General features: G+C 43.1%; 2 protein-coding genes across 4 annotated transcripts in view; both read right to left on the reverse strand.

The window, feature by feature from the left end:
* The window catches only part of NELL1 (neural EGFL like 1), a 984,256-nt gene extending 939,087 nt beyond the window's left edge, over positions 1 to 45,169 (reverse strand). For both annotated transcript variants that reach the window (XM_033205025.1, XM_033205024.1), the window contains exons 1-2: positions 44,943 to 45,169; positions 36,558 to 36,686 (exon numbers count right to left, since the gene is read on the reverse strand). In XM_033205025.1, the coding sequence (XP_033060916.1) occupies positions 36,558 to 36,686; positions 44,943 to 44,997 (184 nt within the window). In that variant the 5' untranslated portion in view covers positions 44,998 to 45,169. The remainder of the gene's footprint in view (positions 1 to 36,557; positions 36,687 to 44,942) is intronic.
* A 10,180-nt stretch (positions 45,170 to 55,349) lies between these two features.
* SLC6A5 (solute carrier family 6 member 5) lies at positions 55,350 to 113,692 on the reverse strand. 2 transcript variants are annotated; one of them, XM_033206370.1, is made up of 16 exons: positions 113,417 to 113,692; positions 111,528 to 112,064; positions 108,787 to 108,925; positions 106,073 to 106,204; positions 105,559 to 105,732; positions 98,165 to 98,306; positions 95,117 to 95,249; positions 85,853 to 85,987; positions 84,611 to 84,714; positions 81,856 to 81,980; positions 76,229 to 76,341; positions 75,343 to 75,474; positions 74,075 to 74,174; positions 66,982 to 67,082; positions 62,166 to 62,333; positions 55,350 to 59,899 (listed from the first exon to the last, which is right to left on the reverse strand). In XM_033206370.1, the coding sequence occupies exons 1-16, from the start codon at positions 113,417 to 113,419 to the stop codon at positions 59,744 to 59,746; spliced, it is 2,394 nt and encodes a 797-aa protein (XP_033062261.1). In that variant the 5' UTR covers positions 113,420 to 113,692; the 3' UTR covers positions 55,350 to 59,743. The 2 variants fall into 2 exon arrangements, with proteins under 2 accessions (XP_033062261.1, XP_033062262.1); XM_033206371.1 differs by lacking the exon at positions 108,787 to 108,925 and having other exon boundaries at positions 113,417 to 113,484.
* Positions 113,693 to 144,179: the final 30,487 nt, after the last annotated feature.

Raw genomic sequence — 144,179 nt, forward strand, 5'->3', positions numbered from 1 at the left:
AAGAAAAAGAAATTTGAACATAGAGATCCACTTAGAGGGAAAATGATTTGAAGAGACATAGAAGATAGCCATCAACAAGCCAAGGAGAGAGCCCCATAACAGACCCCTCCCTCACAGCCCTCAGAAGGAACCAACTCCACTAACACCTTGATTTTGGACTTCTAGCATCCAAAACTGGAGAGAAAAAAATTCTGTTTTCTAAGCCACTTAGTCAACAGTACTTTGCTTCAGCAGCCCTTGCAAACTAATACAAGATAAGAACAGAAAAGAGGCTGGGCACGGTGGCTCATGCCTGTAATCCCAGCACTTTGGGAGGCCGAGGCAGGTGGATCACAAGGTCAGGAGTTCAAGATCAGCCTGGCCAGCATGGTGAAACCCCGTCTCTACTAAAAATACAAAAAAATTAGCCGTGTATGGTGGCGCATGCCTGTAGTCCCAGCTACTCGGGAGGCTGAGGCAGGAGAATCGCTTGAACCCTGCAGGCAGAGGTTGCAGTGAGCTGAGATCACACCACTGCACTCACTCCAGCCTAGGTGACAGAGCAAGACTCCATCTTAAATAAATAAATAAATAAATAAACAAACAGGAACGAACTGGCCACCTTATACATGAAAATGAAAGGAGATAGAGTCCAGAAATTCCAGAACTTGTAGTATTGAAAGCAACAACTTTTTCTCATCTCCAATAATAAAAGATAAACCTGAAAAAGGCTTTGGGCAGGCCAATTAAATCTCGGCCTTGAAAAGAAAACAAACAAAAAAACCTCAGCCTTGAGGCAAGGATGAAGTCAAGGAAATAGATGTCCCACCCATTGCTAAGGCATCTGAGCAAATTAAGGTAGTACCAGTGAATCTTTTCAATTGGATGAGATAAAGAAAAGTGGCTAACAGTCTGGCTTTTCCATGAAATCCTGACAGGTTTGTGGTACTCAATATTAATTGTGAGTACGGCTCCTCGTACATACCATGGCTGATTGGAATTAAATAGATGATAAAAATGACCAAGTTTCACTCTTGTTTCATAGCCAAAGAGTCACACTATCTTAGACTAAAAGAGTCTATGATTGTTTAGGAAATAAAATAATCCTTATGCTTCCAACCTCTATGGGTAAAGAGTGGACTCACAGAGTTTTTCAAGACTATAATGAAAAAGGAAGGACCCCAAGAAAGTGAAACCATAAGCCACAGAAAACAATGAACTAGAGATCTGTTTCCAGGGAGCTAAAGAACATGCTCAATTTCTAAGGTAAAGATCCTTGTAATATCTGTTCCATTAAATTCTAAAATTTTTCTAGAAGTAACTATTGTGTATCCTCCATTCTTCCTTTTTCCAAAACTGTGTGTATGTGTGTGTGTGTGTATAATAGCATATTTAAATATTCTGCCCTTGTTCTAAGAATGAATATTTAATATGAGAAGCAGCTAATTTGCTTTTTTCCTTCATGGATACCTGAAGCAAGAGAATCAAATAAAAACCTAGAGAAAGACACATCACAGGATCCTGGGCTATGATCCTATTGCCATGATTAGTGGGAAATTTTTTGGCCTCCCAAGAGAAATGCCAGAAGACAGTGTATTTCCTCAATCAAAAAGAGATTGAACCAAATATTTGTGATGAGAAGAAAAGACTACAATAAACTTTATTACCATTCACAAATATTTGTTGCCTTTTCCTAGGGGAGGCCACTTCCTTGCTTGGCCATGGAACTTGCTTTGAGCAAAAGGGATACACTTCTAGAAGATGCTTTCAAGACCAGATCCTGCTCCATCATGCTCTTTTCCTTCTGTCAGAACACCAGCAATGTTCTACATAAAGGCTGCCCTGTCAGCTTGCTCCAGGAGTCCCAGATGTCCCATAATGAACATGTAAAAAAATCAGCCCTTGGTACTAACTACAGTGCAATCCAGCCTATATTGAATGATACAATCATAAATTCCCTCCTCTTTGAAAGATCCAAGCCGATATTCCTTCTGCCTCATAAACATTTGGCTCCTCTTTCTCCTCATCGTACTGGGGCTGAGTTCTAGAGCCTTAAGTTCTAGAATCCAGACTAACCAAGATTACAGATGTAAAAAACACTATGCACAGAAATCCAGTTTGAAGACTAGCAATACATTTTGCCAGGAGCTAATAGCTTACCTTAAAGAAATGCTTTAGGTTTGACACCTAAAACAGGAAGACCCTTGAGAGCAAGGGTCATGACTGCCTTCTTCAAAGCTATACCCCAGTACCCAGTACTGTGCCTAGCACATAGCTGATGCTCAGTGAAAGAAAAAAATATTTTAATCTATTAAATAAGCAAAAGAACAATGAATAAACAAACCCTGCCCCTAAACAGGCCATCCTATCTGCTTGTTGATTTCTCCCCACATGCTATACATGCCATTTCATCTTTTAAAATTCTGATACTGTTTTTCTAGAATGGCACTGCCTAATACAGCAGCCACTGGCCACATGTGGCTACTTAAATTTAAATTTAAAATCCAGTTTCTCAGTTGCATTAGTCACATTCTAACTACTCAATAGCCATGTGTGGCTTGTGACTGTAGGATTGCGCAGTGTAGCTATAGATCTTTTCCACCATCACAGAAAGTTCTATTGGATAGTGCTGTTCTGGAATAACCAATTTCATTTTTAGAAGCAGAAAGTGACCTTGGTTACTTAATTCAACGCTCTCCTTTTATAGATAGTAATGAAATTTAATGGTAATGAACATAAGGACATAAATGTGAGTCCAAAAAACTAACTGCATGAGCTCAAGAAGGGAGAAGTCAGAGATTAGCAGGAACAAGTGAAAAACAAACCTCTTTGGGGTTTTGTTCCACAATAAGTTTACTACAAATTAATATTGTGACAGGGGCTACACTTACACCAACATACGCACTTGCACTGAGTGTCACACATCGTGCTGAGTACTGATTGATGATGGAAAACAAAACAAGTAGAGTTTATGGAGTTATTATTTACTGGGGGATGAAAATTAAAAGAGACCAAAAAAATACGTAATTTCAATTTATGAAAAGAACTCTGAAGGACTAAACAGGAAGTAGTGATTGATAACAAAATGGGGAACCCTCAAAGGTAAGACAGTCCTTAAGAAAGTAACATTTAAGTTAAAAAGAGATGATGAGTAAGAGTCAGACAGAAAAATAAACAAGCTGCCTAAGTTCAAACTCCAGTTAAGACTCTGACTAGCTCTGTAATCTTGGGCAAAGTGTTTAACTTCTTCACTTCGTTTTTCCCATTTGTAAATAGAATCTCTATTTACAAGGAACAGAAACTATTGTTGTAAAGTTCCTTGTGTAAAGGAACTGTGTAAAGACAAAAAAGTCTTCCAGGCAAAAGCAAGCAAAAATGGTAGCATGAGTCAGGGAAAATCTTGGGAGTATTCAAGGAACCAAAATGTGGCTGGCATGACTGAAGTGATTTAGGTGGAACAAACATAAGACCATTGCATTAAACCAAAATTAGTCTTCCTTCAGATTACTTCTAACAGTAGTTCAAAAATATTATTTGCTGCCTCACAATGTAGTATTATCTCCATCATTGGGATGACCAGGCATAGGACTGCACTAATGAGTTGTTGGATAATTAAGGATTTCCTAAAGAATTCTCTCTATGGTGAGGTATGTGCCATAAGAATTTAAAAGCCATGAACAAGGAGGTATGCATGAAGATGTATATTGCAGTATTGTTTGTCAAAAATCTGAACCAAGCCAAGTTTTCATCAATAGCAAATGGATGAATATGTTGTGGTATTATGCAGTAGTTCAAACTAATGAACTAGATCTAAATGTGTTCAAAAGAAAAATGGAGAGTGAAATAAGTTTCACAATAATCCATATTGTATTATGCCATTTAGATAATTTTGTACACCGCTCAAGGCAACAGTTAACACTCACTGAATGTTTGCTACATACCCAATGACGTTCTAATACATTATTTAAACTAATTTGTTTAATCCACAGAACAATACTATGAAATAGACATTCTATTTACAAATGGTAAAAATGAAGTGAAGAAGTTAAGGAACTTGCCCAAGATTACCCAGCTAGTAAGAGTCATAGCTAGGATTTGAACTTAGGCAGTCTGTCCCCAAAGGCTGCATATTTTGCCACTAGACATAAGCCCTCTCTACTATCTATCTTGTATATGGACACATATAAACGTGGCAATATGTAAGCATGCACACATACATGCACATGTACATGGACATGGATTGAATGCTATCAATCACATTAGTAGTGACCTCTGGCAAGGTTGATAAAGGAAAGGAACCAGGAGGGGAACTTCCATTTATTCTGCAATTATTGTTTGTTAAAGTTCGAGGCAAATATGGCAAAATGTGAAGATGTGTTGATTCTGAGAGACAGCTACAGGGTTGTTGCCAATAGCATCCTTTGTGCTTGTGTGTATTTTTATTTTGTTTTGTAAAATAGTTCCTTGTCAAGTCATACAGCCCTTTGACTGAGAGCTAAGGCCAGGAAAAGTTAAGTGATATGCCCAGGGGTCAATAGTGAAGGCTAGAGCTTGGGTCCCCAGGCACATGGCCCCATGCCTGCTCTGCTAGCTCATGCTGCCAGGAAGTTTATGTGACTTATTTTTTAACAGACTGTAAGCATGAGAAGGAGCCAGCCTAGCTTATCACTACATGTGCTTTATTTCATACATTGGCTGCATTCATGGAAAGCTGTATTTAAGTGAAATATTTGCATGTCGAATCATTTTTTTCCACTGACTTAAATTTTAATTTTAGAGATGTGTTCCCACAGAAAATAATTTAGCCCCAATATGTAAAGATAAATCCTAATTAGAATCAGAATATTCATGAAAGACAGTGTAGTCAATACAGATCTAATTCTCCCACAGTGCTTTCTCAAGAAAGCACATGTCAAACATCCACAAAGGCTACACTGAAATAGTTGCCTATTAAATTGTGGCCCCATGGTTAATTCAGATGTTCTTGCACATTCTCTTCAAGCAGCCAAAAAAACTACCCGATATTTAACTCTAAGTATTCAGCAGGCTCCTCCGAGTGAAAGGATCATCAGAATTCCATTAAATGGAATTCAGCAACTGACAGGACAACCATCTGTCCTGGTTAATTTAAAATACCTGTCAAAAGACATATTGGCAGATGTCCTTTGGTGTCTCTTAAGAGAAGCTGTGTCTCTATCAGGTTGCACTTATTTCTTCCTTTCCACTTTCATGAAGTAGGGGAAACATGCATAAGGTGGAGTGAGTCTAAGCCACAGGCTCCGGCAGGCATAGTCTCCAGAGTTCAAATCCTGTGTCTGTCATAACAGCTAATCTGTGATCACAAAAGAGTTACTGGAATCTCCTGGGTCTCAATTTCCTCATCTGGATTAAAAATATAAAAATAGTACCTGTATAGGAAGGCTGACAGAAGGATTAAATTACAAATTTTAGATATTCGAAATCATTCTTTTTAAAATAAAAAAAATAAAAAATAAAAAAAGCCAGTTCAAATGACAGTTATCCTTCCTCACTAGGAATTAAGCACAATATATAATTTCAAATATATACTTCTTGAGAGAAAACAAAGCAGAAATAGTTTCCTGATTTAAATGCATGAATTTTCTTAAGTTACATAAAGTGAACATACTCTACACTTACTTATTTGCCTTTTGTCTTTGCTTTGTTCACTGTTAAATCCCTCATACTTTAAAAAGTGCATAGCACATGGCAGGAAAGTACTGGGTATTTATTTAATAAAAAAGTATATTTTCTAATAAATACTCTTAATAATAACATTAATTAACATTTAATTTTCTTTTTCTCATTAGCCAGGTATGGTGGCACACGCCTGTGGGTCCTAGCTACTCAGGAGACTGAGGTGGAAGGATCACCTGAGCCTGAGAGGTCGAGGCTGCAGTGAGCTGGGGTCATGCCACTGTGCTCCAGCTTGGGTGAGCGAGTGAGACCCTGCCTCAAAAAAAATAAAAAATAATTAAAAAACACATCAAGGCCAGGCATGATGGTTCACGCCTATAATCCCAGCACTTAGGGAGGCTGAGGCAGGCAGGTCACCTGAGGTCAGGAATTTGAGACCAGCCTGGCCAACATGGTGAAACTCCATCTCTACTAAAACGAAAACAAAATAAGCTGGGCATGGTGGCTTGATCCTGTAGTTCCAGCTACTCAGGAGGCTGAAGCAGAAGAAGTGCTTGAGCCTGGGAGGTAGAGGTTGCAGTGAACTGACAAGGCACCATTAAACTCCAACCTGGGTGACAAGAGCAAAACTCCATCTCAAACAAACAAACAAACAAAAGAAAAACACTAAATGGAGATAGCAGATAGGAGACAGGGGAGGTAAGCTCCCACTTCGACTGACAGAACAGTGTGGGGAGACTCACATCATGAACTTTCGCTTGAGGAACCACCACAGAAACATACCAGAAAAAAAAAAAGAGAGAGAATTCATTGATCTTTTGAAAGAAGTAGCACACTGAAGCAAACTCTGGGAGACAGACAAAAAATTGAGTTCCCAAAGTATGAGAGGGAAAAAACCAGCCTCCAAACACACACGCAAACTGAGGAATCTGAATATCCAGACCTCAGGAGAAAGATTTAACCTTACCTAGAGATGACACAAATTTAGGGAGCTGCACAAAATAAAAAAGTAGAAGAAGCAGTGGGAAGAGCCTTCTAGGCACTCCCAATCTCCAGCTCGAGCCCAGGAAAACCATCCCTTTCTATACTCATAGGCATCCTCAGAGAAGGCAATGAGTAGAATTGGGGAGGGGTCACAAGGTGAACAAAGCTTCCAAATGAAATCTGTAATATTTTCAACTGGGCACAAATTTTCTTGAGCAAAATCTGGGTGGTGGCCAGGAACTGCTGCAGATATGAGCACAGGAGCTGCTGATCACAGTGTGGGTAGACAGGGAGGGGTCGAGGCCTGAAAGCCATGTTTTCTTTCTTAGTGGGAAGCTTATGACCTGGGCAAGATCTGAACAGGGGGCACTGCAGGAGCAAGACCAGCCTCACGAACTGTGTGGGAGCTGGGTAAGGCCTTTCACTACCAGCTATCCCCCACTTCTCTGGTGAACTATATGACACAGAAAAGGCAGCCATAATACCCTCTGAAACATAACCCCATTGGCCTGAGAACCACCACCCCCAACCCCCCAACACACACCAGCCCTCACAGTGGCTGCAGCAAGCCCCACCCAAGGAGAGTCTGAGCCCAGACCTGCCTAAACTTTCCCCCACCTGCTGGGATTTCTCTACCAACCCTGGTAGCTGAACACAAAAGACAGAAACTCTTGGGAGCTTTGTAACCCTGCCCATCACCTGAGAAACCAGAATACTTACCCTGGCCAACTTAGGGCAAGCTTAGATCCCCCTACTACCACAGCTGCTGCTCTCTCGAAAGTGCCACCTCCTGGCTGGAGGCCAACCAACTCAAGCCATTAAAGCAACTCGTGATGGAATAATCCTGCTCCCAGGAAAGAGAAAACAACAGGTAACTCCACTGCCTACAACATCCTAGCTAACCAGAGGTCCTATCTGTCCATGTGACAGCTTCACTGTTAACATCACTAGCATTCGAGAAAGTCAGCACACTAAACATATCTACAATCAAGGACTCTCATAGAGTCTATTCCACTCCCCTGCCACCTCCACCAGAGCAGGTGCTGGTAGCCACAGATGGGAGACCTGAAGACGGATCACATCACAGGACTCGTTGCAAACATTCTCCAGCACCAGCCTAGAGCCTGGTAGCCCTGGTGGTTGGCTAGAATCCGAAGAGCAATAACAATTGCTGTAGTCTAGCTCTCAGTAAGTCCCACCCTTAGTGAAAGTGGGAGAGCACTATATCAAGGGATCATCCCATGGGACAAGAGAATCTGAACAGCAGGTCTTTAGCTGCAGACCTCACCACTGGATTACTTCATTTGGTTCCAAATGAGAAGGAACCAAAAAAGTAATTCTGATAACATGAAAAAAACAGGTTCTATAACACCCCCAAAAGATCACACTAGCTCCCCAGCAATGGATCCAAACCAAGAAGAAATCTCAATTGTCAGATAAATTCAGAAGGCTGATTATTAAGCTACTCAAGGTTCAGAAGGCTGATTATTAAGCTACTCAAGGAGATGCCAGAGAAAGGTGAAAACCAAGTTAAAGAAATTTTAAAAAACAATGCAGGATACAGATGAAAAATTATCCAGAGAAATAGATATCATACAGAAAAAATCAATCATAATTTCTGGAAATGAAAGACACACTTAAAGTAATACAAAATACATGGGAAAGTTTCAACAATAGACTAGAACAAGTAGAAGAATTTCAGAGTTCAAAGACAAGGCTTTTGAATTAACCCAATAAGACAAAGACAAAGAAAAAAGAATTTTAAAGAAATTCACAAGGCTTCTAAGATATATGGGAATACGTTATATGACCAAATCTAAGAATAACTGGTGTTCCTGAGGAAGAAGAAAAATGTAAAAGTTTGGAAAACGTATCTGAGGGAATAATTAAGGAAAACCTCACTGGCCTTACTAAAGATCTAAACAGCTAGATAAGAAGCTCAAAGAACTAAAGATGTAGACATCTAGATCTAGGCATCTAATTAAAGATCTAGACGTCTAGACAAGAAGCTCAAAGAACACTTGGGAAATGCACTGCAAAAAGATCTCACCTAGGTACATAGTCATCAGGTCATCTAAAGTTAAGATGAAGGAAAGAGGCCGGGCGCGGTGGCTCAAGCCTGTAATCCCAGCACTTTGGGAGGCCGAGACGGGCGGATCACAAGGTCAGGAGATCGAGACCATCCTGGCTAACACGGTGAAACCCCGTCTCTACTAAAAATACAAAAAACTAGCCGGGCGAGGTGGCGGGCGCCTGTAGTCCCAGCTACTCGGGAGGCTGAGGCAGGAGAATGGCGTGAACCCGGGAGGCGGAGCTTGCAGTGAGCTGAGATCGGGCCACTGCACTCCAGCCTGGACGACAGAGCAAGACTCTGTCTTGAAAAAAAAAAAAAAAAAAAAATGAAGGAAAGTATCCTAAGAGCTGTGAGACAAAAGCATCAAGTAACCTATATAGGAAAACCTATCAGATTAACAGCAGATTTCTCAGCATAAACTTTACAAGCCAGAAGGGGTTGGGGTCCCACCTTTAGACTACTGAAAAAAAAAATTATCAGGCAAGAATTTTCCAGCAAAACTAAGCTTCATAAATGAAGAAGAGATAAAGTCTTTTTCAGACAAAAAAAAAAAATGCTTAGAGAATTTGCCAGTACCAAGCCAGCACTACAAGAAATGCTAAAAGGAGTTCTAAATCTTGAAACGAAACCTCAAAAATACACCAAAATAAACTCTCTGTGAAACATGAATCTCACAGGGCCTATAAAACCAAAACACAATGAGAAAAAAAAAAAAAAAACTTAGGGAAAAACATGATGAATAGAACAGTACCTCACATCTCAAAACTAACACTGAATTTAAATGCTCTACTTAAAAAATACAGAATGACAGAATGAATAAAAATCTACCAACCAAGTGTCCACTGTTCGAGCGACTCATCTAATACCTAAGGACTCACATTAACTTAAGGTAAAAGGGTGGAAAAAGCTCATAATAGGGACACAACTTATCAAACCCTCTAGGATATAGCAAAAGTGGTGCTAGGAGGAAAGTTCATAGAATTAAATGCCTACATCGAAAAGTCTGAAAGAACACAAATAGATTATCTAAGGTCACACTCCAAGGAACTAGAGAAACAAGAACAAATCAAACCTAAACTCAGAAAAAGAAAATGAGTAACAAAGATCAGAATAGAACTAAAAGAAATTGAAACAAAAAACATAAAAAACAAATAAAATAAAAAGCTGAGTCTTTGAAAAGACAAACATAATAAATAAACCATTAGTAAGGTTAACCAAGGAAAGAAGAGAGAAGATCCAAATAAGCTCAATTAGAAATTAAATAGGAGGTATTACAACTGATACCACAGAAATTCAAAAGATCATTCAAGGCTACTATGAACACCTTTACACACACAAACTAGAAAATCTAGAGGAGATGGATAAAATCCAACCCTCCTAGATTAAATCAGGAAGAAATAGAAACTCTGAAGAGACCAGTAACAAGTAGCAAGATTGAAACAGTAATAATCATTTTAAAAAACTGCCAACAAAAAACACTCCAGGACCAGATGTATTCACAGCTCTAAAACATTCAAAGAATTAATATTAATCTTACTAAAACTATTCCAAAAGAGTTCTCCCTAAATTAGCATTCTCCCTAAAACATTCTATGAAACCAGTATCACCCTAATACCAAAACAAGGAAAGGAAATAACAAAAAAGAAAACTACAGACCAATATCCCTGATGAACACAGATGCAAAAATCCTCAACAAAATACCGGCTAACTGAATCCAACAGCATATCAAAAAGATATCACACCAAGTTCAATTGGGTTTCATACCAGGGATGGAGGGATGGTTTCACATATGCAAGTCAACAAATATGATACGTCACACAGACAACTAAAAACAAATATCATATGATTATCCTGAATACATATAGAAAAAGCATTTGGCAAAATCCAGCATCCCTTTATGATTAAAAACCCTCAGCAACATTGGCATAGAAGAGTCATAACTCAAGGTAATAAAAGCCTTCTATGACATACCCACCGCCTACATTATACTGAATGGGGGGAGAGTCGAAAGCATTTCCCCTAAGATCTGGAACAAGACAAGGATGCTCACTTTCATCACTTCTATGTAACATAATACTGGAAGTCCTAGCCAGAGCAATCAGACAAGAGAAAGAAATAAAGGGCATCTAAATCAGTAAAGAGGAAGACAAACTGTTGCTGTTCACTTATGATATGATCATATATCTAGGGAACCCTAAATACTCATCCAAAAATCTCCTTAATCTTATAAATGAATTTCGTAAAGATTCGGGATACAATATCAACGTACACAAATCAGTAGCACTGACATACACCAACAATGACCAAGCCAAGAATCAAATCAAGAATTCAAAATCCCTTTTACAACAGCAGCAAAAAATAAAATAAAATAAAATACTTAAGAATATACCTAACCAGTGAAGTGAAAGATCTATATGAGGAAAACTACAAAACACTATTGAAAGAAATTATTGATGACACAAACAAGTGGGAACACATACCACACTTATGGATGGGTAGAATCAATACTGTGAAAATGACCATAGTATCAAAAGCAATCTACTGATTCAATGCAATTCCCATCAAAATATCATCATAATTCTCCACAGAACTAGAAAAAAATAATCCTAAAATTCCTATGGAACCAAGACACACTCCATGCAGCCAAAGCAAGACTAAACAAAAAGAACAAATTTGGAGGCATCACATTACTCAACTTCAAACTGTACTACAAGGCTACAGTTAACAAAACAGCATGGTACTGGTATAAAAATAGTCACATAGACCAATGGAACAGAATAGAGAACCCAGAAATTAAAGCCACATACTTACAGACAACTAACATTCAACAAAGCAAACGAAAATATAAAGTACGGAAAGGACACCCTATTCAACAAATAGTGCTGGGATAACTGGCAAGCCACATGTTGAAGAATGAAATTGGATCCTCATCTCTCTCCTTATACAAAAATCAACTCAAGACGCATCAGACTTAAATCTAAGACTGGAAACCATAAAAATTCTAGAAGACAACATCAGAAAAACTCTTCTAGACAAGGTGTCCCCAACTCCATGTCAGGAACTGGGCCACAGCAGCAGGTGAGTGGTGGAGAAGCAAGCATTACCACCTGAGTTCTGGCTACTATCAGATCAGCAACAGCATTAGATTCTCATAGGAGGATGACCTGTATATTGAACTGTGCATGCAAGGAATCTAGGTTGTGTGCTCCTTATGAGAATCTAATGCCTGATGATCTGAGGTGAAACAGCTTCATCCTGAAACCATCCCCTGCTCCAACCACCGTCCATGGAAATATTGTCTTCCTTGCAACTGGTCCCTGGTGCCAAAAAGTTTGGGGACCACTGTTGTTCTAGACATTAGCTTAGACAAAGACTCATGACCAAGAACCTGAAAGCAAAAGCAACAAAAAATAAATAGATGTGACCTAATTAAACTAAAAAATTTCTGCACAGCAAAAGAAATAACCAGCAGAGTAAACAGAGTGGGAGAAAATATTCACAAATTATGCATCTGACAAAGGACTAATATCCAGACCCTACAAGGAACTCAAGCAAATCAGCAAGAAAAAAAGCAAATAATACCATCAAAAAGTAAGCAAAGGACATGAATAGACAATTTTCAAAAGAAGATATACAAATGGCCAAGAAACATATTTTTAAAAAAATGTTCTGGAGGTTCCAAGATGGCTGAATAGGAACACCTCCAGTCTACAGCTCCCAGCATGAGCAAAGCAGAAGACGAGTGATTTCTGCAACTGCGGTACCGGGTTCATCTCACTGGGGCTTGTTGGCCAGTGGGTGCAACCCATGGAGTGTGAGCCGAAGCAGGGCAGGGCATCGCCTCACCCGGGAAGCACAGGGCTGAGGGAATTCCCTTTCCTAGCCAAGGGAAGCTATGACAGACGGCACCTGGCAAATCAGGACACTCCCACCCTAATACTGCGCTTTTCCAATGGTTTTAGCAAATGGCACACCAGGAGATTATATCCCATGCCTGGCTCAGAGAGTCCCATGCCCATGGAGCCTCACTCACTGCTAGCACAGCAGTCTGAGATCGAACCGCAAGGTGGCAGCGCAGCTGGGGAAAGGGCGTCCTCCATTGCTGAGGCTTGAGTAGATATACAAAGTAGCCGGGAAGTGCAAACTGGGTGGAGCTCACCACAGCTCAAGGAGGCCTGCCTGCCTCTGTAGACTCCACATCTAGGGACAGGGCATAGCTGAACAACAGGCAGCAGACACTTCTGCAGACTTAAACGTCCCTGTCTGACAGCTTTGAAGAGAGTAGTGCTTCACCCAGCACGGAGTTTGAGATCTGAGAATGGACAGACTGCCTCCTCAAGTGGGTCCCTGACCCCTGAGTAGCCTAACTGGGAGACATCTCCCAGTAGGGGCCAACTGACGCCTCATATAACTGGGTGCCCCTCTGAGACGAAGCTTCCAGCAGTAGGATCAGGCAGCAACATTTTCCGTTCTGCAATATTTGCTGTTCTGCAGCCTCCACTGGTGATATCCAGGCAAATAACATCTGGAGTGGACCTCCAGCAAACTCCAACAGACCTGCAGCTGAGGGTCCTAACTGTTAGAAAGAAAACTAACAAACAGAAAGGACATCCACACCAAAACCCCATCTGAACATCACCATCATCAAAGACCAAAGGTAGATAAAACCACAAATATGGGAAGAAACCAGAGCAGAAAAGCTGAAAATTCTAAAAATCAGAGCACCTCTTTTCCTCAAAAGGAATGCAGCTCCTCGCCAGCAATGGAACAAAGCTGGACGGAGAATGACTTTGACGAGTTAAGAGAAGAAGGCTTCAGATGACTGGTAATAACAAACTTCTCTGAGCTAAAGGAGGATGTTCGAACCCATCACAAAGAAGCTAAAAACCATGAAAAAAGATTAGACGAATGGCTAACTAGAATAAACAGCATAGAGAAGACCTTAAATGACCTGATGGAGCTGAAAACCATTGCACAAGAACTACATGACACACGCACAAGCTTCAGTAGCCGATTGAATCAAGTGGAAGAAAGGGTATCAGTGATTGAAGATAAAATAAATGAAATGAAGTGAGAAGAGAGGTTTAGAGAAAAAAGAGTAAAAAGAAATAAACAAAACCTCCAAGAAATATGGAACTATCTCAAAAGACCAAATCTACATCTGATTGGTGTACCTGAAAGTGATGGGGAGAATGGAACCAAGCTGGAAAACATGCTGCAGGATATTATCCAGGAGAACTTCCCCAACCTAGCAAGGCAGGGCAACATTCAGATTCAGGAAATACAGAGAACATCACAAAGATACTCCTCAATAAGAGCAATCCCAAAACACAAAATCATCAGATTCACCAAGGTTGAAAGGAAGGAAAAAATATTAAAAGCAGCCAGACAGAAAGGTTGGGTTACCCACAAAGTGAAGCCCATCAGACTAACAGCGGATGTCTCGGCAGAAACTCTACAAGCCAGAAGAGAGTGGGGGCCAATATACAACACTTTTAAAGAAAAGAATTTTCAACCCAGAATTTCATATCCAGCCAAACTAAGCTTCATAAGTGAAGGGGAAATAAAATCCTTTACAGACAAACAAATGCTGAGAGATTTTGTCACCACCAGGCCTGCATTACAAGAGCTCCTGAAGGAAGCCCTAAACATGGAAAGGAACAACGGGTACCAGCCACTCCAAAAACATGCCAAATTGTAAAGACCATCGATGCTAGGAAGAAACTGCCTCAATTAACAAGCAAAATAACCAGCTAACATCATAATGACAGGATCAAATTCACACATAACAATAGTAACCTTAAATGCAAATGGGCTAAATGCTCCAATTAAAAGACACAGACTGGTAAATTGGATAAAGAGTCAAGACCCATCAGTCTGCTGTATTCAGGAGACCCATTTCATGGGCAGAGACACACATAGGCTCAAAATAAAAGGATGGAGGAAGATCTACCAAGCAAATGGAAGACAAAAAAAGCAGGGGTTGCAATCCTAGTCTCTGATAAAACAGACTTTAAACCAACAAAGATCAAAAGAGACAAAGAAGGTCATTACATAAAGGTAAAGGGATCAACTCAACACGAAGAGCCAACTATCCTAAATATTTATGCACCCAATACAGGAACACCCAGATTCACAAACCAAGTCCTTAGAGACTTACAAAGAGACTTAGACTCCCACACATAATAATGGGAGACTTTAACACCCCACTGTCAACATTAGACAGATCAACGAGACAGAAAGTTAACAAGGATATCCAGGAATTGAACTCAACCCTGCACCAAGCAGACCTAATAGACATCTACTGAACTCTCCACCCCAAATCAACAGAATATACATTCTTCTCAGCACCACATCACACTTATTTCAAAATTGACCACATAGTTGGAAGTAAAGCACTCTTCAGCAAATGTAAAAGAACAGAAATTATAACAAACTGTCTCTCAGGCCACAGTGCAATCAAACTAGAACTCAGGATTAAGAAACTCACTCAAAACCACATGGAAACTGAACAACCTGCTCCTGAATGACTACTGGGTACATAACAAAATGAAGGCAAAAATAAAGATGTTCTTTGAAACCAATGAGAAAAAAGATACAACATACCAGAATCTCTGAGACACATTTAAAGCAGTGTGTAGAGGGAAATTTATAGCACTAAATGCCCACAAGAGAAAGCAGGAAAGATCTAAAATTGACACATTAACATCACAATTAAAAGAACTAGAGAAGCAAGAGCAAACACATCCAAAAGCTAGCAGAATACAAGAAATAACTAAGATCAGAGCAGAACTGAAGGAGATAGAGACACAAAAACCCTTCAAAAAAATCGATGAATCCAGGAGCTGGTTTTTTGAAAAGATCAACAAAACTGATGGACCACTAGCAAGACTAATAAAGAAGAAAAGAGAGAAGAATCAAATAGATGCAATAAAAGATGATAAAGGGGATATCACCACCGATCCCACAGAAATACAAACTACCATCAGAGAATACTATAAACACCTCTATGCAAATAAACTAGAAAATCTAGAAGAAATGGATAAATTCCTGGACACATACACCCTCCCAAGACTAAACCAGGGAGAAGTTGAATCCCTGAATAGACCAATATGAGGCTCTGAAATTGAGACAATAATTAATAGCTTACCAACCCAAAAAAGTCCAGGACCAGATGGATTCACAGCCAAATTTTACCAGATGTACAAAGGGGAGCTTGTACCATTCCTTCCAAAACTATTCCAATCAATAGAAAAAGAGGGAATACTACTTAACCCATTACATGAGGCCAGTATCATCCTGATACCAAAGCCTGACATACACACAACAAAAAAAGAAAATTTTAGACCAACATCCCTGATGAACATCGATGCAAAAATCCTCAATAAAACTGAGTCAAGCAGCACATCAAAAAGCTAATCCACCACGATCAAGTTCATCTCTGGGATGCAAGGCTGGTTCAATATACACAAATCAATAAACATAATCCAACATATAAACAGAACCAAAGACAAAAACCACATGATTATCTCAATAGACGAGGAAAAGGTCTTTGATAAAATTTAACAGCCCTTCATACTAAAAACTCTCAATAAACTAGGTATTCATGGGATGTATCTCAAAATAATAAGAGCTATTTATGACAGACCCACAGCCAATATCATACTGAATGGGCAAAAACTGGAAGCATTCCCTTTGAAAACTGACACAAGACAGGGATGCCCTCTCTCACCACTCCTATTCAACATAGTGTTGGAAGTTTTGGCCAGGGCAATCAGGCAGGAGAAAGAAATAAAGGGTATTCAGTTAGGAAAAGAGGAAGTCAAATTGTCCCTGTTTGCAGATGACATGATTGTATATTTAGAAAACTCCATCATCTCAGCCCAAAATCTCCTTAAGATGATAAGCAACTTCAGCAAAGTCTCATGATACAAAATCAATGTGCAAAAATCACAAACATTCCTATACACAATAAACACACAAACAGAGAGCCAAATCATGAGTGAACTCCCATTCACAACTGCTTTAAAGAGAATAAAATACCTAGGAATCCAACTTACAAGGGATGTGAAGGACCTCTTCAAGGAGAACTACAAACCACTACTCAATGAAATAAAAGAGGACACAAACAAATGGCAAGAACATTCCATGCTCATGGATAGGAAGAATCAATATCATGAAAATGGCCCTACTGCCCAAGATAATTTATAGATTCAATGCCATCCCCATCAAGCTACCAATGACTTTCTTTACAGAATTGGAAAAAACTACTTTAAAGTTTGTATGAAACCAAAAAAGAGCCCACATTGACAAGACAATCCTAAGCCAAAAGAACAAAGCTGGAGGCATCAGCTACCTGACTTCAAACTATACTACAAGGCTACAGTGACCAAAACAGCATGGTACTGGTAACAAAACAGATATATAGACCAACAGAATAGAATAGAGCCCTTGGAAATAATACCACACATCTACAACCATCTGATCTTTGACAAACCTGACAAAAACAAGAAATGGGGAAAGCATTCCCTATTTAATAAATGGTTCTGGGAAAACTGGTTAGCCATATGTAGAAAGCGAAACTGGATCCCTTCCTTACACCTTATACAAAAATTAATTCAAGGTGGATTAAAGACTTAAATGTTAGACCTAAAACCATAAAAACCCTAGAAGAAAACCCAGGCAATACCATTCAGGACATAGGCATGGGCAAAGACTTCATGACTAAAACACCAAAAGCAATGGCAACAAAAGCCAAAATTGACAAATGGGATCTAATTAAACTAAAGAGCTTTTGTGCAGCAAAAGAAACTACCATCAGAGTGAACCTAGTGTAGGTAACCTACAGAATGGGATAGCAATTTTACAATCTCCCCATCTGACAAAGGGCTAATATCCAGAATCTACAAAGAACTTAAACAAATTTACAAGAAAAAATCAAACAACCCCATCAAAAAGTGGGTGAAGGATATGAACAAACATTTCTCAAAAGAAGACATTTATGCAACCAACAGACACATGAAAAAATGCTCACCATCACTGGTCATCAGAGAAATGCAAATCAAAACCACAATGAGATACTATCTCACACCAGTTAGAATGGCAATTATTAAAAAGTCAGGAAAAACAGGTGCTGGAGAGGATGTGGAGAAATAAGAACACTTTTACACTGTTGGTGGGACTGTAAACTAGTTCAACCATTGTGGAAGACAATGTAGGAATTCCTCAAGGATCTAGAACTAGAAAATACCATTTGACCCAGCCATCCTATTACTGGGCATGTACCCAAAGGATTACAAAGCATGCTGCTATGAAGACACATGCACACGTATGTTTATTGTGGTGTTACTCACAATAGCAAAGACTTGGAACCAACCCAAATGTCCATCAATGATAGACTGGATTAAGAAAATGTGGCACATGTACACCATGGAATGCTATGCAGCCATAAAAAAGGATGAGTTCATGTCCTTTGTAGCGAGAGGCATGAAGCTGGAAACCATCATTCTGAGCAAACTATCACAAGTACAGAAAACCAAACACCACATGCTTTCACTCATAGGTGGGAATTGAACAATGAGAACACTTGGACACAGGGTGGGGAACATCACACACTGGGGCCTGTAGTGGGGTGGGGGCAGGGGGGAGGGATAGCATTAGGAGATATACCTAATGTAAATGATGAGTTAATGGGTGCAGCACACCAACATGGCACATGTATACCTATGTAACAAACCTGCACCTTGTGCACATGTACCCTAGAACTTAAAGTATAAAAAATAAATAAATAAATATTTTATTGAAACATATATATTTTTTTCTTTTTCTTGTCTGAGATGGAGTCTCGCTCTGTTGCCCAGACTGGAATGCAGTGGCACTACCTTGGCTCACTGCAACCTCTTCCTCCCAGGTTCAAGCGATTCTCCTGTCTCAGCCTCCCGAGTAGCTGGGACTACAAGCACATGCCACCATGCCCGGCTAATTTCTGTATTTTTAGTAAAGACGGGGTTTCACTATATTGGCCAGGCTGGTCTCAAACTCCTAACCTCATGATCCACCTGCCTCGACCTCCCAAAGTGCTGGGATTACAGGCATGAGCCACTCCACCCGGCCTATTGAAATACATATTATCCGGGTAACATATATTTTGTTTCTTTTTTTCTAAGAACATTTCTATAATGAAGCTCACTTTGTCAAGGACTATGTTGACTGATAATAAAAGTATCATTTTATTAAAAAAAAAAGTTCAACATCACCAATTATCAGGGAAATGCAAATTAAAACCACAATGAGATACTACCTTACTCCTACAAGAATGGCCATAATTTAAAAACTAAAAAATAATAGATGTTGGCATGGATGTGATAAAAAAGGGAACACTTTTACACCACTGGTGAGAATGTAAACCAGTATAACCACTATGGAAAACAGTATGAAGATTCCTTAAAGAGCTAAAGTAGAACTACCATGATACAGCAATTCCACTATTGGGTATCTACCCAGAGGAAAAGTCATTATACAAAAAAGAAACTCACACATGCATGTTTATAGCAGCACAATTAGCAACTGCAAAAATACGGAACCAGCCGAAATGCCCATTGACCAATGAGTAGATAAAGAAAATGTGTGGCTGGACACAGTAGCTCACGCCTGTAATCCCAGCACTTTGGGAAGCCAAGGCAGGCAGATCATGAGGTCAGGAGTTTGGGATCAGCCTGGCCAATACAGTGAAACCCCATCTCTACTAAAATACAAAAATTAGCCAGGCATGGTGGTGTGCACCTGTGGTCTCAGCCGCTGGGGAGGCTAAGGCAGAGTCGTCACTTGAACCCAGGAAGTGGAGGTTGCAATGAGCAGAGATTGCGCCGCTGCACTCCAGCCTGAGTGAAAGAGCGAGACTCTGTCTCAAAAAAAAAAAAAAAAAAGAGAATGTGGTATATATATACCATGGAATACTACTCAGCCATAAAGAGGAAAGAAATAATGGCATTCACAGCAACATGGATGGAGTTGGAGACCGTTATTCTTCCTTTTTTTTTTTTTTTTTTTTGAGACAGAGTCTTGGTCTGTTGCCTAGGCTGGAGTGCAGTGGTGCGATCTCCACTCACTGCAACCTTCACCTCCTGAGTTCAAGCAATTCTCCTGCCTCAGTCTCCCGAGTAGCTAGGGCTACAGGTGTGTGCCACCATGCCCGGCTAACTTTTGTATTTTTAGTAGAGACAGGGTTTCACCATGTTAGCCAGGCTGGTCTCAAACTCCTGACCTCAGGCGATCTGCCCACCTCGGCCTCCCAAAGTACTGGGATTACAGGCATGAGCCACCACACCCAGCCTGGAGACTGTTATTCTAAATGAAGTAACTGTAACTCAGGAGTGGAAAACCAAATACTGTATAACTTATAAGTGGGAGTTATGCTATGAGAATGCAAAGGAAAAGAACAATATAATGGACTTTGGGGACTTGTCGGGAAGGGTAGGAATGGGGTGAGGGATAAAAAAAACTACACATTGGGTACAGTGTACACTGCCCAGGTCATGGGTGCACCAAAATCTCAGAAAGTACCACTAAATAATTTATCCATGTAACCAAAAACCACCTGTTCCCCAAAAACTATTGAAAGAAATTTTAATATTAAATAAATGTCTTTTTCTCACACGATGAATTTATCTAAACTAATCCTTAAAAATATCTTCTACCTTGGACATTAAAAATGTCTTCTACCTCAGACATTATTATTCAATGCCTTCAAAGAGGCAACAAATTTCAAGAGATAAAGCAATTTGCCCAAGGGTAATTTGTTCAGATGAAATTGGCCCATATAGCTAAATAGTTTCTAAAGTAATTCTTACAATTTTGTATTCTCTGCAGTCTCTCTCCAACTCTGCTTTCCTTAACATACTATTTGATGGCAGAAGGAGCATGACTGAGAGGATAGATTTTAGTGCAGACGGTAGATGTGGACAGATTTGGAGAATAAACACAGAGTTTATTTGCTCTATGATAATCACAAAGCCATTTAATGATTTTCCAGAATAAGCCAGTGCAGGTGTTAATTTGCCCCAGAGAGGGATTTGAAAAAACACTCCACTCTCACAGCTAGCTTGAGCTTTTATTTGGCAAGAGCAAAAACACCTATATTTGGGAGACAGTGGTATGCGAATTGAATCACTTGGCTAATTGATTAAATGCAAAGTTATACTAAATCACTCCACTCAAAGTGAGGTTGACTAGTAAATGCTCCCAGAGGTAATTAGTGACTAGGCTCATCCAATCAACAGAAAAAACAATTCAGACTTGGGCAACAGTGGGTGGCAGGAAATCTGGAAGTTCGGCATTAAACAAACCCTTTGGGTAATTCCATCTTACTCAGATATTTCTGAGCATTAACAGCTATAGCTCAAGCCTCAAGCACCGTTTTGTGAAAATGATTACACACAGGCAGTGTTCCTATGAAAAAGAAACCACATATTTACCCTGTACATCTTCCAAGGTCTGTTAAGGTGCCACCTCCCCCAAAGACCATTTCCCAGGTTACGCAGTAAGAAGAAGTTCCTTTCTTGAACATTCTTAAGACTTTATCCACACTTGACGGCAACTCTTTTATTCTGAGTTAGGTTGCCAGGGGTCATATTTGCCCTTCTCAACTGTAACCTAATTGAGGCTGAGATCTTTACCTTATTCATCTAGGTCTTCCACAACATGTAGCTCAAAGCCTAGAACGCATATAGGTGCTAAATTCCTGAATCTTCCCCTAGAAGCAGCTACATTAGCCTTTGTTCTATCTTGTCACATAAAACAAGCTACTTGAAAGATACTATCTATTCTTCCTTTAGAAACTCTTTTGAAGCAGAACTCCTGAAAGGTAGCACTTTCCTGGCAGAAAAAAAAAAAAAAAAAAGCAACATATTAAAGAATTTGCACTCATGTACATTCTAATTCACTTTTACAAATGAACCACCGCCGGGCGCGGTGGCTCAAGCCTGTAATCCCAGCACTTTGGGAGGCTGAGACGGGTGGATCACGAGGTCAGGAGATCGAGACCATCCTGGCTAACATGGTGAAACCCCGTCTCTACTAAAAAATCAAAAAAAATAACTAGCCGGGTGAGGTGGCGGGCGCCTGTAGTCCCAGCGACTCGGGAGGCTGAGGCAGGAGAATGGCGTAAACCCGGGAGGCAGAGCTTGCAGTGAGCCGAGATCCAGCCACTGCACTCCAGCCCGGGCGACAGAGCGAGACTCCGTCTCAAAAAAAAACAAAAACAAAAACAAAAACAAATGAACCACCAATGACACATCCTCCCAACAACTTAACACTAAGACACTGTCAGTCAAGGAGAAGTATAGTTTCAAACTCTCAGATCTTCTCCGAGTACCACTCAAAACAAAGCAGAGGTTTTCCAAAATGATTTTTGAAAATCTAATGCTGGTATTTAGGAAGGTTTTCAGCTTAAATATCTGTGCCAGCCTTACCCATAGACACTCATTCTTTTCCCCACACCATCCCTAATTTGTTGCTAAATTTGGTCTAAAGTTGCCTCCTTGTAAGTTTGGCCTAGAAGTTTTTCTATACATAGTGAACTGAAACCTAACTGGATATGTAAACAGACAGTAACATACTCTTACACCCATCATTGAGTTTTAGCCAACCAAAGGCAGCCAACTGTTTAAACAGTGTTTAAATAAAGCAAATGCCAAGCTGTAAACAATTCAACTATTTCCATACCTCACTTTTGTTTTATGTATACCACTTTCTTTTTTCTGTCTGTAAATCCTCTCCAATCATGTGACAGTACTAGACTTATTCTGGTTGGAGTGGGCGAGTGTGGCTGTTCAATTCACAAATTATTCTTTGCTTAATTAAACTCTGTTAAATGTAATTTTTCTAAAGTTATTATGACAGTGTCAGATGATAAAAAATAAATGGTGAGATGGGGACCAAAAAAAATTGAATAGTATTTTTATTACTTCATAATCAGGCACAAACAAAACATTAGTCCACTCCTTATAACCTATAACAGGTTAAAAAATGGAAAACATTACCAAAGGCTTTCCCTGTTCTAGATAGACATCATTTATTAGGTCCCTTTTGGCATAGTTTAAAATAAATATGGCAATAATGTTAAATATATCCTTCTGCAGCAAAAGCAGTGTTAAGAGGAAGGCTTATAGCACTAAAGGCCTACCTCAAACAGTTAGAAAGATCTCACATCACTGGTCTAACAACATACCCAGAGAAACAGGAAAAAAATGACCCCAAAGCTAGTGTTTTTCACCCCTAGAAAAACAAGAAAAAACTAACCCCAAAGCCAGCAGAAGATAATAAATAACTAAAGTAAGAGCAGAACTGAAAGAAATTAAAACTCAAAAGCTCACCCAAAGAATCAATGAAACCAAAAGTTAGTATTTGAAAAGATAAACAAGATCAACAGAGCACTGGCTAGATTAACAAAGAAAAAAGAATATCCAAAAAAGCACAATCAGAAACAACAAAGGTGACATTTCAACCAATCCCCCAGAAATACAAAAGATCCTCAGAGACTACTATACACATCTCTATGCACACAAACCAGAAAATCTATCTAGAAATGGATACCTTCCTGGAAACACGTAACTTCCCATGATTGAACAAAGAAGGAATTGAAGCCCTGAACAAACCAGTATCAAGTACTGAGACTGAATAAGTAATTTTTAAAAATCCACCAAAAAAAAGCCCAGGACAGACGGATTCACAGCCAAATTCTACCACATGTACAAAGAAAAGCTGGTACCAATTCCACTGAAACTATTCCAAAAAATCAAGGAGGGAGGACTCCTTCCTAACTACTTCTATGAAGCCAGCGTCACCCTGTTACCAAAAACAAAGACACAATGAAAAACTAAAACTATAGGCCAATATCCCTACCCTAATGAACATAGACAGAAAATTCTTCAACAAAATACTAGAAAACAGAATCCAGTAGCACATCAAAAAGTTAACTCATCACGATCAAGTAGGGATGCCATCAACACACACAAATCAATAAATGTGATTCACCACATAAAGAAAACTAAAACAGAAACCATATGATCATCTAAATAGGCACAGAAAAAGCTTTTGATAAAATCCAACATCTCTTTATGATAAAAACTCTCAAGAAACTAGACATCCAAGGAACGTATCTCAAAATAATAAAAGCCATCTATGCAAACCCACAGCCACCATCATATTGGACAGGCAAAAACTGGGAGCATTCCCTTTGAGAACTGGAAGAAGCAGAGATATCTGCTTTCACCACTCCTATTTAACACAGTACTAGAAGTGCTAGTCAGACCAATTAGGCAAGAGTAAGACATTAAAGTCATCCAAATAGGAAAAGAAAAAGTCAAAATATCCCTCTTCACTGATGATATGATTCTATAGCTAGAAAACCCTGAAGACTACGCCAAAAGGTTCTGGAACTGATAAATGACTTCAGTAAACTTTCAGGATAGAAAACCAATGTACAAAAATCAGTAACATTTTTATATAACAATAACGTTCAAGCTCCGAGCCAAGTCAAGAACACAGCCCCATTGATAATACACACACAAAAAAATAAAATACCTAGAAATACACCTAACAACAGAGGTGAAAGCTCTCTACAAGGAGAACTATAAAACACTGCTAAAAGAAATTATAGATGATACAAACAAATGAAAGAACATTCCATGTTCATGCATTAGAAGAATCACTATCATTAAAATGACCATACAATCCAAAGCAATCTATGGATTCAACACAATTCCTATAAAACTACCAATGTCATTTTTCACAGAATTAATTTTAAAAACCTACACTAAAATGTATATGGATCCAAAAAAGAGCTGACATAACCAAAAAACAATCTTAAGCAGAAAGAGTAAAGCCAGAAACATCACATTATCCCACTTCTATATTTTCTATTACCAAACTATACTATAAGGCTACATCAACCTACAGTAAACAGCATGGTATTAGTACAAAAACAAGCACATAGACCAATAGAACAGAATAGAAAATCCAGAAATGAAACCACACACCTACAACCATCTGATCTTTACTAAGCGGACAAGGATAAGTGATCAGGAAAGGACTCCCTATTCAATAAATGGTGCTGGGATAACTGACCTACCATATACAGAAGAATGAAAATAGACTCCTGTTTTTCACCATAAACAAAAATTAACTCAAGATGGATTAAAAATTGAAATGTAAGACCTCAAACTATAAAAATTCCAGAAGAAAACCTAGAAAATACCATTCTGGACATTAGCCTTGACAAAGAACTTATGGCTAATACATCAAAAGCAATCACAACAAAAACAAAAATTAACAAGTGGGACCTAAGAGCTTCTGCATAGCAAAATTAAAAATTAAAAAAAAAAAACTATCAACAGAGTAAACAGACAACATACACAATTAAAGAAATTATTTGCAAACTATGCATCCAACAAAGGTCTACGATCCAGAATCCATAAGGAACTTAAACAATTGAAAAAGCAAAAAACAAATAATAATATTAAAAAGAGAGCAAAGGACATGAACAGACACTTTTCAAAAGAAGAAAGAAGACATATAAGCTGCCAATAAGCATATGAAAAAACGCTCCACATCACTCATCATTAGAGAGACGCAAATCCAAACCACAAAGAGATACCATCTCACACCTGTCAGAATGGCTATTACTAAAGAGTCAAAATGCAACAGATGGTCGTGAGGCTGCAGAGAAAAGGAAACACTTATACACTGTTGGTGGGAGTGTAATTTAGTGCAGCTACTCTGGAAACCAGTTTGGAGATTTCTCAAAGAACTGAAACAGAACTACCATTTGATTCACCAATCCTATCACTGGGTATATAATATATATGTGTGTGTGTGTGTGTATATATATATATCCAAAAGCAAATAAATCATTCTACCAAGAAACACATGCACTCATACGTTTGTTGCAGCACTATTCACAATAGCAAAGACATGGAATCAGTCTAGGTGCCCATCAATGGTGAACTGGATAAAGAAATGTGGTATATATGTATATACCATGGAATATCACACAGCCATAAAAAAAAGAATGAAATCATGTTCTTTGCAGCAACATGGATGCAGCTGGAGGCTATTATCCTAAGCAAATTAAGGCAGAAACAGAAAATCAAATACTACATGTTCTTACTTATAAGTGGGAGCTAAATATTGGATAAACATGAACATAAATGGCAACTGCAGACACTGGGGACTACTAGAGGGGGAAGAGATTGATGAGTAAGGGTTGAAAAACCACTGGGTAATATGCTTACTACCTGGGTAACCAGATCAATTATACACCAAACCTCAGCATCACACAATACGCCCAAGTAACAAATGTGCATATGTACCCTCTGAATCTAAAATAAAACTTGAAATTATTTTTAAAAGCAAAGACAAAACAAAACTTTTTAATTTAAAAAATAAAAAATTGTTATTTCTCATTATAGCCTCTATAACAAATTCTACTACAAAAACTATAGTTACACAACAGACTTCTTTAAATTCTCTTACTAAAAGTATACTAAATAAAATAAATAATTTACATTAAATTGCACACTAATTAAACAGAAGAAAATCTATATAGTAGTGACACTCCTTACACTCAGTAAAAAATACACTGAGCATTATAGGGATTCAATTATACCAGATTAATAAAACAGACTACACAGTTAAAACAAATAGTCTGTCTAACTCATTCTTTGACCTATTTAATTTTAGTTAGAGTAGGCCAGGCATGGTGGCTTATGCCTGTAATCCCAGCACTCTGGGAGGCCAAGGTGGGCAGATCAGTTGAGGTCAGGAGTTCGAGACCAGTCTGGCCAACATGGTGAAATCCCGTCTTTACTTAAAATACCAAAAACTAGCTGGGAGTAGTGGTGGGCACCTGTAATCCCAGCTACTCGGGAGGCTGAGGTGGGAGAATCGTTTGAACCCAGGAGGCAGAGGTTGCAGTGAGCAAAGATTGCGCCACTGCACTATAGCCTGGGCGACACAGGGAGACTGTCTCAAAAAAAAAAAAAAAAAAAAAAAAAAAAAAAAAAAAAAAAAAAATTAGTTAGTTTATAAAGACCCTAACTAAAAAACATACTCCATATTCTTAACATTATCTTCCTAATATTCATAATAGTCTCCCTGGCACACTACATTCTTTCAGAAATTTTAAATGCTTATACATAGCCATTCATAAAATGTCAAATTGTCTTCTACTGAAACTACAAAAACTCAAAAAACAAAAATACATAGTCATAAAGACACCATAACCTACAAATGACATCCTGAGACCAAAAGTTCAAAATAAGAACTAAAAATAGCACTAAAGTCCTAAGTTTTGGTCACACTCATCTACATTAATACCTGACCATTATTACATATTGTATGCCTGTATCAAAGTATTTCAATACCATATGTAATCATATACTCATAAAAATTAAATAAAAAGAAAAAATCTTACTAAAAGAATTATTAAACAAAATTATGACAGACCTTCTTTTAGACTAAATTCATATACTAGTCCCCAACAGACAAGATCAGATCAAACCAAAATAAAGTCACTCAAATTAAATATCACATAATCAAACTAAAAATTAAAAAAAAAAAAAAAGCGAGAGATATCCCAAAACAGACTAGGTGTTTTTTCTCTCCTGAAAACAAGAGATTCCAATATAAAAGGTACCCCTCTACTCTAACCTCTATGTAAAAAACCAAACAAAAAAAAAAAACTGAAGTCCCTATAACCACATGTTCTGCTATTTCCCAGTGATATTAGAGACCAACTAAATATATTTACAATAATGACAGAGTCACTTCAATGCCTAGAGTTTTGGTGAGCTTCTCAATTTGGAGAGGGCACTGAAAGGGGAGAATTGTTAAATTAAGTTTAGCCTAAAGCTCCCTCCTTGTAAATTCCACCTGAAAGTTTCTCCATACATAATGAACTGTAACCTAACTGGGTGTGTAAACAGACTGTAACCTACTCATATTGATCACCAAGTTTCAGCCACAGTGGCCAAATGTTGGAACAAGGCAAATGCCAAGCTATAACAAATTCAGCTGTTTCTGTACCACACTTCCTTCCACTTTTTGTACATCACTTTCCTTTTTCTGTCCATAAATCCTCTCCAACCACGCAGCAGTGAGAGTCTCTCTGAACCTATTCTGGTTCCGGGGGCTGCCTGATTCACGAATCATTCTTTGCTCAGTTAAATTCTGTTAAACTTAATTTGTCTAAAGTTTTTCTTTTAACACCCTAAAAAAAATTTATTTCAAGCAAGAAGAAAATAAAAATCTTACTTACTCAATTCTTTGCGCTCTACAAAGACAGCAGTAACAAAGATAACTGAAAAGCTGGCTAGCTCCAAAATAAATTCTACCAGGCTTTGGAATTGGTACTGTAGAAATGTTCCCAGTTAAGTGAGGTTTCTATTTAAATGTATCGATATTATTAATAGGCTAGCATTGAAATGAAGGTTTTCATTCTCTTAACACACAATTCACAGCTGGACATCAGATGGTGAAATATTAGGAGAAATAAAAATAAATGAAGGAAAGAATAATGAACTGGTTTTTTACTCTTTTTGTACTTTTGAAAGTGCTTTCCCATATGTAGTCATCGAATTCTCATCAGTCTCTTGATTCGTCCCATATCCAGACAAGGAAACTGAGGCTTGAAAACATTAAGAGACGTATCCACGGACACCCTTAAATACTGCCTCAATATGCTTCCATTTACTCATTGATAAAAGGGAGTAATAATAGTACCTATTTTATATCAGTGTAGTGAGGATGAAATAAATTAAAACAAAAAAATGCTGATTTTAATCTTCTGCCCTTCCCCAATCTTCTGTTTTTTCCACTATCTTAATCTACCTATGGGTTAAAATCTGACATCAGTAACACATAAGGCAGATGCTACACATGAGGGGAAAAAAGCCAAAGCTATACCCTATTACTTTAAAATGTATAGACTCAAGTTTAATGAGAGCTCACCATCAAGTACTGTTCAAGCACTTTATATGTATGATTTCACCCTCACTACAACCATATACAGTAGGTATTATTATTACCTCCACTATATCAATGAGTAAATGGAAATACTTTGAGATAGAGAGCTTAAGTAGCTTGATAGTTGCTATCATACATTAACCTTAAAACAAAGGGTTTTTGAAGCCTGCCTATATTAACAGAGCTGTGGTGAAACAGTAAAATTTCTGAGCATCTCCAGATCTGTACCATCTAATATGGTAACCCCTAGCTACATAAAGCAATTGAGCACATGATATATAGCTACTGTGGCTGAGCAAATGAATTTTTAATTTTGCATAATTTTAATTAATTTTAATTTAGATTTATAGTAATATTTGATGAAACTACAGTTTTCAAGACACTAGCCATCAGTCAGTGAAGGGCACTGATCCTTCAGAGATGGGATACAAAAGAGATGAGCCCTATAATTACCACAGCTCACTGCTCTGAGAGAGTTTCCAGGCTGTAGCATAGGAAGGCAGAACTCAGGCAATCTCCTTGAGTTGAGGAGAGAAAGCTGAGAGTCTGGGGAGACCAAGGCACCTAGATTTCACAGGACAGTCTACACGAGAGAAGACAACATCACAAAGACAGAAACACAGATCTATCAAAAATCAGTACTCAGCTGAGTACTAACTTGCGCATGCATGTGAGAAAATTACCCAAGGACAGGAAAGACCCACCCAAAAGGCAGCAGTATCCAGCATACACAAGGGCCAGAAATAGTACCTATTCCCACCAGTCAAACTGGAAAATTCCATGACTTATGAGTCATTGGGTAGAGTACGCTGAAGGATCTTGCCTCAGTGATGGTAAATAATTAGTTCTACCCTAGCTATTAGCACTAGCACTTCTCTGGGCCCATCTAACAAACCTTTAAAGTAGGATCTAAAAGAATTGAATTGTTTCCCAGTAACTGTAACAAAACTCAAAAGTATTTTTAAGAATACACAAAAACTCAGTACCAAAGAAGATACAATTCACAATGACTGGCCGTTAAATCAAAAATTAAGAGGCATGCAAGGAAGAAGTAACGAAGAGAAAAATCAATCAATCAAAATTGGCCCCACACTGATACAATTATTAGAACTTTCAACAACATTAAAACAGTTATTACAACTGTATTTCATATATTCAAAGAGTTAGGTAGAGACATGCAAGATTTTGTACAGAAACTGAACTTACAGAGTTAAAACTACAATATATGAGTTAAAAAATATGCTGAGTGATATTAATGACAGATAATATAGAAGTTTAGTAACCTTGAAGGCATAACAATAGAAATGATCAAAAATTATACACAGAGAGAAAAAGGAATAATAATGTTTTAAAATTTTTTAATTTTTACATCTTTTTAAAATAATTTTTGTTTTATATTTTGTAGAGATGGGGTCACACTGTGTTGCCCTGACTGGTCTTGAATTCCTGAGCTCAAGCAATCCTCCTGCCTCAACCTCCCAAAGTGTTGGGATTATGGGTGTGAGCCACAGTACCTGGCCTAAGTAAATATTTTAAATAAATGTAACATCAATTAGTTATGGAACAACTTCAAACAGTCAAATATATACATGTAACTGTAGTCCCTATAGAAGAAAAAAAGAAGGAACAGAAAAAATATTTGAAGACATAATGGTCAAATTTTGCCCAAGTTCAATAGATCTCATATGCAAGAAACATGACAAAAAACACACCAGGGACATCGTAATAAAATTGCTCAACATCAGTGATAAAGTCTTAAAAGCAGGGAAAAATAATTGTCTCCAGAGAACAAAAATGTGGTAACAACAGACTTCTTTTTAGAAAAAATATAAGTGAAAAGGCATCTTTAAAGAATGGGGACAAAAACCTGTTGACCCAGAATGTTATACTTAGCAAAGATATATTTCAAAAATAAAAGCAAAATAAAGACTTTTGCAGACATACAAAATCTGAAAGAATTTATCACCAGCAGCCCTGCACTATAAGAAATATTAGTGAAGAAAGAAATGTTAAATGTTAAACAAAGTCCTTCAGGCACGATGAAAATAATACCAGGTGGAAATATAAAGTTACACAAGAGAATGAAGAACACAGAAAACGAACTGCAAGAGTATAGACACAGATGGGAAAAATAGACACTGGGGACTACTTCGGGTGGGAGAGTGGGAGGGAGTCTGTGGGCTGAAACACTACCTATAGGGAATTATGCTCACCACCTGGGTGATGGGATCGTTTGTACACCAAACCTCAGCAACATGTAATATACCCATATAACAAATCTGGACAGGTACCCCCTGAACTCTAAAACAAAACTTGGGGAAAAAAAGAAACTACATGAGTTAAACGTATAATTGATTTTATTATCTACATCTGTTTAAAAGATAATTGACTCATTAAATAAAAAATAACAATGTAGTCTGGAGTTTATAAACTAAATAGCAAAACAAAGAGTTATAGCTAATAAGCCAACAAAGATAAAACAAAATTGTAAAAAATATTCAATTAATCCGAAAGAAGACATAAAGAGGGGAAAGGGAACAAAGAATACATGGAACAGGTAGGAAACAAATGACAAGAAGATAAATTTAAATACAATCATGTCAATAATCACATTAAATGTAAATAGTCTAAATACCCTGACGAAAAAACACAAATTTTTTTTTTGGTTTAAAAAAAAGTTAAGCCCCCAACTATACACTGCCTGTAAGAAAAGCACTTTACATGCTGCAATATGTATAAATCTCAAAATACCCATAATGAGTAAAAGCACATATTGTATGATTCTATTTATATAAAATTCTAGAAAATGCAAATTAGTGTATAGTGACAGAAAGCAGATCAATAGTTGCCTAGAAGTGGAGGTTGGGAGAGGTAGGTGGGAGCAATTATATAAGAAAAAAGATAAACTTTTTGGGTGATAAGTATGTTCATTTTTCTTGATTGTGATGATAGTTGCACAGGTATATTTGTATATTCAAATTACCAAGTTGTATGTTTTGAATACACACAGTTTATTATAGTGTAATTATACCTCAATAAACCTGTTTAATTTTTTAATCTAATAATTCTGTACAGAATAATTTGATGAATCTACTTTTTTAACTATAAATTTTATGAAATCAAAATACATATCAGTTACTACAGATTAAAAATTTAGCATGCAAATCGGAATGTGTTTTAAGCGTAAAATATCAATTAATTTTGAAGACTTTGTTTTTTTAAAAAAAGTAAAATATTTTATTAATATATTTTTGTGTTGACCATATGTCTAAATAATATTTTTTATATATTGGGTTAAATAAAATATATAATTAATTTTACCACTTTCTTTTTACTTTTTTAATGTGGCTCTTACAGATTTTAAAATTAAAGATGGAGCTCACAATACATTTTGATTGAACAGTACTGCACTAGAAAAAGGAAGATTTAATTGTAGTACTCAGGAAACATCATTATGTTCATATTTATGGCCAATAATGCTTAGCCATTCTATGATAGAATAATGAGCCCCAAAAGATATTCATATTTTAATCCCCAGAACCTGTAACTATGTCATCTTATACAGCAAAAAAAGATTTTGCAGATGCGATTAAATTATGAATCTTGAGAATACTTAGATTAGCTGGGTGGTTCCAACATAACCACAAGAGTTCTTATAAGGGAAAATGGAAGGCAGAAGGTTGGTATCAGAGAAGACAATATGACGACAGAATCAGAGAGAAGGAAATGTGACAGCAGAAGTCGACCTTGGACTGATGCAGCCATGAGTCAAGGAATGTGGCAATTTCTGGAAGCTGTAACAGGAAATGAACTGAATGAATATTCAGCAGAGCTTCCAGAAAGAACACAGCTCTACTAACACCTTAGTTTTAAACCCATAAATCTCTTTTTGAATTTATAACCTCTAGAAGTATAATAAATTTATTTTAAGTCATGACATTTGTAGTAATTTGTTACAGCACCAGTAAGAAACCAATGCAAACTTTAGGTAACTGGAAGTGGGGTGCTATTGTAACAAATACCTAAAAATGTGGAAGAGGCTTTGGCATTGGGTAATAGGGTAGAGCCTGGAAAATTTTTAAGGAGCAGGGTAGAAAAGGCCAATTGCCTTCAACAGGGAGTTAAAAATAAATGTAGATGTTAAAAGTGGTCCCAGTGAAGGCTTAAAAGGAAATAAGGGACATATTACTGAATGAATACCCAAAGATGGGGGATCCTTGTTACCTGATGCCAGAAAGCTTATCTGCATTTTGTCCTGTAGTTGTGTGGAAAGTAAAATAAACTTGGATATTTAGGTGAGGAGATTTCCAAGCAAAGTGTTGAAAGTACAGTCTGATTTCTTCTTGCTGTTTATGGCAAAATGTGAGAGAAAAGTGAGGGATTGAGAGAAGAGCTGTTAAGCAAAAAGGAGTCAGGACTTGATAATTCAGGGAGTTCTCAGCCTATCCAGATTGCAAAAGACAATAAAAGGAGATACACTATCAGGAAAGCCTGCTCTAGAGCCACGTTGTGGCTAAACAACTTTTGGATAGTGCCTTGGAAGGATCAAAAGGTCAAAATATTCAATCACCTAGAGGCTTCTTTGTAGAGATCAGTATGTGAGTCATGGATTCCCTTCAGTCATCTCAGAAGTAGTCAGGAATAGAGACAGCATTATCTAGGACAGATCTGTGGATAAGCTGCTTGTCTAGTGGACAGGAGACCTTCAAGTTTCTTGACAATATTATACCAACAGAAACCCTGCCAATTTGTACTGAAGAAGACTGAGAGAGGACACAATGAAAGATGTCTGAAAAACCCCCAAAACTTTACAGGCAGGAAACAAGCTGATAAAACTATTCAGCTGCAAACAAATGCTATTATTCACGAAAAATGAACAATGTCTCAGAGGAATGAGCCACAAGCCAGAAGACAGAGCCAAAACCAAAGAAGATTATTTCTAAGACTTGAACCCAATGGAGTTTGCACTGCTGAATTTCACAAGTGTCTGGGACCAGTGACTCCTTTCTTCTTACCATTTCCTTCCTTTGGAACAGAAATATCTATAACTGGTATCTTATGTCTGTCCTGCCATTGTATTTTGGAAGCAGATTACCTGTTTTTCAGTTTCATAGGACCACAATAGAGAGAAATTTTTTCCCCAAAATGGATTATACCCACTGTCTCTCCCATATCTGATTTAGACTACTTAATGAGAGGTAGAATTTTTCAGCTGAGATTAGGGGAGATTTCAATCTTTGAGTTGTTGCTATGATAGATTAAGACTTTTTGAGATACTCGGATGGGGTGAATATATTTTGCATGTGGGACAGACATGAATCTTCTGGATCTAGAGGGCAGACTTTGTGGTAAACAAAATAATGGCTCCCCAAAAATGTTCAGGTGTTAATTGACAGAATCTATGATTATGTTACCTTACATGACAGAAGGGATTTGCAGATGTGATTAAGTTACTGGTCTTGAGATGGGGGAGAATATCCTCAATTTTCTAGGTGAGCCCAATATAATCACAGGGGATATAAGAGAAAGGCCTTCTCTGTCAAAGTTCCATAAAGAAGTTACTCTTCCCCTTGAAGAAGCTGAAAATCCCTCCCAGTTGTTGTAGCTGGACAGACATCACAGAGACAGTTGCCAAAACAGAGAATACACAGATTAGAGAGTAGAGTTCCAGCCCAGGGGACCTACACTTGTGAAATGAATAGATAGTAATGACTAAAGCAAGCAGTAAGCTTTTTTATAAGGTACATAGTACAAAAGAAATTTTAATTCCATTCAAAATGTTTATTAATCACCTACTATGCTTCATGCACAATAGTTGGCCCTGAGGATCTAGGAGTATCTAGATCTGCAGGACTCCTGCCTTCTTCAAGCTTACAGACCAGTCAGGTTTCCATAGCAACTTTGTTTACAAAGTGTCAGCAGCCTTGCCCAGATCAAGAAAGGTATGGACTCTCAACAGTGACTGGGCAGATCTCACACAATGCAAAAACAAAGTAATTCAATCTACTCTTTTAACCATACCCAGCTTACATACTTCACCAGTTCATTAGTAAGGAGCAAGTGAAAATTAGTATGTCGATAGTCTTGTCATATATTACCTAATAACTGTAGATTTGCTATATATCATTAACATCTTAAGTTATCTGCACTGTAAATACGTAAATCTCATTCCATTATGTTGGTTCAGCCATGCTAAAATAATCCTTTTATTATCATCACAAAAGGCTCAGTTAAAAGAACCCTACCAGACATTTTCATAGAGGAATATCCAGGCTGCCTTACTATGGTATCTGGTCAGTTCAGTTCCCGGTTTAAACCTCTACAAAGGCCCCACTTCTCTGAAAGTAAAGCACAAAGCTATTAACTGGCCTACAGGCAAGGGTAATACTTAAAACAGGTAACAAAAGTACATGGCGTCCCACCTATCAAAATGGACACCAGCCATAAATCATCAGTACACCCAAACCCACACACATCAGCAGAATATCAGCTCTGCCAACAGGGTCCCATGTAACCTAGTCCCTGTCTACCCCTCCAGACGTTCACCACCCTTCCACCATGCTTTTGCCTTACCTTTACACATACTATTTCCTCTATTCAGAATGCTCTGAGACCCCCACCCCTTCTTATACCAGGCTTTCTATCCATTTTTTAAGTATCTGTTGACATATCACTTTGCTGATTTGAATATTTGTGTCCCACCAAAATTCATATTAAAACTTAATCCCCAGTGCATTAGTATTAAGATGTGGGGCCTTTAGGCATTGATTAAATTATGAGGTCTTTGCCCTCGTGAATGGATTACTGTCTTTAGAAAGGAAACTAGCTGAGGCCCGGCGCGGTGGCTCAAGCCTGTAATCCCAGCACTTTGGGAGGCCGAGACGGGCGGATCACAAGGTCAGGAGATGGAGACCATCCTGGCTAACACGGTGAAACCCCGTCTCTACTAAAAAATACAAAAAACTAGCCGGGCGAGGTGGCGGGCGCCTGTAGTCCCAGCTACTCGGGAGGCTGAGGCAGAAGAATGGCGTAAAACCTGGGAGGCAGAGCTTGCAGTGAGCTGAGATCCGGTCACTGCACTCCAGCCTGGGCGACAGAGCGAGACTGCGTCTCAAAAAAAAAAAGAAAGAAAGAAAAAAGAAAGGAAACTAGCTAGTTATTTTTCTGCCTTTCCATCCCTTCCACCATATGAGGACACAGCATTCCACAGGACACAGTAACAAGGCATCATCTTGGAAGCAGACAGAGCCTGCCCCCACTAGGTACCAAATCTACTGATGCCTTATTCTTGGATTTCACAGCCTCCAAAATTGTGAGAAACACCATGCTTCTAAGAGCCACACCATGTTTTCTCTATAAATGCTTGCTGAATGATTTAATGAATTGTAGTCCAGCTTATAGTGGGCAGAACTGAGTAAGTTCTACCCCAAGGAGAATGCAGCCATAAGTTTCCCTCTGTCCTTATGGCCTATCCACTAGATGAAAGATGTAAATATAGGTATAGGTATAAGTACAGGCAAAGGTATTGATAACAGCTAGATAAATATCCTGTAACAATAATATGGCTGGTCAATGACTTTCAAGTATTTTATAAATGCATTCCACTTTAGATCCTCACCAAAATCAAGGAAATATTTCACTGCCAAACCAAATATTTCACCACCATGATCTCTAATACCTCCCTCCTGCCCTCAGAATAATACCCCCTGCATATCTAAGCACTCAGGACAGCAACACAAGAGAAATAGCAAAGGCGATCTCCAAACACACGCCAGATGAGCGCTCCCCAGGCAGACCCTCCTCCCCAACCTCTGCCATCATGCAGGAAAGGAGGTGCCTTTACCTTGAAATAAAAATGCTTTGCTGGCATTGTGCATTCCAGACACCTGAGCCACTCCAAGGGTGGTGTTCACAAGGTCAAGCTCGGTGATGATATCCATCTGAAGGTCAGGGTCCATCCCAAAGCCCACCACTGTAAAGGAACAAAGAGTTGTTTGGGCTTAAAATGCAGACTGTTAGTAGCATTACAGAGCAGAGGTTACAGAGTCAGGGAGTGGCAGGGAATACAAGGAAGCCAATGATGAGTGCTTGGAGAGTCTTTGTCTGTGGAGGGAAAAGAAAAGCAAATTTTTGCTCCCTTACCCCGCTAATACTATAGATACTTTGTTCCTTCCCCCAATCCTACCCCACATTATAGATTGATAATTTCTTATCCAAAACTCCTGAGGTTAAATATTCAGAATTCAGAAGGTGCCATATGTTAGAAAGGTAATATGGCCTATATACTACATTTTAGGTAATATTTTTAGCAAAATCTAACTCAGCACCCCATAATCAAATACAGTATTTCTGAAGCAAAAAGTATGACATACTTCTCTAATTGGCATAAATAAAGATTATAAATAGGTTGATATCAGTTTAGATCAAGTCTTGCCATGAAATGAGTTCAACTCAGGACAGGTTTTGCAGTCAGGTGAGTTATGAAAAAACTGGGTTTCCAAGCTTTATAGAGGTGGTGACTGTGGATACAAGATTGTGGCCCTGATCCACCTGCCTCAGAGACAGATGCAGTAGCAAAATATGACACCACCACCACCAGTAAACACCTCCACAAAGTGTTCCCTAACTAATCAGGCACAATCACCTGTGCTAAGGAGGAAAAAAGTGAAAAAGGACCCTGTTCCTGTTGAAGACGGGCGGCAGAGGGACTGCCCAGGAAGGAGAATCCCTGGAATAATGGATATATATTTCCATCCAAGGGGATTCCTGGTTGGAAAGTCAGATACCCTGATAACTCTTTTTAGAGAACCTTAGTGCAGAGAAACACAGCCCTGAGCCTCCTCTTCCCTTGTCTAAGACAAATCCCTAAAGATGCCTCTCACCCAGGGGGTGCTCTGAGGAATGATTCACTCATAATTGCAAAGTGATTTCCAACTATATGTATTAATAAGGCTAGTGATCACTCTAAGGGGCTGTGTTTAAGCCATTCATAAATGCTGTGTCCATCTACACTCATCATTTCAATCGTGCAATTTTGACTGTGCTGTTGGAAATGTTTTAATCAGCAACAGCTGTCAACTCTCATCTGCTGGTAATGCAGTCACTGAGACAAGATTTGGAAGGCTTGCACCCACTGCGTGAATGTTCACTGGGACATCATAAGCTATCACAACCTCACCTGTCCTCCCATCTTAACCCCTGGTCCTATAGGCTTGGAGAAGGAAATCTACTCTTGCCTTATTCTTTCCCTGTTAGGAAACAGGACCTGCTAGGCTTCTGTCGACAGATGGTCGATCAGGAAGGCCTCTTTAGAGCTGAAACCCGTTATTGCCAAGGCAAATAAAATGTCTATTAGCTGCCTTCTCAGTTTCTGTCAGGCTTCCCCTTGTCCCCTGAACTGAAGATTTAGGTTTTCCCCTTCCAGTTGACCCAAAGATGTCTTCCTTCCATTCACTCTACATTCATTCATTTCATAATTTTTTCAACAGGTATTACTGAGTGTTTACTATATAGCACACACATTGCTAGGCACTGGTGATGTGCTCATGGAGCTCGCTTTCCTGTGGGTTAGGTGAGGGGAGGGCAAAAAATAAACCAATTAATAAGATAATCTGAGATGGCAATAAATGCCATGAAGAAAATAAAATAGAGTAACGGGATAGAAAACAACTTGGATGGGGGCCCTACTTTAGAAAGGGGGGTTGGAAAAGGTTCTTTTGAGCTGAAACTTAAATGACTAGAAAAGGCAAGATGGGAGGAAGCTTTCCACATGCAGAGAAGGGTGCATGCAAATGAGGAACAAACTGGGAGTGTCCCAAGAACAGAAAAAAGGCCAGCATGGCTGAAACTGAATGAGCCAGGGATAGAGAAGTAGAAAATGAGGCCAACCAGGCACAGTGGCTCACACCTGTAACTCTAGCACTTTGGGAGGCTGAGGCAGGAGGATTGTGTGAGCTCAGGAGTTTGAGGCCAGCCTGGGCAACATAGGGAGACCATGTCTCTACAAAAAGATCAAAAAATTAGCCGGGTGTGGTAGCGTACACCTATGGTCCCAACTACTTAGGAGGATTGCTTGCACCCAGGAAGCAGATCCTGCAGCACCGCTGCACTCTAGCCTGGGTGCCAGAGTGAAACTCTGCCTCAAAAAAAAAAAAAAAAAAAAAAAAAAACAGAAAGAAAAGAGGCCAAAGCGGGAGAGAGAGAAGGGCCAGATCATATAAGGCCTGTGACCCACAAGGAGCTTGGATGTTATTCTAATTCTGAGATATAATTGGAGGGTTTTCAGGTTTATGTTTAAGGGCAGAAATTAAATTTTGAAGGACCTCCAAATTGGTGTTTCTCTAGCCAGGAATTTGGAAAGTGGTCTGGGGGATGTGCCCTTCACCAGACGCAAGAAGAAGGAACCACCCCTGTTGCCCAAGTGCCTTTCACAGGCCTGAACAGATGGCAGGCAGGCTCTGAACTTAAGACCTGATTAATTATCTAATGAGTTGGTGTATGATCAATACTTTGGGTGCAATGACCTCTGAGCAATAAGCATATCTCGGGATAGTATGAGATGACGGATGACATGCAAGCCAGGGAAACTTTATAAAAGGACAGTGGCTGACTGAATATTGGCCTCAAATCTTTACCCATCTCATATCCACAGCCTTTACTGTGTGGCTTTGCAGTTCCTTCCACTAGAATGGGAGTAAACCTCACCATCTCTTGACTTTGAGGCCAGCCACATAACTTGTTTTGGCCATTGGGATGTTAGTAACATTATGCAGGCAGAGGTTTGAATATGCTTGCGCAGTGGGGTTTGTTCTCATCTACTTCCTCATCATGATAAGAACATGTCCCTGCTGGCCCACTGGTCCAAGGAGACCTAGAAGTGTGGAGCAAGCAGCCTACCTGAGTTTGAAACCAAGCCCAGCCAAATGCAGCCTAGATAAGCCAACACCAAACACAATTTACAGATATGTGAACCAAAATCAATGGTTTGCTTCAAGCTACTGAGTTTTGGGTTATTTGTTATACAAAATTATTATGGCAATATTGACCGATACAGGGACAAAAATCCTTCTACGGTGGCATCCTTAAGATGCTCAAATCTTCCAGACTAAGAGCCCTGCAATTAATTGGGCAAGGCTTCACATCACCCAAACAAACTCTGTAGAACTAGCAGAACACCCCAATGGTGTCCTTGAATCCCCACCCCCAAATAAGAACACAGTGCCCTCAATCCAGAAAGTATTGTGGAACCAACACCAAACTGAGAGCCAGTTTCAGTCCAATCTCTTCCCTCTACTAACTCTGTGCCCTTAAAAAAAGCATTCATTGATCAGGCCTTAGTTTCCTCATCCATAAAATAGAAATGTTAATACCTGCCTCCCTGAAGGAATTGCTGAAGCAGAGACTTCAGAACTCTAGTACTCCCTATCAGCGATAACACGGTGGCTTCATATCTTCTGCTATAGGAAATTTCATGTTTTGGGTTATCATGTGTGAAAAGATACTGGTACCTGTTGCACCAGACTCATGAGGTCTCAGGGGAAACTAGATTCGCACTTCAGCAGCTCAATCCGGCACATAAGTGGTGCCCAGCTGGGGGTTGTTTGTTTCATCTATCTTTAATAAGACCAATTCTCCAGACCACTCCAGCTCCCTGGTCTTCAACTCCACTGGAATCACACAAAAGGTGCAGATGGCCCCTTTCCTCCCAGCCCCTCTCCATACCCAATTGACCTAGAAGGGCCCCTCACCCTGGGTTTGGTTGTAAAATCCATATATGAAATCTATATTCGCTCCCCAACTCCCTGCCCACAACTCAAAAGTGAAGGAGCTTCTCTGGCTTTAAGATAAATGTATTGCTTTTATTATGAAAACACCTCATAATAAAAAAAATTAAAAATAAAAGAAAACACCTCATAAAAACAGAGTCAAAAAAGAGAAATCAATTAGGCTTCTGGATACAGTTTTCTTCTCTTCCTTTAATTAGTCCCCACCAGGATGAAAATGCCTCGTGCCCATAGCAGGATGTGTAAAGGATTTTTACATACTGCCTAGGGAATGAGAAAAGCTATTAATAAGGCAGCATTTACATGGGCTCTCTTGAACCTTATGTAGTGTGCGTGTGGTCTCACAAAAAAAAAATTTTTTTAATGTTTCTGCTTCTTGTCCAAGCATGGAGCTCCTGCCCTTTCCTAGGAAACTCTATTAAAGTTTTCTACTTTGGACATAACGGCTCTACAAATGGCTGAAATTGAATTACAATTAAGCAAGATAAAAAGCTCCTGGGGAAGAAATATTTTAAAAACGTGGAAGGCAGCACGTCAATGTCACAGAGGCACTTGAGGCCTGACTCTAGAATTCAGAACCTCCACCCTAGCAAAGATACCTGCTCCTCCTCCTCCTGCTGCTGCTGCTGCTGCTGCTATTGGCTGCTCCTCACCCCCACCCAGGGAACGCTCGGGCCCACAGCCCACTCAGTTCACCTTTGGGGTCCCAGACATAGGCTTTCCAGCAAATCCTCCTGGGTCTGGCTGACTTTAAATTTATTCCTGCTTATTGTCCATGGTGGAAGTTGTTTTCCTCTGTACCATGCAGACTAAAATAATGCTAGAATGATGCTCCAGGAGCTCATTTAACCACAGAATTTCACAACCACTTAATCAGGTTTGGACCCCTGGGCACCTACAAAGGTCCTTAATACCCCAAAAGCAATTTTCTTGAAGAATATGCTCTATGCCTGTTCCAAGCTAGCCAATATTTTCCCTGATCCTTGGAGGCTGGGGCTCATGTTCACAGTTCCATTATTCAATTCATAATTAATGATCCACCTGAGAGTTCCTTCCAAAAGAAAATCTCTCAGCCGGGTGCAGTGGCTCACACCTGTAATCTCAGCACTTTGGGAGCCTGAGGCAGGCAGATCACCTGAGGTCAGGAGTTAGAGACCAGCCTGACCAACATAAAGAAACCCCGTCTCTACTAAAAATACAAAATTAGCCAGACGTGGTGGTGCATGCCTGTAATCCCAGCTACTTGGGGGGCTGAGGCAGGAGAATCACTTGAACCTAGGAGGCAGAGGTTGCGGTGAGCCGAGATCACGTCGTTGCACTCCAGCCTGGGCAACTAGAGTGAAACTCCAACTCAAAAGGAAAAAAAAAAAAATTCTCTCCTTTCCAGTAGGTGGCAGCAAAAGACATTCACTTAGTCAGTAGGGGCTTTGAAGGTGTAGGTACTCCCTTCATCCTCTACCCTGGCGACCAAAACAAACTGGAAATCAATGTGAGAATAATTATCAGTTTTCAATTATTCACACTGCCAAAGCATTGGCGAAAACTCATAGAGATAGTGTGCTATTACTGCTATTATTGTAGCCTTCTAAATTTTCATTATTAGTGATGTACCTGAAAATCTCTGAATTATTTCTCAACCAGAAATAACAAGAACTGGAGAATGGCACCTCCGGTCTTGACTCCACTTTGCACTCTAAAACAAGTTCTCTGAACAAGGCAGATTTAAGCAGCTCCTCATCACACCTATCATTAGATCTTTTCATATGCAACTGCGTCTGCACTGCAGTCTTGCTTTAATTAAAATGTGCCTGATAATCATCTACTCAGTTCCTTTAAAAGGCGGTGATATCTGAGCAGCTCACTAAGTGAACCACATGTTTATTTCATCTAGGACTGTTAACAGCCCAGACAACAATTGTCCCACTTGACAAAGAAACTTTCCATGCAGCTGTTTGGATGCTGATAAACTAATCACAAGCCAGCCTTTGTTACCTAAGAGGTAGATGGATGGTGTGGAAATGGTGATTCCTGCACAAAATCAGACGGCTGCCCCCAGAAAGCTACTGCTTATACCCTCTCAAACTACAAGATATTTTAAGTGTACAAATTGAGAGGTAATTCCCCCCGTCTCTCTGATTCTTCTGATAATGTGTGTAGAAGAAATATGTGGCCTCTAGTGTTCAAATAGTGCCAAGGGGCATTGAAAACCCAAGCTCCCTAGGCAACAGTCACAACCAATGGGTCAGATGCTTCCATGCTTCCCTGCCTTTGCTCAATCTGTTCCCTCTGCCAAGAATGCCTTACCACTTTGTCCACCTGGAAAGCTCCCTACAAAGCCTTGAAGGCACAACTCTCAAATCCCTGACCACCACTCCTCCCTAGAATTAATTCAAACTGTCCCTCCTCCATATTTCCTTAATACAAACTTATACTCCTACCTCTTCACCATCCCCTATCAATCTGTAAAATTAAAATGCCTGCCAGTTTCTATCTAGATTCCCAGCTAAGCTGTAAGTTCCTAGAAGTCAAGGACTAAGTCATTTCCTCTTTGCATAAGAAATCCTGGCACCCAGCAAGACATCGTTTGTTGAATGAATAAATACATGAATGAATTTTCCCCTACAACCAAATTTTTACAAGATTTAAAGGGGATTGGAAGTGGAAAGAGGGAAAATATCTGCTCTTAAAGATCCCCTCCACAAGCAATGAACCCTGAAACACCTTCCATTCCGTGATAAGGGTACTTTGGCGACTTTTCAAAGGAATAATGAGAACAAAGGCATATTCCGTAGTGATATGCACTTAGGGATGTGAACTGACTAACGGGTTGCCCCCTCCCTATCTAGCTTCTCCCTGTCTGCGGTTCCTCTGCAAGATGTCCACCAGCACCAGACTCTCGCGCTCAGAGCAGGTAGCCCACGCTCTGCACGAGTCTTGCCTGGAGTCCTGATCTTCCTGGAGTGCGCGCACTCCTTCAGCTTTTCCGGTTTCAAAAGACTAACTCATTCTGATGGGCCTGAACTCAAGAAGTAACTATTCTAAGCTAGACTGAGTCTTGGCGTCTCCGCAGCCTGGGAAGCTCGGATAGAGGTAAGAAACGGAATGGGAGGTTTCTTTTGTCCCTGGAGAAATCTATACTCAACATTCTTAACCAGACGAAAGCCGCTGCCTGCTCAGTCCTGGGGAAGTGGGAAGGGCCCTCTGAAAGCTCCTAGACGCTAGATCTTCTAGCCGGCTAATTGCCAAAGAGGGGCGCCTGGGCGCAAGCGGAAGGAACTTTTGAGCCAACCAAAGGCAGACGCCCCCTCAGCCCTCTCCAGGTGAACTTGCTCCTTGGCCTAGAGAGAAGGCCACGCCTATAGAGAAGGAAATAAGGTGGTAAAGCGGGGAGAATAAAGGGAGAGGGAATGACCACACAGGTTCTAGGGTGCAAAGTCTGCAGCGGGGATGGCTGGGTAGGATTGCAAACCTCCGACACTCCCCCCAGTTGACAGGCCCTATTTTTGCCAATTTCCTGCCACATCTCACCCCACCTCACCTCACCCCAGTCTCCTCGCATCTACTACTAGCCCTTTGAAGAAGGCGGCTGCAAGCCAGTCTCCGAACCCAAGGGGTCTTTTGGGCAAGGGAGCCATTGGAAGCAGAAAGAAGAAGATGCGCTGAGTCCTCACAACTGCGTCTCCGGAGGCAGAACCAAGTGGGGACTTTAGACAATCATGCATCATCCTTGCGCCCCCTCCCCACCCCGAACCCTGCGATTATGGCAAGAGGAAACTGGTTTGAGCTTGAGAAAATTTCCCCAGATTGTCTCCACAGGTCTATTTCCCTCAGATAATTGTTCGCCCAACCCTTAGGAGCAAAGGGGGGCGAAGGAGAATACTCCTGGAGTTCTCCTGGGTAGTCAGAAAGGGACAGGAGGAGATCACGGGATCCCAGGGTTCTCCCGCAGTTCTCTCCCCTCGCCGCACCGCGCCCTCCCGGGCCCCGGCCGCACCCGCCAGCGGGAAGCGCTCCCTCTGCGGGTGCGACTCCCGCAGCTACCCCTTCCCAGCCTGGCGGGGGTCGGCAAGAGCGGTTTCCACAGCACCTTTCAAGTTCGGGAATACGTGGCACGCGGGCCCGCCCTGCTGCGGGTTTCGACTCCCTGGCACAGAAAGCTGGTTACTAGTAGCAAGAGGGTGCGTCCGCTCGGCCGCGCCCCTCAGTCCTGCGCCCCAGAGGCCGGGTCCCCTGAAAAGAGGCACTCAGCGGGGACATCTTCAAGCCCATGAGTCCCTCTTCTCATCCTGTCACTCCCAGCAGGGCAAAGAGATCCCAGGAACCGATACACACTACCGCCGTTCCCCCAGACCAGCGCAGAGCTCGGCTCCAGGTCTCCCCACGCCACCGTGGGCTGTGGGCACCCCCATTTCCCAGATCCTTCTAACCGCCACAGTCGTGCTTACCTGTCCTGGCAGTGCACACACAGAACCACACAACTAAAATCACATCCATCGGCATCGCTCCCGAGGGTCCCCGCCTAGCAGGGCGCACCGAAGCTAGGTGGAAACAAATGAGCCTGGATCCTGAGGCGCGCCTGGCTTGGAGCCGCCAAACTTGCTAGCGGGCGGCGGGGGAGGTGGCTCGGCAGCGCCGGCGCTGCGCTCGGGGATGCGCCCGGGAAGGCAGCCCCGGCCGCCCCGCCCCCAGCCCGCCCCCCACCACGGGCAGCGCCGGCGTGGGGCTCGGGACCCGGCCCCCGCTGCGGCTGCGTTCGCTTGGGAGCCGGGGCAGGAGCGAGGGTCTTGGCTACTGTGGCTTGTTGCGCTCCCCACTGGGGAATGATTCCGTTCGCCTCCTTCGCCCGCGGAACTGCGAGGATCTGGACTGCAGGCGCCGCAGCCGCTACCACCCGGAGCACCGAAGTCGGAGTCCCGGGACCCGCGGCCGAAACCAGAAAGCGGGAGGCGCACGGCGCTCCCACGGCTTCACGCGCTCCAGCCCCACTGAGCCGCCGTCGCCACCGCACCGCGGTGGGGGCTGCAGAAGTTGCCACAGTTCATCCCCGCCGAGTCGAAAAGCCGCTGTGTCCTAGCGGGTGGGTATTTTTCCTCCAGGGAACCGAGACCTAGGCGGCGCCACCGAGCGCGCATGGACCCCCCTCGGAAAACAATTACTCGGGATTCGTTCTATCAACTGGGTGGGGAGAGACCTGAGGGGGATGATGGCTGAGTTCCCGCTCACCGCCTGTACCTTCTGTCTCCTCTCTCCTGGTGAACCCCTATGACTGAGTACTCTCTTTGTGGGTGCAGGAAGAGGCCGCTGAGGTGGGGGGTGCAGAAAAGGGGTCCTCGAGGCAGAGCGAGCTGTGGCTGGGGTTTGGGAAGTCTCTTTGCAAACCTTCTCGTTCTGCAGGGCAGATGCTGCCACATAGGGGTAATACCTAACCATCTTTTTTTTTTTTTCTTGCGTGATTTTCTTAATGGTATTATCAAACGCCCACTCTTCTTTCATAGTCACATTTTGGCCCCATTTGCAATTTCTCCGGGACCTCCACCTTCTTTTCCCTCCCCCACCACCACAACATTCTCTGGAGAGAAAAGCTGGGCTTTGTTTTCTACTTGGCAAGAAGAGAATGGGCTCTCTCCCCTCTATGTGACCCTTTCAGGACCTGGCGACACTTTCAGGACCTGACGACCTTCCCTATGAAGATCTCCCAAATTTGAGACTGCTGTCCCACTTCGTATTTGTCCCACTAACACCTAGGAATGTTATTTACAACTGGACATGTAGAGTCATGAAATCTGAAATGACAGCCTCTGATTTACACCAAATGAACCCCACATAATTTCAAGTTACCCGGCTTGTTCAGTCTTCCCACTCTTTCTGAACCGTCCCACCGCCCCCCAACCACTACTACCCCTCACCACCAGTACCCCTTTGATATTCACAACGGACTCCAGAGGAGTCCAAGGAAACCTCAGAACAGCCCTCCCTCATTTCCTGGAAACCAATTCCAACGTTTCAGAATCCTCTTCACTGTAAGAACGTGCCCTTCTCACTTCTTGCACCCACTTTCACTACCTATATCCTTAACCCCTACACAACTTTGACCCCAGGAGCCCCAGTGAAGTTCACCAAATTAGTGCAGCTTATTAAGAGACAAGGCTTTACTAGCGTGCTCTTCTGGTCTCTGCCTTATTTTTCTGGATATTTCTGTGTGCAAGCCACTGTCCCACTTGGCCCTTTTTGTTGTGGTCCTTTGGCAGATGAAAAAGAAAGTGAACAAGTAGGTAAATTCCAGCTCAAGAAGTCTGCTGTGCAATCCAGAAGTTGAGCTGAATGATTAAGAGGTAAACTGGTATCAGCTGACTCCAACTTAGATTCAGCTAAGGCCCAAAGGAAATCTGTCTGCCTTGACTCTGTATTTTCACTAACAGAGTCCACGTGTTTTTCCTTCCACCTGGAGCGTGTTGCATTTAAAGCTAACGTTAAAATCGCACATCTCGAAGAGAATAAAATTTCCCAAGTCTTGTTGGGCCTTGTGGACAAGGATACTATACACCATGTTGTATTGTAAGAGCCATTTCCTGTCTCTCCTCTGCAGTCTTTTAAGTACACCTCAGCAGGAACAGCCTTGAGTTGCTTTGGACTGTTGTTTCCAAGGCCCTTTTATTGATCTCAGAAAGCCTAGAATCCTTAAAAGTACAGTGACCCCAGCAAGGGGAAAAGGTGGTCTGGGTAAGATCTTCAGAGCTCTCTATCTTTAAAGTCTGTGTAATTAGCCGGTCCTGTGGGATGGGACTTTTAGCTTGTTCCATTAAAAAATAAAGCAAGACATATGTTCTGTCATAGCTTTGCAACATAACATCCATTAACAGTAACAAGAGTTAATCTCAACAAGGTCATAAATCTTTTCTAGATAACTAAGTACTGCAATCTGCTCCTATAAGTGCAGTCCTTGAGTGGGGATTTTGAGTGTGTAGGCCCGTTAAGCTAAGGTGACCGTCATAGAATGGGCCCAGCAAGTTTCTGTAGTGACAATGAAGGGACACATGGCTATGTATGTACTTGATGGCAGAATGTTACAGTGAGACCTGTGCTCAGTGGAAGCCACACTGAAACATCTTACCCGATGCCAGATCCCAAGTCCACCCTCCCCTTCAGGATGGCCTACCTTCGTGGGTTCTTCAGGAGCCAGTAGTTGTCTTGGATTATCCCTCTGCCTCTTCTTCCTGACCTCTAAATATTAGAGAGCCCCAAGACTCACTCCTCAACCCTTCCCTTCCAGCCACACTCCCTCCCTATTAAGCTCATCCCACCTCATGGATTTAATAATATCTATACAGGGATGCATCTCTATCCCCAGCCTCTATTTTGAACCCCAGGCCTACATATCTAACTACCTGTTAGATATCTTGAATATAATATGGCCACATCAGCAAAATTAGAAACATTTGCACTTCAGAGCACACCATCAATGAAGTAAAAACCGATGAAATGAAAAAGTATCTTTGCAAGACATATCTGCTTGGAACTTGTATCTACTAAAAAACTATCACTATTAAATAATTCAAGACAATAAAGGGTCCAATTTGCAAATGGGCAAAGGATCTGAATAGATATTACTCCAAAGTATATATACAAGTGGCCAATAAACACATGAGAAGATGTTCAACATCATTAGCCATCTGGGAAATGCAAGTCAAAACTACAGTGAGATATCACTTCACACCCACTAGGATGGCTAGAATAAAATAGATAATAAATGTTGATGAAGATGTGGAGAAATGGGAACTCTCATATACTGCTAGTTAGAATGTAAAGTGTTCTTTAAACAGTTAAACATAGAGCTGCTGTACAGCAACTCCCGAATATCCACACAAGGTAAGTGAAAACATATGTCCATGTACTAACTTATACATAAATGTCTAGAGCATTATTCAAAATAGCCAAAAAGTAGAAACAACCTAAATGTCCATTGACAAATAAGTGGATAAATAAAATGTGGTATGCCTATATAATGGAATATTATTCAGCAATAAAAAGACATGAGGCATTGACACATACTACAGCATTGACAGACCTTGAAAACGTCATACTAAGTGAAAAAAGCCTGTCACAAAGGACCATATACAATTTCATTTTTATGAAAAGTCAGGAATAGGCAAATCTATAGAGACAAAACATCTGATTAGTGGTTGTCTAGGACTTGGGGTTAGGGAGGTAGGATTAGAGGGTAATGGCTAAAAAGTGTAGGGGCTATTTCTGAGGTAATGAAAAGGCTCTAAATTTGTGGTGATGGATGTAAAACTCTCACAGATATTCACAATATAGTAAAAACCATTGAATTGTGTACTTTAAGTGGGTGGATTGTATGGTATGTGAATCATATCTCAATAAAGCTGTTTTTAAAAATATTTTAATGATCATGACAAAAAATTGTAATATGGCCAAATGAGGACTTTTGACTTTTCCCTTCTCAAATTTCTCACTGCTGACTTCTAAGGACATGGCATGAACCTTCACCAAGTGCTCTAACTACATAACCCAGGGTCATCCTTGACTTGCTTGCCCTATGCCCCCACACACAAGCCATCAAGCCCTCTCAGTATACCTTAAAAATCCCAAGTCAAATCTCCCTTCTCACCAGGTCTCCTTCTCCCACCTTCCTCCAACCCATCATTAGCTCTCCCACAGGCTACAGCTATAGATTCTCAGTGCTTCTGTCTGCCTCCATTCTTGCCCCGTATAATTCAGTCACCTCTGCCTTCAGCAGTCATAGTCTGTGTTTTGTAACATGTATCAGATCACACTCCCTTGCTCAAAACTCCTCCTGGAGTCTTCCGTCATATTTTAGAAAAATCCAAACATCTTATATCACACCTGCTTCTCTTCCCAGGTCCATCTCTCCATATTCTCCCCCTCACTCACTCCAGGTGGGCTTTCTTCTTCCTTAAACATTCCAAATTCATACCATCCTTATGATCTTTGCACTTGCTGTCCCCTCTACCTGGAAGGTTCACTTACAACTGACTCAAATCTCGTCTCACATGTCAGCTCTTTGAGGAGACCTTGCCTAATGAAGCTTCTCACTTTACTCCCAGCATCCTCTGCCTCCTTACCCTGCTTTATTTGTTAGAGTGCTTGTTATTGTCTAAAATAATATGATTTATATGTTTACTTATTTGTTCTCTGTCTTCCCCAATATAACGCAAGCTCCACAAGAATAGGAATTTTGTCTTTCTTGTTCACCAATGTATCTTCCCACCTAGAACAGTGCCTAGCACATTTTAGGAGCTCATTAAGTGTTGTTGAATGAATGAATCAATGCATGTTCTGCCAGGAAGCAGCATGGAGAATGAACTCTTCTCATTGGCTGTCAGCATGGCAACAGTCAGAAAGCCTTCTCTCTCTCTCCCCTAGAGTTGCTCCACGGCTGACTCTATGTGGGGCAGCAGATCCCATAGAGGAAGAGTAAGAAGGACTCCTTTTTAGTATCCAAACTAAACGTGTAAGCTAAAAGCAGTTCCAAGCATGAGAAACCCTCTATTGTATTTACTGCCTTACGGATTCCCCTCCCGAAGCCACTCTTCTTTGTCCAAACAGCCTTTCAACTATCTTCACGTTGTGGACACATAACAAGTTTCCTTATGAAATGAAAGAAAATGAGAAAGTAGCACTGTTACAGATTGGATTCTATACCTTCCCTCTACCCTAAAAAATAAGTTGAAATTCTAACCCCTGGTACCTGTGAATGTGAGCTTATTTAGAAATTGGGTTTTTGCAGATGTAATAACTTAAGATGAGGTCGTTAGTATAGGCCCTAATGCAGTATGACTGATATCCTTATAAGAAGAGCAAAATACCGCGGGAAGACAGAATGCCATATGACTATGGATGCAGAGATTCAAGTGTCTTAGTAGCTGTGCTATGGTTTGACTATTTGTCCCCTCCAAAAATTATGTTGAAGTTTAACCCCCATGTGGCAATATTGAAAGCCTCTAAGAGGTGATCAGCTCATGAGGGCAGAAATTAATGGGTTAATGGATCAGTGGATTATCATGGGAGGGGAACTGGTGGCTTTATAAGAAGAGGAAGAAAGACCTGAGTGAACATGTTAGCATGCTCAGCCCCCATCACCATGACACCCTGTGCCACTATATTCTACAGAGTCCCCACTAGCAAGAAGGTTTTCACCAGATGCAGACCCTTGACCTGGGACCTTTCAATCTCCATCACTGTAAGAAATAGATTTTTTTTTTCTTTAGAAATTACAGTTTCAGGTATTCTGTTATAAGCAACAGAAGGCCAGGCGCTGTGGCTCATGCCTGTAATCCCAGCACTTTGGGAGGCTGAGGCAGGCGGATTGCCTGAGCTCAGGAGTTCGCGACCAGCCTGGGCAACACGGGGAAACCCCATCTCTACTAAAATACAAAAAATTAGCCGGGCATGGCGGCATGCACCTGTGGTCCCAGCTACTCAGGAGACTAAGGTAGGAGAATTGCTTGAACCCAGGAGGTGGAGGTTGCAGTGAGCCAAGATTATGCCACTGCACTCTAGCCTGGGCAACAGAATGAGACTCCATCTCAAAAAAAACAAAAAAGAGCAGCAGAAAATGAAGACAAGCTACAAGCCAAGGGGTGCCTTCCAGAGGCTGGAAGAGGCAAGGAAGGATTATCCCCTAAAGACTTGTCCTGCCAACCCTCGATTTCAGATTCCTAATCTCCAGAACTGTGAGAGATTAAATTTCTGCTGTCTTACGTCTTTCAGTTTGTAGTGCTTTGTCATGGCAGCAGTAGGAAATTAACACAAGTGCCAATCTGCTGCCAGAATCGAGGAAAGTGCACAAGCACCCAAGTTTCCTTCACAAACCTAACAGCCCCAGTACTCTCTGCAACTGTGCAAGCCTGACTTGTGTGCATGTTTTCATTTCCTGAAATGCACGTGCACTTATAAAAAGAGGCTGAATGAATGTATTTATGTGTGAACCTCTGTTTCCATATGGATATATAAACTCTATATGAAAACTTCATTCTCTAATTACCACAATCCACTTCAATGACATCCAAATTAGAGGGATCCATATTTTGCTAAATTAACTAGTGTACTTTTGTCTCATAGCTTCAAATATGTTTAGAACAAAGCTGGGTACAGATCTGTAGGAAAATAGACAGAAAAATACATAGACATATAGATAAAGGCATCTCATAATTCTTTGGATGAAACCATTCTAATCCATAACATCAATGATCTTGGATGAGTTTCAAGTTTCTGATGACAGAAACCAAGGTATGCACATATCTAGGCTTTATTAAATGTTAAGCAATCACATGTCCATTCCAATAAACCATTAAAAATTTGGCACACTATCTTCAAAGAGACCCTAGAAACAGGCCTCACCCCAGCCCTGGCCAGAATGGTATTGGCTACATTTCTTAATTGTAACTATGAGTGGTTACTGCTCTAAGTACTATCCAAGGATTAACTCATTTATTCTTCAAAACAACTTAATTAGGTAGGTAGCATTATCATACCTATCTTACAAATGTGGAAAGTGAGCCATTGACCAAGGAAGTGGCTGAGTGAGACTCAAACCCAGGCCATATGAACTTTACTGTTTCTCTTGGCTTTAAACCTGTGAAGTCAGTTTCATAACAGCCCAATTCCCTACCTGAGTTCTGAACCAATTGAGACATAAGATAACAGTTAGCAGGAGGCTAAAACATCACTTTTATTAATGTAGAGACAATGCTGGAAGAGCATAGCCTATGTGAAAGCCAAAATAGACCGGCCATCTGCCTTCCCTCCGGGCTGGACCTTGCCACAGCCATCTGCTCCCACTGATCTGGATGAAAAGAGAAAGCTAAGGAGACCCCGTTGAGAAATGAGGACCAATGGTTGACACCTTCCTCCACAAGGGATGGGAGAATAGGGAGTGGGATAAAAGGCCAAGAGTGTTTATTTTATTTCCTATCTCAGTAAAGATTCTATCTGGCTTCATATAACAGGAAAACTCCCAAGTGATAGTAACTTAAATAACTTAGGTCTTTAATACTCTCTTCAGTAAAAGAATTCTAGAGTTGGAGAGTCCACCATTCCTAGAATGTAGTTCTTGTCCTCATGGTTCATGATAGCTGCTGGTACTCCATCCATTACAGCCACATTCCAGACAGCAAAATATGGAAGAAAATGAAGAGAAGAAGAGCATGTCTAGGAGTCCCATGTATTTTTTCCATATATATTTGGGCAGAACCTAGTCACAGGGCCACTCCATATTTATCTGTTAGATATTGCTATGTAACAACCACAAAATTTCCATGTCATACAACACTAAACAGATATCTGCAGGTTGGCTAGGGTTCAGTTCATCTGTGCTGGTCTCAGACAGGCAGTTCTGCTTCAGGTTACAGTGGCTGGGCTGATTCCATTTCTCACTGCAGGTCTGTGTTTCAGTTGAGTGACTGTCCCATGGGCCTTTCATCTTCCTTGGGTTGATGGGCTAGCCAGATCTGTTCCTCATGGCCCAAAGAGACACCAAAGAGCAGATAGAAATAAGTGAGGACTCTTAAGGTCTAGACTCAAAACTGGCACACTGCCACATCTGTTCACACGCTATTAGCCAAAGCACAGATGCATTACCAAGCCCCAACTCAAGGGCAAGAAGTACAATCCCCCCACGATAAGGACTTAGCAAGGGTGCGGTTCGCAGGGTGCGGGGCATAAAGTGAAGCCAGGTCAATCTACTGTACTTTGCTGCAAGGGAACCAGGAAACTCCATGCTTTGGCTGGGTGGCAACAAGCCTGGCTAAAGTCAGAGATGTTACTAAAAAAGGGAAGAACAGAAATTCAAAGGCAGTTACCAGTTTCTCCCCCACACTCCCTCACATTGTACCAACTTTATAAAATATCAGTACTAGCCTAGTGCAAGTTTTCTGTCATTCTTGCCCTCACCTCAAGACTATGTATAGAAATAAGCACTCACAAGAAGGCCTGTATAGAAATAAGCACTCACAAGAAAGCCAAAAAGAAAAAAAAAGAGGTTCACAGTGAGATTGTCATGGGCCTGCACCTACCAGTGCTCTCCACTTTTGAGTAGGTGAGACAGAGTGATTTTTTTTAAATGTGTTTTATCTCAAAGCCCTAAGCCCAAAAGATTAAATTCATGCAACCTTAGCAGGTAAGACCCAAACTTCTCTCTGTGCATCTTTCCTGAACACCGGCAGTGAGTGCCACATGATGGAGACGGCTGGAAGCCTGGAGGCAAATCATGCAAGTGAATATACCACATAATTGCAGAATGCCTCTGCCTTTGTTTCGTGATTGAAAGGAGGAGGCAAGAGGAATCAAGTTATGGAATAAAAATACCTGGGCTATCCTGAGACCCCTGAGCCCACGTCCAAGACCCCACATACCCCAGCATCTCCCCTGGACTCTCAGGCTTCGCCATGATCCAGCAAGTCACATGACAAATCCTGGGAGAAGAAGAGTCACCAGTGAGACTGGAGTACCAGACTGGTAACTCTTCTTCTAAAAATAAAAAATTAACTCTAAGTTTCCCCTATTTCTCCTTATCCCCAATTAAGGAAAAATATATTGAGAAGGGTTATAAAAACAGAGCATTTCTCACTGAAATTCCATAGTACCTGGGATCTGCTTTGAAATACTCTACAGAAACAGGGTTTCAGGGTGGGGAGACGGATCATGAAATAAACTTGGACATGAGTTGGTAATTGCTGAGAGTGTGTGATGTGGACACAGGAGTTCATTATTCTGTTCTCTCCAATTTTTTGTATACCTGAAATTTTTCAAGATAAAAAGTTAAAAACACACACACACAATGATCAAAGGAATCTCAGGAAGGACATAGAAGATGATGAGTCAGCACCAAGCTCTGATCCCACAGAGTGCACTTCTTGCCCTTTCAGGAGCACCGTTGCTGGGAAGATAAGACATTACACTGAGTTTAGTGTTAACAGCACTGTGCACCTGCCAAAGTACAGTTTTAAGGCCAGTCCCTGAATGTATTATATGGAGCTCTTATTATCATAGACTCTTCCCAGTCTAAAGCTTGACTGCAGGCTGGACATTTGTGCACTTGGCATGTGGATTTCAGCATCAGCTTGTGAGGGCATTTCTTTCCTAGTGAGGATAGCCTAGATCATCTCTGTAGCCTTTCGACACTGAAGCTGAAGATGGAGGCAGAGCATGAGTATGTTGTGCTCATTTGAGGAGAACAGAGCCTCTGGGTTGAGCTGATCAGACAGCAGAGAACATGACACCGAACCCTGGGGCCACATCTCTGAGTAAGGAACATGAGGGCTCCACCCACTCAAAAGGAGAGAAATGGCATTTATTTGTTTTTTAGAAATAGGTTTTCCTTCTACTGTAATTTGAGTTCCTTAAGATTTGAGACCGTTTTATTCCATTTTGCCTGGGACCTAGCATAATGCAGGAACTACATAAAATGTTTGCTAAATTGAAATATAGTTGAAGACTGCCAAAATGATCATGAAAACATACACAGTGTTTTAACTTGTCCAGTCTCTCTGTTCAGATCTCAGATCTACTCAGATTCTCTTTTTCTCTTTTTCTTCCTTCTCTTTCTCCTACTCCAATCTCTCTCCCCCCATGAGGGTGATTAATAATTCAGCAAACTATAGTGTATTCTGATGGTTAAAAACATAATAACTGAATTGATATTTGTTTCTGCAACAGCACAGTATCTCGTTTTCCCAGGAGGGCAGTTTTCCATGACTGTCCCAGGTTTTGCACAACAAAATAGATCAATCTTGGAGATACCTAAAGGCTATTTATTAAGAAAGAAAGATGATGGGTAATGGCTTTGTAAGAGACACAATACTATAATCATTATGTTTTAAACACTGACATTTATTTAGGGTTTTGTGAACTCATACATCATTAGGATAAATTCTAATTTATATTATTATAATAGGCAAATATATAATACAATAAATTGCATTTTTATACATAAATACAAAATTTGAGGTAGGGCCTCAAGAATAATGACTTCTTAAATGAATAATGTGCAGTATATAATATGTACTCTATAAGATATATAGATATGATGCATCATTTGTAACATAATATATTTTCTTCATGTATAGTTAATGAAAAAATATAAGGACCTGATTAGGGAACATATATTTATTCGTGGGCAACAGTACCCACAAAAGGTGCCTGCGTTTAGGACGTTAGCCAAGTACCCAATGTAAGAATTAACCTATTCCTTTACAGGTCCATAATAAAGTGCAAAAAAACACAAACAAATGAGAGACAAAACAGTTTTTAGTCACTTACTAAGAATCATCCTAACAGTAAAATACACCTATAAGGCAAATGGTTACCTGCAGATGTATTTAATCCACAGCAGGCAAGTCAAACCACTGCTTGCTTTTCAGAGGTGATAAATACCCAATCTGAAAACACTTTCTCTTTGGCTGCAGGCTGCTCAGAGGTGACCTGAGCAAAGACCACATTTCGAAACTACTTGGCCTTTCTGGACAATTAAAGCAAAATCTGGGAAAGATAGGAAGCTTCACTTTCACAAATCCTAGGGCCACTTAGTGGAGAAATGAGTATCAAGGCTGAATCACCCACACATTTGCTCCCAACCTGGAAGTTTTCTGCATGATACCCACTGCGAAAGAGAAGGAAATGCTCCTCTGTTGGCCTTGACCTTTTGGTCCTGCAAAACACCCTGCCACACAGCACGTCCTCTCTCCAGTCACCTGCCTCAAAGAAGCATGTCCCAACTCAAATCCAGGTGCAACAACAGTAGTATGATCTTGCCATCTCACCTTACGTTGAGCAACAGTTATTGTGCTAGCCTCTGGGAAGAGGACAATGACCTATGGCCAAGGGAACAAAGAGAAAAGAAAATCTTACTTTTAGGCATGGGAAAACCATGCTGACAGCAAAGGTGGATAGCACTGAGAGACACGTAGATAAGGAAACAAGAACTTAATTAAAGGAAAACTCAACTCCAATGCAACATTACCATAAAAACAACCCAAGTCCTATCCATTTAAAGGTCATCGTGTTAAACTCTTTTTAAAGTGCTGCTTACTGAAATACAAGTTGATTACATTTCTTACCTATTAAAAACGCATTGGAAATTTCAAAGACATTGAGGTCATCCTGATTTTGCATTGACCACAGACCTCATGCAATACATAAATATAAAGGAAAAAGAAACAATAAAACAGAACTGGACATATTTGTACCTGATAAACATAGTCCTAAAGATAATAAGTTACTAATATGCAAGACATTTGCATAAGAAGTCACAACACCAATTGTTAAGAAATATACATTTTTTCTCCTCTAAGGATATGACAGGGTTAATGTTTTTCACATATGGCTTTTTTTCTCTGAATGAGTTTCTGGCCTTTGTTGGTGTTATGAAATAATCTCACAAGTGGAAAATGCTCCACTATTCTACACAGTGAACTAATGAAAGTCTTTCCTCAGCTACCTGGTTTCTTCCCTAGTTTGAAGGGAAGTTTTCAGGTGGCAGTTTCTAACAATGTTATTCATTTTATTTTTATCCATTCATTTTTTTCTTCCAATTGACTGTACATTTTAATATCATGGAAACAGTCCATTAGACAAGCTAAATTTACAAGGTAACCATTTCCAGGTAAATTTGCAACCTTTCAGCTAAGCATGTCCCTTTAAACAAAGGGAAATAAATCTTGGAAACTATAGTGAAGTGGGGTCCGGTGGAAACAGCTGCTCGGGGAGCAGCTACTGTGTCTTACCTGGACAAATCATAATTAACACAAATGTAAATGCCCCCAAATCCAAAACATGCCGCTAGTGATGAGGTCTCCATTCTCACAATTAAGTTAATTTTCAGTTTGTACAAAACAAACCTGGCAGCATCTGTGGGAACCACCCCCCTACACACACACCTTTTAATCACAAAAGCAGCAATTAGCAGAAATTGGGTTGGCGTCCAGCATCAGACTCGAGTTTTAGCCAAGAGGCAAGAGGAGAGCCAAAAACCATTCATCCTGACAAAAAACATACCAGTCCCATGAGAGAATGCTAATTGATTTAAGCTCTTTTTCTCAACCTTCAAATTGGAAAGCCTGCAGATAATTTCCAGGCCTAAGTTATTCCTCCCGGCTCCTCTCACTCTACCAGGTATCAATTGGAGAGGCTTATTTTTGGTACCATTGTGCGACATCTGCTACAGTAACTGGGGGCTTCTCATCAATATGGCTTTCTTAGAGAAACCTGTGTTCATGGCAGACAGGTGAGGCCACAGCTCAGCTTCCTAAAGCTAAGTTTAGAGGAAGCTCAGGGTTTAGTCTCCGTGATAGACTCAAGCAAGTTTGAGCTTTGGGAGACAAGAGGGGAAAGGAGGAGGAGGAGAGGGGAGAACAAATATACACTGCAGACAAAAGACATGAAAATCTAAAGTTCAAAACCCATCTTTGTTTCCTTTTCTAAAACATTTCACAAGCTCCTCTTAAAAACTGGAAGTTCATATTGATGTTGGCAAATAGCAATGATACTTGCCCTAGAAAAGAAAGAGCTCAGTAAAATGAGTTGAGACTTTTTTAACAAATGAAATCTTTTTTTAAAAAAAATGTACATTAAAGTCTGTTGTTGGGTTTCATTTCTGTTAAACAGGATGAAAACGTCACAATATACAAGATTTGAACTGAAAACTTTGCCTGAGACCCTGTACTATGAAGATAAATGAAGAAAATGATTGAAATGATCTCCCCTAAAGGAAACAGTTTTAGGTTTAGATATTATTACTGTAAGGGAAAATAAAATCCCCAGACTACACTACACTAAACTCACCATCTCTACAGAATTCATAGGATATTTATAAGGACAGAAAACACCACTACAAGTACATACTACATGAACACATGTCACGTTTTAAACATTTCATATATGCATGTTCAGGATACAAGAAGATAATAAAGTTTACACTTGGCCAATTTCTGCAGACATATGATCCACTCTCATTAGAGTGCAGTTAAAACGAATACTGTGCACAGGGAACTCTTAAAATTGAATCGGCTAAATGTAGTCTTAAAAGCTATAGTCTTAATTGGCTCACTCGCTACTTACCTAAGCTGTATTTATCAGAAAGTTCTATAAATACCATGTCCTAAAATATACTACCAGTGCAGTGAATATTGTGGTTGCTTTCTATTAAACTCTCCATTTCTTTGATTTCTCTATGACCACAATTGCCTTTTACTGTGAATGAAAAAGTTAAGAGTAAAAATTAAGAAGTTATCTGTCTTTTAAGAGCTTGTGTCCTATATATATAATATATAGACAGAACCAGGGTAAGTCTTGTTTTCCCAGAGGTCAAAAGACAAGGTATCTACAGCTTACAGAGAGACATTTAGAGAAGAAACACGGGATCATGACATTGAACCGTGGTGGTAAATATCATGTAGAAACCAGCATGGAGCTCTACTATGAATGTACAAAATGAGGCACAACTTATATGATGGCTTCTTGGGCAGAGGTGGAGGAAATGGCCAAAAGAACTCACAAATGTGGTTATTTAAAACAAAACCAGACAGTTGAGGGAAGAAAACTGACAGTTCAATCTAAGTCACAATGTGCAGACTGTAGCGTCTGATTTAGTGGTGACTGGAGATGGCTGATCCACAGGAAGGAAACAGATCCCCAGTGGTGACTAGAAATACAAACTTAACCACCGCAGTGGTGTCCAAATTGAATGATCTTGTCTTACATCCAAAACATTTTCTGACCACTGCTGACTCTCTGAAAAAAAAAAAAAAAAAAAACCTGTCTTGAACTTTGTGTGTCTGAACAAGATCACTACGTTGCTCAGTTCTGTTCAAGTCCAAATTAAGTCTTGTAATTCGGTCATTCTATATATGCCTTGCTGGCACCCCCATGACATCACACGGTGGATACCTCTATTGACCAAACCACGCATACATACCAGCGCTCATCTAACTGATCCTCCCCTGTAGGGTAAAACGTGTGGTCAGAGGACAAACCTGACCAGAAATAGTCACCATGGGCACAGGCAAACAGCACTTCAGGTGGTCCGTGTAGCTCTTTACTACAGCATGCGACATTATGCCTGCTTTTCTACATAATCACTCTCAGTTATGGATATGAGCCAAGATGTAGGAAGAAAGATGAAGAAAGATGGGAGGAGAGCTATGGAAAACATTAGGAGGAGGCAGAGAGGAAAAAAAGGATCAAGTCTGGATCGTCCCACACCACTGGATTAGCACTGAGTGCCCAGTTCCAGATCCTTCACTGGCAGTTTGAGTCCCAGGGAAGAGGTTCCCAAGGGGTCGATCATGTTCTTGTAACGCTCCCCGCGGTGTTGAGCCAAGAATGGGCCCCAGTCCGGCTGTGGCGAGCACACCAACTTCAGCCTCTGCAAAGAAGCCAAAGACAGACATGGTCACAGAGGTAATGTACCTTCCTCATCCAGAGATGACCCACTGATTCCCAAACTGCTTATGACCACTTTGGCCAGAGTCCTTGCTTGAGCCAAGGAGGCCCTCTACCAAGAGAGGCAGTTAGGAAGATCAGCCTTCATTAATTAACTAGGCCAGAGACAGTCAAGAGGACACTTAGTTTGGTTCACTTGAAATTATTTACATCACCCTGCAAGCAATATTGCAATTGCTCTGTGTTTGTCTTGCACAAGATTAATAGAGGATAAAGGGCCTAGATTTTAATTATACATTTTTTCCCTCCAAATGAAGGGAATCCGCAAGCTTCTCTCTTCACTGCCAAACACAGTCTGCAAAAGACATGTGCTTGATTACTTTCGTTCTGTAGTCTCAACAGCGGGTTGCTACATCTAAATAATTGGATTTTGTTTAGCATATTTCCCAGAAGGATATAAATGACCAGAGGAAAAAAAAAAAAAAAATCCAACCCCAAAGATACATCGCCAAGAGTGAGCAAAGATTTTAATTATCTGTTGACAAAATACACGCTTCTGACTTGGTTCAGCAGTGTGGGTTCTTGCAGGCAAGCTAAAAATAATAGGAATGTCTCTAATCCTTCAGCTGAAATTTTTATGGAAAACATAACTTGACTGGAATATTTTCTAGAAAAAGGAAAGAAAACATATTTCTGACTACATAAGAGGGAACAATTATATGTTTATTACCTTTTAAAGTGAAGCTGGTACTTAGAACTATTGGTTTAATCTCTCCTTAATCATCAGTTTGCAACCTTTGTGTCCCAAATCCACCATAATAAATTTATATAGCCAACTCAATCAGTTTAGAGAATTTTAGCCTAAGACAAAAGTAGCAGAGGTTAAACCAGGTTCTTTTCAGAGGGAAAGAGATTTCTGGGTCAGTTGGTGGGGAGGCTTATGTGGGGCAGGAGTGAACCATCTCTGGAGGCCCACAAGGTCAGTCACTTACCTCATTTACCTCAAGGGAATAACAGAATTTCCTGAGGTTGGAAACTGGAATGTGGCTGCAGTAAAAAGATTCCTATACATCCTTTTGCTAATTCTGTCTCCACCATTAGTCCAATGAAGACAAAAGCTACCCCCCCATCCAGTGGACTTTTGTGTTGTGCACGTACCACATGCCTGATTCCCATCCTCTGTCTCCCCTCCAGAGCCTCAATGGGATACCCCAGAGGTCTGTTCCTTCTTCATTCCTCTTTCAACCCAGCAGACCAACAGCAAAGCCCAAACTGTTCTTCTCTGCCTTCTATCACCTGAGTCTAGTCCAATGCTTCGCTACCGGGGGGGCTTGTTAAACTGTAGATGCCAGGGTCCCATTTCCCCAAGACTCTGGTTCAGTAGGAGTCTTCTGCCTGGATTCTGATCATGTGCATTTCCAACAAGTTCTCAAGTGAGAAGGATGCTGCTGGTTGCTGGAGCAAACCCTAAGTAGCCCTGATCTAGTCCAAAATGCCAGATTCCTGGATCCTCAAGACCGAGGCAGGGCTGGGTGATTCCTAGCACACCTGAGCAAGTGACTCCTCATAAATAACAAAAGCCTGACCACACTTCACTGGTGGCACAAGAGGCAGTCCCCGTCCCATTCACTCTGGAGTGACAGTGGGGATTCTTCACATTAGAGATGGGAAATGGGTCCAGCAAGGGATCAATTGACAAAGAAAGACTAATCTCACCTCGTACCAGCCATGTCCTGAAATTCTCACTACGTTCTGTGGGAACAGTGACATTTTAATCAGCTGAGACCCTCAACCATCCCTAACAGAGGCACAACAGGAGGGGGTAGTGATTTTAAGTTTAATGTTAATAGATGTTTGGGAAGAAGAAGCCTTAGACAGAGAGGAGCATCAGGGAAGGGGGAATCTGATGTGTGATTAAAAACAAAACACTGAGATTTAAACTGTGGATGAGGGGAGAGGAGGAGGAAACGCCAGGAAAGAGGAGACCCTCGATCATTTATTCCCCAGAGCTGTCACCACACTGAGGACTAGCATAATAACAGCTCTGCTTGCAGATTGGCTGAGCCCCTCCATTAGAGGAATCATACATAATAAAAATGGGTTTAATAGAAACGGTGGCAATTGTAATTGCTTCATCACCAAGTCTCCCTCTTGAATAAGTTTACTGAATCTTTTGTTTTTTAACGTGCAGAGCTTTCAGGGGCTTTCCCTTGGGAGGAATTGGGAGGGAAAGAAGTAGACAGAATTACCTCAATAAATCTTCCAGGGGCCAGATGCATTTTTATCACAAACATAATCGGGATCCAGATGACGGAACAGGCGAGCATTAGCCATCCAAGCACCATGGACCAGTTAGGATAGCGGTAAGAGCCATAGGTCATGGGCTCCCACTGGTAAAAGCTGAAGCAAAGGATAAACTGGAAAGAGAAGTGACACATGTGTTAGGGTGGTGGCATGAATTATTCATGCACTCAACACTATTAAACCCGTTATGAGTTTGATGCTTTCGTCTCTAATATTTTATACCCACGAAAGAGTAGTATTATTAATCCATTTTTCAAATGAAGAAACTAAATTTCAAAGAGATGGAAATGACATGTACTGAGCTGCTGACCCTGCATTTGCCAAACCATGGGAGCGGAGCAATATGTGTGCATGTGTATACATACAGACAGGCAGAGAAGACAAGTTTAAAGGATATATACCAAGGTGACAAGTGGGCAGAGGCGGGCGGGGATGATAGTGGGTGTTTTTAAGGAGCTGTCTGTATTTTCTTTCTTTTTTTTTTTTTTTTTGAGACAGAGTCTCACTCTGTCACCCAGGCTGGAGTGCAATGGTGCAATCTCGGTTACTGCAACCTCTGCCTCCCAGGTTCAAGCAATTCTTCTGCCTCAGCCTCCCAAATAGCTGGGATTACAGGCATGCGCCACCACGCCTGGCTAATTTTTGTATTTTTAGTAGAGACGGGATTTCACCATGTTGGCCAGGCTGATGTCAAACTCCTGACCTCAGGTGATCTGCCCACCTCAGCCTCCTAAAGTACTGAGATTACGGGTGTGAGCCACCATGCCCAGCCTGTATTTTTTTATAATGGGTAACAATCAAGCTTTTGTTATAAGAAAGAAACCCAGGCCAGGCGCAGTGGCTCACACCTGTAATCCCAACACTTAGGGAGGCTGAGGTGGCGGATCACCTGAGGTCAGGAGTTTGAGACCAGCCTAGCCAACATGGTGAAACCCCATCTCAACTAAAAATATAAAAATTAGCCAGGCATGGTGGCGGGCACCTGTAATCCCAGCTACTCGGGAGGCTGAGGCAGAAGAATTGTTTGAACATGGGAGGCAGAGGCTGCAGTGAGCCAAGATTATGCCACTGCACCCCAGCCTGGGCAATTGGGCGAGTCTGGGTCTCAAGAAAAAGGGAAGGGGATGGGAGGGGAGGGGGCAGGAAGGGTTGGGGGAGGAAGGAAAGGGAGGGAAGGAGGGGGAGGGGAATTCCATTACGTTTATATCTTTTTACTTTTAAAAAATTGAATCTACTTTGCTTAATGGCCCACATCTAGGAGCTGCCTCTAATGCTGGCTGAGTGACACCCAGATTGGTCCCCAGGCAGTGACTGAGCCAGAAGCTTAGTCCTGTGATAAGCTGTGGGACAAACAGAAGGGATGCACAGCTCCCCTTAAATGACTCAAGGAGAACAGGCGTCATCACCAAGTGGTGAGCCCTGAGCCCAGAGACCAGCAGGCTCATCTTGGCCCAACCACTGATTAGCTGAGGGACCTTTATGTCTCAGACTTCCCTGCTATAAAATAGATATGTCTCACTCTGTGTATACAACACAGGGGTTTTCTGGAAATGATAGTTTGGTATTTACTCATGAGTCCCCCCGCCCTCGATTTTAAGAGGGGTCATGATGTGTTTTCTGCCCATTAACTCCTATCACTGCACACTTGGGCTAGCAACAGCCATGAGAACCCTCTGAAGACTCGGCCAGTGCAGCTAAAGAGAAAGAAGGGAATTCAAGTGCTAAAAATAGAGGCATCTTTAAAAGGTGGAGCCAAGGTTCTAACTTCGCTACTCAAGCCTTTGGGGGAAAATTTCCCTGAATGGTGTATGGCTCCCTGTCTGTATTCAGCCTGCCTGTAGCAACATCAGTCTAGAATAATGTACCCATATTAGTCCTCTCCTCCTCTCCCCACCCCTCTCTTCCTAACTTAAACCACAAAATAACTGCCCAAAAGTGATTGGAAGGAATTTTGCCAGGAAAGATAATGTATGAAAGTGTTTTAGAAAAGTGTGAAGTGCTAGATGGATGTAAGGCATCTGTATTATTACCACAAAGCCCAAGCAGCTGGGGCAAGTGATTATTTCAGTACAACAATAATTCAATATATTGATTCAAAGCAACATGAGCCCGAAGACAACTGTTGGAAAAGAATCTTCTATGGAAAGAGATGTCTACTCTAGGCCCCTTTTTAAACATTTGTCCCTAGAGTTATAAGCTTTATTAACCAGAGTATTGGAAGTATGGTCTAATGTAATTATGGTAAGCTGCTCCATTTCATTTACTATATAAATAGCAATACATCTGCTTATGTGCACGCATAACTCAGTAACATGATCTGACTTTGTATACAATAATTGCATGGAGAATATTTATAGCTCTATAAATCCGTGAAGGTATATATAAAAATGATCAATTTCATTTTAGGGGCTCCAAAGTAATTTAAACCCATAATCTTAGCCTATTCCAGCACACCACAAATATCCATTTTATAGAAGGGCAGATGGCAAAAAATAAGTGTTGGGCTTGGTCCTCTGATACTCATTTCCAGTTGCACACATACCATATCAAACTTACCGGTGCAAATTTGTCCTTTGCCATGAATTTCCCTCTGCCAAGTTAATTTTGACAAAATGCTGTCCTTGGCTGGGACTGGCCATGAGAGATCATAATTTAGCCACTGAGTCAGGTACATCCTGACCTTTTTGTGATGGCAGCCAAAGAAGGTGCTGGAGGGAGATTCATCAGTTGACAATGATGATGGAATTGACCCCTTCTCATTGTCCCTAGTTCCCAGCCAGCACAGAAGGGGAATCTGGTTCAGAATATTTTCTGGGACCTCTCCACAACTTTCTGGCATAAGATTTATATTAGAAACCTAAGTAAAGCACAACATAGTTGAGGAACTTTCTCAAAAAACAGCAAGTCCCTAAAATTCCTCTTCTCTGACATTCTGCTCACAAAAATGATTCGAACTATTTTAATCCAAACTGGACAAACTCTAATGAAAGATGAAAGTACTAGGTTTTTAGAATTAATATATTTTAGGTATTGGCTTAAAGCTTAGACAGCCCTGGATTCAATTCTTGGCTTTGTCACCTCCAAATCTAGTGGCCTTGGGCAAGTTCCTTGACCTCTCCAAGCCTCAGTGTACACATATGTAAAATGAGAGAGGAATCACCCAGCAGGCAAAGTGGTCCTAAGCTTTAGAAACAATGCTTATAAAGTGCCTGCCTCACATAGACCATAACAAACAGCAGCGCTGATTGTTACTTTGTGAAATGTTGTTCCAGGATATAAAAAAATCCTCTGAAGCACAGTATCTTTGGGGTGGGAAGAAAAGCAAGAGAGAATCTAGAACAGGTTCTAACTTTGATTTTAGCCAAGCATAAATCATGAGTGGTAGGATCCAGGGAAGAGGGCAAGTGCAGTGGAGATGGGAACACCGGAGGCCTGTGAGTCTGTTCGCAGATGTTCTCTTCCCACCGGTTAGGTAAATTTGAGTTCTTCATATACATTCCAGTCCTGAATTCAAGAGACAGAAAGCCTATCCTTTTCAACTGTCATGCCCCAAATCTGGTGGGACTTTTCAGATAAATTGCATACTCTAAAATATGGGTACAGATGTCAGCCTCAGTATCAGGTTCGTGTCAACGCAGAGGGAGATCAATGCTAAATGATTTTTCTGTCTACATTTCTAGCTTTTCAGAAAGAAATTGAGATGTTTTGATTAAAACTCATTTTATGAAGGAAGGTGAGAGAGGGAGGGAAGGAAAGAAGAAAGAAAAAAAATACATTCCCTTTGCAATTATACTTTCATCCTGTCTTGCTTCCTTTAGCGAAACTGGTAACATGTGTAAGAGTAAAACAAAGGTCTTAATCTGGTTTCTAGTGTCACCTACTGGATTCATTGGGAATTACAGCCAACATCCTCCAGCGTTCCCAAAATTACACCTATGTAAGCTAGAGAGGAGGAGGGGAAAAGATCTCTGTCAATTGCTGTGTTTGCAGTGCAAAGTGGGGCGAAGCTGGCAGCTTATAGCACAATAACAAAGGTGACAAAATGAGAATGTAAGTCCCTGAACTGCAGATTTTCTGAAACGTGAAAGGCTCTGATCTTTAAGAAGGTGAATGTCAGATGATCCCAAAATGTCATCATCCCACTTGAAGATGACAAGGTAGTTCTCAAAAGCAATAAAAATTAGCAAAAAAGTTTAATGCTATATTAGTTGTAGAGCAGCTGTGTTGAACCATGATTAAAAGCATGAATTCTAGAGTCAGACCACCTGAGTTCAAATCCAAGCTGTTGATAATTATTAGATGTGCAATGCAAGGCAAGTCACATCAACTCTGAGCTTCTGTTTCCTGATCTGTAAAGTGGAGATAATTATAATGCCACCCTTGAAGAGCTGCTGTGAGGGAGAGATGAGGCTACACATAGGAAGCACTGTGAACAAAGCCTACCACGTGGTTAGCACGTGGAAAACGTGGCTGTGATTGTAATCCATTATTAGTAGATAAAGCAGACTGATATGATGGGAAATGTGCCATAGGGGTGCTCCAAAGACCTGTGCATGAGTCCCAGCTCTGCACCTGACCTGCTAGGCACCGTTAGGCAAGTCTTTTAAACTCTCTGAACTTCAGTTTTCTCATTTGAAAGACAAGACCACCACCCAATACACCAGCTCCCAGGCTCACACACAGGCACACACTGTTCAAACGTAAAACACCACATATGTATGCAAGGTGCTATCTGCACAAGAAAACATGCAAAATCCTTACAGTTAAAATAGTTGGGGTTACAAATGCCCAGCAGACTTTCCAGAAGATGTTGGGCTGGAATCCAATCATCATCTCTATATCCTCACAGAATCTTTGCAAGCCTGCAAATAGACAAGAAAAACAGGTATAAGGCACAGTAGCAGGAGGGCGAGATGGGGGCAGGGCAGGCACTAGAGCCCCTCACTCAAGCACCATTGGCTAGGGCTGGCCCCAGCCTGGTATCAACATGACCCCTATTATGCAGGGAACCATCAGACAAATGACACACTGCCAGGAAGATTAAGGCAAATTGGACACTTAAATAGATATTAAATATGCGCTGTGGTGAGGTTCAAAAATGTCAGCCCACAGTAACACCTAAAAAGCTCAGTTCCAGCCTGGCCCAGGCTCTCAGCATTGCCACAACCTGACATCTCACACATGCGGCTGTTTTCTGAGGTGCTTGGTGACAACTCTGGCAAGATCGGTGAAGACTGTGGTCAATAAGCAGAGTATATTCTGAAAGCCTTGGAATTTAGAGAGAAAATCACTGCACACTGGCTTTTATCCTCCACCCTCCCAAGGACACTCTTCCAATGAGTCATTTATCTTTCCGCCATGCAAGATGATAATAGCACACAAAAACCAACGTAAATTCCAAGTGTCCTTCACCCACTTTGTTGGAACTCAAAGGACTGCTGTCTTCTTGGTCATTCATCAACCTCACTAAAGTAAAAACAGAGGAGATGGTTACTCTCATGGCCCTAGACAATCGTCATCCCTGCACCCTCTTGGTTTAGGAAGGTTTTTAAAACCACTCCTCAAAAGAAAAAGACGTTGAGAAATATTTTAGAATTGGGCAGTTTCTTGCATTCTTTCCCAACCTCATCAGAAGTATGGCCTTCCCTGAACTGTGGGACCGAGATGTTGAAGGGACCTGTACGGTCTCCAAGTTCAAGCTCCTTCATAGACAGCAACTCTGACTTCAATATGGCCTCAGCTTAAAAACTCATCATTCCTTCAGCCTCCATCATTTTCCTGAAAAGTGGGTACCTGCAGGTCAAGAGAGACTTACCAACAACTCCTCCCATCAAGAATACTCCTTGCACATTTTCAGGCCTTCTTTCTAGACCTTGGTCCCTTGCTCCTCCTGTTCTCAGGATTTCCCAGCCTCCTCGGATTTCTGGGTCTTTTGCCCTGAGCTCCATGAGAGCAGGTGAATTCAGTCTCTGGGTGCTCCTCTTCCTGCCCTCACTGGCCACCTCTCCCCCTTCTGCCATCACCTCCCTGTCCACCACCTCATCTGCCCTCATCTGATCAGTGCCCCCACCACCCCCATCTCAGTCCCACTTATCCCTCCTGGTCCTGTATTTTCAATGCCTGCTCTCTGCTACTTGGAAGTGGGGAAGGATAAATGTGATGTGAGAAGACAGTCTCTTGCTGGGCTAGAAAAGCAACTGGAGTTTTCCTTCTGCAGAATGGAATAGTTCAATTCAGACCCTTAAAAAATGGCCCCGCTGGGCCAGGCATGGTGGTTCTAGCCTGTAATCCGAGCACTCTGGGAGGCCAAGGTGGGTGGATCACTTGAGGCCAGGAGTTCAAGACCAGCCTGGCCAACCTGGTGACAACCCATCTCTACTAAAAATACAAAAAATTAGCTAGGTATGGTGGCGCATGCCTGTAATCCCAGCTACTTGGGAGCCCAAGGCAGGAGAACCATTTGAACTCGGGAGGCAGAGGTTGCAGTGAGCCAAGATCATACCACTGCACTCCAGCCTGGGCAGCCAGAGTGAAACTCTGTCTCAAAAAAAAAAAAAAAAAGAAAGAATGGCCCTGCTGTTCTATATCTTGATTTGGGTTCTGGTTACATTGGGGTGAAAATTCATTGAGCTGTACACTCAAGATACATACTCTTGTGGAGAAAAAGGAACCCTAGTACACTGTTGGTAGGAATGTAAATTAGTACAGCCACTATGGAAAACATTATGCATGTTCCTCCGAAAACTAAAAATCGCATTACCATATGATCCAACAATCCAACTACTGGGTGTATATCCAAAGGATTTGACATCAGTATGTCTAAAAGATACCTGCACTCTCATGTGTATTGCAGCATCAATGGAATCAACGTAAGTGTACATCAACTGATGATGAATGGATAAAAAAGATGTGGTGTACATACACAATGGCATACCATTCAGCCTTTTAAAAGAGAGGAAATGATGTCATGAGTGATAACATGGATGAACTTGGAGGACATTATGCTAAGTAAAATAAGCCAGGCACAGAAAGGTAAACTCTGCATGTTCTCACTTATGTGTGGAATCTCAAAAAAAAAATTGAACACATAGAAGGAGACAGCAGAATGATAGTAACCAGAGGTTGGGGAATGGGGAAAATGGGTGGATCTTGGTCAAGGATACAGTGTTTCAGTTAGACAGGAGGAATAAATTGTAAGTATTTGAGGTGATAGATATGTCAATTAGCTTGATTCAATCGTTTCACATTGTATAACACATAGCATCACTTTTGTACCTCATAAATATATACAATTATAATTTGTCAATATCTAATAAAAATACATAAATGAAAAATATATCATGTATGTACATTATACTTTAATCTTAAAATTAACCCAAAAAACTCCACTCCATACACCACTGTCAAAATAATGGATCCTGAGACCCTTCACAGCCCTCCGCTCCTGACATTTGCTTTTACTTCCTACCAAGCTCAGACTGAGGATGTCAGCCACCCCTCAGGACAGCGAGTCTCCAGGCCCCCTGACAACAGCCATCATGGAGGGCCGCCAAGCCTCAGGACTGCTGTGGAGGAGCCTGTGCTGGGAACAGTACGAGGACTCATTCAAGGCACCTTTTCCCACTCTAAAATGCCTTAGGTTGCAGCTGAGCTTCCCACTCTACTTTAAGGCAAGTCTGACAGCGGTCAGTCACGAACATGGTACAGTGGAAAGAGCACTGGACTGGGAGTTAAGGTCCAAGAGTTGATACCCAGTTCTGCTACTGACTCACTGTGTGACCTTAGGTGAAACAGTCTCCCTGCCCAAGCTGTTGTTCATTGGGGAGACTGAGCCGAATGAGCTCTTAAGGCTTTTCCAGAGAGGTCAATCCATGATGCAAGGACACTCCAGGTTGCTTTCTTGGGTCTACAGGTGAGAACTGCATGCTTTGAGCAGCTGACCTGATCACCTTTGGATTTGTTAGTCTCCTTTCATTTTTATCACACACCTTCAAATGAGTGGCCTCTGAACACTAGGCCCTCTGAGCGTGAGGGGAGAGAATAAAATAAATAGAAGTCAAAGCTGAGGCCCTGAAAAATATATATAAAGCGCCAACAGCAGGCCTCAGTTCTTTTTCTAAAAACAAAAAAAAAGAGAGAGATTCTAGAAATTTCTATCATTAGCATCAATCCTGTTGCCATGTTGTTCCCCTTCATGAAACCACCCCCAAGAGATGGTGGCATGTGGCTTGACTGGGGACACTGTTATGATAGGGCTCAAGGTTAGACCTAAGGAATACACATAAGCAGCCTCCTATAAGAGGAGGGTATCATGGTAAAAGTGCTCAAGCCCCCCAAGAGAGAATAAAGATCTGGACCCCAGGTTGTAGGAAGGGGTGGATCATGGGTGCTCAGTTTTCAGCAAGAGACAACTTAATGAAGAGAAGCAGTCCTGGGACCAAGAGTGAAAAGGCTTGGGTTCCAGGGCCAGTTTGGAGCCTGGAAAGTCATTTCCCCCCTCATGCAACCCTTCTGCACCGTGCCCATTCCTGAGTCAAGCTCTCCAGTTCCTCCAGCCTCTGCCTTGCTCACGGCACCCAGGCCTTGGCCCACATTCAAGTCCCCACCTGAGTTCTTCACTGAGTTAATAGCCATTTTCATCTTAGGCCTCTGTTTATATGGCTTCCTCTGCCTGCTTTCTCCTTTCCCCTAATCCACCTCCATCTTGCCTTCAAGGCCTAACTCATGATAAAGGAATTGTTCATGGAGCCTTGAGCATGGGCAAGAGGGACTTGCCTGCTGCATGACCCCGAGCCTGGAAGGGTAAGAGGGCAAGTAGTCAGGCCCCAAAAGGGCTCTGAGCAGCTGCTTCTCAAAAATGAGTCTGAATTAGTAGAAAAACAGCAGGGGAAACAAAAAGGTGGTGAACCTGTGGCTATTATTTTAGACTCAGATATGAGGCTTAGAAATCAGTCCATGACAAACTGCATACAACCAAAAGATCCTGAACTGAGATGTCAAGGACTTGCTTCAACCAGTCAGTCACTTTCCCCCATGCACCTTTGTGGCTTTTGCCTCTCTAAACCACACCCGTGCCCTTGGTCTGGATATTGTTCATGGGGGCTGCTCTCCCTCCTGGGTGGCCAGGTGTGGTTCCTCTCTGAGCACAGGTGGTGGCTGTTCAATCACATTGTTCCTCCAGCCAAAAGACCACTGTACTGGCTCCAGAAAAATGCAAATCATTTTTTCAAAATGACTCTACTTAGATAAAAGTCTGCCGAAGGGACCACTTCTACACACAACTCAGGGAGTTACACTTTTAAACCTGGATACCTCGAAGCCAGCTATTGGCCATTGAGGCATGTTGACTTGAGAACGTCAAACAACTGTTTCAATCTAATAAAACTTGAAAATTGTACCTGCCATATTTCAAATGTTTGGATGATATCCTCTAGAATCTAGAGACTATTAGAAACAAGAAGAAAACACAAATCTCTTCACTGGCTTTTAAAAATTCTGGCTAGGAAGGTAGTACACCAGGTGAGTCAGGTTCATTTTAACCCTTCACAGGTTTATGTTCTACTATTTTAAATGAACTCTGCACTGGTTTGAGGCCTCATGATCTCAATAAAGAATACACTGTCTTCTGGGATATAAATTACAGATTTGTGCAGGTTTGTTTTTTTTTTTTTTTAACCTCCAACAGTCATGTTAGCTTATTTTTCTTCCTGAGATTCACTTCTTAGAATTCCATCCAGATCCTAATCAGAGGCGTACAGCCACATCTGACACTGCAGAAGTCAGGTTCAAACTGAGCCCAGCACAGATTCAACCTGATTCTGGAGGCAAACCCAACACCAGCACTCTTACTTAGAAACCAGGGGATTCCCTGGGTGGTCCCAAGGAAAATTAACATAGCCCAGGGACTAAAGCACTCAGGATTTATTTTTTCCTTCAGAACTAAGAAACCTATGACTGGATTTGTATGGGGGTGGGGGAGAAGCTATTTGATTCCAAAAAACAGAAATATTAAGAGGTTCCTATTTTAATGATGTTTTAAACCATCCTGAACAGCCCTTTTCTATAGGGAAGAACTGTGCAAACGTGCCCTTTGTGGCAATCAGCGGTTAGGGTACAGGTAACAGAAGATGTAAATGAGATAGTTACTTGCACTTGGGCCAGTGCTGCAAATAAAGAGCTTTCCTGACTTTGCCAACAGATCATCTGGTGACCTCAGCTTACATGTGGACCCATGAGGGGCTGAGTTGCCAAAGAAGGACCTCGGAGGCTTCTTCTTCTTGCCTCTCCTGGCAAGGTCTTTGGTTTCTGGGCACAAAGTTATGATTCCCTGTGGTGGATTTCACTCGGTTTCTACCACTCTCTGCTCAGCTAGAAAGCACTTTGAAGCCTCACCCTAACTCCGACAGCAGGTCTTCAATCACACCATCACTGCAGGATCCAGGCTGTCTTATCAGCCAAAAGTGCTGGCAGCTTGGTCTCTGATCTCATCAGGACAACTGGCATGCCTGCCCACCTCTCTTGCCAGGAACTAAGCTCTCCCTGCAGTGGGGATGTGGTCTCTAGTCTGAAATAAATTCCCCTTCTACCAATGTTCAAAATTGACTGCAAGTATCATCCTGTTTCTGGAGTGAGTACCAGGATGTTTACACAGGAGGTTTCTTTTTTCCATCTGGATTCTCACTCCACCCCCTTTATTTTAATGAGCTTTCCAGAAAAGCAAGACACTGTTAAGCACCTGTTGGGTGGAGGCTAACAATTACTTTAAAAATAAGATGCTCGTAACAGGGATACCTGCAGAGCTCTGCAGACCCCTCTGGCCTAGACCCCTCTTCCTTTGGGCTCCAGATGGTACATTTGTCCCTCAAGCATATCCTGCATTCCAAATAATATCTTTCACTTCCTTTTGGCTTAGAATATGTTGCTGTCTCTTTTGAGCTCTGAAGTACCATTAGATAATCTGAACTGGAAATGTTCGCCTTCCTAATATTTGCTATAGTGGCTCTCTCTCTCTCTATCTCTCTCTCTCTCTCTCTCTCTCTCTCTCTCTATATATATATATATATATATATATATTAGTGAGGCCTCGGGACAGTTCTGAACAGGCTTCCAAGCAGAAAGAAGTCAGTAGGGCCTTGAATCAAATAGGACTTTCTTTAACTGACAGTGCATACAAGGGACCAGGAGATACCCTTGAAACCCGAGGACAAACACCTCCACACAAAGGGCAAAGATGACATCTGATAGCTCACCATTTCTGTTCTTGATAATGGCCCCACTGATATGGCAAGCTGGTTGCTATTGTGATAGTAAGAAGGATAAACTGTAAGACAACTGGAAGTTTATTCCTGGAAAAATCTGAGATTGAGATATTGCATCACAGCCGCCTATGATGCTAATAAAGTTTCCTAAGGATCTGTGAGCTGAGTGGTCTCTTCTCACTACAGTACCCAGGGACCAGCTACAAAGTTATCCCTCAATTCAAGCTGCATGGGCACTGAAGATCAGGAAATAATTTCATGCCTGCAAAGTAGCCTCCTTCTCCCTGATCTGGCCATTGTTCAAAAGCATTAACTGTTCACATGCCAGACCATACCCAAAGGGGTATCTGAGTCCTAGGAATTTCTGATACAAAGATTTTTAAGTTTCATCTTCGCCACCTCTTGTTTCCCTATTAAATTTGGATCACAGTGGTCTTGAGGCAAGTTTGGAAGCAAAGGTGCAGCTCTCTTAGGTTTCCTAAATAGTTGCAATTTAAGCCTTGTATTGTCTTATTAAGTATGGAAAATCCGCTTGCCATGAATGCCTTACCGACACTCAAGCTCCACTTCAGCAACAGGCACAGTGATTTCCTTACCATACACATAAGAGATCCCCACGAGCTCAAAAATGGCAATGATGACAAGGGCATAGGAGGCAGCATAGGTGTCCACAAGCTGAAACATGTAAATTCCACCCTAACAGGAGAGAGAAACAACCAGTATCAAATACGTCCTGGAGCCAGGCTAACTCTTCCCACGTTTAACAGCCAGTTATCTCAATCCTAAGAAGAGTCAGGTGCAAACAGGAGTCCGTGTATCTCCCCTCTTTTCAATAGCAGTAACCTACACCTGGTCCAGCATGTAAGCTGGAGGCCTTGCTGTGTCAGCAAAGCAGTTCCTCAACAGGCTCCGAGCTAATCAATATAACAAGCACAAAAAAAAGTGATTTAACATCTTATTCTTGGAAGGCAAAGGTCAACGTCTGAAGAAGTATATGTGAAAGCAGCCATATTGCTTTATTTTTGCTTTAAGCAATTGACCATATCCACCTATGTATCTGCATTCAGTTGACCCTCCGATGACCTTTAGGTGTCTCTGGGTATTTCTCACACATCCCCATGTATCTCTACCTCACTCTTTAAGTCTCCCAACAATAAATAAGGTGCAGAGACCTTCACATTCCAATCCATTATTTTACAGAGGAAGAAATTAAAGCCCTGAGTAGTTAACTTGCTCAAGGCCACAGAGACAACAAAAGCAATATATATACTGAGTTAACACAATTTACCAAGACACTCAGGACTAGAAGAAACTGAAGTGGCTGTTGACTCATACATGACAGTAATCATCAGAAAATGTACCTAGTTGGTAAATAAATATTTTTATGTATTCTGTTTTCTTTTTCCTAATTTTTTATTTACTTTTTTAGAGGCGGGGTCCCATGATATTGCCTGGGCAGGAGTATAGTGGTTGTTCACAAATGCAATCAGAGCACACTGCAACCTTGAACTCCTGGCCTCAAGCAATCCTTCTGCCTCAGCCTCCCAAGTAGCTGGGACTAGAGACATGCGCCACTGCACCAAGCCACGTATTCTATTTTCTTAAAGTAGGACACACCTGCCTTGTTGGCTCAATAAGGCTACATCTCAATTATGAGATACTAGAAGCATCACTGGTAGCCAAGATGACATATTTCCCTCTACAGTCAGAATCCCTAATGAACTGCTGCCATCTACATGGAAATGGCAGTGATTTTGCCTTTGATTATAAGGTCTGAGAGCTGCTAAGGGTTGAAGGACAGATAGCCATTGGCGCCCCCACCCACCTATCCCCACCCCAAGCCTGTGCCCAGGAGGCAGCTTACCTGAGTGATCATTGGAAAACCCATGATGAAGAAACAAATGCAGCAGCCCAGAGTAAACACTGGCTTGTGTGTGCGCAGGTACTTGGGGAACTCGTCTGAGATGGAGGTCACTATGGTCTCGATGGTGGCAAACTGAAACCGTGTCAGGAAATGAACATCTGAGTCAAATTGTACCATCCAGAAGGTACCCCCAAGCCCTTTGCATGTCCCATCCAGGAAAGCTGTATTTGTGTTAGGTTTGGTTTTTAGGATGGCATTCCCTCAAGGGGTCTAAAAAGCCTCCTTGGGGTCCAACCCACAAGGGCAGCCAAGAGAACCCAAGTAGGATGTGAGCTTTAAAAATTGCATTTCCAACCCCCAGAGACTTGCATTCATATTCACCCATTAGGACATTTTAAGTTTCATTTTGTATTCATGAGATGTAAATTCCTGTCCTCCAGTTTACCTTGCATTTGCTCTTCTACTTGAGGAAAAACCCTCTTTGCACCCAAGGACTAAACTCTGAGCACCTGTCAGCATGATCTGTGGTTGTCTCAGCCCCACAGCAATTTCCCTAAAATTGACTTCACATTATTTCTCATCCAGCCCTACAGAATTTGCTGTGGCAAAATGACACAAAGGCAGGAAGCACACAGACTAAAAATTGCCGCATAGAACAGAGGGAGAAGGAAAGAGAGAGGACGACTCTCTTGCACCATTACGTGAGTACCCAAAATAAAAGGTGATCCTGAGCCCTACGCAGGCACTTCAGCATCTCTAGATCTCTCAGGAGAAGCATTCAGACATCCCTAAGCCTACCGCTCTCCTGAAGGGTGAACCCAGGACCCAGAAGAGGGGGAGTCTTCAAGAGGAGTCTGGGATAGAGACTGACGGCAAAGGGGCTCACCATAGTGTCAAGTCCAAGAGTGAGGAGCATCAGGAAAAAGATGATGGCCCAGAACGGAGAGAGAGGCAGCCTGGTTAAGGCTTCCGGGTAAACCACAAATGCAATGCCTGGCCCTGGAAGGAACGAGACAGATGATTGCAGGCAGGCCCTACTCAAGGCCGCTCTTCCTGGAGCCCAGACGGCCTTCTCTCTGCTGAGATCCTCATTTATTATTTCTTATATGCTGCTTCCACTGTTGGTTATTTTTCACTCATCTCTATCCGTATCCTCAATTAGACCATAGGCTTCTTGAAGAAAAAGACCAAGGGAATTAGGTCAACAGCTAGGAGAACTCACAGGAGAGGCCTAAAAATAGTGTCTAAGCAGAGACTCAGAGGCAACTCTACTGGACTCCATGGCTAGGCTGTGTACCATGTATGTAGGATGAGAAACTCCATCTTTGTATTGGATGAATTAAGGAAAAATGTAATTAATTACCCTTTAGAGCAGTAGTACTCAACCAGCAGTGATTTTGCACCCCAGGGGATATTTGACAATGTCTGCAGGCATTTTTTATTCTCAGGGGTGAGCTGGGGGTAGGGGTAGGATAACTACTAGCATCTAGTAGGTAGAGGCAAGGGATGCTGCTAAGCATCTTACAGTGCACAAGAGAGCTTCTTGCCAACAAAGAATTATCCTGTCTCAAATGTCAGTAGTGCTGAGGTTTGAGAATCCCTGCTCTAAAAGTTGGAACATGACCAGAATGACATTATTTCTTCCTTTAATTATTTTATGAAGTTTTGGGGTGCGTGTGCAGGACGTGCAGGTTTGTTACACAGGTAAACATGTGCCATGGTGGTGTGCTGCACAGATCAGCCCATCACCTAAGTATTAAGTCTAGGAAGAAATGCATTTGTATTTCTTCCTTTAACTACCCTTCCTCCTATTTAGTCCTCCAGGAGAAAACATTCACATAAAATATGAATCTAACACTTTCAGGATCTTGCACTATTGGTATAAATGGTGCCAGTCCTAGTAGTTAGTTGGGTTGGTGGGGCGGTGCATGAAACATCATGTAAGGATTAAGAGAGTTCGGTCTCTAAGGGTCAGATCTGGTCCAAATCCATATTCCATGACTTACCATCTGTGCAACCCTAGACATACTATTTAATTTCTGTAAGCCTCAACTTTGTCCATCTGTAAAATGGGGATAAAAATAGGACCTCACAAAGTAGTTACAATGAACAAATGAGAAAACGCGGATAAAACACTGAGCCCAGTACCCCCCACATCATCAACACCCACAGATTATTATCTTCTACTATGAGTGGACTATGAACTTGGAAGTTAGCGGTTCTGATTCAGGTTTACTCTAAAACACTTCATGTGGGTCTTGGTGGGGATGTCTGAGCGGCAGTTTTCTCTGCTATCATAAAACCCTGCCAGTCATTCTCCCTGCCTCACGGCCTCACTGGGAAGATTACTATAACCAAAGGTGGCTAAAGACACAGCAGTTGTGAATTTCCCTGTAAGTAGAAAACTAAATGATAATGGGCAGAGACAAGTGAATGTGGGCGCTGGGATAATCCACAGCCAGCACACATCTGCAGCCAGAAGTCGCAGCACCTAGAATGTTTATAACTCAAGCATAGCAGCACTTTTTTAAACTGGAATTTATCAGGTTGTTAGTTCCTGATATTGCCTAGGGCCTTGGTGTATTTAAAATATAAAGCCTCAAATGCCTGAGATTCCCCCACTTTATGCATTTATTGAACAGACTATAGAGCCAGTCTCTGAAGGCTCCCTATGTGAACCATAAAAGAAAAGTCTGTATTAAACTAAAGTTCAAAATAGGTCTCAAATGCAGAACAACAAGGAAGTCAGTTTAATGCTCTTGCGACAGTCATGCCCATAAAGCCAACAAGAAGGTCTTGAAAGGCCACTACCAGAGGTCCTCAGCTGCTTACTTTAACAGGATTCCACCCTTTGGGCTTTACAGCTTTTTTAGAGGAAGGAAGTGATTTCAAAATATTCAGCCTGCTTCCATTTCAGCTGCCTCCCTAAAGCACCCAGGTGAAGGTGGAATTTGCAAGCTAAATTACAGCAGACTCTACTTACCCAAGGCTGATGGAGAGCGGAGTCATCTAGGGAATAACATCATTAGATGTTCAAGAGTGTATGGCCAGTCTGATGGAGGCCAAGTTCTGCCTCTCTCCTCTCCCACTAGGTGGCAGTAGAGCCCAGTGACTGGAGTACAGGCTCTCTTCCTCATGGATTAAAAAACTGGTGGCGGGGTGCGGTGGCTCCCGCCTATAATCCCGACACTTTGGGAAGCCAAGGCGGGCGGATCACAAGGTCAGGAGTTCAAGACCAGCCTGGCCAATATAGTGAAACCCAGTTTCTACTAAAAATACAAAAATTAGCCAGGCATGGTGGCAGGCGCCTGTAGTCCCAGCTACTCAGGAGGCTGAGGCAGGAGAATGGTGTGAACAGGGGAGGCGGAAGTTGCAGTGAGCCAAGATGGCACCACTGCACTCTATCCTGGGTGACAGAGCAAGACTCCATCTCAAAAAAGAACAAAAAACAAAAAAACTGGCTGTACCTCTTACTGGCAGAGGACTTAGGGGAGTCACTTGTTCTTTCTAGAAAAACTTTAGTTAATTTATCCACACAATGGAAATAGTAATAGTACCTACCTTTATAAAGCTTCTGTGAGAATTAAATGCATCAACACAAGTAAAAAGCTTAGAACAATGCCTGGACATACTAGGAACTCAGAAAACATAGACTATTATTGGTCTTGTGAAACGGGATCAAAGGGGCTCTGCATTTCAGTAACGTAAGCAGAGTCCCCAGAGATCCTACCATGAGAACCTCCTTTATCCTAGAGTGCCACTAAAGACACAGCAAGGGGCTCTGGTCAATGCAATGCATCAAGGCCCATAGCACAGCTTGGGTAGCCACTCTGCTGTGATAACTATTATAAATTGAATGAGCTCTCTGAGGATATGCCAGCTGGACTTCTGTGCCTGTGGGCAGAAGGATTGGGATACAGGTGATAGGCAGATGGCTGCATGGAAGTGGGGCGTCAGTGCTGTTTGAGAATGCTCATTTTGATCAGTAAGGTATCTGAACTATTAAGGGGCAAGGGAACCAAGGTAGTATTTCTAGTGCTCTGTTTAGCTGAGAGTTACCTACACCTGAGAATGCTAAATAAATATGCACATTTCTGCTTATCTACTCTGGTCTGAGTTTTTCTGCTGCTGGATAAGCATCTTCGTTTGGCTTCAGGATAGATTCTACACATGAGTCACCGCTCCATAGGTGGCAATGCATATGGTGGGGAGATGGCTCTGAAGGGCTAACTTCCCTGGAAGCTGCTTTTCTAGAGAAGATCCCCAAGAAGAACATGACCCCTTCCCTATGCCTATCATAAAAGCAAAAGACAGCCTGGTCTCTTCACCAATCCCACCCATCCTCAGCCCCTCAAAATTTTGATAAGACCAAGATTTCGGATGATCATTTTGGTAGAAATGCCTCTTTTAGAAGGGAGTGGTAAACTAAATCGAATAGTGTTCGGTCATTCAGGAGAACCTCTATTTGACTAAAGGTCAAAACTTAGTTACCAAAGTCGGGTCAGCAAAAATGGCCTGAATGTCTATATGCCAGTGTTGCCCAGCAAGGAGGAAATGGGGCTCGGGTTTAATGCAGACCCGACCCCAAATCTCTGTCCTATATTCTGCAGAGCCTCCATCATATCAAGGCAAGTAAGACAAGCCTGTAAAGCACATATAAAAATACATGCAGGTTCAGATGAGCAGGAAAGCTTCCCCAGTGGGTCTGGGAGAAGATCTCATGGACCCTCTCCTGTGGGAGATGAGGCCCACTGTCCCTGTGCCAGAGACAAGTATTAACACAACAGGTTAGAACCTGTTAGAAGTGCCCTTATCCTTATTCAAATCAAAGGAAGTGAAAAAACACTGGCAAGGAGAAATTTCAGAGGAAAACATGGGCAATTTGTTGGCTGCATTTTACATACCAGATAAACAACATTCTATTTGAGTTTTTGCAATATCTCCCCAGAAATCCCTTTCCTGGAGCAGAAAAGAGTTCAGAATCGTTTACTAACCTGGCCCACATCTCAGGATTCATAGTCTCTAGCAGGGTCGCCACTGGTTCCAAAACAACTCAGTAATGTCACAGAAAGTAAAATGCCTAAGATCTTCTAGAAAATGGGACAGAACCTATCTGCTCCAACCACTCTGCTAGGAGGAAATGAGATTACAGGACAGCTGGAAGTGACTCCAGTACCTCTAAGTACAAAACCTGTTTACCCTCTCACTTTCCCTCCCTGCCTCCCAGGGTATCTGAGAATTCTCAACCAGGAAGAGCCATTGCTTATCTCCTGGGGCCCCTCTAATTTAGTGCACTGCTGCGGAACCAAACACCCCTCAGGGTTTCACAGTCTCCCCAGGGAGAGATAATTGCACCCCTGGAACGTGCTGGCTCTTTAACTCTTTGAGACCTCCGGTGTACTATCAGCATGAACTGACGCAGTAATGACTTAGCCTTAGGGAACCAGAAGAAATCTTAGTATCCAAAAAGGTGACATTTCCAGGGCTTCGTTCTCTCACCACATCTGAAACATTATCTGAGAATGGCAGTCAGCTGCTTGAAGGAAGCTAACTGCCCAGACAAGCCTCTCACAGGTACACCCCTTGGTTGTCCAGGGCCATAGTCGTGCCCCACAGCATGAGGCACAGGACCAACACACTAGGCATCCCATAAATGTCTGAACTGAGAATGAGATCATAATGGTAAACAATAAACACAATGAAATCCCTTGATCACCGAAACCTACTAAATATCCAAATCCTTTGTGTATCCAGGCTGGGTGAAAATGAAGAGTTAAACTAAAATCTTGAACGCTCTCTTTGCAAAATGGTGTCCTAGTAATATGGATTAAATGAAATAAAAATGAAAGCTCTTTGTAAACTTGAAAACATCATACGAATGTTAGCCATTAATAAAAAAGATCATTTGGATAGAGAGTAAACATTTATTCCACATGCCTCTCCACCCACCCAGCACGATCCAACCTTTCTACCCACTGGGAAAAAAATTGCCGGTCTGCATTGCTAACTAAGCAGAAGGCCCTGAAAGCACATTTGACCTAACAATCAGAAAAGTGCTTTGTAAGGAAAATGCTCCTCTGAAGTCAGTTCTCTCACTAAGCCTTGGTTTCGACAGGGCCCTCTGCAAGGAATGTCATCCTACAGCAGCCTGTGCCCACATCAGCTCCTGAGGCAATGGTTTGCCTAATAAATTCTCTACTCATACCTAACAGGTATTACCCTCACTTCTATAGGCTGGAGCTAAATTAAGAGGGGCAAGGTAAGAGGAAGGAGAGGAGACGAGAAGGAAAGGGGGCTTTTAAAGCAATCCCTCTAGTCAGAGACAAGCCAGTTCTGACTCTGCAGTGAGCTTCCTACTTGAGCCTTCCTCGGTCCCACTATACAGAAGGACCTGGGCTCCTCCACCCTCTATCCTGTTCCAGAAGGCCAACTTCCCAGCATAGTATAAATTAGGAGCTTGTGACATGGGCCTGGGACGTGCCCTGCAACAGCAGGGTAACAACTGTCCTGTACCTTGGTCTGCCACATTCTCAATGTTGACTTTGCGTTCATTGGCCATAAAGCCAATAACAGAGAAGATGACGAAGCCGGCAAAGATGCTCGTGGCACTGTTGGTGCAGGTTACAATTAGAGTGTCCCTAGAAAGAAGAGACCAGAGTTTTCCATTAGATGTGCTTCGTGAGTAGAAAGGAACAAGGGGAAGGACACATAAATGTGTGCCCACATGTTTGCTTACACGTGTTTCATATACATGTATGTTCATGTCCTAACCACAGGCTCCCTTGGACTCATTTAAAAAACACCAAAAGGCTCAAAAGATATCCCCTAATAGCCCTGATTCAGGGCCTCTGGGCCAAAGCTCTGACTCCACATTCTATATAAAGGATCTCAACTCATCTGCTATGGTCTGAACGCCCCCCATCCCAAATTCATTGGCTGAAACTTAATCCACAATTTGATAGTATTAAGAGGTGGGGGCTTTAGAAAAGTGATTAAGTCATGAAGGCAGAGCCAATTCATAGGATTACTGCCCTTATAAAACAGGCTGAAGGGAATATGTCTGTCTCTTCCACCATATGAGGACACAGCAACAAGGTGCCTTTGAAACAGCAGCCCTCCAGACACTGAATGTTCTGGCACCTTGAACTTGGACTTCCCAGCCTCCAGAACTGTGAGCAATAAATGTCTGTCATTTATAGCCAAAAGTCAGTTAAAGATACAAAAATATAGGTAGATAGGAGAAATAAATTATAGTGCTCTACAGCACTGTAGGATGACTATATTGACAACCATCCCAGCTGGGCACGGTAGCTCATGCCTATAATCCCAGCACTTTGGAAGGCCAAGGCAGGTGGATCACCTGAGGTCAGGAGTTTGAGATCAGCCTAACCAACATGGTGAAACCCCGTCTCTACTAAATACACACACACACAAAAAAAATTAGTGGGGCATGGTGGCACATGCCTGTAATCCCAGCTACTTGGGAGGCTGAGGCAGGAAAATCGCTTGAACCTGGGAGGTGGATGTTGCAGTGAGCCGAGACTGGTCAGTGCACTCCAGCCTGGGCAACAAGAGCAAAACTCCATCTTAAAAAAAAAAAAATCATCCTATAGCATTATAAAATGACTATATTAACAACAATTTATTATATGTTTTCAAGCAGCTAGAAGAACGAATTTTCAATGTTCCCAATACAAAGAAATGATAAATGTTTGAGGTGGTAGATATGCTAATTATTTGAGGTAGTGGATACGCTAATTACCCTGATTTGATCACTACACATTGTATACATGTACTGAAATATCACACTGTACTCCATAGATATGCATAATTACTATGTGTCATTTAAAAATAATAAAAGCAAAAAATGTATAAAGAAAGAAAAACATATTACTCAGTCTATGGCATTTCATTAGAGCAATATGAACAAACTAAGACATTATTCCAGGGGCAGGGGTAAATCTGTCCATCAGAACAGAAATTGAGGAGATGGGGCCTTGGTTGGCTCCAGGACAGGAACTATGTGTGAGGGAAGAGAAGGCAGTGGGAAAGTCAAATGACCCTAAAATGTGAGGGTAACCTGGAGTTGGGACACACAGGGTTGAGAAGGACAAAGGGGCAGGGGAGGCAAGAGAGCCCAGCAACTCCACCTTCATCGCAGAGCCTGCTGCTGGTAAGACAGCCAGGGTTTCCCAGCCTACCTTCAGTCATCCTGGTCTCAAATGTGAGGTCACGGCTAGATGGGTTACACTGGAACCCAGGGCTACACTGAAATCTTGGTTCTCCTGCCTTTTAGTGGCATGACCTTGAGCAATCCACTTCCTTTCCACTCTGATTTGAAATGGCAGCAATGAGTCTGTCATAGGCTGTTGCCAGGACAGAATGAGATGATGTCTGTACCATGCAAAGCCTAGAAGTGTGCAGCAAATGATCCACCTTGACTGACCCCTTAGTTTACTGATGAGGAAATTGAGGTCCAGGGGAAGGTAATGGACTAATTAATAGTGTGGGCCAGGATGTGAATCTAGACTTTCCAGCTCTCAGCCTGGGTTATTTCTGCCACACCACACAGACTCATTTCTAATAAAGAAGATAGCAATGCTTCACCTTTTAATGGTGTTCAGACTAACTTGGGTCAATGGTTAATGAGCAGTTGTGACCAAAGAAGTTCAAATACCATAATCTGTTACTCAAGGCCATTATGAACTGAGCGGTATCTTCCTACCGTTCCCCAACCCTTACCAAATTCATATTTTGTCATCCTAATCCCTAGTATCTCAGAATGTGACTGTATTTGGAGAGAGAGTCTTTAAAGAGGTAATTAAGCTAAATGAGGTCATTAGAGTGGTCCCTGATCCAATGTGACTGATATGACTGGTGTCTTTGTAGGAAGAGATTAGGTCACAGCCCCACACAGAGGGAAGACCATCTGAAGGCACAGTCCATTGTATCCACAGATTAGGTAGCTCACAAATGACTATCACAGAACACAGCTGGCTGCACAGTGACCTGCAGAGAAACTTGCTTCCATCCTATAAATAGCCACTTGAGCCTCCATCATGTATCAGAGCCAGGTGTGTAAGTGAGGATCTAGGCCTTCAAAAGACAGTGCCTAGGCCTTAGCACCTGTTTTGTCCTAGGCCAGAGACAAATCTCTAGCTCTCCCTAAGATGAAATGTGAGGATGTGACCTCAGGTGTCTGATAACTCAGTCCATTCTTCTGTCCCACTCACCAGCTATGCCCAGATCTTGTAGCACCTCTACATACCTGTAGCAGTTGTTGTGGAATTTGTTGTAAGAAGAGAGAGTAATCAGGCCTCCCCATGCAGCAGATAAAGAGAAGAAAATCTGAGTAGCAGCATCTTTCCATACCTGAGAGGCAAAAGGGAAAGAGATTCAAGATCCATAAAGGAGACTGGCCCCAGGGGAGGAGAGTCTCACACACCCAGTGCCATATCATGTTTCCAGGGGAAACATCAGGGACAAGATGACTCCTGACATCAACATCAATGAGAACATAAATCACTTGTGCTAGAAACTAAAGGCACAGTAAATTACCTGGGAGATTTTAACTTCCTCTATCAAAGGTGAGGAACTCAAAAAACTACACTACATACCATGCTCATCTTTCCTCTCCTGTAAAGCTAAACGGAAGGGAGAGTCCTTCCTTTAGGTCAATCCACTCTCAGAAAATAATAATTTACAACAGCAAAATATATTAACGGATGCAAAATCAAAACCTTTTTTAACGGACATTTCTGCGGATTACAACTGCTATTAAATTTCTGAAACTCTGTAGCCCCAATCTTAGTAAAGCAACCTCTATGCCGCTGTAGACTTTATAGTGTCACGTCCTACCTGCCATTAAGTGGAGACTTTCTGTTATGTGCAATCAAACTCAATCCTAGCTATGCGTTCTTAACACACCCTGGAAAAGCAGAATTTTCTTTAAGGTGAGAAAAGTCAGTTCCCCTTCGACAATCACCCCCTCATTTGTGGTTTTTGAGTTGGAAATTTTAGAGTTAGATGTATCTGTACAGAATATGCAAAGAGAAAGTTCAGCTTGTGCTGGCCCTGTGTGGGTGTATAAAAGTATTCAGATGTGTCTGAGCTCTTAAAAGGTTCAGGTAAAAATATTTTTAAAATAGAATCGCTTGTGGTTTACACTAAATACTGTTATTTTCCCACCAGCAAAACTACACTCTGACACTCTATAATTAGTAACAGATAAGTGGTGTGAGTTAGCCCAAAGCTATTAAGGGGATTTCATTATTCATTTTCAGCCTCTACTATAACCCCAGATGTAGGACAACTATTCCAGGAATCTAAAAACCCTCAGTTGTCCACTTCTTATTAAATATTTCCTGAGTGCATAATATACCAAGATCATCAGGCTCTTATAAAAGCACACACTGGGATTCCCTGGGGGAGGAAGTCTAACCCTTTTTGCCCAAGCATCCCAGAGGACCACTCCCCCCAGGGCCGGTTATAAATAAAATTAGAAGCCCACCGTGGCATCTGTGAGTTTCTCCCACTTGGGTGTGATGAAGTACCAGATCCCAGCTCCAGCTCCAGGCAAGGTGACTCCGCGGATGAGGAGGATCACGAGCACAACATACGGGAACGTGGCCGTGAAGTACACCACCTAGAAAAGCCATGGGCAGAGGGGCTGGAAGGAGCAGCCCTGCAGAGTGCACCTGTGCAGAAGGAGCGTTGCTCCGAGAAGGAGTAGGGCTGCCACCCCGGCACAAGCGGGTGACAGAGAGCACATCAGGGTAGTTCTCCCCAAATGCAGACAGGGCTGGGGAAGCAGGGAAGGCACTGGGACCAAAGGTGAGTCAGAGAGAGCTAGAAATAAAGCCTCTTAGGAGAGACCTAAGGCTATGGGATGAGTCGGCCTACAGCCAGAAGGCTGGGGTAGATGTCACCCAGCCCAGCTGATGAGTACACAACTCCTTAGGGAATCACAGAGGAAAGGAGGGAGGGGGGCTCTGTGCCTCCCTCCTCCCCAGCTCCTACTCCACCCCCGGTAGAGCACCAAAATTCAACCATTAAAGATGAATCCTATTAGCTTAAGCTTTCCATCCCTGCTTATACATATAAGTGGGGGCAGTCCCGTAAGGTGAAAAGAACATGATCTTAGAATTAGACGCATTTAGGTTCAAATGAAATTGTACCTCTGGCACTGAGTAGCTCTGTGACCTTAGGCAATGTATTATGCTCTCTGAATCTTAGTTTCTGAATCTGTAAATCAGGGATAATAGCGCCCTTCTTACAGACAATTGTGAGGATTCAATGAGCTAATGCATGAATAGGACTTAGCATGGTGCCTGATTTATAACAGCGGGTTATTAAATGCCATTAAGTTCAACAAATATTTATTGAGGGCCTCCTATGAGCTGGCCATTGTGCCAGGCATCAGCTGCACAAAGGTGAAGGGGCTCCTAACCTAGAAGACACAAAGACAATGTCTGAATAATGAGCTAGAGAATTACACACAGGGCACTATGGAAGTTCAGGGAAGGGCATTGTGCTCAACCTAGGAGTCTACTAAGAGGTTCATGGAGATGACACTGAGCTGGACAAGTGCAGCTTAGAGGGGGAGAGGCAAGGTGGGAAGGTGAAGGAGGCACATGGGCAAGGCAGGCGTGTGAGGCAAAGCCCTACTCACTATCAGCACAGCATAAACTTGAGGGTAAGAGTGGGGGGGTGGAGGACTAGAGACATTGGAGGAGATCATGTCATAGGAGGTCCTGAATGCCAACCAAAGGGTACTACTCCTGGATGCTGGAAGAGAGGGAGGGACCAGCATCAACAAACATTTGGGAGGCTGGGCGCGGTGGCTTATGCCTATAATCCCAACACTTTGGGAGGCCAAGGCGGGTGGATTACCTGAGGTCAGGAGTTCGAGACCAGCCTGGCCAACATGGCAAAACCCCATCTCTACTAAAAATACAAAAATTAGCCAGGCATGGTGGCAGGTGCCTGTAATCCCAGCTACTCAGGAGGCTGAGGCAGGAGAATTGCTTGAACCTAGGAGGCGGAGTTTGTAGTAAGCAGAGACCACACCATTGCACTCCAGACTGGGTGACAAGAGCAAAACTCCATGTCAAAAAAAGAGAAAAGAAAAGGAAAAGAGAAACATTTGGGAGGTAACATTAGCAGAACTTGGGGGTTAGTTGAACATGGTAGGTGGGGGGACCTTTCCTTCCACACCTGTCCATCAAACCTCAAGGTGAGGGCTTGGGACCAGGATTTGGCAGAAGTGGAAGAAAGAGTGTGAGAGCTCAGCCTCTGCAGTCCCACGAGCCTGGGTCCAAATCCTGACTCCAGCACTTACAAACTGGGTCACCTTGAGGAGCAACTTAACCTCTCTGAGTCTCTGACCCTCAGTGCCCACACCTGCAAAGTGGCAGCAACAGTAGATTCTTCACAGGGCTGTTGGAAGAGTACAGTGTTACAATACACACAAAGTGGAACCGGCCCAGGGCACTGGAAACAAAAGTACCATTTCACAGTCTGGCCTAGGACTCACCAGTCCTCAACTTAATAGCATTGACAATGCTCAGCTTACAGGTAGGCTACAGTCCAAAAAGTGCATTAAAAGACACTTAAGGCCGGGCGCGGTGGCTCACACCTATAATTCCAGCACTTTGAGAGGCCAAGGCAGGCAGATCACAAGGTCAGGAGATCGAGACCATCCTGGCTAACATGGTGAAACCCCATCTCTACTAAAAATACAAAAAAAAAAAAAAAAAATTAGCCAGACATGGTGGCGGGTGCCTATAGTCCCAGCTACTCGGGAGGCTGAGGCAGGAGAATGGCATGAACCTGGGAGGTGGAGCTTGCAGTGAGCCGAGATCGTGCCACTGCACTCCAGCCTGGGTGACAGAACGAGACTCTGTCTCAAAAAAAAAAAAAAAAGACACTTGAGAGGCTGAGGTTAAGCTTCCATCCAGGCCCACTCTGGGCTCTCTGATTCATGCGGTGATGGCTGTTGGTTCAGGGCCACCTCCATTCCCACCTGCAGTCCTCTCTCTGAGGGCAACTGGAATACCTGCCCCATGAGAGGGACACAGGGCCCCCGCCACACGCTGCCTGCACAGACTTGAGTACCTGGTAGGGGCTCCAGAGCAAGTGGGATTTCAGGAGATGAGGACAGATTCAAGGACTCACAGGGGGAGATGAGTTGGGGAAGTTTAGAGCTGAGATGAAGAAATAACTCTTGGAGGCCGGGCGTGGTAATCGAGTAGTTTGGGAGGCCGAGGCAGGCAGGTCACTTGAGGTCAGGAGATAGAGACCAGCCTGGCCAACAGAGTGAAACCCCATCTCTATAAAAATACAAAAATACAAACATTAGCTGGGCCTGGTGGTACACGCCTGTAGTCCCAACTAATCAGGAGGCTGAAGCAGGCAAATCACTTGAACTCAGGAGGCAGAGGCTGCAGTGAGCCAATATGACACCACTACACTCCAGCCTGAGTGACAGAGTGAGACTCTGTCTCAAAAAAAAAAAAAAAAAAAAAAAAAGATATAACTCTATAACTCTTGGGGTCACTCCACTTGTTCAAATGAACATACATACTTATATATTTAGAGCAACTCATATGTGCCAGGGACAGTTAAATGTTCAGGACCTATCAGTAAACAAAGCAAAGATTTCTGCCCTGAATAGCTTCTGTTCTAGCTGGGGAGATCATCAACCAACAATAATCGTGGTAAGTATTATTTGTGGTATATTAGAAGGTGATATGTGGATTGAAAAAATGAAAAATTAGAGCTGGGTAAGTGGGGTGGGGTGTGGGGAGGATGGTTGGGAAGGCTTCAGGGAGAAGTTGGTCAAGGAAGAAAGTCAGGGTGAGCCAACTGGATGTCTGGGAGAACATTTTAGATGAAGGGAACAGTTGGAATCATGGCCCTAAGAAGGGAGTGTGCCTGACTCCTAGGAACAGCAAAGAGGCCAGTGTGGCAAGTGATGGGGCACAGGTGGGAGAAATTGGAAAGTGGGAGTAGGGAGGGGCAGACTAGGTGAGGCCAGGCAGAGCTCTTACTCTGTGGGCAACGGGGCTATGGCAGGGACTCAGGCACAGGGGTTACAGGATCTAACCTTTCCACAGAATCGCCCAGTTGCTATGTAGCAAGAATACGGCAGGGATAACAGTAAGGAAGCCGCAGCAGCCAGCAGGCGAGGGACAAAGAATGGGGATAGCTCCAGCCAGGGTGTTATCAATGGAGCTGGTGAGAAACAGTTGCCAGATACATTTTCAAGAGGAGCCACCAGACTTAATGGGGAGTGTGAGAGAAAGAGAAGAGTCAAAGTGACTCCCAAGTGTTTTGGCCTCAGCAACTGAAAGGGTGGAGTTGCCATGAACTGAAATGGGGAAGTTACTTCTGTCTCTAAACCCAATTACTCAAGGCCAAACTCCTTCTTCCTGGCTGCAGGTTCAGAGCTGCCAGGGATGGGCTGCCCTCCTTTTACTCTCTACTGCGACACCAGGGATACCTTTTCCCTGCCCCACAGAACAGCAGTCTCTCCTCCCTCCTTGTCTCAAAGAACTTGTAGTGCTAGGGATGGAAGGGGGGGCAGCAGCCAGCTCCTCTTTATTTCTACCAAACCTGCTTCTCTCCTTCCCTCTCCTTGAAGTCTAAGGAGAAGTGAAGCCCTTCCACACGTGGATGTTAGGAAATCCAAGGGCATCTGACATCTCAGGGCTGGCCTCACAGCTGTCAGGTGGGGCTGGGAAGAGGAGATGCTACAAGGGCAGGCCCTGACCAGCCTGACTTTCCTGCCCCCAAAACAGCATGGGGAGGGGATGCGAGACAACTAAGGAGTATCCTTTCCATCCCCTGACCACCTGTGGCTGGTGGGAAGTGAGGATGGAAGGAAGAGGTGACGGAGAGGACATGACCTAGATGGCGGTGGCTTAAGGAGGAAATCTCCAAGGCTGGCATGAGTTTAAGATACAACTGTTCCCATTTCACGGTTGGAGGCTGTTTAGACACCATCATTCCTGAGTTCCCTCTGTGGCCAGGTATATTTGTCCCATTTTGCAGAGAAGTTAACTGAGGTTCAGGTTAAGCATCTCACAAGGGATTAAATATCTCGTTCAAAGTCTTCAGACAGGATTTAAGCCCAAAGCTTCCCTACTCCAAAGCCACTCTTTCCATGAACGCCATTCTAAGGGCCACATGATCAGAAATGTGTATGGCAGGGCCAGGACTAGGGGGAGGCAAGTGAGACAGGAGGCACCTAGGGTGCAAAATTTATGGAGGAATTCACTGTCAGGTGCTGACCCTGCACTTCGGGAACCTGAGAGTGAGTGCCTCTCAATTTTGCACTCTAGGCAATTGCTCACCTCACCCAGGTGATGCATTCATTTTTTAGATGGTGATCATGGTGAACTGAGAGGGCCAACGGTTTGGTTTACAAATCCTGGGAATGCCTCAAATGTGAGTCAGGTGGGCATGGAGGCTTTCTGCACAGCTAGTTCCTCTGTGTCAGGGGAAATTTAGAAGGCACCTGTTTCCACACTGTATTGTCAGAGGAATTAAACTTGAACAGTAATGAATTACGCGTGGCAGGACTGACACTGACTCGCCCATCTGAACCTGTTGGCCTGACACCTCCAGGCATGCTTCTCACCATCGGACCCCTGAACAGGTGGTAAAAGCCCACCAACCCGCACGAGCTAATTAGGTTAGCTTTGCTTCGCTGCCACAACTCTCAGGCAGAGGCGCCCCTGAGGGCAGGTGGGCTGCATTTGACCTTCAGGCTGTGTGGTGGTCGCCCGTGCCTCTGAAATTCTAGCTGCTGGAAAAGTCTCCAACAGTGAAATAGGAAGACCTGTCTCAGAGGAAGCAAACTGCTAGTCCTGTCTCCTAAGGCGCTAAACAAGAGGAACTGAGCTTATCTGGCTGCAGGAGGATGACATCTCTTTTGCGTAAAAATGACAGTGTTCCTGGGATTTCGATCACAAAGGAGTTCATCATAAAGCAGCTTCAGCTGTGCATCCACCTTAGCTCCCAAATAATGCTCTGTGATTAATGTCTGCACAGCCCAGGGCAGGATAGTAAATTGTGATTCATTATTTCTGGTGGTATTCTTTATTTAAAATATAAATTGATCATTGATCTCTGGTTGGAAACTTTTCTCAATGAAACAGAGAGATAAGTTGGCAGATCTAAAAGAAAAATATACCTGCTCAAAACTTCCTATTCCAGAAAGCCTATGAAGTCTATCACCAAGAATTCAATTCTAAATCAGTGGAAAAAACTGGCTGCCATGCCATTCCAAAAGAACACAGACTAATAAGATTAAAAGAAAATAAGATTTAAAAAAACCTAGAGAATATTTTAAGTCTTGATTTTGCAAATGAAGACAACGAAGCTGTAATATATCCTGTGACCTGCCCAAAGTCACACAGCAACACAGCAGAGACTGGGTAGAAATGCAGATTCTGATTCACTGTGGGGGGATTTTTTCCCCACTATATGAAAATGATGGCTCCAGAATTCCTCATTTACTATCTATTCTTAATAACCCCTTCTTGGGAGAGAATGTCTTGTATTAGAAAAAGTCTAGGCCGGCTGGGCGCGACGACTCACGCCTGTAATCCCAGCACCTTGGGAGGCTAAGGCAGGGGGATCACCTGAGATCAGGAGGTCAAGACTAGCCTGGCCAATATGGTGCAATCCTGTCTCTACTAAAAATACAAAAAAATTAGCCGGTCATGGTCGTGGGCACCTGTAGTCCCAGCTACTCGCGAGTCTGAGGCCGGACAATCACTTGAACCCAGGAGGCAGAGGTTGCAGTGAGCCAAGATGGCGCCACTGCATTCCAGCCTGGGTGACAAAGCGAGACTCCATCTCAATAAAAATAAAAATAAAAAATGTCTTGGCTTCAAAGCCAGATAGACCTGGCTTCAAATCCCACTACTGCCACTTAAAAACTCTGTGACTTCAGGCAATTTACTCTACCTTGACAAGCCTCAGTCTCTCTCTACAAAGTGAGAATCAATGTGCTTCTAATGCATGTGAAGCAGCCAGCACAGTGCCTGGCATACAGTGTTCAACAAAGCTCTCTTTCTCTTCCCATCTCCCCAACAAAGCCTCTGCTCTGGACATGTCAAAGTGGCACAATACCCAGTCAATACAGCAGCCATTCAGAATAATAAACATGAAAAGAGATAATGTTAATTAATAACTGACCATACACCAGGTAGTAACATGCATATCTCACTTAATCGTTATAGCAATCCTAAGTATTATGCACTATTTCCCCAATTTACAGAGAAGAAAATGGGTTTTGAAGGTTAAATAGCTTGTCCGGAGTCACACAACTAGAAAGTGATAGAGCCAGGATTTGAACTAAGATTGGTCTGACACTGGAGCCACAGGCCATTCTTTCTCACATCATTAAAAGGTGCTGTTCTCACCCTCCTCACCTATCACCTCTCCTCCCACAGTCTCACCTTCCAGCCTATACTACTAGACACCTATCTGGCCACCTACATAAGTGACAGTCTTGCCCATGGGATTTTGATTGAGCAGATACTTGGCTAGTCTCACTGAGCAATCACTTGGCTTGGCCCTTTGCAGTTTATGGAAATCCCACCCAAGCTCAGCTCCAAGCTACAGAAGGTGGGGGGTCCAGAAAACCTCAGGCCAGGCTGGGTATTGTCATAAGGGTCAAGTTAACATTTCCCATCTCCCTGTAACCTTAGAAAAACAATCAATCCAGTCTCGTGGTACTCATTCAAAGCCAGCAGCTTCCTCAGGGGTCACTGAATCCCAGTTCTCATTTTACAGAAGGGGAAACTGAGGTCACAGAGTAAAAGTGCCCCCAAACCTCCAAGTCACTCAGCAAGTGTCCGACAGAATAATCTTAGAACTAGAGGACCTTAGACATCACCCAGTCCAATTGCCCTCACCTTAAAAATGAGGAAACTGAGAACTTCTAAAACATCTAGGAAAATGTGCTTTTCATTTATTGGCCAAAAAAAAAAAGAAAAAGAAAAAGAAATTAAAGCTAAGAGCAAAATCAGAAGCTCAGCCACGTTTTACCGCCCAAGTAGAGATACCCCTACACAGCAAACACCATGAGCAGTCCCCAAGGACAAGGGCCCAGGTCTCCTCACTCCTGGGCTGGTTCTCTCTAGCTGGCCTGATTCTCCCCACACTCTGTGATTTTAGGCATACCACCTGCCTCAGGTAACCCTGACAAACCTGCCAGAATCTACCACTCCAGTCACTGTGGAATTAGATGACATGAAAAGCAAGCACTAATAAGAGCTGTAATCAAAAAATGTCCACGTCCCCAGGGAGAAGACAGTTTGGTCTATGTGGCTAATAGGTGCCAGGACTGGGTGTCTAATGGGGGGTGCAAAGCATGCCCGGGGGTGAAAGATGGCACTGATTACTTTCCCGATGAGACCCGATCCTTCAGAAGTTGGTTGATTGTAACACAATCGCAGAAATCCTTGGCCTGGATAACAGACCAAATCTCAACGCCATAACCTATGGTCTCAGAATCCCCCATTACATCCTCATTCCTTGGGGCTTAAAGACATTTTTGTTTCATCCTAAAACATGCAAAGATCTCCTGGGGTAATTAAATATTATTGCATGGTATTGGAATAACTGGTTAACTCTTCAGTAGGTTTTTCTTTTCTTTTCTTTCGTGTGTGTGTGTGTGTGTGTGTGTGTGTGTGTGTGTGTCCGGCGGGACAGGATCTCACTCTGTTGCCCAGACTGAAGTGCAGTGACGCCATCTTGGCTCACCGCAGTCTCTGCCTCCTGGGTTCAAGTGATTCTCCTGCGTCAGCCTCCCGAGTAGCTAGGATTACAGGTGCCCCCCATCATGCTCGGCTAATTTTTGTATTTTTCATAGAGACAGGGTTTCACCATGTTAGCCAGGGTGGTCTCGAACTCCAGACCTCAGATGATCTACCTGCCTCAGCCTCTCAAAGTGCTGGGATTACAGCCACTGTGCCCAGCCTTCAGTAGGTTTTTCTAAGGCTGCAAGATGAAGAAATGTTACCATGAACCCTACAACAATGCCCACTGTGGTCTGAGGTTCCATGGGCTCCTCTCTTTCTGTGGCTTGGAACTGAGCTTGGGTGGGAGTTTCATCATCTCCAAAGGGCCCAGCCAAGCGATCACTACGTGACCCTTACCAAGTAATTGCTCAGCCAAAATTCCACGGGCAGGACCATCTTCCTTTAGTGCTAGGGGCACATGGGGTAGAAGAGTGTCAAGCTTAGGGTTGAAACAAAGGCAAGGAAGGCCACGAACATGGTGGCCAGGAGTGAGGAGAGGGAATCTACTACACAGTCTTGATCTTCAGCCAGCTTCTTGGCAGAAGCAATAACTAACTTGGCAGCCAGACCAAGAGGCAAAAGGCCAGCAGCACAAATTCTAGAGTTTAGGGGAAGTGACTGAATGATATCAGGGAGGTTCCTTCTGCTAAATGAGTGGCCACCCCTGAGAGGAAAGGAAGGAAATCCTAATCAGAGTACCCCCACCATCCCTTGGGAGCTCTGTATATATGTGTCTCATTTAACCCTTAAAACAGCCCTGCAAGAAAGGTGTTATTATCCCCATTTTGCAGATGAAAGTGAAGTCACTTGCCCACAGCCCCTCAGCTGCTCCAGGGCAGAGTCAGAATCAGCATCCACAGCTCCTGACTCTCTTCCCAGTGCTCTGCCTCTCCCTAAAGCAACCACCCCTGGGCATCCCACAGCTTTCTCTTACTTAGATAAATCCAAGTGCTTACTTTTCCTGAAGTCTTGATTCCTTTAGCCAAGGATGCATACACAATGACCCAAGCCAGGAAGAGGCAGAAAGCTAGTGGCCACCTGATCTCGCCAGGATATTCAATCCCTGCAGAAATCTTCAGCACAAAGTACCTGAGAATTGGAGGGAGGGATGGGGGAAGTGATAGAAAGGAGAGACGGAGGTGACAGGCAGCAGGCTTTAAGCCTCCAGTAGAGCCAGGAGCCTTGCACAAAACCCCAGCATCCTCCACCCGCCCCACCATCGCAGACTTAATCACATCAGGCTATGGGGAATTTGCTGGTCTGGGCTCTTGCCCACAGCCGTCTGCACAGACTCCAGCTGGATTTACCCTGCTCTTGATTATGTGCTGGGAGGCCACTCATGGCCCTGGGCAGGCTTCAGGACAAGGCTGTCAGATCCATTCTCACTAGCACATCCCCAGGAGGAGTGCAACAGAAACTCTGAACCGTCAAGGGTGATTTTTGTGTGTTTTCTGTATTGCTCTACTCTTTTATGAGAATTTATTCTGATAGTAGTTGTGTGGTTTTAAATTTTAAAAATTAGTACATAGTGGAAACTGCATATGCTGAATGACTAAAAATGTGGCGCTGGATTGTAGTTCAAGTTGTGTTGGGCATTTCCTGAGGCTGAGGTTGGCTTAATTATAAAAGCAGGGCTGCCTAGACCTTGCTCAAGCAAAACATTCTAAGAGAGATGAGCAGCTGCCAACAGAAGAGGCCACTGGTCAGCTGTAGCTGCTGCTGGCAACTTGTATAGAAAATGAAGACATCATGGCCTGCCTGGCCAAATGGCTAGCAGGGCAGCCTCACCCCTGAGGACAGGAGGCAGCTTCAGGGACAGTGCCTGATAACAGATTCAGACAATTCCTTCTACTCCACAACCGTCTAGATATACATCCTCTGTGAAACGCTGTGTTTGTAGGTTGACATTTTTCTGTGACCTAAAGAACAGGCAAGCCAGCATCCAGGCTCGCAGGACTGTGGGAATGATGGCCCAGAACGTTCTGACCTGCCGAGGGAAATGTAGGCAGCAGCCCCACTCCTGGTCCAGCTGGCTAGCTTGAGAGGCTCTTTGGCAACACACAGCCATGTTTTTCATAACAGTGATGGCCAACTCTGTGCAGACAGAGCCTCTTTCAGGTCCAAACCCTGGCAGAACCTGGACTCAGAGTTGACTAGGGCAGACCAAGGCTGGAACTAAACTTGGTTCCAAGGCAAAACCTTGAGGACCATATTTGCCAAGTGAGGAAAAGGACCTTCCTTGTGTCCCATCCCCAAAATAGATAAACCACATAGTCAACAATTCCACGACTTAGCTGTCTCAACTGCTCCACGCTTCAATTGTAGGACCTCAAACAAGTCCCAAGAAACTCCTGATGATACTTCTTCTTAGAAATAAAGACTGGCCCCAAAGGATTAGTCAAGGCCACCAAAAGCAGGCTTGCAAATCACTTTCTAGTACACCAGACTGCATGGATTAGGTGTACTGGCAAATGATTTGCAAACCTGCTTTTGGCAGTCTTTCAGATTTCATCATACTACCAGGTCAGACGCAGTTGCTCAGTGCTCAGGGATAATTAAAGGCCCACCCCTAATACCATGGTAATAATGGTCAAAGGGGACTATTTAATCAATTAGGTAACTTTCCCTTTTGTTCTGCAAGGAACAACCATGTACACTCTGAGTCTACAGGGGAAAAAAAACAGGAATAGGAATGAATGACAACTGGGAGAAGAGTCTAGGTATCAGCAACCACTTATCATCTAAGTGAAAGCCACAAACTGGAAGCTCCTTGATTAATGCATTTTATTTGATCCCCATGTTCTATTTGAGTTATTTTGCTGCCATTTAAAATAGGAGAGATCACATACAAATCCAGATTTTATTTCCATCTTTTATTGTAAAATAGAAGCTCTGGCAGCACTGCCCCACAGTTTCACAAGGCAGTGATCAGAGGAGCTGAGCACCAGTGGCCTCCTTTACCTGTGACAGGCAGCCTCTTTGGTTTGCCACAGTCCCCACCCCTCCCTATCATCTCACTTATTTTCACTTTACTCATTTATAATCCTGCCATGCCTGAGTGCATTTGAATTTACAACCTCTGAATTAAAGTTTAGCTAGAGAACACTTTTTACGTACCCTATGATGAACTCTGTCTACATTTATCTCCCTTAAGATATAATTTCATGGCTGGGTGCAGTGGCTCACGCCTGTGATCCCAGCACTTTGGGAGGCCAAGGTGGGCAGATCACAAGGTCGGGAGATCGAGGCCATCCTGGCTAACACGGTGAAACCCCGTTTCTACTAAAAATACAAAAAATTAGCCAGGCACGTGCCTGTAGTCCCAGCTACTCAAAAGGCTGAGGCACGAGGATCACTTGAACCCAGAGGCGGAGGTTGCAGTAAGCCGAGATCGTGCCACTGTACTCCAGCCTGGGTGACAGAGCGAGACCTCATCTCAAAAAAAAAAAAAAAAAAAGAAAGAAAATAAAAAAATAATTCCATGAACTTCACTAAATCTTCCAGTGGTAGCTAAGGATCTTCAAGTATCCCTGAACCTCAATCTCCAATGTCTAGCAAAACCGATATTGAAAAGTACAAAACTAAGGCAAAGCTCTGAAAAAAGGAAAAAAATGAATTTGTTCTTATTTAAACTAAAACTTTGAACATGACTTGTTTTCTTTTTGCCTCTCTTCCCTGAAGCCAAGTGCAGATGGAAGAAAAACTAATCTAGTTAACTGACAGTCCACTTAGATCACACTGGATCAAGGTTTTGAAATGGGCTTTTCATCAACATCATGAATTACAGCCACACTGATTCTGCTCCTACTGCCATCATTCATCCAGCTCTGCTTTCCAGGCTCACTAGACACAACAATCTGCTCTTGGAAGCCAAACCAAGGAAAAAACCTTCCTCTCTGATCTTATCCCTTGGGCCACCCACACCTCTGGTCTGCAAATTGAATATTTATTAATTCATTGGGTTTCTCTTAGAAGGTAAAAAAAGAAAAAGAAAGTCATCTTACTTGAAATACTCTTCACTTCCACTGACAAATGTCTTATTGGCCTGGCTGGTGAAATTAACCATTGTCAAGTTGGGATAGGCAGTCATGCAGAAAGTTGAGTTCTTGATCTGTATTTTGGGATGGTCACTGATAACACAGGAATCTGTTTAGGAGAGGATAGAATAGAAACACAGTGGAATCTGTACAGAAAACAGAGATGCGTCTCTCTGCAGCAGTTTAAAAACAAATGCCAAAAACATTTGCCAAATATTGGAGAGTAACTTCAGGAAAGTATTAACTGGGCAAAGCCAGATATATTAATAAAAGAACCAAAGAATTATGTTTTCTCCATCAGAGCCCCCAGTCCCCACAACTGCACCTCGTATGGATGACAAAGGCATTTATATACAGAGCACTCTCTATGTGGTGGGCAAGCATTTTGCATGCATTATCTCATTTAATCCTCACAAGAGCCTATGCAGGAGGTACTATAATCTTCCATTTTCAAAATAAGGAAACAGGCTTAAAGAGGTAGGTAACTCTACTGAAGCCACACAGCTTATGAGGAAGAGAATCAGGATTTGAATCCAGATCCTTATGACTCTGCAGAAAATAAATAAATTGCTGAAACGAATTTAATTGGAAAATAAACAGACCTATTGAAGGGTACTGCTACAGAAGGCTTTCTAAGAAGTTCACCTTGGACCCACTGCCTGGCACCACATTCAGTAAGTACTCTAGGATACACATGCTGTGTACTTTCTACTCTCACGTGGGTAGGAAGAGGCAGCAACCACACCATCTACCGGGGAGCCTGTGACAGGACCTAACAGTGTGGTGCTCAACTAGGGATGAGTTTTCTCCCCAGGAAACATTTGGCAAGTCTGGAGACATTTTTAGTTGTCACACCTTGGGGACCTGGTGCTTACTGGTATCTAATAAGTAGAGGCCAGGGATGCTAATACTAAATATCCTACAGTGCACAGGACAGCCCCCCACAACAAAAAATTATTCGGTCCTTTAGTCAGGCGTGATGGCACACACCCACAGTCCTAAATACTTGGGAAGCTGAGGCAGGAGGATTGCTTGAGCCCAGAAATGCAACACTGCAGTGAGACATGATCATACCACTGCATTCCCAGCCTGGGTGATGAAGCAAGACCCTGTCTCTTAAAAAAAAAAAGAATTATTTAGTCCAAAACATCAGTAGTACCAAGATTGAGAAGGCCTGATCTAGGCAGGGATGGAGAAAGGAAATTAACCATGTGAGTCTTGGTATGTCAGGCTCTGTGTTGAACACTTTAATGATTATCTCATGAAATCCTCATAAAATCCAGGAGGTATATCTTATTATTGTCATTTGAAATAGGAAGACTCTGAAGTCTTTCTGACCATTTTACAATGCCTCTCTAACAGATTTTAAAATACAGATAAACTGACAAATACCTTAAATAAAGAATCCACCAGGACTAATCCCAAAGGACATTATTTTGCGAAGGAGCACATAGTAACAATAACAACAACAACTTACACTCATATGGCAGTTACCACGTTTACAGCACTGTTTTAAGTACTTTACATGCACTGACTAATTTAAGCCTCACACCACCCCCTAGGAGAAGGTACTGTTATTATCTCTATGTTACAGATAAGGAAAACTGGGGCACAGAGGGATGCAGTGGCTGGCCAAGGTCATACATCAAGCCAGGATGTAAACAAGGTTTCTCTTTGGAGTCAATGACTTAGGCACTCCAATGTGAACAGGGAGCAGGGATTATAAATTCAAACACCTACAGAAGGCAGGATGATGACTCAAATAAGGAAGGCATAAAATTGGAAAATAATAGAGAGAGGTGGGGACTGTGGCCAACCAGAGAGCACTCCAGCCAATCAGTGCCAAGCTTTTCCAGATGTTGCGGCAAAAGATGCAGAAAATCTATAAACTTACATGAAATCTCTCCATTTAAAAATACTGAATGTGTTAAAATTGTCTTTAAATACCATGAGCAACAATAACAAAAAGTGGCCAGGCAGGGTGGCTCACACCTATAATCCCAGCACTTTGGGAAGCCAAGGCAGGAGGATGGCTTGAGCCCAAGACTTCAAGACCAGCCTAGGCAACATAACGAGACCTCTATCTGTACAAAACATTTAAAAAATTATCCAGGTGCAGTACTGCACATCTATAGTCTTAACTACCCAGGAGGCTGAGGGAGAAGGATTGCTTAAGCCCAGGAGTTCAAGGTTGCCGTGAGCTGTGATCGCACCACTGCACTCCAGCCTGGGCAACAGAATGAGACCCTTTCTCTAAAATAAATAAATAATTTTAAGAAGCAGGCTTGATTCCCAATTTATGCTGTCTGTGGAAGAGCAAAGTGGGCAAGAATGTGAGTTCAGGCGTTCCACTACTACCGAGAGCTTCAATGAGTTCCATTTACCCAAGCCTCCATTTTCTGGTCATTGTTGTTCAGGGTTGCAGTAAGGACTAAATGAAGAGAGATCACAAATGACAAATCTTCCCACGATGCCTGGCACGCAGCTGGCACTCAATAAATTTTAGCCATAACTCAATCATCATTGTCATAGCTTTTTCTGGAGAGAGTATCTCTAGTCTTCAACATCATCTCCCACAAGGCCAATTACCTGCCATAAATTGCCTACCACTTCCCATACACACTGCAGAGTTTCTTAGAATGTTGGGTGAAAAATGGAAACAATAATAAGAATCCCTTCCCTTTCAGTAGTTCTTTAGACCAAGGTTTCTCAATAGCTGGGCTAATGGCATTTGGGGTCAGATAAAGTAACCGCAATAGGTCCATTGCCCAATGGGCACAGTGAGTCAATACACCACCAAGACACTGCATTGCAGCACAGAAAGAGGTTTAATTAAGAGAAGAGGACTTTTTCTAAGTCACCCCAGAATTTCAAAGGACCAATACCCTGCAAGGGATAGCCTGGTCCCAGGAACAGAACACACTCATGTGCTGGTAACACAGAGAATGACAGATGGAGGGGCTACACAAAGAAAGACTGGGGATAGACACCTTGTTTTTTTTTTTTTTTTCCACCAAAATAAACAAATAAAGCACTAGCTAAAAATGAGATAGGATCTCTCAGCCTGATCATATACTCACAAGAAACAAATAGAGTTTCCTGGGTTGCAGCAGAGAACGAGGTTTAATCATAAGAGCCACTAAATAAGGAGATAAGAGGAAACCTCAAATCCATCTCCCCAAAGAGTTTGGGCCTAGGGTTTTGGAGTAGATTGAAGAGTGCCAGGTGAAGTCATGGAACAAAGAGATGAAGAAATGTATTCTCACACTGATTCAGTTCCTCTGTGGGAACCTTTTTTCATTTGTTTGTTTTTTGGTTTTTGAGACAGTTGTCACCCAGGCTGGAGTGCAGTGGCATGATGTCTGCTCACGGCAACGTCTACCTCCAAGGATCAAGCGATTCTCATGTCTCAGCCTCCACAGTAGCTGGGATTACAGGTGTGCGCCAACACTCCCAGCTAATTCTTGTGTTTTTAGTAGAGACAGGGTTTTGCCATGTTGCCGACTGGTCTCGAATTCCTGGCCTCAAGTGAAACATCCACTTTGGCTTCCCAGAGTGCTGGGATTACAGGCATGAACCACTGCTTAAAGCTGGTAGGAGTCTTTAAACTGGTTGGCATCAGCTGTTTTGCTGGAATTCAGGATCTGCTTAAGCAATTCTTAAACAAAAGCCTCATGATTCTAACCTCAGAAATCTTATCTATAGGAACAACGGGGATGCAAATGTATGTAGTGTTACTCAACTTTTGGTTTCAAGGAAGTGAGTCAAAGCACAGCCTGATTAATGCTAATTATAACAATACTTCTGTCTGGAATTCTTGTTAACCCTGCAAGGACAACTTTAATAATTATTGGCTCTGGGACCGTCCTGTGCGTTGCAGGATATTTAGCAGAATCCCTGGCCTCCACCTACTAAATGCCAGGAGCCCATCCAGCTGCAACAACCAAGAATGTCTCTGAACATTGCCAGATGTCCCCTGCAAAATCTCCCCTTATTGAGAATCTCCACTTCAGGACCTAAAAATATCTTCCTGTTCAAAGTATCTTCTTTAGTCTAATCGAATAACAGTTTCAGGAAGATTCCCACCTAATCATTATCAAATATTTACCAGGAAAGCTTTTGTTTTCCCCAGCGATGACATGAATGAAGACAGTTAAAGAACCCTCCATATCTCTGTTCTGTAAATAAGCACGTAAGTTATTTCTCGCCCTCCTGCCAAACAATTACATCCACCCAAGACTGGAGCGATCACTAACACGAGGGCAAACACCAAATCTCTTGCTTCCCAAGTTGCAATGAAGCACGCAGGCAGCCTCCCTAGAGAGCGTCTCTGGATGTCTGCAGATCACTGCCGCCGCAGCAGCACAAGGTCACCGTTCCTGCAGCAATGCAGCAGGGCTCCCAGGATCCCTACTCGCTCGCTCCGCAGCCTCAAGCCTCCTGCAATATCCCCTCCCACCACTGGGCGGCAGGAGCATACTTCCCAGTGCCCGGGGCCTTCGGGTCCACCGGCGAAGGAATGATGCGGCCATCTCATCAGAGAGCTCTGCGGCCCAGCAACCCCGAACAAAGAACAGAGATAACGATCGTGCTAAATTGGAAGCTGTGGAATGGGATTGTCTTTACTCGGGCAATTATTAATAAATGAAAGCACATGAAAGACCAGGGAGAAAAGGAATCATTTAATTAAAGTTCTAATGAAAATGAAGCCATTCCGTAAATAGAAATGGTATTTATGTTGTTCCTATTTTTCATGACCCAGCTAGCTCCTATTTTCACATAAAGTCGCTGGTCTCACTTGACAGGGCACAGATTAGTCATTCTCCATTACAGATACTTGGAGAGTTGAGTCACCCTAAAGACGGCAGCCTCTCTTACAACCTGCATCAGAAAAAGATGTAACAAACCCTGCCTTTCCCCACCCACAGATCCAGGGCTTTCCTCTGGGGCTGGAGTGGGTATAGTTGCCTGGTATCTCCATGGAATGTGTCCCTTGCAGCACTGAGAGGGTCATGGGGCAGCTCCGCGCTGCACATGAAGGTCACAATAGCTAGCCATTCAGTCCCTTTCTCCTGGGATGAGTCCTTTTGCCCAGCAGTCACAGGGTGTGGGTAGTTGTGGGGTTGCAAGAGAGAAGATGAAACTGGAAGGCAACTGGTGGGAAATACTGGGGGAAAGAGTTTGTCCATCTCTTAAGGAAGCCTTGCTCAATATGACCATTTGTGAAACAGCCTGGGAATATCCGTTGTCTAGACTCCTGATTTGTCCAGCAGAGCGTGGGGCTCTGCAAATCTGGCCACTATGACCTTTTCTAAGTCACCCCAGAATTCCAAAGGACAGATACCCTTGCAAGGAAGGGATAGCCTGGCCCGAGGAACAGAACACACTCATGTGCTGATAACACAGAGAATTACAGATGGAGGGGCTGCACAAAGAAGGAGTGCAGATTGACACATTGTTTTTCTTTCCACCAAAAAAGAAAAATTAAAACACTGAGTAAGAATGAGATAGGATCTGCTCAGCCTGGTCATATACTCGCAGGAAACAATCAGAGTGAAAAATATGCATTGTCTCCTTGTGCTCAGAGCTAGGATAGTTTTAATGGTTTTGTACCAGTTGAGTAGGAGCTGAGCTCTGTCATGTCTTTGCTCTGCCTTTCATGTCTCCCAGGTGATGGTGAGCCAGACTGGAAGCCAGGGGCAGGGGCTTCTGTGCCTCTTGGGCCTCCATCCATGTGCCTGATCCAGTCAACATGCTCAGCCTGCTTTAAATACACACACACACACACACACACCCCACAGAGAGAGAGAGAGAGACTATAAAATAAACACATGTTCATGGCAGAAAATGCAGAAAAGAATGGCATCTCTCTGGGTCTGCGAGAGGGAAGAATTCATCTTTTTGCCCTTAATATACTTGAAGGGTTAAATAATGTGCTTCCCATCATGAAAAAAGCTGGTTTTGGAGGACAACACTAAGAGCCAATCATACAGAGATCACAGAAAGCTGGTCTTGGCACAGACCTAGCTGAGGAGAATTAACAGATCTACTGGGGAAAGAAGAAACTACTTGCTTCTAGGTCCCCTTTAAAATGACCAGAGCTTCCAAAGTGACTACTACTAGCACCTTTCATTTGTAGAGTTGTATACTTCTGCAACTGTATCACACCCCTCATTTCTTTTCTCCTTACAGCAATCCCCATAAGGTAGGTAGTGGAAGAACATTTTTATTTCTGTTTTTCAGAGAAGGAAAACAGATCCAGAGAGAAGTTACTTGACCCAGACATACATAGTCAGTGACAGAGCTATAGACCAGAAAGACTTCCTGACATAGCTGCCCTACTTCTCCTCATATTCACTCTCTTGCCCTTGACCCAAGAAGCTGACACTTTTCCCCAAGGCCTCAAGTCCCAATCTATTTCACATCTGAAACATCTTCCAGGAATACTCCCTGACTCCCCAGTAGCTTGCCCTCTTCTAGACACTACATTTTTATCAGAATGGTCTAAGGGTTCACTCTCATATTCACCCTGAGCAGTATCTTGTGAAGTCTGGCCCCAGGATGGCTCTCCTGGACTCTAGGAATTAGACCATCACTTTTCAAATTGTACCATACAGATAAGTCACTTGGGAACCTACTTAAAATGCAAGTCTTATTCAGAAAGGCTAGAGGGGGGCTTCTCACCACCATCCAGGTAATGCTGCTAATCTAAGAAACACTATAAAACAAAATAGGGGCCGGGCGCGGTGGCTCAAGCCTGTAATCCCAGCACTTTGGGAGGCCGAGACGGGTGGATCACGAGGTCAGGAGATCGAGACCATCCTGGCTAACCCGGTGAAACCCCGTCTCTACTAAAAAATACAAAAAACTAGCCGGGCGAGGTGGCGGGCACCTGTAGTCCCAGCTACTCGGGAGGCTGAGGCAGGAGAATGGCGTAAACCTGGGAGGCAGAGCTTGCAGTGAGCTGAGATCCGGCCACTGCACTGCAGCCTGGGCAACAGAGCGAAACTCCGTCTCAAAAAAAAAAAAAAAAAAAAAATAAGATTCTACAAGGACTTGTTAAAATGCAAATTTTCTGAACCCAATCAAATCTATAAATCAGACTATCTTGTGGGCCTGTGAACCTGCATTTTTAACAAAGATTCCCGCTATTCGTGAGCAAACAAAAATTTGATTACGCCCTCCTCTGGGCCAGGAACTCCTTAAATGTTAGAATTAAGTATATTTGATAGTTGGATGTAATCTCTGTGCTCCCAGAACATAGTATAGGTCCTAGCATGCATAATATATGTTGAATTATTTTGTTGAATAAATGGATAGTTCAGAGTACACACACCTAAAGCAGATATTTCCAAACTTACCTAATAAAAGTTTGGTTTTATCTTTGCATTCTGGTGTATTCCAAGGGTTGTTGCAGGAGCCCCAGGGTAGTACAGACACAAAGGAGGCAAACAGGTAGAAAAGTGTATAGCAAATAATCACATTGTAGTATATGGCTATTAGGACAGAGATGATCAGCATCGCGATGCCACAGCCTGCAGAAGCAAAAATTCCAGGGGTTCATTCCTTCTTAAATGCTATGGAATTCTTAGAGTTGGGCATAGGGTAGGGACCTAGGTCTGGGCTCTCTTGTACAGAATGGATGCACTAATAGCAGAGTGGACTGTATGTTTACCAGGGATATGAAGGCATTCTGCTGGGAACTCAACAATGCCAGAGGTGATCTTGGGCCATTACTCAGAAGGACAAAATAAAGGATGGCAAGAGTTAGTTCTATTAACCACAAAGGCAGGTCTCCCTCCCTGGGGCTGCATGGTGCCAGAGGGGACAGAGTCAGAAAGGGCCTGAGGAGGCTGGGAGGCAGGCTGGACTCACCTTGTAGAGCTGGGATGGCCTTCCACACAGACACCGGCCCCTGGCTGGCAAACTGGCCCAGCGACACCTCCAAGAAGAAGATGGGTAATCCAGCCAGAGCCAGCATCATCAGGTAAGGGATGAGAAAAGCACCTTGGAAAGAGAGTGGGGAGTGAGAGCCCTGGGAGGCAAAAGCAGGCTGCTGCCCTCCTTCACCTTCCGGGTTGGGGGCTGGGCTCCCTCTCAAAGAACTAAAGGACAATTTAGCTCCATTCCTGAATAAGCCCTTTGATGTCCTGTCTCAGCAACAGTCACCCACAGATATTTAAGAGCCCTCCTCCAAAAAGTATAAGGGTACCCATGCAAATACACTCCTTATTTCAATTCTCCACTGGCAGATGGCTAGGGATATGTGCTGATGGGGTTTTATTCTTTTCTTTTTTTATTATAGCACTTCAATTTCCTAAAATTAAGCCCTTGCAGAGCTCAACCAGTCCCTGCCTTTGACTCACGACTGGATTCAGATTGGTGAAATCGGAGCCTCAGCCCTCCCAGGACCTAAAAGCTTCTAAGCTAAACTCCAGGAGCCCTCCTCTACAGTAAGTTACCTGAACACCTTCTGCCAACCAGGGTTGGGCAGGCTCTGCCAGAAAGCCATTGGGGGATACCCATCCTTCTTCCTAAACCCATCCCCATCCCCATCACACACTTCTCAACGTCCTTCTCCATATGAGAAGTTCCTTCCATCCTTCAAGGTCAACTCAAATGCTTCCTCTTCCAAGAAGTCTCCCATCTGTGTCCTCCCACAGTACCTTGCTCCAGGCACCAATCACTTGTTAATTTTTATGTAAGTGTCTTATTCAGCCTGTGAGCCCCTAATGTTGTTGGCGCTTCATCTCTTTATTCCTCAAAACTCCCCGTCTAGGGCAATAGTATCTGGCAGACCTCCACAGAGTCGCTGAGACTTCTCTAGGGTTCTTTACCTTCAACATTCTTTGAGGTTGTTTGGGAGGGACTTGGGGAATGGTCGTGATTTTTGAAAAGGTTTTGACCAGAACGTGCTGCTGCATGGGCCAGAGTCAAGGGCCAGGGTACTGGAGATGCGCGAGAGCAGAACAATGGCCTTAGCGGAGAGAAAACTGATCTTTCTCTAGTCTATTCTTCATGCTCCCGCCCCTCCGCACTTCCTGTTTGATGGCAGGGCCTTTCCTGCCCGGGGCTTTCCAAGCCAGGAAGGCCCAGGAGCAGCCACGGGCTGCTGGGGAGTAAAACCCGGGTCCTGCTTTATCCTCTCAGGACGGGGATTGTGCAGTCCTCCTCTGCTCCTGAAAAGGAGCGGCGAGCCCTCCACCCCACACTGAGGGCTGCGGGGCCCCGAGCCGCAGTGCGGAACAGGCGGCCTCCCATCGCAGCGCCTGGCTCCTCGGGAGCGCTGAGATCTGCTCCGCTGCTCTTCGCAGATCCCGGGCGAGCAGAGCGCGGGCACTTGCGCGGGCCAACCTCCTTTTGCTGGAACTCCCTCCCCATCCTCTACCCTGAGTACCCACTTCCCTTCTATTCACTGGAAGCCTTGTTGTAGCACCCTGGCCTGAGGGCGCCCTGTGGAAAACCAAACGGGAACCTATCTGGGTGCCTCTATTCGTGTGGCCGGTACCTGGTCTGTTTTCAGGGCACCCCAGATGACAAATGCTCTGCGGTTCTCGTAAGTACTTGTCAGAGTGTCCTAATTTGGTACTAGAGAGGAGGGGAGTAGTGGCCTATGTTTTGCGCTTTAACCGTCCGGTAATGCAGCACCTGTCAGTTCCGCTGCACCAAATTCCGCCTGAAGCGGACCCAAGAGGCAAAACAAAAGAACAAAAACCCTCAAACTGCCTGACCTATGGGCTGAAGGAATGCATTGTTTGTCCCTTCCGTCCAGTTGAGAAGATGTAGGAGGGGGCTCTAGGTTCAAATTCCTATTGCTAGAGAGCGGCAGGCCCCGCGGCACCTAAACGCCGGGAGGGCCAGAGGGATCGTGAAAGTGCCAGGTCCCTCCTCGGTGGGTACAGAAGAGGTACAAGGGAGCACAGTGGCCCAGCAGCAGATGCAAGCCTAACTAGTGTCCTCCCCGTTTCTGAAACGGCTTTCCTTAAAAACCAGCACCTTCCTCCCATTTAGGGCAGATGAAAGAAACCTGTTTTCGCTGTACGATTTTACTAAAATCAAAATATGTTCTGCTTCAAGAAGCAGAACAAGAAGGCGGAGGTGGCGGGCACTTCTGAGAGGTTTTTGACAGCACATCCCCCACCCCTTCCCCCTCACCTCCTAGCTCGCCTAAGGAGTCCCCTAGGAAGGCAGGATATAACCCTGAATCAGGGCTCCAGGACTGTAGAGCTGCTGGCTGTAACCTTATTGGATGCCCAAAGTGCCGCCGCTCTCTGAACGCTTGACCGCTAGCACCCGTGCTTACGTGGCTCAGGGCCCAGGCCCCAAAACTGGGTCAGTGGGGGTTTGTGGGGCCTCACTCCTCCCCTGTGCCCCTCTCTAGATAAGAGACTCCGGGATCTAATGCCGAACGATTATGGTTCATAACGCCCTCTGGTTATGCACTCACGCCTACGAGGTGTAGGGCTGGAGCCTGCGGAGGCTGCTCTGAGCCTCCCCGCCCTGCGACTCTGCCTGAGGGCTCCTGTCCCACCCAACCCTCAGGTGCCCGCCCCGCCCCGCAGCAGGCGGAAAGAGCGGAAAAGCCATACCTCCCCCGTTCTGGAAGGCCAGGTAGGGAAACCTCCAGACATTGCCCAGCCCCACTGCGTACCCCACCATGGACAGGATGAAGTCCAGTTTGCTGGACCAGTTCCCTCGGGCCTTATTCTCATCCCCTTGCTCGTCCTCCTGGGGGCGGAAAAGCACATTGTCGATAAGAGCCCCGAGTAGGTCCACAAGCAGGCCCCTTCCACCCCTCCCCCCGGCTAGGGGTCCTTCCCAGCAAGCAGGCTCCCACTTTTCAACTGAGGATGCATTGGCAAGCAGGACCCCAAATCTAAAGAAAGGATGCATCTACAAGCAAGGACCTCACCCCTCAACCCTGCACTGAGAGTCAGTCAGCAAGCAGGTCCCCAATTCTGATCTGAAGATCCATCTTAAATAGACCCAAAACCCCCTCTTTCCCAGATCATACAGTCAGGGCACACCAGCAAGCAGCTCTCCCCAAACCTTGAACCTGTAAGGTGATTGCAAGCAGGTCCCTCCATCCCCAAACCCTCACCAAGAATTTATTTGGCAAGCATCATGCCTGGAGTTCCCAGCAAGCAGGTTCCTAATTAATCCTCTCCCACAAAAAAGCCTTCACCACACCCCCTCCTCAGCCCTTTCTTCCTTTAGAGTGTGTGACAAGACCAGAAAGAGAGCTGCAATGCCGAAGCCAGCTGAAGCCCCTGCCTTACTTTCTTGACCAAACCAGAACCTGCCTGGTCAACTAATTTAAGAAGTCATCCTTCAAGACTAATGCAAGGGAGATGAGCAGGAGGGAGATTTGAAGGTGAAACAAGAGGGAAAACAAACAAACAAAAAAGGTTGATATGGGAAGACACAAGCCATCTACAACCTTGAGTTCTGGTCTCAATTTTACTACTAACCAGCTGGACAACCCCAGGCAAGCCACTTGCTCTCTCTGAACCTCCATGTCTCATCTGTAAAAGAGGCTTAAAATAACTGTCCCCTGAAGCCCTTGCCAGCTCCAGCAGTCTATGAATCTTTGAGGCTCATTTCTTCAAGCTCACACTAAGACGCTTTCTTGGGGCAGTGCCTGGTCATGGAATGCCTCACTACTACTCAGGAAAAATGGGGGGAGACCACCCCAAATAAACTCTGAAAATGTTCGGGACACCTAGACACTGCACAAAGCTTTCCAGAGACTCAGGCCACCGCACAGTTTCCACCTCCTCAGTCACCCTTCACCTCCTATTGTAGTAACTTGCTAGGTCTCATACTTTTCTACAGGCTGTGGAGGACACAGCAGCAGCTGTCAGGAGAAGTCTTGGGGAGGGAGAAAGAGCCAGGGTGAGTGTCAGAAAGGCACAATCAGAAAGATGGGCAGGGCTGAAAAGAAGTACTTTCAGAAACCAAACATCTTTAATATCCTCCGTCTCATCCTCCCACACACAGACCACCTCCACTCCTAATCCCACCCTTCAATCCTTCCAGAGCTGCAAAGGGTGGGAGTTCCAGCTCCTTCTGCCGCAGTGCGGAGGTTAAGCAAGACAAGTGAAACAAATATTCTGCTCCACCTGGGGTCACACTGTGGGATACATGCTGTCAGAGGCAGATAATACACTTAGAAAAACCCTCCAGATGTGGACCCCAAAAGGAAAGGCAAGTGGGAAATTCTACTTTTATTTCTAGTTCTGACACCACAAGCTCCTGCTATGTGGGCCTGTGGATAAGTGTGAGTGTGTGTGTGTGTGCGTGCGTGCAAACACTAGAGTAACTAAAGATAGAAGGGCTGTATAAATCCTAAACCTCACACAGGCATAAATTTTGGTCCAGGCCCCACTGCTGGATATACGCCTAGTCCCTGAGGCCAGGAAAGGACAGGAGATAGCAGAAAGGCAGGCAGTGAGAAAGGAAGAGGTGAAGTGGATGAAAAAGGACAGAAGAAAGAAGAGATCAGAGAAGGAAGGAGAGAGACAGAGGGAAATGGAAGAGAACAAAAGCCTATATGAGATAGCGGGCCACCAGCGAAAGTTGCCTTTATTCATAACCCAAGGATTGGGATTTGCTCTGTGGGTTTTTCACACCTCTAATTAAGTGGTAAAGGATCAAATGCAAGAGGGGATTCAGATTAGTGGAGCCCGAAGCTTATACAATTGAGGGAGGTTACTTTAGGGAAAAAAATAGAAAATTTCGGCAAAAGTAGACACCAGGTTTTGGAAGGACCCAGGCAAAGGACAGGCCCCAAAGCTTAAGCTTCAGTAGCCTCAGGTAAACCCACCTCGCATTAAATGAGTTCTCATGTAATAAGCGTTACTGGTAGTGTAAAGGCTACAAAACTTAAACTGTTATCCTCCTACCCCTCCACCCCCAGCCACCACCACTTGGCTTTGTTCTGAATTTTCTCCCTCTTTTTGTTTAATTAAGAAATTATTTTTGAAAAGAAAAGACAGTCATTGGCAGGAGAGGGAGTCTGTCTGCATAAAAGGGTGGGATCTATCTGCCTCAACTGCTTCGTGAATCCGGACCTGGATTCCCACTACAGCCAAGGCTGGGAAGGGGCAGGTTGTGGCCCCTCTGGCAGGGTCACTGCAGCCCTCGCGCCCTGAACTGCCGACCCCAGCGCAGTGCGAGCTTCCGAAGCCCCAAAGCCGCCTCCCGCATCCATCACCTGGCACTGCCAACCGGTTTCCCCATCAGCACACGTGCACCCGCCACGGCCCGGCTGGCCTCTCTCGCGCAGCTGGAGAGCAGGACACTGTGCGGGCCGAATGCAATCGCTTACCTGGGTGGCAACGGTGGCCACGCTGCCCGGAAGCACGGACGTGATTCCATCCGTGCCCAGCACCACGGTGCTCTGGCTCATGTTCACCCAGCCCACGGCAGGGGTATTGTTCCGCTCCAGGGTGCCCTTGCCCACACTCACGTTCGCATCCCCCTCCGGGCCTCGCAGAGCATGGATCTTACAGTGCAGCGCGTTGCCGCGCGCGGAGCTCCCAGGAGAGGGGACGGCCTGCGCGCCTTGTGCCTCTCTCAAGTCCCGCAGAGCTGCAGAGGCCGCCTGCGCCCGCGGGCTACTGAGTTTGCAAGACCCCACTCCTGGCCGCTCAGCCTCGCAGGCTCGCGCGTCCGCTGACTGGAAAGTCTGGGCGCCGGTGGAAGCGGACCTGGGCACATGTGGCGGCGGCGGGGCGGCAGCCGCGGGAAGCTCCTGCTCCGGGCTCGTCCTGGGAGCGCATGGGCCATCCGGGTGGCCCTGCGCCGCCGCCGCCTCCGGGCTGTTGGCTGGCTGTTTATTCATTTCCTTGGGAGCACTGCAATCCTGCAAACACAATGTCAAGTTCGTGCAAAACAAAGTCACAACAGCTTTTAAAATACCTGTATCTACATATGGAGACGTTCGCAACTCAGGTCCAGATACAATATCTGGGGAAGCAAATTGGAATCTGAATTTTTTCTGTTAAGAAAGACTGCAATCAGTATTTCTCAATTTGCCCGCTTCATCAATAACCAGATGACAAAGAAGCTAATATTTCCTCCCTAGTGGAGGATGAACTAAGAAAAGAGGCAGAAATGTAAGGGTAAAGGGGGAGTGAAAATAGCCCTAGAGTCATGAGCTCCCCTCCCTCTTTGGATTTCACATCACAGCTGTGGGTGCCCGCATCCCCATCACCATTGTAGAAAGATTCTTTAATTTTCCGCCCCATTTCCTTTGTCATTCAACAATGCACATTGCCTTTTTCCCCCATAGACAAGCTGTGGCCACAAAGCTGATGCCCTGGCACCTGCGAGCGCTTGAGGCCAAATTGGTGGAGTCCCAGCGCTCCAAAACCCGCCTCCTCCCGCCAGGTAGCAAAGAAAGGTTAAGAATCACGATCAAAATAACCACAAAAAATCCTACAACGATAATAAATTTAAGACACAGAGTAGTAATTAGGTTTGTTATCTTACACAACTTGTATTCACTTCCAGATTCCCAGCACGTAAAAGAATATGCAAAGTTTTTTTGTTCTTTTGTTTGTTTGTTTGTTTTTGCGTAACTATTCACAGGCGTCTAATATCCTTCACAACCCTACGCTGGCTTGGGTACCAAAACCCATGACTAATTTTTATTCTTTTTCCCAATTCACTTTCAAATGAAAAGAACTGCCAGCGGTGGTTTTCCTAGCCACTTTCTCCCCTCGAGTTATCTTTCAGGGCTTCCTAAACATTAGCACCAATAATTATTATTACACTGTAATAATCCTATTATCTTCACCTCCACTGCACTCTTCTCGTCTAACCCCCTTTCACAAGCACGCAAAATAGAACTCCTCAATTTGCACAAATCTGAATACCTCGGCTTCAGCCAGCATTTGTCTCAATAGCCTCTAGGACCCAGAGCAACTCGCCTCTGTACCGGCATCTGGCTTTTCAGCACCGAGGACAGTGCCCGGGATCGGGTCTTTAGGAGCCACAGCCAACATCTCAGCTCTACAGCCTAGGAAACCTCTTTGCGACCTCAGGTGACGCTCACAAGTACAAACACCTAGGGCTTCGAGAATTGTTCTCCTCGTCGATCCCTTTCCCCCCACCCAATGCACAGACATCTCCAAAAGAAATAGCCAAAACGAATCTGCTTTTCCTATCCCCTCAGCCCCTTTTCCTCTTGAAAGAACAAAAGCACTCACTCACCATGTCTGACACAGGCAACAGATTGAACTGGTGGAGGGTGAAACCTGCTATTGACAAGACTGGGTTTGGCTCCAGCAGGAGAGGCGCTTTCTATATCTCCTTGGGAAAGGCCGGGTTTGCGTCAGTGCAAAGCAAGGTGCCCTTGGTTTGACATTTTCTTGATAATACAAGTTTGATAAATCATTACCCCCTTGGATTCAAGTTTTAAAGGGACAACAGCCTAGAGTATGCTGGCCAGTTGTCGCTCCAGCGGGAGGGGGCTGCGTGTTTGGCGTGACTCATGTGGGTCTGATTACTAAACCGAAACCGGCAGGAGGGGAAGACAGAAGTTTGCCTCCTCCTAATTAAGGGAAACATGGGAGGGACACGTCCCACTGCACCCAAGGCAAGGCGCAGTCGCCAACAGAGTGGATCGAGATGTAGAGGTGGGGGGAGGGAGCTAAACCACTGTCTTCTCTTTCCCTTTCACTATATTCCATTGCTCTCTCCCCCAATCTTCAGGGATGCCGAAAGTATTACTCCGAAAGAGACTGAGGGTCTGCGCATAGCCCCACAGCTCTGCGATGGCTGAAGCAGACATGGGTCCTGCATTTATCAAGGTGTACCTACCTAGCATGTATGTGGACTTTAGATTCTCACATCCCTACCCTTTCGGACAGTCAGTCTTGGACGAATCCTGGGTTTTTTGCTTAAAAATTGGGATCTAGTATTTCCGTTCCTATTTCTGTTAACACAATCAGGAGAAAATTCTGAGTATAACTGACCGTTCTCATTGCATTTTTAAGTTCTTCTGAAGACGTTTTAGAGAAATGAAAATGAAGATTTTCCAACACAGACCTAGTTCTTAGGTCACTTTCAAAGTCAAGGAAAACCCATTCTTTCTTTGTAGTCCTTTCAATAAAATCCTACCAGAGCCAGCCCTGATTTGGCAGCGCGGGAGCTTAGAGACCGTCCAAATCGAGATGCCCAGCAATGGGGGGAGCAGGGGGGAGCCGTACCAGGAAGTGGAAGTTCAACAGTACTGTGGCGGGGATGGGATTGGGGATGGCGATAAAAAGATGGACTTTCTTGTTGGTACAATGCAATAGCTATAATCAGGAGAAGAGAAAACGCCTTTACAAAGAAGGTGTAGTTTGGAGACTAGAAGGGGATTATCAGCAAAATGCTTCCCTCCTCTCCTTACTTGCCGGTCTAGCTTGGGGAACCCCTGGCCTCGGGGATGAGGAGCCACAGACAGCACGTTGTCCTTTCCCTACTGCCAACAGCCCAGCCCACTGCCTCAGGGTGCGCGCCGTCGCAAGCGGCTGGGCCGTCCCCGCGCGGCGGGAGGACACTGCCGCGGCGGTGGCGGCCGCAGGCGTAGGCTGCAGTGGCAGATTGCAGCGGGCGCCAGGGGCACTGAGGGGCGCCCTCCTGCCCCTCTGGAGAGCCCGAGAGTGTTTGGATGCCTCTGCTGGTTGGCTCTCCCGCCTAGCCCCTCTAAAGGGCAACTGGCTGGGGACACACGGTCTGCATTGCCTTTGGTGGGGGCAGGAGGAGATCTTTTTTTTGAGACGCCTTGAGAATTTCAGGTCGCTTTTTATTGCAGTTTTGAGCTAACGTCTATTGAGATCTCAATACTCAACCATTGTGCAAGGGCTATCCATGAATTATCCCGGTTAGATTTGGCAATTGCCTTTCAGAAACTGCACAATTGCAAAGCTAAGGAAAATGGAGCTCAGAAAGTCGTTTCTGAGTCCTGGAGAAGATCCCAACCACCTCCCGCGGGGCTGTCTCTGGGGTCAGTCGCGCTCTCCCTGGGGCCAGCTCGTAGGGCGAGGTCGGGAATTAGGGTTAAGAGGGTGAGGTGGAGTGGGCTGTGGTGGACTCTGACTGGAGGAGGGTCTTCTGAGTGGGTGGGACTGAGAATTCTGCAGGGGTGCCTGCTCAAGTTCCGGCTGGCGCTGAGAAGCAGCCCGCAGGCTCTTGGCATCTTGTGGGAGGCCAAGAGAACCTAAGGGTGTTTCTGCCTAAACAGTCCCCAGTTTCCGAGAGGGCTCAAGACGAATGAATGCGAGAACTGTAGAAGGCAGGCCTGGCAGGCAGGCTCGGGCTCAGAGAGCGATCGGCCGGAGCGGTACCAAGAGGCGGGCCCAAAGATCGGTGTAGGCCTCCCTCTGCAGTTCCCCGGCCGACTTCCCCGAGGGACAGTCACGACTTTGGAAGGTTCTGGCCAGTTTCCCAATTTGCATTTGAGCAGCCCCAGCAAAGGGCCAGGTGAGAATGGAGCGTCCACGCGGTGCCCGGACGTTCCAGGGCGCACAGACTTGGCTGCCCCAGGAAGAAGGGGGAGAACTGCGCAGAGGCGGCGGAATCCTGCCGGCCTTCTCACTTCCCCCAGCTGCGGCCCTGGGCCTGAGTGACGCCCAGCGCCGCCGTTTGGCCCCCAGGCCTGACGTTTCGCCCGCTGGCCCTCCCCGGCCCGGTGAACACTTGGGTTCCTGCGTGGGGCCTGCCGCGCGTCAGGCTCTGCAGAGACGGGTGACGCGCAGGAACTGCTACGGGGTTTGGCAGACGTGCTATCAGAGCTCCCGGCCTCCCCCCACTTTCAGCCGCAAAATCCTAGAAGGGAGGGGCTGCGTGAAGAACAGAGGGAGGGTCTGGAGCGGAGACGCCTGGAGGTGTCGCTATGAGGCCAACGCGGGGCGGAGGGGCGAGCACCAGCCCGGCTTGAAGGTTGGGGGTTAGGGGCGGGAGAGAGCGTGCTGAGGTAGGAAGCCAGGCCCTGGGGCAGCAGGTCGTGCGTATGGGTGTGTGTCAGCGCCTACGAAGCGCAGAGGATGGAACCGCAGTATTTAAAATAAAAAAAAAAAAAAAAAAAAAAGACCAGCCGCACCTCCTCTAGACGCGGGCCTCCGTCCCCGCCCTCCGCGGACGCCTGTTTGTAGTGATAATCTGGCCCAGCGCGCCGCAGCCAAGGAGGCCGTAAATCCGCATCCATCACCGCGCAGTCATTCGGTCTGAATTAGCCAGTCACTACGGCCTTAATTACTTTGTCAAAGATGAAAAATAGTAATTGATTTTGTCCTCGATCACTTTGTTCCCTCCCCTCCTGCCTTGCAGATAAGCAAATAAATATTTTTGAAAACTCGTGTCCACTCGGTTGTATGGGGATAACCTACTGAAAAACAGGCCATCCGGTGACAGTCCTGACGCCAGTGTTACTGCCAAGACCCGAAAAGTGAGCTGCAACCCAGACAGGAGAGGGCCCTGATGGCGGCCTAGGGCATTCAAGTCGCTGCCCTCCTTCTCACTAAGGAAGGAGAGAGGAGGGAAAGGTACCGGTGTCTTACGAGCGCTTGCTCTGGCGTTAGCAGGGCACTGTGGCACCAGCCTTCTCTGGTCCTCAGGGCAGCATGCGAAAAAGAGCTGCCAGAGCGACTGACAGGAGAAGAAACGCGTCCAGGGTCAGCGGGCAGAGCCTAGCTTTGAGCCCGGGTCTGTGTTGGCTCCCCTCTCCATCCACCACATGAGGGATAGAGTATGAGCGCCTATGTCTATGTTTACGTGATTTTAACATGGGAGTCGTTAACACCTACAACTTCCACAGATGATGGATGTGAGGGCTCAGTGTAGGTTTCAGGTGACATGGCCGATAGTCAAGAAGCCGCGATATTTTTGTCCCACTTGTCTACTACTGCCCAGCTCCATTGCAGTGTTGTTCTGTGCTAAGAATGTGGGCTCCGCAGATACACTGCACTACCTCCTAGCTCTGTGACCTCGGAGGGGAGGAAATTCCCCATCAGCAAAATGAGCATAATAAAAATTAACCTACCTCGGCTGGTGCAGTGGCTCATGCCTGTAATCCCAGCACTTTGGAAGGCTGAGGCGGGCGGATCATGAGGTCAGGAGATCGAGACCATCCTGGCTAACACGGTGAAACCCCATCTCTACTAAAAATACAAAAAATTGGCTTGGTGTAGTGGCACCCGCCTGTAGTCCCAGCTACTTAGGAGGCTGAGGCAGAACAGCTTGAACCCGGGAGGTGGAAGTTGCAGTGAGCCAAGATGGCGCCATTGCACTCCAGCCTGGGCCACAGAGGGAGACTCCCTCTCAGAAAAAAAAAGAATTAACCTAACCTCAAGGGTAGCCTGAGGATTAAACGAAAGAATGCATGCAAAGTGCCTAGATTGAAAGTACCAGCCGGGCGCGGTGGCTCACGCCTGTAATCCCAGCACTTTGGGAGGCCGAGACGGGCGGACCACAAGGTCAGGAGATCGAGACCATGGTGAAACCCCGTCTCTACTAAAAATACAAAAAATTAGCTGGGCGCGGTGGCAGGCGCCTGTAGTCCCAGCTACTCAGGAGGCTGAGGCAGGAGAATGGCGTGAACCCGGGAGGCGGAGCTTGCAGTGAGCCGAGATCGTGCCACTGCCCTCCAGCCTGGGCGACAGAGCGAGACTCCGTCTCAAAAAAAAAAGTACCGGCATACTTTCAATAAGCTATTGTTTTTAATATCATTCAATCTATAGGAAACATATGTTTGAAGCCCCTCAGAATTAGCAAATAAGACAAATCCCTCCCCCTGGGCCACAAGGTTTAATATGGGTAGACTTACACAGAATAGAAAACCTTACAAAATATGTAATGATTGTGCAACATTTCTCCCTCATTCAGTGTTTGGTCGCCCAATAATCAAGTATTTACCTTTACTAAATGAAAATTAGGGGCATCCTGGAAAAGTGCTCAAATACAGAAGCTGCTATGAGTTTTTCCTGAGGCACCTTTTGTTTAGATGAAGGTAAATTTCAATAAAAAGAAAGGGCAGAAGCTTGAAGTTTCATAATCAGCCTCACTGTTCAGTTTTCATCTGAACCCAGGGGTGTCAGGGAAACACAAGTTAATCAAAGCAAGCATCCCTCATCATAGCATTTCAGAAGAGCTCATACTTGGAAATCAGTGGTTCAGCTAAATAATCAATCTGTGCAAAATGTAGGTCCAAAATTCCAAGACTCAGACAGGCGGGATGCTTGTTCCTGAGTCAGCAGTAATGATGATTCTCACTTCACTGCAGCAAAACACAGGGCAGTGGGTGCTAGCGCAGAAGCAGAGAAGTATATGACAAGATGAAAAGGATGTTCAAGGTCATCTGTAGTTCCACATGCCTGCCTTACCAGTGAGAAAGCAGAGTTCCAGGTCCAGGGAGGAAAAGTGAGCACTCAAGGTCATTTGACAAATTAGAAACAAAGTCTAGTGGCATATCCTTAAAAAAGAAAGAAAGAAAAAAGAACTATATTATCCTTTGATCCAGCAGTCTCACTCTTAGGAATCTATCCCAGAGAAGTAAAAAACTGTAGTGCAAGAGCGTTTATGATACCATAGTTGATAAAGTGAAAGCCTGCGGAAAAAAGAAACAGCCACATTAGATCATTAGAGTATCTGCAGCGTGGAATGATTTGTAGCTGATAAAAAGATTGAATTAGAACCATACAGAGATTGGAGAGATTTTCATGATGTATTGAGAAAAGCCAGGTACATTAAAGTGTGTATAATAGAATCTTTTATAAAATAAACAGTAACTAAAATGCCATGTCTGTCTGTCTGTCTCTCTGTCTCTCCGTGTGTGTGTGTATGTGTACTAGAACACACATGTGTTCTAGTAAAATGTGAATGCACACACATAAGTTAGTAAATAAGATTACTGGCAGAAAATGTGGGCATTGATGTGAGCTCAGGAGACAAGGGAAGAGCCAAGCAGAAAAAGTGGAGGGAGGGTGAGAAACATTGACTTAAACAAAAATAGTTCTACTAGTGATACTTATAAATTTATGTAAAATATGTATAAAAAATTTTAAGAAAAGAACTCAGCACTAGAATCTATTGCTTTTATTAATGAGGATATTCACCAAGAAGGCTACTTTCAATAGGAAGTATTACCCCTACACCTATTTTATTGTCTTTCTCTGAAGAGTAGAGCTCAGAAAAATGAATTCAGCTAATTAAGGATCCCAGCTACCAATATTTGGCTAATCCTCCTTCCTCAGGTCCTCATGTTTCTATCTCTTAGCTCTGCTGGGGTAGAACCAGGGCATAATTAAGACCTTCAGAGGACACAGTCTTGGAAAATATGATATTGCTCTCCTACCCCCACCCTTATCCTTATAATGTACACTAAACTATAAAGTAATTTACATTAAAATCACACCAAACTGAAAATTCCTGATTTCTATTTTTTCCATAATGATAACATTAATGTCTTTCCAGTACGCATGATACATTCACCCCTTTCCTCTGCTGCCTTTTCTTTTCATCCTTTTGGTAGTCGTGCTTTGCTTGCTGCGTATGTTTGGTGAAACTACTTGGTAATCTCCTATGTTTGGTGAAACTACTTGGTAAACTACTTGAGTCTTCTGTGTTTATCCATCTGCTGAAAGTTCCCAAACCCCAAAATGAGAGATACTAGCCTTGGAAGAGATATCAGGTCTCAAATATGTTTATTATTGGAAATAGGAGACTTCTAATACAAGATAATTGATACTGTGTCTGCAATGTTGGTGAATAAGATTCTTTTTTTTCTCTCTTTCTTAAATGTTTCCCTGGTCTTCTCTTTTTGTCCTAGTTGGTGGGGCAGTGACAGGTGGGGAATTAAGTTCAATGTCAGGAAAGCCTAGCAGGAATTCCCACAAGCAGAGTGAAACAGATGTTGGAAATCTTCACTGTATAGGCAGTTTATGTAGTTAACCAAAGCTATTGAGTGGAACGTGAAGAAGGTTCAGAAAGGTACAATGGTAAGGATGCTAATCCACGAAGTGCAACTTGAAAAATTCAAGACACTTTACACCTGTAGAGAACTGCCAGACAGCATTAACAAGCTTTAGGACCTTGTGATTTTGTCACTAGATAGCACCCTTGTAAATTGAGTCTAGGGGACTATGGACATTGGTACCCTATTTGTGACAGTTGGTTCTAGCAATCTGTGGCATCCAGATTTCTAAGGTTATTTCAAACAATGGCCTGGAGGAGGCCAGCTATGTCTACCATTTTTGGCAGACAATCCAAAGTTAGTCATTATGGTAGCTGTCCCTTGGAATGTCACCATTAGAGCTTGGAAATGATCTATAACTCTTTTAGAATAATTTCTTAGAATCTGCATTCTATTTCAGGGTGTTTCTATTTCAGTTTAAACATTTTCCTGGGTGGAGGGTAACATTATATTGTGAAAATAGGGCTTTAGTAGTAGACATTAGTCATGAATTTGAACCAAGTTCAGCCATTTGTTAACTATGTGTTCTTGGGAAGCTAATATCCAACTTGTGGCTACTAACATTTACTTGTCTTCAGAGCCTCACTTTCCTTTTCAATAAAATGGAATTCCTTTGATTGATTAAATAAGATAAAGTGTGTAAAAACTTCTAGCATGGTACCTAGCAAGAGCTCCTTCTACCTTTAGATACCAGATTTGAAAGTTACTATCTGAAGTCTGACACTATGCCCTTAGAGATGTACCCAAATGACTCCTTTCTACGTATCTTGGTATTCCTGGATTTGTTGACCAAATCTTTATGTATTTTGCCCTTCTTTCTTCTTTGTTTTTTTCAAATAATAGGCCATTCTAGGGACTTTATTCTGCCCATCTTTCTTGATGGGAAATGAAGTTTGACTGTTTTTCTTTTCTTTTTTTTTGAAGTGGGTTCTTTTTTCTATCTCTTCACACTGCGCCTCCCTTAAAATGCCAAGCCCATCGTAACTCTATGCCTTTGCCACTGCAGTGTCCTCTGCCTGAAATGCTCTTCCTTCCAGAATGAATTTCTATCTATATGTAAGACTTTGCCCAACATGTGTCTCCTCTTGGAGGTTTTTTATGAACAAAGTTAATATCTCCATTCTCCGTACTTCCCTAGCACTAGTGCATTGTAATTATTTATTTCCATGTGCGTCTTTTCAACTACAATAGCTAATAGCCACGTGTGGCTACTGTCATTTAAATTAATTAAAATAAAATTAAATGTAAAATTTCATTCTTCACTCACATTAACTATACTCTTTGCTATACATCTTTGCTCGTGTCTCTAATTTTGATTCTTAGTGTCGGTTCCTAACCATAGAATTACCCCCTAAAGGAATTGCACATTTTTCAGAATTGAATTCATCTTATCTGGACCAGTTTTTTTGATGACTGCCTTCAAAATGCGGACACGGAGCTGTGTATGAAGATGTAGCCAGGCTCTGAGCAGAGAGTGACAGTGCTCTGCGTTTTGTTTTCCCTCCTTTTCCTAACAGTTCTCAGCAATCTGTGAATACTTCTGGCTATAAAAAAGCCATGGGAACAAAGACCATAGTATGTTTCCATAAAGACCAAATCAGTTTTCTCTTTAGCATAAAGGAATTTTTATGGAAATCATTTTACTTGGTAAATACAAGTATTTGTAATTGTCAGTATGCACAATATCCAAATTTTACAACTATTAGGAGCAAGCAAATAAGCTCATCTGTTTACACAGGATTTAATTAAACAATTGCAAGAAATAATACAAACATTGTTAAAATGTGGAGGATTTGTGAATGCTTCTTCTGCAGTGGAAATGCCTGACTCAGGGCTCTCTCTGGTTTCTACAGATTATGTGGATGATGACATGTTTTTCCAAGTCATTAACTTGGGCACAGCTTTGGAGCCAAATGAGAAGCTACATCCAAACCATTTAAGAGTCTGGGTGATTGGTGGGACACTGACAAAGGAAAGACCCTCTGTCATTGCCCACGGTGGGAGCATTTGGGGAGTGTGATTGCCTGTGACGATGCATGGTTCAATGATTCCATTGTTTCATGAAGGCCTGGTTTCACTGATACCAAGGGAAAAAGGTGGGCTGCGCCCACACAGGCGATTAAGGTGACGCTGTCAAAGGCATTTAGAGTGATTTTTTTCCCTTAGAAATCTATTCTGTCACTTTCTGGCATTACAAGGTCTTTTGTATCACATTATAGAAAAAAATAGGCAAAAAGAAGAAAATAAATCACTTCATCAGGACTCTTTTTCAATTGCAAGGGATAGAAACCCAACTCAAAACTAGCTGATGCTTAGGTGTCAAGTACTGAACAGGTCAAGGTAAAAATGGAGCTGACTTCAGGTAGGCTAGATCCAGATTGCCCACAGCAACAGGATCCTCTCTTGGAGCCTTGGCCTCTGTGGGTCCATGTTTTCAAACTCTCGTGTTGTAGGTGTCATGTGACTCAAAGTTGTGGGTTCCCGTGCTCATAGATTATAATCCCAGGGGAAATAGTATATCTCTACCCAGTTTGGGAGATTTGGGGAAAGGAGGCTGAGATGGTGGCTTTGATGCAGGTAGATTATTTGGGAGTCCCAATGAGGTATTTAGGGAAATGAGAAGAGTCAATAAAGAGTGCATTGATGAGTGAGTTACCTCTGTGGACAATTGGATTCAGGCTCACTGGGGTCCCTCTGAGGTACCACGTGGAATACATGTCAAAGTTTTCCCTCCAGGGGACAGGGAAGCTAGAAGGTGATTTGTCCACAGACTCCCACCCCTTATGGACTGAGGATTGTTCCTGAGAGTATTAAATCCTCAGCACTTACGGGCACTCTACAGTTGGACTGAGCAAGTTGCTATAGCACTGGAAAAAGGTGTCACGTAGAGAAACAGAGAGACAGGGTTGCTTGAGGTGGGGAGCTGTCAGCATGCCAGAAATTGTCCAACACGACTGCAGGTGAACTTGCAGATGGGCCAAAGCAACATGGGCTGGGACATCAATTGCAGCTGCTGTGCTCACCTTTAGTTTCTTCCCCACTCCCTAGGCCAATCACTCAGTACTTTGATCAGTCCAAAGTTGGCCACATGTCTGCCTCTCAAACATGATGGGCAGGCAGCATGCTGTGAATGGAAGCTTCATCAAAATCACCTGGAGAAGAGGAGGCAGTTTTACAAATAAAGAGTGGGGTAGCAAATTAGTTCTCAGAATAAGTGCAGTGGGGGGCCAGGCACGGTGGCTCACGCCTGTAATCCTAGCACTTTGGGAGGCCAAGGCGGGTGGATCACGAGGTCAGAAGATCGAGACCATCCTGGCGAACACTGTGAAACCCCATCTCTACTAAAAATACAAAAAAAATAGCCAGGCTTGGTGGCGGGCACCTGTAGTCCCAGTTACTCCGGAGGCTGAGGCAGGAGAGTGGCATGAACCTGGGGGGCGGAGCTTGCAGTGAGCCCAGGTCGCGCCACTGCACTCCAGCCAGCTGGGTAACAGAGTGAAGACTCCGTCTCAAAAAAAAAAAAAAAAAAAAAATTAAGTGCAGGAGGAATGATGGACAGACTAAATAACAATAGCAATAAATAAGATATTCACTTGCAAACTTTAATCCTATTTTAAGGTTAAAACCACCGAATGTTTTAGTAAATATATTTCTGGATTATGTTTATTTATGCATTTTTCCTTATAAACTGGGATAATACTAGAATTCATATGTTTTATTGCGGCATTTTTTACTTAACTGTATTTCGTAAACACTTTAATATGTAATGAACATTTTGCTGTACATGATTGTAAATATTGTAAAGGTACAGTTGACCCTTGAACAACAGGGGTTTGAATTATGCGAGCCCACTTATACATGGGTTTTCTTCAATCAAAAATACAGTGTTGGCCAGGCGCAGTGGCTCATGCCTGTAATCCCAGCACTTTGGGAGGCTGAGGTGGGTGGATCATGAGGTCAGGAGTTCAAGACTAGCCTGGCCAACATGGTGAAACCCCATCTCTACTAAAAATACAAAAGTTAGCTGGGTGTGGTGGGTGCCTGTAATCCCAGCTACTCGGGAAGCTGAGGTAGAGAATTGCTTGAACCCGGGAGGTGGAGGTTGCAGTGAGCCGAGATTGCACCACTGCACTCCAGCCTGGGCAACAGAGTGAGACTCCGTCTTGAAAACAAAAGCAAAAAACAGTGTTACTTTTCAATAAAGTTACACTGAGTGTGCTTGTCTCCAGCCTCCCCTTCTGCCTTCTTTACCTCTTCAGCCTCTGCCACTCCTGAGACAGCCAGATCAACTCCTCTTCTCCTTCCTTCTCCTTAGAAGACAACAAGGATGCCTTGACAGCGATCCATTTCCATTTAATGAACAGGAAATCTAATTTTTCTTCCTTATGATTTTCTTAATAACACTTCCTTTACTCTAGCTTACTTTACTGTAAGAATACAGTATATAACACATACAACATATGAAAATGTGTTAATCAACTGTTTATGTTATCAGTAAGACTTCACATCAACTGTAGACTATTAGTAGTCAGGTTTTAGGAAGTTTTACTTGGATTCTCAGGCAAGTCACAGTGGTTCAAGCCTATAATCCCAGCACTTTGGTAGACTGTGGCGGGAGGATCGCTTGAACCTAGGAATTCGAGATTAGCCTGGGCAGCATGGCAAAACCTGTCTCTACTAAAAATACAAAAATTAGCCTGGCATGATGGCATGTTCCTGTAGTCCCAGCTACTGGGGAGGCTGAGGTGGGAGGATCACTTGAGCCCAGGAGGTCGAGGCTGCAGTGAGCCATGATCACGTCACTGCATTCCAGCCTGGGTGACCGACAGCCTGTCAAACAAACAAAAAAAAAGAAAAAAAAAAAAGAAAGAAAGTTATATTTGGATTTTTGACTGCACGGGGTTGCTGCCCATAATTCCCACATTGTTCAAGGGTCAACTGTATGTAAAGTGCATCAGTCAATATACTTTAAATCTTTTCTCCCTACTAATGACTCTTGGTTAAAAGTGGACTGGGAGGATAAATATATTAAATCCACAGCAGTGCCTCTGCCCAGAGAAGAATATTTTAGTGGTAGAACTTCAGGCATCAGAGGAAGCTGTTAAAAAAAAAAAAAAAAAAAAAGCACCAATTTTAAAATCATAGAGCTCAGGATTTGAATTCTTATTACTAGCTATGTGACATTGGCCAATAATCTTACAAATTTCATATCTTATTTTACATACAGTAAATGCTAAATAAAATGGTAGCGTTCTTATTATCTAAAATGAGAACAATCATCCTTTCCTGACAGCATTATTATGAGGCTTGAATGAGGTTATGCATGTAATGTGCCCAGGAGAGAACCTGAGACATAATAGGAGATTAATTAACAATAGCTTTCTCCTATGATCTCTTAGGCTTATTATTTATTTATTTATTTTTTTGAGACAGAGTTTCGCCCTTATTGCCCAGGCTGGAGTGCAATGGCGCGCTCTCGGCTCACTGCAACCTCCACCTCCCGGGTTCAAGCAAGAATTGCCTCAACCTCCCACGTAGCTGGGATTACAGGCATGCACCACCATGCCCAGCTAATTTCGTATTTTTAGTAGAGACAGGGTATCTCCATGTTGGTCAAACTGATCTCGAACTCCCGACCTCAGGTGATCCGCCCGCCTCAGCCTCCCAAAGAGCTGGGATTACAGGTATGAGACACGGTGTCCGGCCCTCTTACGCTTATTTTAAGGCGGACTTTATGTCAGGCATAACAGCGAGGCACCACAGCAATGAAAAGAGTGTCTTATGCCTAGGAAACTCCTGAACACAAATATTTGTACTATGCCACTATCACCCTGAAGTTTTTCCAATTCAAAATTCATATAGTATAATAACTAAAGTTTTATTTTGTTTTGTTTTGTTTTGTTTTGACAGAGACTTACTCTGTTGCCCAGGCTGGAGTGCAGTGGCACACTCTCAGCTCACTGCAGCCTCAACCTCCTAGGCTCAGGCAATCCTCCCACCTCAGCCTCTTGAGTAGCTGGGACTACAGATGTGTGTCACCACACCCGGCTACTTTTTATATTTTTTGTAGAGATGGGGTTTCGCCATGTTCCCCAGGTTAGTCTGGAACTCCCGGGCTCAAGTGATCCACCTGCCTCAGCCTCCCAAAGTGCTGGGATTACAGATGTGAGCCACTGCCCTCAGCCTAACTAAGCTGTTTTTTGTTTGTTTGTTTTGTTGTTGTTGTTGTTGTTTTGAGACGGAGTCTCGCTCTGTGGCCCGGGCTGGAGTGCAGTGGCCGGATCTCAGCTCACTGCAAGCTCCGCCTCCCGGGTTTACGCCATTCTCCTGCCTCAGCCTCCTGAGTAGCTGGGACTACAGGCGCCCGCCACCTCGCCCGGCTAGTTTTTGTATTTTTAGTAGAGACGGGCTTTCACCATGTTAGCCAGGATGGTCTCGATCTCCTGACCTCGTGATCCGCCCGCCTCGGCCTCCCAAAGTGCTGGGATTACAGGCTTGAGCCACTGCGCCCGACCGTTTTGTTGTTGTTGTTTTTTAAATGTAGCCTACTACTAGAATAACTCATTACACATTTTCATCCTGGTATAAACTTTATTACATTGCTTTCCTCATTACAGCTAGCTGACATTTGCAGTATCCATAAACAAAAACCCTAGTTAGTGAAGAGAGAAGTAAAGACAGTTTTATACTATTTTGGTGGAGTGTTCAACAGGAGAGAGATTTGGGCTGCCAGGAGAGAACATGATGTTCCTGAACTTCAGAGAGGTCAAAAGAGAGGTACTAGGAGGTGGGAAGATCACTGAGAAAGGTATACTTTCTCTCCTGATTTTCAACTACTTTCAATCACCACTTTCCTAGAATTGCTAATATGAATGAATGAATTTGTTCCAATTGAACTGAGCTCCAATTTCCAATCTTTTTCCCTGGCTCTGAATGGAAATAGCCCTAAATTAGGTATCAGGTGACCTTGGATGAAGTACTAGCTTCTCTGAGATTTCATTTCTACAGTTGTAAAATGGAGATAATAAATCTTGCTCTGCCTAACTTGCAAAGCTGAGGTGAAGATGAAATAAAATAATGGAATCGAGAGAACTGGGTAAATTGTGAAATACCATGCAATCCTAAGAACTTAGATCTCAATTATTCATGGACCTGAGTCCTACAGATCCATTTTAAATCATTCAAATGTCCACGTATGTGCGTGTGTTGTGGGGGATGGGAAGGTGGATGCTTCTTGAAATGAAGAACTATCAAAAAAGTTACTTTTGTAAGGAGAGGATTACTGATAGACCCAGAATGAGAAAAAATGCTGGTGAACTGGATGTGATAGTCTCTTAGCTGTATTCCCCACTTTTTGTTCTCTTCCTCTTCCACAATAATTGAGATTAGCTAGGCACATGGCAATTCAGTTACAGATGACATATCTAAGCCTTCCTCACAGGTAGGCTAGCCCTTGTCACTAAGTTCTGAACAATAGGATGTGAGCAAACAGATGTGTGCTCCCAGAGACTTGCTCTCAAAAAGCTTAAGCATGTGTGTCCCTCCCTTCCTGTTGGCTAGGAGAAGATGAAAGCTGAAGCTGCCACTATGGACCTACAAGTCAGAGCCACATGTTAAGAATGGCAGGCTGCCTACCAGCCCAGCTCCTCTTATCTCTTCATGATGACATAAAGACAAATAAACCCTTATCTAGTTTAAGTGGCTGTTATTTGGGGTCTCTTTGTTACAGCAGCCTAGACTTACCCTGACTAACATGCCAGGCCTTCACACAACATCAACCTGAACCTGCCCCAAGTGGGAGCAAGAAGCCATTTGTCAAACCGAGGAATATCCATGCAACCAACGAGATCCCCTGCCACCCTAATTGATCAGAAGACCAACGAGCCATTTTTCTTGAAAGCCACTTTCTGTCACCTGGGCCTGCCAAGGTCACTTATGTGAGGCCAACAGTATGTGTTTCAGATAAAGGGCAGAGCCTGAGTCACCAGCACTACTCCATTACTCTGTGCTACTGTTTAGTGGGGCTCCCAGAGGCAGAGCAGAGTTTGTGCTTATCAATCATACCTCACCTATAATGAGGCTGGCTCTTTGTATGCCTGCTAGAATCCAGATACTATGTTTGGCATTTTAAATCCATAGCCTCAAGGTAGGGGGTATTTTTCATACCAAGAAACAGTCTCAGAAAGGTTGAGTGAGTTACCTGAGGCAACAGTGCCTAGATGCCAAGGCAGATTGGGATAATTCCACAGCTCGTGCTTCTCCCACTGCCAGCCCTGCTTTCAAATAAACTGCCTCCTTCCAAGCATGGCTTAAGGCTACTTAAGCAAAACTGGCATGTGTTTATTGAGATGAGAACCTTAAAGGCCTGGAAGCTCCACCCCAAAACCATTCACTACCTGCTGTCCACACTCTGAGCTTTCATCATATAAGAGGGTTTTTAATCCTATGGGCAAGTGTTCCTGTGCATGTGTATTAGGTACTTTTGAGATATGAAGAAAGCTATGTAAACACACACAATGTTGGCAGTTGAACTAGGTCCCCTGAAAAAACACATATTGGAGTCCTAACCCCCAGTACCTCAAAATGTGACATTATGGGGAGACAGGGTCTCTACCGAGGTAATTAAGTTAAAATGAGGGCGTTAAAGTAGGCTTTATTCCAATATGATTTGTGTCCTTATAAAAGGAGGAAATTTGGACACAGAGACAGACACATTAAGAGAAAAGATGATGTGAAAAGACACAGAGAGAACACGGCCATCTACAAGCCATGGAAAGAGGCCTGGAACGAATCTTTCCTTCACAGCCCTCAGAAGAACCCAGCCCTGCCAATACATTGATCTCAAACTTCCAGCCTCCAGAGCTGTGGGACAATAAATTTCCCTTGTTTAAGCTGCCTAGTCTATGATACCTTGTTACTTGCAAAGTAATACACACCCTACCCCATAAGTACACATATGCACATATTACTGTATTTGAATATACATTAAACATACATAAAATACATCAGAATTCACATATAAATTCAGGGAATTCATAGTTCACCCCAGAACACCCTTGGGCTCCTCTTGAAGGACACCTGCAAATTTTTATTTCCTGAAAACATTCCAATGCCTATAATAATGATAATATTAACGAAAACATAAAACAACTACTGTTCTAAGCACCATCCTAAGGGCTTGTATTAACTCACTTAATTCTCCCAAAAACCCAAGCTGCCATAAGAAACTCATACAGATTTTGGCTCCTGGAAAAGGAGTGCTGCTGTAACAAATTAGCAATACACTTGATGACTTAAAGCAACAGAAATTTATTCTCTCACAGTTCTGAAGGCCGGAAATCCAAACTCAGTATCACTGGGTTGAAATCAAGGTGCTCACAGAAATGTGCTCCCCACAGAGTCTCTAGGGGAGAAGCCCTTCCTTGCCTCTTTTAACTTCTGGTGTCTGCATTCCTTGGCTTGGGGCTGCATCGCTCCAGTCTGCTTTCATCTTCACATGACTTCTCTGTATGTAAAACATCTCTGCCATACTCTTTTTTTTTTTTTTTTTTTTTTTGAGACAGAGTCTCACTCTGTCACTCAGGCTGGAATGCAGTGGCATGATCTCGGCTCACTGCAGTCTCTGCCTCCCAGATTCAAGCGATTCTGCTGCCTCAGCCTCCTGAGTAGCTGGGATTACAGGTGCCTGCCGTCATGCCCAGCTAATTTTTGTATTTTTAGTAGAGACGAGGTTTCGCCATGTTGGTCAAGCTGATCTCGAACTCCTGACCTCAGGTGATCCACCTGCCTTGGCCTTGCAAAGTGCTGGGATTACAGACGTGAGCCGCCATGCCCAGCCTTCTGCCATGTTCTCATAAGGACATATGTGATTGCATTCAAGGCCCACTTGGATAGTCCAGGTTAATCTCACCACCTCAAAATCATCTCATGCACATTGCCTCCCATTAATGTTGTCCATTATTTTTCAGTTTCTTCATCCATAAAATAGAGTGAAGTGAGGTTGTAGTGCTTCAAGGATGGCAAGAATGTGGCCCATAGGACACCATTTCCTCTTCTGCAACTTCTTACCAGAAGGAAGAAGGCTTTGCTTCATGTTTGTGTTCACAATGAAAGGTGAGGTCTTTGGGGAGGCCTCCAAGTTCATTCATTTAATTAACATGTGAAATACCTGGATGCTGAACTTGTACAAAAGCAGCTGGAGGTGAACTTGATAGTCTCACTACTCTGAGGCACTCACAGACTAGTGGACAAGACAGGCGGGCACCAAGGGGTGTGTTTTCATGGTGGGAGCTTGTTTCATTGCAAGAACAGAAACTGGCCAGCTCTCTCAGTTTCTGATATACTGCACCTTTCAGTATATCCAGCAAATAACCCTCAACTGTGTCTCAGTTAGTGATTTAGGGCCTGGTCCTAGCTCTGAAACAATCACTGCAGCCAGGCATGGCATATGCTAATTGGTGCTGGGAAGAAAGATGGGGTCAGTTTCATCCAAACTGTTGGACAGAGAGGGAGGAGTGGTGGTTTCCGAAGGGAAAATTGGGGTGTTTTTACTAGAAGAAGAAAAATGATGGCTGAGCACCCAGAAACTATGGATGTCAACAGAGCAAGAGTGGTTTCAATGGGAACCACTTGATAGCCTGTAGACAGGGCTCCCGTGATTCTGTAGCAGCCTGTTTTCTAAGCATTGGTGTCTAAAAATGGGAATCCTGCCCACATTGTTCCATTTTACTCCAACCCCACAGGAGGATATAGATCTGGTTGATTCAGATTTCAAGTCATTTGTAGGGTCACTTTTTCTAGGAGTGGAATTTGGTGGCCTAAATATGTCAACAAATGAACATTCGCTTCTTGGACCTGGGCCCCTGGGGCCATGAAGTCCTGCTGAACGGGTTGAAGGTTAATATTTTGGGGCACTGGGGACTTCTCCACAGCAGGCTAAGGAAGCCTTCATATCTTAGGGGAAGAGACCCCCCTGGCTCACTGGAGTTCTACTTTGTGATTTGGTGCCAGAACACCGAAGTGAAGACAAAGCACTGCCTGACCCATTTGTAGGGACATCTGTGCCCAATGACCAGACCAGCCCATTATCTCTTAGTAGCTTCTGTTACATTTATTAATCTAGTCCTTCTTAAACTTCTGTAGTTCACAGTAGCCCCTTCTCACGGCTATGCATTTACATTCTGGTTTACTGGAAACACAGGTGGTGCCAGATCAAGGAATGTCCTTTATGCTGCTTTAGAGAAACTGGCCTAGATCTTATGGCAATGATGTTCCATGGACTAGTTTAGAGTGACAGTTGTCTAAGGAACCTGGAGAGTTATATGGGCTGGAATCTCTAACATAGCCACTTGGAATGGGAGGATACATAGGCGAGTAGAAGAGGAAGAGAGGCAATTGACCCATTTGACTAGCTCTGCACATTTAGGCTGGCCACTCTGTTTTGAGATCCAGGACCCATTCCTCACCCCACCCCAATAACTAAAGCTGTGAGCTTTAGGGTCTGGAGGACAATGTAATTTACGTTAGAAACCTTCAGCCCTTTGGCAAAGTCTCGGGAGATTTTTATTGGTTACATGGCATCCTTGGCACCATTTTAACATCTCAGACCAGGTCTGGCTCCAAGAGATATTCACAAAGATTTTGTAAATCCCAAATTACAATCATGTCTTAGGTTCCCTCCCACCAATGTCATGCCCCTTCCAACTTAGCACATAACCACTTACTTCCACATGATAGGAGTGAGGAGTGGACTGCAATGATCATTGTTTGTCCTGTGATGGTTGATCATTTGCTTATTTATTTATTTATGTATTTAGTTAGTTAGTTAGTTTTTAGTGACTAGGTCTCACTATTTTGCCCAGACTGACCTCAAACTCTTGGGTTCAAATGATCTTCCTACCTCAGCCTCCTGAATAGCTGGGACTACAGGCACATGCCACCATGGCTGGCTGATTTTATATATGAACTTGACTGGGCTAAGGGTTGCCCAGATAGATGGTAAAATATCATTCCTGGTTTTGTTTGTAAGGGTGTTTTCAGAAAATATTAATATTAGCATTTGAATCAGTAAACTGAGTGAAGAAGATTCTCCTCACCAAGGTAGGTGGGCATCATCCAATTTGTTGAGGGTTTAAATAGAAGGTCAGCTGGGCACGGTAGCTCACACCTGTAATCCCAGCACTTTGGGAGACCAAAGCAAGTGGATCATCTGGGATCAGGAGTTCAAGACCAGCCTGACCAACATGGAGAAAAGCCATCTCTACTAAAAATACAAAATTAGCTGGGCATGGTGGCACATGTCTATAATCCTAGCTACTTGGGAGGCTGAGGCAGGAGAATCACTTGAAACCAGGAGGCGGAGGTTATGGTGAGTCAAGATCACAACATTCCACTCCAGCCTGGGCAACAAGAGTGAAACTCCATCTCAAAGAAATACATAAATAAATAGATGATAGATAGATAGATAGATAGTCAAAAGAGAGGAGGAAGAGAGAATTCAACTTTTCTCTTGAGCTGGGCCATCCATCCTCTCCTGCCCTTCAACGTCACGGCCACTGGTTCTCAGGCCTTTAGGCTTGAACTGGGACCTCCACCATCGGTTCCCCTGATTCTGAAGCCCTCAGGCTTAGACTAGAACTACACCACTGGCTTTTCTGGGCCTCCAACTTGCAGATGGCAGATTGTGGGGCTCCTCAGCCTCCATAATCACATAAGCTAATTCCTCATAATAAATCTCTTTCTAAATATCTGTATATGTCCTATTGGTTCTGTTTCTCTAGAGAACCCTGACCAACATATCTTGAGAGGTTTTATCTTGCCCTTAATGTTCCAAACAAGCTAAGACATTGATGCCTCAGGCAAAACTTAAAATTTATTTAAATCTAGATTTTGTTTCCCCAAACTCCACACAGTGAAAACCCAGATGTTCTTCAATCTTTTCCATCCTATATTCTCAGTTACTAGGGATTATAATTAACTCTAGGACCTGAGGGCGTATTTGTTTAATAAAAACTTTAGAACTCAATGATCATAGATGGTTAGGAATGAAGGGAAACACTCATATCCGTGGCTGGTATTGGTGTTACCCTGCCTTGCAAAGTTCTGGCAAAGAGTGGTAAAAGGCTGGCATATTTAAATTCTGTAGTAGTTCCTTTCCAATTCTCTTTTGGTAATAGCCCACCTTTTGATCATGAGTATTATATTTCAGCAACATTCTTTCTTGACTACTGAATTTTCATCTGAAGAATGAAGTTAATCTTCCAAATGTCTCTTCTAACAAATAGGACACTCTAAAATGTGAACAGTTTTATGCACAAGGATACAACATCTACAATAACAAAATGTAGACAAAAATAGGGGAATCAAGTAATTTAAGGTGTAAAGCCATAGAATAAAGTATTATAAAACTATTCTTAAGAATATGGGAAAGTACTTAAGATTCAGTGTTAAGCAACAAAAACTTACAGTATGATATTACTCTGCTAAAAAAAAAAAAAAGGCTGGGTGTAGTGGCTCACACCTGTAATCTCAGCACTTTGGGAGGCTGAGGCGGGTGGATCACCTGAGGTCAGGAGTTCGAGACCAGCCTGGATAATATGGCGAAACCACCTTCCTACTAAAAACACAAAGATTAGCCAAGCATGGTGGTGGGCGCCTGTAATCCCAGCTACTCAGGAGGCTGAGGCAGGAGAATTGCTTGAACCCAGGAGGTGGAGATTGCCGTGAGCTGAGATTGCGCCATTGCACTCCAGCCTGGGTGACAGAGTAAGACTCCATCTCAAAATAAATAAATAAATAAATAAATAACATAAATAAAATGCTTAGAACAAGGACTGGAAGGAAATAGTGTGAATATTAACAATGGGTGCCTATGAGGGTAAGAAGTGGACTGAATTTTGTTCTATCTCTTTACATTTTCTGTATATCTGAACTCTTTGTGGTAGACATATATTAATTCAATAGGAAAAACAATATTCTTTTTACGAAAAGACTGGAAGAAAGTAGATTAAGACTTTTTTTGTTTTCCAAACTCTTAGATGGCCCTTCTCACTTATAGAAAATAATACTTTACACACCATTGACATCATGCTTTGCCGTGTGACTTGCTTTGCTCAATAAAATGTAAGTGGAAGTGAAATGTTACTTCCAAGCAGAATTCTTAAAGACATCCAATGATTTTTCTGTCTCTCTTTTCCTTCTGCTATGAGAACAGCATATCCCATAGAGAAGCTGTTCCCTTTATCCTATATCCCCAACTGAAGAAGTCATAGAGCAGAGTCATAGCCAATCCTCAAAGGATGTATATAATCTGTGATGGTTAATCTTGAGTGTCAACTTGATTGGACTGAAGGATGCAAAGTAGTATTGTTCCTGGGTGTGTCTGTGAGGGTGTTGCCAAAGAGATTAACATTTGAGTCAGTGGACTGGGAGAGGTAGCCCCACGCTCGACCTGGGTGGGGACCTTCTAATCAGCTGCTAGCATGGCTAGAATAAAACAGGCAGAAGAAAGTGAAGTGAACAGACTCACTGAGTCTTCTGGCCTTCATCTTTCTCCTGTGCTGGAGGCTTCCTGCCCTCGAACATCAGACTCCAAGTTCCTCAGCTTTTGGATTCCTGGATTGATATTACCCCGTGTTGCGAAGCTCAGGCAAAGAGTGGTAGAAGGGTGGCGTGTTTAAATTCTGTAGTATTCGGAATCATTCGCCAGTGATTTGCCAGGGCTCTTGGGCCTTTGGCCACAGACTGAAGGCTACAGTGTTAGCTTCCCTACTTTTGAGGTTTGGGGACTTGGAATGGCTTCCTTGCTCTTCAGTTTGCAGACAGCCTGTTAGGGGACTTCACCTTGTGATTGTGTGGGTCAATACTCCTTAATAAACTCCCCTTCATATATACATCTATCCTAATAGTTCCGTCCCTCTAGGGAACCCTGACTAATACATAATCTAAGCAAGAAATCAAACTTTATTGTTGTGAACCACTAAGATTGGGGGATTGTTTGTTACTGAAACATGATTTGGAGAAAGCTAGCTGAAAAATAGACACTGAGACAAAAAATGGACACGGCAACAATAGTATAACAGAGAAATAAGCCAACAAACAAAAACCAACGAAATGGAAGTGTCAGACTAAATAATTTCTTAAATCTCCTTCCAGCTCTGAATGAAACAGGCATGGCACCTTGAAAGGCCTACAGTGGCCAAGTGGGCAAGATCAATATATGAAGCATCCCTGAAACAAGTGCCGAGAAGGATAACACCTGTCTAATTACACTGTATTTAAAAATACTTCTGAAGCAAGCAATGTACATATGCCAACTGTACATTGCACCTCCTGCCTGTACTCTTTGTAGCTACCTCTTTGATCAATACCAGGTCTCAAATCAGGAGCATTTAGCCGGAAAAAACCCTCAGAAAGCTGGAGGCAGTTTTGAGATGGGTCCAGATAACCTCTTAAGGTGATTCTCATGCTGGTCAAACATGTTATGTGAGTTCACACCTTTGTTTAGAGCACAGGCTTTGGAGTTAGACCTAGTTTGGGTTCCCAGCTCCAGTTACTAGTTCCATGATCTCTAGCAAATGGCTTTTAATCTCTCTAAGCTTCAGTAACATTTTTGGAAAATGAGATAATAATAGAATCTACCTCATGGATTTGCTGTGAGTGAATGAAGTAATGCGCTTAGTACAATCCTTGATAAATGTGAGTTGTTGCCAATATTATTGTTATTACTTTCTCTTGGTTATGAAGCAATCCTTGGAGCTGATGCCCTCTTGCAAATATAGTTTAAAACCAATGCAGAGGCTATAAGTCTTTAAAAATACTTCCTTTTTTTTTTTTTTTTTTTTACAAGATGTTGCTCTGTTGCCCAGGCTGGGGTGCAGTGGCACAATCACGGCTGGCTGCAGCCTGGACCTCCTGGGCCCAAGGATTCCTTCCACCTTAGCCTTTCAAGTCACTGGGACTACTAACATGCACCACCATGCCCAGGTAATTTTTAAAAACTTTTTGTAGAGACAAGGTCTCACTATGTTGCCTAAGCTGGTCTTGGACTCCTGGACACAAACTATCCTCCCACCTTGGTTTCCCAAAGTGCTAGGATTACAGGCATGCATGAGCCAACATGCTGGCCTAAAATACGTTTTTAAAAGAAAATTACTAATATGGTTTTAGCCCTGAGTTATCCAAATGATCAAATTCCTGTGCCCTTATTCAAGTTTTTCTTGAAGGGTAAAAGTGGGAATATTAAGTATACTCAATGCTCAGCCTTCTAGGTTTCACTAAAATGTACACTTTTTTCTTTCTCTTTGCTCTATATGTGATAAGAAAAAAGTCTTCAAAGAAGAAAAACTTACCAGATTTGTAAACCAGTTTTCCAATTACTGAGCTTCTGCAAAGAAAGATGCCATAATTGCTCAAGGTGAAAGAAAAAGAAAGAGATAAGAGGGTAAATTACCATGAAGATCGATGGTAGAAGCTTTCTGAAGACCCAAAGAGCACTGTGGCCTGTCTTACCTGTCAGACATGAAAGAATAAAACTGCTCACTCACCAGAAAATACTTGTATGCAACCATCCTTCAGCTAGATTTTTTTCTTCCCTACTTTTTTGGACACACACCAAAAAATAACTTTATCATAAAGCTCCAACTAACAAAGGGATAAGGCTGAGTTGAAAACAGAGAATGGTTGGTATGCAACAAGACAAAAAAAGAGAGAGAGAGAGAGAGAAAGAGAAAAAGAAAAATCAGAGAGTGGGAGTTGCCCCACTGGCTGTCAGTGGCAAGAAAAAGCACTGTGAATCAAAATTAAACAAGAAAGATACTTAGAGATATGGTTATCTCAGATTGGTGCCCTTTGATTCATTGTTATTTTCCACAACCTATCTTTGATTACAGATTCTATCTTTAGAAGGCAGACTTGGACAAGGCAAAGGTAAAATGCTTGTGGACAATTGGCCCAACGCTGACTATACGAATATCTTTTGGCTGCTTAGGTAATTTTCTTCTTGATTGAGTGAACCTTACCATCCTGGGGGCTAGTGAAGCACCTGGATATTTTGTCCTTTGAGTCATCAGTGAGAATTTCTCCTGCAGTAGCCTTCTAGAACTAAGTTGCTGACTTTTTAACTCCCTTCACTAGTTTCACATGGGGGAAAAAAATAAAAAGCCTTTTCAATTGGGTTAATGTTCGACTTGTTCTGCTTTTCATATACTGTTCACAGTATGTGATAATATTTTTATTCACTCAATAAACATTTACTGGTCATATCTCCAGGCCAGGTATTCCTGAGGACAGAGCAATAAAATAGATGCAGCCTCTGCTTTCATTAAGTTTATGACCTATCAGGGAAGAGGACTAATAGGCTACTGTGATAAGATTGTGAGGAAGCTTGTGTTAACAACAGTAAACATTAATTGAATGATTATTAGGAGCCAAGTGCAAAGTACATTTCATGCGTTAACTCATCAAATCCCTATGACAATTAGATAAGGTTGGTCATATTCTTATCTCCATTTAAAAGATGAGAAAACTGAGGCAGAGGGCAAATATACAACTTGCCCAAAGTCACCAACTTGTTGGTAGCTGAGCTGTGAACCTAGGCAGTCTGGCTTTAGATATGGCTTTTAGCCATTATACTATAATTTAAAAAGCTACAGGTACACAGGGTTGGGGGAGCGTGTTCTCTAATCTGGTCCAGGTGGTAACTTTGCTGAGTCCTGCAGAACAAACAGGATTTAGCTTGGGAAGCGTGGTTGTATCCAGTGTAAATGCTTTCAGCTGCAAGTAACAGAAACCCAGACAACAGTGACATAAAGAGAAGGTTGTTTTTCTGTGTAACAAAGTGTCTGGTGGTAAGTGGTTTTTAGCATTGGTCCAGGGGATCTAGGAAGTCAGACTTCTGGTCAACATCACTTTCCTTTCTGTTATTGGTCTGTGACAGGTGCAGGTCTCATAATCAGTTTGTAGGGGAGAAAGCTAGGGGAGTATGGGGCTGAGAGTGTTTGCTTACATATCTTCTTGTAAAGAAGGAGAAATCTCTCAAGATGTCACAAAACGACTTCCTTTAAAAAATCATTAGCTGGAACTGGACTATATGTCACCTCTAGACCAGTGTCTGCACCTACCTTCCTTGAGACTAAGAGATTTCCAGGATTCTGTTGGCAAATAGGAAAGACTGAATTTTGGGTAGGCAACCAACAGTGCCTGCCAGAAAAGAGAATCATGTTCTAGGCAGAGGGAATCACACATGCAAAAGCTTGGCAGAAAACCAGAGCATGACAAAATAAAGAGAGAAAAGATGCTGAGTATGGCTAGAGACTAGCTTGACAGATGGCAAGAGATGAGGCTGGAAGGGGTCGGAGAGCCCAGAGCATGAAAAGCTGTGCCTGAGGAGTTTATATTGTGTTCTAAAGACAAAGGGAAATCAATAAAGGATTTTTAGATATGGCAATGACCTGAGGTGACTTGTTTAGAAAGTGCATTCTGGCAGCTCTGTGAAGAATATTTGAAGGGTACTAGAAAGATGAGAGGGAAGAAGAGTCACTGAGAAGATGCTGCAGAGGTCCAGGTGCAGGATGCTGGTGTCTTGAGCTCTTACAGAGGCATGGCGATGGAAAGGGGTAGATCACTATTTTTAGGAGGTAGAATCAAAGACACACGATTGGGTTTGGGAGCGAGGCCCTAGCAGCCTGATGAGAATTACTGATGAATATTGTCTGCATTTCCATTGGTAAAGACAGTATCATGAAAAGCCGTGGTTGCTGAAACCACCCAAGAGGCGTTAAGTGGCGACTACTATTGAAGAAAATCCATGCGGTCTATTCTTTTTCTTTTCTTTTCTTTTCTTTTCTTTTTTTTTCAGACAGGGTCTCACTCTGTCACCCAGGCTGGAGTGCAATGACACAATCTCGGCTCACTGCAACCTCTGCCTCCCGGGCTCCCACCTCAGCTGGGACTACAGGTGTGTGCCACTACGCTGGCTAATTTTTTGTAGAGATGGGGTCTCACTTTGTTTCCCAGGATTGTCTTGAAATTTTGGACTCAAGAGATCCTCCCACTTTGGCCTCCCAAAGTACTGGAATTACAGGAGTGAGCCACCACCCTTGGTCCATTCAGTTTTTAATTTGAATGTTATTTCTGTCTGTTATATACATACATAGGTCATATCGAATCGTTTCACAAAGCTTGCAATGAGAAACTACTGTCAAACTATGATCACACCACTGCCTTCCAGCCTGGGCAACAGGGCAAGACTCTGCCTCAAAAAACAAATAAATAAAAAGGCACCGTCCTTTGCCCCAGTTTACTCCACTAACAATTGTGACTCCCTAGAGCCATCTACTGAATCTTTCAGCTGTTTCTTCTGATGCTTTTCTCCATGCTTCTAATTAACATGATTGTTCTGCTATTTCTTGACTTCTAACTATGGAAAGCAGGATTTGGGTTTCTTTCATTTCACCACCTCACCTTCCATCACACATGTACATACAAGCCCTCCCCTCTGAGCCTTCCAATGTCATTAGCTATCATAAATTGGAGTTAAAACAATATTCATTGTTTGCTTTATTATGACCATGCGACTATTTTTCATAGATGAGATGTTCAGAACATTATGATTTCATTTTCATTCTTGTACAATGTTTTGGATAACAAATTTCCTTGCTTTCTATGAATCTAAAAGAAAATCATTGCTTAGTCTTCACTAGAAATGTAAATATTCTTGTCAATATATTCAAACATATTAACTTATCTAATGATACCACCTTTTTTCTTGAAGATCTCTATCTGTGAGCCTCCAACTCCTCTGCTCCAATGTGAACTCGTTGTTCTCTAAGCCTGTGTATCAGCTATTTCAGTAAAACAAACTACCCTAGGATTTAGTGGTTTAAAACAATCAGTTATTTATTCAGTTCATTTATTTACTTCGCAATTCTTCAGGTTGGCAATTGGGACTGAGCACAACTGGATGGTCCTCCTGGTCTTGGCAGGACTCCTTCAGACATCTGCAGTTAACTGCAGCTTAGTTAAGTAGCTGCGCTTGGGGCAGGAGGTTGGTGGGGGGCTATTGGATAATATGATTTCTTATCCTTCTAGCAGGTTAGCCCAGGCTCAGTGGTGGAGACAAGGACCTAAGAGAGAGAAAGGAAATATGCAAAGCCTATTGAGGCTAGGATTAGAATGGTTCACTGTGACTTCTTTCACTTTGTACTGGCTAAACAAGTCACAAGGCCAGCCAAGAATCAAGGAGTACCAAAACAGACTCCATGTCTTGATGGATGAATCTGAAAAGTCACTTTACAGAGAATACAGATACAGGAAGGTCACCAACTGGGGCTATCAATTTAAGCAATCTTCCAGTCTGGTACATAACAATTGTCCCAGGATGTCCTTCCACCCTCACCCTTTGAGTTCTTGTTTTCATCTTGTATTGGATCTTGTGTATATCAGTCAGGCTTCAAAAATGATGCCAGTTATTTTAACAGACCAGAGGATGAGAGGTGGCTTAGCTGGTACTGGTGTCTCTGAGGGGCATAGGAGGCTGATTTTGAAAGTGTTGGGGAAACTGTCAACTGGATTAACAGTTGCTATAAGAAGGAAATTTTGCTGCCAGGGGGAAGAAGTGTTGCCAGTGTGATGCTCTCAGAAACTGCAAGAGAACAGCAAGCAAATGATAAAGAATAGGTCCCTTCTTCCTTCCCCAGTCCTCCAGTCTCCCTCTAGCAACCATGCTCCCCACTGGCAGAGATTAACGGAGTCAGCTGGCCAAGGTGAAGAGTGATTTTTGGACTCTGAGCCCCAGACTCATGTAGCAGAGTATAGAATTGTGGGCTTGCAGCTGCAAGACAAGATAACAAGCACACTCTGTTTTCTAGTTTCTATGTCTTCCTAATTTTTGTCCCTTCAGTAAGTTCCTAAGAAAAGATGCATGTAAGGTAGACTGTTTCAGATCTTTAATATCTGAAATATCTTTAGCCTACCATCACAATTATAGTTTGGCTGAATATGGAGATCATTGCCCTCATTATTTTGAAGGTGTTGCTCCATTATTTTCTAGCATCCAGTGTGGCCACTAAGTCTGATGCCGTATGGATGTCTGAACCTTTGTATATGACTTATTTTTGTTGATTTTTCTTTGTTTGATCTTTTCTCTCTGGCTGCTTTTAGGATTTATCTCTTTATCTCTGTTATCCTGAAATCACAATAATTCACCTTAGTTCTGTTTTTTCTCTGTTTTTTTTTTTTTTTTTTTTTTTTAATTCATTCTGCAAGGTAGTTAGTAGGTCTTTTCAGTCTACAAACTCATTTCTGGGAAATTTTATCAAAATTTATTGAAGTCTTTGATCATTTCTTCATATCTTTTTTCTCTGTTCTTTCTTTCAGGAATTCCTGTTAGCCAGTTGAGGAATCATGTAAGTTTTTCACCATTGTTTTCTTACCGTCAAGTGTATAATTCCCCTGTTTGCAGTATGGTGCCCTCGCATTTAGCAGTGCCTGATATCCGGAAGAGTCCTTATGATTCAGCACCTCCACAGAGTATACTTCCAGGCTCTGGGATATAGCAAGGGTATTTATGTGATTGTATAGGGTGGGAGAAAAGATATAGAAGTCAAGATAATGCCTCTTACACAAACTTGCCACTCATTCTTCTTCTAGCCTCACCTGCACACTGAATTTCGGATGTACTTCCTGCCTTCAATTTCTGAATCCTCTAGGCTTCTATTGCATGAACTAACTTCCTTCTTGGTTTCCCCCATTTCAGATTTTGGTTTCCTTTTTCTCTGGTCTGCTAAGACAGTTTCACTTGTCCACTTGTTTTTATCTCTTTTGACCTATCTTTGACTCTATCAGCACTGCTGGAAAGCATTTCTATCAACAAGAGACAACAGAGATGTAGTTGTCTTAATTGAAAAAGAGAGTAACATTGGAAAATGTGCTTCAGAGGTTGTGGTAGACTGTTGTAGCAATTCCCCAATGAATCAAGTTATCTACGACATTGCGTAGCTCTCTCCCACATTGAATTAGCAAATGTGAGGCAGGTAGAGGCTTCTGCTTTGGCATTTACTCTCTGACTGCTGGGAAACCTGAGCCCACCAAGAGAAGAATCAATGGCTAAACTCCTACATGGTGAGAGATCACATGGAGAGAAGCCAAACCATTCCAGCAGAACCCAGACCTGTCATACCAGCTACCAGCTGACTGCAAATGAATGAACTCATTTAATACCAAGAGTACACCTACCTACCTGAGCCTAGCACAAATGACTGAGTGGCACCATTATGAGCAAGTAAAATGATTTTTATTTCAAGCCATTAGGCTTTGGGGTGGTTTGTTATGCAGCAAGTGATAACCAATACAAACGTGTATGGTTGCATTTGCCTCCTTTGCATTTACAAACCACACAGATCAAGGCTATGCTGTTTTTATCTGTGTCTTTGTTGACTTAGACTTTTTTTTTTCTTGTCTTTTCTTTTTTTTTTTTTTTTTTTTTTGAGACGGAGTCTCGCTCTGTCGCCCAGGCTGGAGTGCAGTGGTCGGATCTCAGCTCACTGCAAGCTCCGCCTCCCGGGTTTACGCCATTCTCCTGCCTCAGCCTCCCAAGTAGCTGGGACTACAGGCGCCCGCCTCATCGTCCAGCTAGTTTTTTTTTATTTTTTAGTAGAGACGGGGTTTCACCATGTTAGCCAGGATGGTCTCGATCTCCTGACCTCGTGATCCGCCCGTCTCGGCCTCCCAAAGTGCTGGGATTATAGGCTTGAGCCACTGCGCCCGGCTGTTTTTTTTTTTTTTTCTTATTTTACTTTAAGTTCTGGGATATGTGTATAGAACATGCAGGTTTGTTACATAGGTATACATGTGCCATGGTGGTCTGCTGCACCTATCAACCCGTCTAGACTTGTTTTTTAATCTCTTTATCATTTTAGTGTGGTTTTGGGAAGGAGTAAAAGTAAATATACATTCATCACATTTAACTGGAAGTCTCCATTCACTTCCTCTTCATCTGTCCAGCAGATATTTTCTGAGTGCCTAGTAGATGCCAACAGCACTGGACACTTGTAACACAGTTCTTGTTTATTCTTTACAATAGTGCTATGCATTAGGCATTAGACTCCCCTTTTAACGGATGAGACAAATAAGGCTTAGGGAGGTTAAGAGACTTGCTAGAGGTCTGCAATTAGTAAATAACACTGTTAGGATTTGTGCCCTTGACTGAGTGTCAACAAAGTACCCAATATTTTTAATATACTTTGTTAAACTAGAAAATAGACAGTAGAGATTCTAAAGTTGGAATGGATATAAGACCCATCACAGAGTAGACAAGCTGACAGCTGATTGGATATGATGTGAAAAAGAAGGAATGTCTGAGAATTCTACCTCCTATTGATCTGCCTTTGACCCCATCATTAATAATGGACAGCACCACTAATAAAAGGAGACAAAAATGGAATGGACATCTTAACTGGGAAAGATGGAAAATTTGCTTCCAGGGGCTATATTTGACCTTTTTTTGTTTTTGTTTTTCCTCATCTGCATCTATAGATCAAGGCTCTGCCGAGCATAGTTGTTAACATCGTTTGTGGTCTTCTTTTATTGGGGAAGATTGGTTGGTGCTGCTTACAGGACATTTTACCAGGTAAATGGTAGCCTGATTGGGCTCTTCGGTGGGGGTGGGGAGCTGAGTCCTGTGAGGCTCAGTGTGGTTAACGGCTGTCGAATGGTTAAAACACCAGGCACTGCTTGGGAAGTATTCCCAGAAGGCCTTTTGCGCTCTGTGTAGGGGAAATTAAGTGCCGAGAAAAGTGTGTTCAATTTAGATCCATCTGGTCTGGGTTGCTTCTTTCCTTTCTCTTTCTCCAGGAAAGAGGACTATTCAAACAAAGGCACTTTGTTGTCCCTTTAACCTGTTAGGAACCAAGAGTGTTGCCAGCCAAGCATGCTGAAAAGCAGAGAGAAAAACTGTCTCATTTCTAATTGGTAGTAATCCCAGCTCAAAGCAGCATTCATTATCCAAGGTGCTGGCTACCCAGG

This window comes from Trachypithecus francoisi, unplaced genomic scaffold (genome assembly GCF_009764315.1).
Source record: "Trachypithecus francoisi isolate TF-2019V2 unplaced genomic scaffold, Tfra_2.0 Lachesis_group8, whole genome shotgun sequence".
NCBI classification, from domain to species: Eukaryota; Metazoa; Chordata; class Mammalia; order Primates; family Cercopithecidae; genus Trachypithecus; species Trachypithecus francoisi.

What these genes read in the sequence shown, in the direction of transcription:
- SLC6A5 (XM_033206370.1), bottom strand. An exon ending in TGAGAATGTGGCAGACCAAG is followed by an intron (nt 76,342 to 81,855) that starts GTACAGGACAGT and finishes CGTTCCTTCCAG; the next exon opens with GGCCAGGCATTGCATTTGTG. An exon ending in TAACCCCAACTATTTTAACT is followed by an intron (nt 62,334 to 66,981) that starts GTAAGGATTTTG and finishes TTCTCTTTCCAG; the next exon opens with TTTATCCTTTGCTTCAGCTT.